The sequence below is a fragment of the Teleopsis dalmanni genome, chromosome 1, assembly GCF_002237135.1.
Source record: "Teleopsis dalmanni isolate 2A chromosome 1, ASM223713v2, whole genome shotgun sequence".
Taxonomy (NCBI): domain Eukaryota; kingdom Metazoa; phylum Arthropoda; class Insecta; order Diptera; family Diopsidae; genus Teleopsis; species Teleopsis dalmanni.
This window is the reverse complement of record NC_051846.1, coordinates 176200850-176330764: the sequence shown is the minus strand read 5'-3', so window position 1 is coordinate 176330764 and position 129915 is coordinate 176200850. Positions and strand designations below refer to the sequence as shown.

Here is a 129915-nt window from a genome sequence, read left to right as displayed (position 1 = left end):
TTGGCCCTATATTGTATGTACTTTACACATCTGATATCCCGATAAGTAGTTCAGTTATCACTACAACGTTTGCCGATGATACGGTAATTTTATGCCGAAACAGAAACGCTGTGCTAGCTTCAAACCAACTTCAATCTCACTTATATCGAGTGGAGAAATGGTTGTCAAAATGGCGAATTAAAATTAACGAAGTAAAATGTAGACACGTCATTTTTATCTTAAATCGGAGTACATCTCCAACAATTTTACTAAACAACATTCCCATACCACAAGCAGATAATATAACGTACTTAGGTATCCACCTAGACAGACGACTAACTTGGCGCAAACATATTAAAGCCAAAAAAATTCAGATGAAGCTCCAAGCCTCTAAGTTGCATTGGCTCATTAATAGCAGATCTTCCCTGTGCCTAGAGTATAAAGTACTCTTGTATAACAGCATCATAAAACCAATATGGACTTATGGTATCCAGCTATTTGGCAATGCTAGTGCTTCAAAGATTGAAATTATACAAAGAGCTCAGTCAAAAATACTAAGAATTATCACTGGTGCCCCATGGTATATTATTAATGAAAGTATATACCGAGATCTACAAATTCCCCTAGTTAAAGCTGAATTTGATAATATAAAAAAAAATACAATAAAAGGCTGACAGAGCATGTTAATCCCTTAGCAAGAAATCTCGCACTTCTATCCATTACTTCCCGCCTAAAAAGAACTGACCGTCCAGCCGTTAATTAATATTCAACAGCTTGAAGTAAAAACCGCACCTTTCTTTTTAGTAATCTGTTAAAGTTGAACCACTTTCTTAAGAAACCACCCAACATTCACTCCAATGAAATTTAACCCATTAATCTAAGTGAGGTTCGTGATATAAGGTTGACTTATTTTATTTTATTTTATAAAATCTATAATTAAAATAAAAATTTGTAACATTATGTAATTAGTTATAAGATTTTACAACTTATTGTTAGTCTCATTTTAAGAGAAGATGCAATAAATAAATGTATGTTTAAAAAAAAAAAAAAAAAAAAATATTAAAAAAAAACATTATTTTCTGGCGTAGAGGAGAATACAAATCAGTAATACAACAAAGGGCTGATATTTAATTAAAAATGTTTCGTAATCAAAAGCTAGCAGAATTACTTAAACATCGGCAAGTAAAAACAATAAGGAGAATACAATTAGCGCTTCCAAACGCGTCTGAACTGAAAAATAAAAACAATGATATTTTTGACAGAACGAAAACGGAAGCTAAGTCATATAGTTTTTTTTCCATATGTCTTTGAGGCGAGACCCTAGTGCACTGTGCAATAAAATCAATGTATACCTTTTCAAGTGACTTAATATGTTGAAAATAGAAATTACTGACTGCGCCCACATCAATCGGAGAACTCAGGATCCCTAAAGCCAACAAATCAAAAAACTGGAGTGTCATATTTGACAGTATGCTTACCTCTTCCGCATATATGCCCGCTGATTGCCGACGGTTGAAGACGTGCAACATGTTTAAAGCACTTGCAATCTGCTCAAGAGGTTATAATAAAGAAAAAACCGACAGCTCACATACAAGCAATATGGCAAACTATAGTGGTCTATGCTACGCCGGAGCTGTGGAGTTCTGTGATACGCATTTAAATAATGAATATATCTCTCCACCCAAGTTGCATTCGTTAATCTATTACTTTGTATCTTCGTGCCGCGCATGTGCTAGGCAAGAACAAAGCAGATTAGAAACACTTTTATCTTCCTCTTCAGAACTGCGACAGGAATAATCGAAAGGAGATTCAATCTTTTAGCATGGTTTCCTAATTCGTTATAAACTGTGAATAAGCGTTCCATTAGACTGATATCTCTAAAGGACCTCTCAATGAGAGTATTGGATTTCATTTTAATGGAGCGTGGCCAAATTGCATACAGATGTCTACATATCATTGAATCTTCCCGTTTCTTATTAAAAAGTTTGTAGGCTTTACCCTACTTAATTCAATTGTTTATTTGTTTACTTAAAATAATTCAATTTCGAGTAAAATAATTATACGTGTACGAATGGCAATCGAATGACAATCCTCTTTTTCTAAATAAAAATATTCTTAGCTTTTTACAAATTCTCCTGCCAGGCCAACTCATCTTATTTTCAATATTTTATTTGTTCATGTTTGCATCACCAACTCATATTATTTTCAATGTTAAGTGGTGAATATACAACCGCCACATCACTCCCCTGGCAGTAACTGAGTCAGGCGCGATGTCACGTTAAGTCAAATTTAACGTATCTTCTTGGAACCTGCACTAATCGTCCCCTTCGTGTTACATTATTGGGTTTGGTATCCATTCGATTATCTGCCATAGTTTCTGTACGTGATAGGCTTACGTCTTCATAGTCGCTTGATAAAAATGCTACCTTTACTCGAATAACGCTCACCCACACCGGTTTGCCTTTGATTAGTAGATCATACGTCTTGTCTGAACGCCTCACAACCTTAAATGGCCCGTCATATGGTGTTTTTAATGGTGGGCGGACACTATCATCCCTCAAAAAAACGTGAGTTACATGTTGCAGTTCCTTCTGTAAGAATACCTTTTCTTTTAAGTGGTGTGATGTGGAATCTAGTCATATTTGGGACATCATCTGTCTCATATTTTCTACGAATTCATGTTCTGGAATTTTGTTATTATTACCTTGCTCCAGAAAATCGCTCGGTAACCTCAGAGTTGTCCCATATACCTTTCTGCTGGAGTTGCTTTGAGGTCTTCTTTAAAGATATTTCGAAGCGCTAACGCAATCAAAGGTATTGCGTCAGACCATTAATGCTCATGATTACATTTCATTGCGGTTTTCAGAGTCCGGTGTCCGGTTTGATCGTTCAATCAAACCATTTGCTTGAGGATGACGTGGACTAGTTCGGATATGTTTGGCACCAATGAGCTTGGCCAGTTCATTGAACAGTGCAAATTCAAACTGTCTTCCTTGATCTGTTATGATCTGCCTCGGGACGCGAAAGTGCATGATCCAACCATTGATCAACGCTGTGGCCACCGTGCTGGCATGTATATCCTCGATAGGGACTACCACTAGCCATCTGCTAAACCGATCGATACATGTAAGGCAATATCGGTAACCGTTTGACGATGGTAGAGGCCCAATGAGGTCAATGTGAATTACAGCGAACCGTTCACTCGGAATGTCAAAATTTTAAATCGCTGATCTGTTATGCTGCGTAACTTTTGCTCGTTGGCACGGAAGACATAATTTAACTCACTCCGCAATACGAAACGCTCTGCTATTTGCTTAATAGTGGCTCGCCGACCAGCATGTGCCAAATTATGTATTGAATTGAAGACGCGTTGTCTGAACTGTTCAGTTACAAAAGGACGCACACGATTTGATGATACATCGCATGCAATTTCCTTAGATGAATTTGGAATGACTATCCATTTCAATTGAAGTGCAGATTTATTTGTATTAGACAGAAAACCATTCGCTTAAATGTCGGTTTTCTGGTTTGCTGCTAATTGGTCAAGGTCAACTAGATCTTCATTGCTGACAGCTTCGATACGTGACAGAAAATCGGCTACCGAATTATTCTTGCCAGCTATATGCATAATGTCAGTTGTCAATTGACCGATGTAATCTAAATGTCTCAGCTGATGTGGCGATGCCTTTTCCGGTTTCTGTCGAAATGCATACGTTATCGGCTTATGATCGGTGAAAATAGTGCAACGTCTACCTTCAATCGCATGTTTGAAATATTTAACCGATTGATAAATCGCGAGCAACTCACGCTCATACGTACTGTACTTGACTTGGGTGTTCGTCAACCGCTTTGAGTAAAACCCTAAAGGCTCGAGTTGTCCGTTGTTGATTTGATTTAATGCAGCGTCAACCGCTACGTTACTGGCATCCACGTGAAGTACGAGGTTTGCGTCTGGGATTGGGTGAACGATTGTTGTTGCATTAATTAAGGCTTCTTTGTATTTCGCAAATGCGTTATCTGTATCCGCGGTCCATTCAATAACAGTTTTGTCCTGTTTTTTGTTACCTTAAATTAAGTTTTGAAGCCGTCCCTGGATCTCTGCCGCTTTTTGAATAAAACGGCGATAAAAATTGATAATTGCAATGAATCGCCGTAGATCATGCACTATCCTTAGTTTTGGAAAATTTGCAATCGTTTCAATTTTCTTGCCTGGTGGACGGATTCCTTTATGATTAACGAGATGACCAAGGAATATTACTTCTTCCTGTGCGAACACACATTTCGCAATGTTTATTTTCAGACCATGTTCCTGTAGTCGTTGTAGCATGCTGCGCACATGTTGTATGTGCTAGTGTATGTTATCGGATGCGATGCAAATATCATCAATATAATATATGGCAAAGTTAAACTCGAAACCCGCAGTACACAGCAATAATTGCACCTTTCGGCCTGTATGAATTTAATGTGATGACTTTTGGACTTTGTAATGCAGCACAATCATTTCAAAGGTTCATGGATCAAGTTCTTTTCGGGTTTAACTTTGCCATATATTATATTGATGATATTTGCATCGCATCCGATAACATACACTAGCACATACAACATGTGCGCAGCATGCTACAACGACTACAGGAACATGGTCTGAAAATAAACATTGCGAAATGTGTGTTCGCACAGGAAGAAGTAATATTCCTTGGTCATCTCGTTAATCATAAAGGAATCCGTCCACCAGGCAAGAAAATTGAAACGATTGCAAATTTTCCAAAACTAAGGATAGTGCATGATCTACGGCGATTCATTGCAATTATCAATTTTTATCGCCGTTTTATTCAAAAAGCGGCAGAGATCCAGGGACGGCTTCAAAACTTAATTTAAGGTAACAAAAAACAGGACAAAACTGTTATTGAATGGACCGCGGATACAGATAACGCATTTGCGAAATACAAAGAAGCCTTAATTAATGCAACAACAATCGTTCACCCAATCCCAGACGCAAACCTCGTACTTCACGTGGATGCCAGTAACGTAGCGGTTGACGCTGCATTAAATCAAATCAACAACGGACAACTCGAGCCTTTAGGGTTTTACTCAAAGCGGTTGACGAACACCCAAGTCAAGTACAGTACGTATGAGCGTGAGTTGCTCGCGATTTATCAATCGGTTAAATATTTCAAACATGCGATTGAAGGTAGACGTTGCACTATTTTCACCGATCATAAGCCGATAACGTATGCATTTCGACAGAAACCGGAAAAGGCATCGCCACATCAGCTGAGACATTTAGATTACATCGGTCAATTGACAACTGACATTATGCATATAGCTGGCAAGAATAATTCGGTAGCCGATTTTCTGTCACGTATCGAAGCTGTCAGCAATGAAGATCTAGTTGACCTTGACCAATTAGCAGCAAACCAGAAAACCGACATTTAAGCGAATGGTTTTCTGTCTAATACAAATAAATCTGCACTTCAATTGAAATGGATAGTCATTCCAAATTCATCTAAGGAAATTGCATGCGATGTATCATCAAATCGTGTGCGTCCTTTTGTAACTGAACAGTTCAGACAACGCGTCTTCAATTCAATACATAATTTGGCACATGCTGGTCGGCGAGCCACTATTAAGCAAATAGCAGAGCGTTTCGTATTGCGGAGTGAGTTAAATTATGTCTTCCGTGCCAACGAGCAAAAGTTACGCAGCATAACAGATCAGCGATTTAAAATTTTGACATTCCGAGTGAACGGTTCGCTGTAATTCACATTGACCTCATTGGGCCTCTACCATCGTCAAACGGTTACCGATATTGCCTTACATGTATCGATCGGTTTAGCAGATGGCTAGTGGTAGTCCCTATCGAGGATATACATGCCAGCACGGTGGCCACAGCGTTGATCAATGGTTGGATCATGCACTTTCGCGTCCCGAGGCAGATCATAACAGATCAAGGAAGACAGTTTGAATTTGCACTGTTCAATGAACTGGCCAAGCTCATTGGTGCCAAACATATCCGAACTAGTCCACGTCATCCTCAAGCAAATGGTTTGATTGAACGATCAAACCGGACACCGGACTCTGAAAACCGCAATGAAATGTAATCATGAGCATTAATGGTCTGACGCAATACCTTTGATTGCGTTAGCGCTTCGAAATATCTTTAAAGAAGACCTCAAAGCAACTCCAGCAGAAAGGTATATGGGACAACTCTGAGGTTACCGAGCGATTTTCTGGAGCAAGGTAATAATAACAAAATTCCAGAACATGAATTCGTAGAAAATATGAGACAGATGATGTCCCAAATATGACTAGATTCCACATCACACCACTTAAAAGAAAAGGTATTCTTACAGAAGGAACTGCAACATGTAACTCACGTTTTTTTGAGGGATGATAGTGTCCGCCCACCATTAAAAACACCATATGACGGGCCATTTAAGGTTGTGAGGCGTTCAGACAAGACGTATGATCTACTAATCAAAGGCAAACCGGTGTGGGTGAGCGTTATTCGAGTAAAGGTAGCATTTTTATCAAGCGACTATGAAGACGTAAGCCTATCACGTACAGAAACTATGGCAGATAATCGAATGGATACCAAACCCAATAATGTAACACGAAGGGGACGATTAGTGCAGGTTCCAAGAAGATACGTTAAATTTGACTTAACGTGACATCGCGCCTGACTCAGTTACTGCCAGGGGAGTGATGTGGCGGTTGTATATTCACCACTTAACATTGAAAATAATATGAGTTGGTGATGCAAACATGAACAAATAAAATATTGAAAATAAGATGAGTTGGCCTGGCAGGAGAATTTGTAAAAAGCTAAGAATATTTTTATTTAGAAAAAGAGGATTGTCATTCGATTGCCATTCGTACACGTATAATTATTTTACTCGAAATTGAATTATTTTAAGTAAACAAATAAACAATTGAATTAAGTAGGGTAAAGCCTACAAACTTTTTAATAAGAAACGGGAAGATTCAATGATATGTAGACATCTGTATGCAATTTGGCCACGCTCCATTAAAATGAAATCCAATACTCTCATTGAGAGGTCCTTTAGAGATATCAGTCTAATGGAACGCTTATTCACAGTTTATAACGAATTAGGAAACCATGCTAAAAGATTGAATCTCCTTTCGATTATTCCTGTCGCAGTTCTGAAGAGGAAGATAAAAGTGTTTCTAATCTGCTTTGTTCTTGCCTAGCACATGCGCGGCACGAAGATACAAAGTAATAGATTAACGAATGCAACTTGGGTGGAGAGATATATTCATTATTTAAATGCGTATCACAGAACTCCACAGCTCCGGCGTAGCATAGACCACTATAGTTTGCCATATTGCTTGTATGTGAGCTGTCGGTTTTTTCTTTATTATAACCTCTTGAGCAGATTGCAAGTGCTTTAAACATGTTGCACGTCTTCAACCGTCGGCAATCAGCGGGCATATATGCGGAAGAGGTAAGCATACTGTCAAATATGACACTCCAGTTTTTTGATTTGTTGGCTTTAGGGATCCTGAGTTCTCCGATTGATGTGGGCGCAGTCAGTAATTTCTATTTCCAACATATTAAGTCACTTGAAAAGGTATACATTGATTTTATTGCACAGTGCACTAGGGTCTCGCCTCATAGACATATGGAAAAAAAAACTATATGACTTAGCTATTTGTATTCTCCTTATTGTTTTTACTCGCCGATGTTTAAGTAATTCTTCTATCTTTTGATTAAAAAACATTTTTTAATTAAATATCAGCGCTTTGTTGTATTAACAATTTGTATTTTCCTCTACGCCAGAAAATAATGTGTTATTAGCAGGGTTCAGAAAAACACTGTGCTGTGCACAAAAATGCAAAACACCACGCACAAATGTTGTGCGATTCTAAATAAAATTTCACACCACAAATGTGGTGTGCGAAAATTTTTGTGCACATCTTAAGTGCCACATATTGTGTGCACAAACAAAACGCACATTTCACACGAATGTGGTGGAGTGAAATAAAACTCGCACACGCATTCGGTGTTTGTGCCGAAGTTATTTCGCACAGCACATTGTGTGTGCGGCAGCCAGCTTGCTCTCGCACACAACGTGTGCAGAAAAGAATACGAGGAGCACATTTTGTGTGCAGACTCGAAAATAAAAATGCACCCAAATGTGCGGAGACGAAATGTCTACTGCACATTTGTATGAAATGATGATTTAAAAGCGCACAATATTATGACAAATATCGCAGCAAAATAGTACGTAAAACTGATTTGTTTTAATTTTGGTCTTAATACGAAATATTTTATTAAAGAAATGATTTTGTATTTATATTTTAATTTTGAATTTATTATTAGATTTACATTTATTGCTTATATTACTTATTATTTCAAGGTTTACTAATTTAAAACATGGGAATAAAGTTAATTTCACAATGTACTTGAAAACTTTGTTATATTAAATAGGTACATGAATTTAATAGAGAAAGAGTATTTGTTTCAAAATGTTATAAGTAAAGAGGATCGGTTCTACGGATCGTACTTTGAAAAAATTATATATATCAATTTTGGACTACTTCATAAAATTTTATTTAATAGTAAGTTGTAAACTAAGATTCGTTAGTAAGGTTATAAAAACCAAATTAAATATTTTTTACAACAACATAAATTAATTTTGTTATTAGATTTCACTTAATTTTTTATCTTTAATTACAGCTTAAATTTAACGAAGTTATTGAAATAATTCAATAATTTAATATCTTAATTTCTTATTAAAAAATATATAATTTTTATTACATATTTTTTGAAGTAAATTTTCATTTAATCTTATTAATAACATTGCTGAAATATTTTTTTCACTTAAATTATATCTTTGGTTACTTAGCACAGTAGAAAGGGCGCTAAAATCCTGCTACCTGTTCAAGAAAATATTTTCCTTATCTTTCGCGTTTTTTAATGAATGTTAGATACTCTACCTAAGTGAATACATATTTCTGGAGAAGAAAAATATCTATTTGTGGCCCTCCTGTATTATCTTTTTTAAACTGTTGCAAATTTTATTAAACAAATACACCAATACCAATACCTGCTACCTGTTCAAAAAAAATATTTTCCTAATCTTTCGTGTTTTTTAATAAAAGTTAGATACTCTACCTATGTAAATACATATTTTTTGGGCATAAAAAAAATTTCCTAAAATATGTTTTTATTTCTTTTAAACTGGTGCAAAACTTTCCAAACAAATACTTTAAGATCACTTACTATATTTGCATTTAAAAATGCACAAAGTAATATACAAAAAACTGATATTTTAAGTTAAAATACAAATAAGGTTAAGACAGTTATAATTTTTAGTTAACATTACTTAACAAAAATAATTATTTTAAATATTTGTTAATTTATGCAATTTTTAATATAAGTTACAGTCCCAAAGAACGCAAATATCAATTTCTTCAAAATTTGCAACAATATAATATTTTCTATTTCAAACAAAATTGTGAAGTTCCTGTAATTTTTTTCCACCCTTGGGTGCAAGCGCAAAATCGTACATTTGTGCACGTTTGTGCAACCGCACATTTGTGCACATTTGTGCACGTTTGTGCAGTCGCACATTTGTGCACATTTGTGCAAACGTAATATGAGCAGCACACTCGTGTGCAAAGAGAATTTTTTGTCGCACAGTGCGGTGCGAGCATAAAATTTTCTCGCACATCTGATTGTGCACATTTTTGTAAATCAGTCGCACAGCACAAATGTGTGTGGACGAATCTGTGTGCACAATCATTGCTTTGTGCGATGTGAAATTTGAAATCGCACAACAAATTTGAGTGCGTGCATTTTTTTTCTTAACACCACAAATGTGCGTGTGCATATTTTAAAAACAATTTCCACTCGCACAGTGCAGTGTGCGATTTTGTGCACCACATTCCGAACTCTGGTTATTAGGTACATTGAAATACTGAATTACTTATTTAGAAGATGAGCGTTGGTTTACTGTGTAGCCTCTGGAGGCATATCTGAAAAGAAGCCTCTACACTCTCTAAAAAGTAGATTTTTCGAAATATAACTTCAATATACTACTCAGTAAAAAACAAATCCTTTGGAGTATAATTTCACTTACTAAAAGCGTATTGAAATATAAATTCTACTCAGTGAGATGCAGATGTAGAACATCTATTCAGTAAGAAAGTGTGCTGAGTATATCTTCCAATTATTTGAAGCTTTTAGATATAAAATAAAGCAGATTTGTAAGAGTATAGAGTAATACCTCTATTTAACAACAAACCTACTAAGTAGTACTAAGTGTAAGTTGTAAAAGTACGACTTCTATTTACTTGAAATTTATAGAGATATAACTTCTACTCACTTCCAGCTCTTACTGGAAACTTGTGGAGATATAACCTTTACTCACTTAATAACTGATTTGTAGAATTAACTTCCCCTTGCTTCAAATTTGTATAGATTTAGTCTCACAGCAGTAAAGCAGATTTGTGAAAATATAGCTTCTACTTAGTAGAGGTATATAGCTTGTAGAGGTATAACCTCTAGATCCGAACAACATATCACGAGTATCTCGAATATCGTTAAAAATATTTGACGTTACAGCTTATGTATGAATTCTGTCATTGTAGTATTTGTATTTAAACTCATAAACTATAGTATTTATATTTTAAAATTAATAATATATCATTCATTAAATGCTAGAAATTTATTTTATTTTTCATTGTATTTTCAGGCGCTCGTAATAAACATTAGTAGCATCTTTTTCGACTTAGTATGCATAATCTTATTTTTCCATTACATGAGTAAGTCTTGATAACCAACAAAACGTTTTTATCTTTAAACTTTTTAATTATTTACATATTAATCTAAATTATTTTAACAGATGGCTGGGCAGTTGCTTTCTCCATAATAAATTTGCTTGTACGCCCGGTGAGCGTTATTTTACTCTACCGTGAATTCAATTCACGCGGAGGCAGCATGCAAACTGGTTCAGTGTTCCCTACAACACAACAAAGAAGCTATCAAGATATTGACAGACCAGCACAATCGACACCCACCAATGCGCAGCCTGGTCCAAACGTTGCTAGTATCTTCTAGAAGTACTAAGAAGTCAATGCAACGTTTAATTTAGTTTTTTTTTTGTTAATTTTAATTATATACGTTATCCTTCCAATTTACTCGAAAGACAATGTTTATTAAAATATAAAAAAAAATTATACTCTTATTTTACAGTATTTGGGCTATTAAAGTTATTTTTAGAAGTTCAATGGATGAAATGTCTTTTGTATTTTGTGTTTTTTTTTATACAACAATGAACAAAATAATTTAATTTATATATGCCTTAAAATAACAATAAGACAAATGATGTACTTGCATTTTGCTATTAAATATAAACAAAAAACAAAATTTTTGTAATTGAATTTAGGAGTATACATATATGTTTAAAGAATATTATAAATTATGTTAATCTCTTTTTATATGTATAAACTAATTGTTAATTATTTAAATTACCTTTCGTATATTTTTTAGCATTTCGGTATAAGAGATTGAAATCTATTAAAATTGTTAATCATATATATGTAAAAGGAAAAATCATACCATCTATTGTAATCTGTGCAATCAAATATTTAACCTACTAAAAATATATATAAACTAAACATAATTTTAAATTTATGTTTTTGTTTCCTAAAAATGTATAAAGTAATCTGCCCTGTTACCATCATCTAAATGTGCCATCTTAAACGATTAAAATTCTTTTGATGTCAGATTATCATAGTGACTTAATTTTAGTCCAATATACATAATTTCTATAGAAAGTAGAAGTGAAATTTCGGAACACAAGTGTATGAAATTGTTTGCAATTTAATATAATTGTGTTTTATGCGCTCCATCTAAGATAATACAGCAAGTGAATAGATTGCTGAAAAAACAACGAACTAGAATGTGTTATTTAAAAACTCATTTCAAGTACGTTCTTATTAAAGCTTGACGAGATATATATTGCAGGAGATATGAAAGGAAAAAATACGAATATACCTATGAGTTAGGTACTAGATATGTGAGTAGAAGAGAGGTTTTTTGGAGTAAGGAATGAATAAGGAATATATGGGATTTAATTGAAACTAGCGGAGAAATTTTGCCACTTCAATAGATTAGATCCAAAAATAAATAGGCTATGTACAAGGAGACATGAGTACAAAAAGGTGACATGAGGAGTATAACTACAGTTGAGCACACTTTGCAAATTGATATATTTATTCGTGAGAAGTGATGATGTAGTAAATGGCTTTACCCTGATCTCTATTGGAATAGAACATTGCTTGATGCACGAGATAGACGTTATTCTTCCCTGTAGATATTAGGTGGAGGATAGTTAAGACCTATATTGGTATGTAACCGTGGTCTGAAAGAAGATACTGCATCTGTGTGGAGAACTACAAGTTCACGTTTGTATTTGACCTAGCTGATGTTGATCCATTGTAGTAAGTATGAATGTAAACACGATACAAAGAAAGGATACGATAGATGATCCATGGAAGGAGGGCTCATATAGCAGTTGAAGTAGTCATCTGTGTGGCCCGCAAGTAGATATTACTTAGTCTTTAGTCTTAGTCTTAGCCCCCTTAGTCATGTTTTAAATTTTGACAGAATACAAGTACTTGCAGTCTAAAATCTACTTTTAAAAGTATATAATACTTGGACAGTGGGTGATTGAGCCTCTTAGTCAAGTATGACGTTTAGCCAGGCTTTAAGTTTTGGCAGGGTACAAGTACTTGCAGTCTAAAATTTATACATAGGCAATTAAATTCGAAAAAGTCTTTTCAAAGACATTGTCGGGTATTTGGGAGTACCCGAAACAACTATATGGTTAGCCAAGAAATCAAATCAAACAAATTTTATTAGTATAAAATTCAAATAAAATTTAATGTGAATAATTTAATGCGTTTGTGGCATAATAAATAAGTATAATACTTTACGACAGCAGGAAATACCTATAGTACATCTAAACCGCGTGATATGCACATAAACCATGACCCAGTGTTATCGATTTTAGATGTTCATAGCATCGATTTCTATCGATATCAGCAAAAGATATATTTTTTTAAAAGTTAGAAGGGTTCGAATAGAAATGAAAAGACAACAACAAAATTTTATATCAATTTATTGAAATTTGGCTGTTAATAGTCTGTATATAATTTGTTTGGTCTGCAAGAGCCAGAATAAGAACTCGTACCTGTCAAATAAGAAGCGATGAATAATCGCTTCTTACTCCACAAGTATTCACGGCTGCATAAACTTTCCGTGCTCAAGTTCCAGGTTTTTTGTCACCTTTTATTTTTTAAGTGACATTTACCAAACCACTTGCCGTGCTTTAAATTAGAACGAGCTTATAAACTACAGCTTTATTTAGAAACACAAGATTAACGAATTGAAAGTTAGTTCATGAGGTTCCTTTAATGAATGCAAATATTTGCATTTGTAAAATTGCACCCAAAAAAGGCATATTACATATAGTACTCGTAAGTAAAAATATGTATAACAGATATCGCTGCAAAAAAGAATAGCTTCAAATAAAAATAGGCAATAATAATTTTATATTATTGAAATAAATAGAAATTTTTAAATTATAATAATTTTCATATAATAATATTATATTTCATATATAATTAATTTTAACTTAACATGTACAAAAAAAATTAGAGTACTACCATATGCAACAATATTTTACAACAAATATACAAACTAAGAAGCTAAATTACAATAGTTAACAAACATTTTACAGAATGTTAGTTATATTATTAAGATCATAACAACAGGAATTGCAATTAATGATCATTTAAATTTTTAAATCATCATTTAGAAACCTTCTTTTGCCGCTCGAAATGAATATTTATTATTCGCACCATTCAAACAAGGTACTTGTACCAAATTGAAATATATTGAGCCCATAAGTTGTGATGCCGATGTGTTAGTTTTTTTGAGACAGGAAAATAACATATCATCGCAAATGCAATGTGATCTGTAAGATTTTAATATTAAAGAAAGATTTAGTTTCAATAATTTATACCATATATTCTAACTCACTTTGTATATATAGAATCGTTCATTAAATCGAATTTTTTTTGATAAGCGCGTATTTTTACAGGGCACAAATCATGTTGACGACAACAACGATCCATTGTCATTTCAGTACCCAAATCGGCGTATGTTTCCGCAATATCACCCGTACCGCACCATTTAGTACCTGCAGCATATAACGTAAAAATAAATTTATTTAAATAAAAAATATTATTATACATACCTGGTATTATGCCACTTAATATAGAAAATGGACTTTTTGGAAATATGTTTGTTGCCAAACTCAATGCCGTGTTGGTGCTGGCGGTGCTCGTGGAGTCTGCCGACTTACCACGATTTCTCGCTTCATATGTCAATTTATCTACTCGTTCACATTGTGACATTAGTTTAAGCATTTCTTCAAATGTTATCATCAATGGACGATTATATTTTGAGAGATTCTCCAAAAGCGTTTTACCTTCATTTTCATTGCTAAGAAGTGCAATAAAAATATTAAAAAAGATGGTAGATATATCTAAATGCTAATTCATTGAAATTTTAAGGTTTTTTTAATTACTAATTTTGCATTTTATACGATTTAAAATGATTAAAAGTAAAAATATGTAATTATGATGCAAAGCGGATAGTGTCACGTACCAAATATTAATTAAAGGTAAGCGTTGGAAGCATTTTTGCAGGTGATTATTATTTCTGATATGCACTATCCAACATATATGGAAAGTTGGCTTAAAAATACATTTCCGCCTATTAATTTATTCAGCGACAGTTAATATTTTTATTTTATTTTACATTACATGTCACCAATTGTTTATAAAGTTTTATTAAATTTATAATGGAATTGTGTAGTATAAAATATTCTATAAAATTTCAGGTATGAATTTGTACTACATTGACCTGATTTAACAGTTCTATAGAATTCCATAGATTAATTGTTTTTTATACACAATTTTTATAAGTTTTCATGCGAATTTATAAATTTTATTTAATTACTAAAACCTTCATTGTTTTTATTTTCACAGCTGTATTTATTTTTTTGTATTATTATATGTCTGGGCTCATAATTACTACATAAACTGTAAAATAACATCCCGAATTAAAGAAATATACAATAAAGAAACTGAATCTTTTGAGTCTTAAGTAAGTTAACTGGTCTAACGAAGCTAGTGGAAACGTACTATTAAGGTATTAGAAGGTAGTGTGTTCACAATTGTATATGGAAATTTAGCCATAATTCATTTTTCAAGTAATTGTTCCAAATGGAAACAAAATCATTGCGCTATTCATGGCTACAAGATGTATTAAAGAATACTATGCCTTATGTATATAGAAATGAACGGGATACATTTACAATATTGCATTTGAGTTTACTTCAAGCACTTATAAATATATGCTCTCGATATATTAAAAATTTGGTGACCAAAAACTGTCATAAATATTAGCCTATGACATATAACACAACAAACTTACGTTCTGAAACATATATCTCGTCCTATACAAGAGCATATATCCATGGAACATTCTAAGAGTACCCAGAGAAGAATTGCAAATGAAATGTTTAAAACATTTAATGAGTTGAGGTATATGGTACCGAACAGGACATTATGTAAACAGTATGTAAATAGACTTGGTTTTTAAGTATTTACGAAATATTTTGTTTAATTAACTGGTCGCACGATGGAGACAATACATCTCTTGAATAGGTCTCAGCAACTGTAACCACTCACATAAGACCATAGGGGTTATTATATAATCTGATTATATGATCACCAACAGCCCTTTAAAAATATTTGATCATTTCATTAAACACAACTTTAAAATTCATATAGATTTTATTAAAATACACTAATTAAATTAAGTAATGTAAATGTTTTATATAAAAATTGCAACTTACTATATTTCGATTAATTCACAACTAAGTAGTAGTTTCTCTGGACCCAATTCCGTGACTGCCACCGTTGAGTCATGGTAGTAAATCATTAAGAGTGAATCATTCGTTAAACGTTTTCCACTGTAAAAAAAATCCGTTAGAAAGCTATTCATATATTTTCAATATTATTATTTATATATCATTAATAGCTAATATTGTCAAATCATGCATATAATACACAAAAAAATTCTACCTTTGCGGAATAAAACGCAAAATCTCTCACGGGCATATTCATATATAATCTGACACACTGGCAAGAAGAGCAACTACTGCAGAACCGGTTTTCGCATTAGTGAATATAGTTAACAATGATAAAAAATCAAATGCCTTCAAATAGCTAATTTCAGATAGAAGTATCCAGCAATATAAAAACGATCAGAACATTATCAGCAGGATCAGATAAACTGTTCTGAGAGCTAGCGGCAGATAAACGGCACAAACTGGACCGAAACGATCTGCTTAAGGCACAAAAGCGCTGATTGAATTAATGGAATTAGCCACCACTTGAATCCACCAACATTAAACCAACATTTAAATTCCGAATTCTTTTGTGTTTAAAAAACACAAATAATTTGTTCGCTGAAGTGTGATTATACACTGCTCTGGTATTATTAGAGGCTTAAGAGTAGTCTTTATTGTGTGTTCACATTAATTATTTTTACAATTATACCTTCGAATATTTTGAGATAACAAAAAGTAATAATATTGTAGTGCTAAAAAAATATTTTGAAAATATCTACTTCTATGTCATAGCACCTCCCACCTAGGCCCGTGCAAACCTTCAATAGGAGCAGGAATTAAAATGGAAGCAAACAATTTGCAGAAACTTGGCTCCTTATGGAGTGTAGCAAAGATATTGTTATCATATATTATATGGCTATTACAAATATATTTCAACCAAATTTTGTGAATACTTGGTTCTAAACAGAACTCATCTATGTTTGTATTAAATTTATAATAATCTTTTACAATAGTTTTAACAAATGATTTGTTTTATATATCTTTATGAACAGAGAGTGCTATTTTAAAGCACAATACATAAAGGATTATCCATTTCATGGTTATGATTTGGAGGCACTGTTTAAGTGACATATGTTTAACAGAACTATCATCCAAGACAACATTTTCAGGTTTACTCTATGGATAATATGGTTAGTTAAATATATGGAAGCATTCAATGTGTAAAAATTATAAAAATTTCCTGAAAAAAAATGGTAATGTATTTGCTTAGTGGATATTTTAATAAACAAAGTTGTCGAATCTGTGATAGTAAAAATCCACATGTAACATTCGAAGGACCATTTTATTTATAAACATGACATTTGACATTTGATTTGAAATGTGATAGGATCGGCTCGGTGGAAGCACATAATTAGTATTTTTTGATTGATAATCATATGGTATAGTGAAATTAAAGATATGGATGTGGAAGATATGCGGCTTTCAACAGAACAGTGCCTCAAGCTACACAACTCGACCGAGAATTTTGATTTTGTCGCGCGAGAAATTTACTTGACGTGTAATTTTTCGTTTTGTAATGTGTATTGTCTACCAAGATCTCGCGATTTACCAGTATTGGAATTTTTTCGTAGAGTTACGCAACGGATTGTTTGCATGAGGATAATACTCAAACACTGAAAAGGAACTTCCACAACTTCATCAAGTTACAGCCGAATTATTGACAGCTACTTCCCGACAAGTCATCGCAAACTACCTCAAAATGACAAGGTGGCAAAGTATAAATAATAGTAGATGTTAAAATATAAATTTAATTGAAATCTTAGTTACATGTCCGTTTACTGTCTCATCTATCATATAAATAACTCTGTATATTCCATGGAGTAAGATGGAGTAAATGGATTAAAATCGAGTACTGCTAAACCAATCAGATCAAATGGATGAAATTGGCTTACTATATCTTACAGTGTAATAGACTATAACTGTCAATAATGATTTTACAAATTTATTAATTTGATTACATTTAATTTAATGTCAAAGGATAATTTTGCAAATACATTATGGCTAGCAATAATAAGTTAGTATAAAGCATATATAAATACTTGACTGTAATAACGGTCTGGATGATTTTTTGAAACAGTCACGTACATGGAATGGAATTTTTTATGAAATAATTGTTAAAGGCACGTAATTGTGTAGCGTGTCCCATTAGTTCTAATTTAAAAACTCTAATAAATTTATCGCTTGTAAATTTTTAAAATTATTTACTAAACTATTATATATTAATTAGGTGGTTTAGATAAAATACCAATAAGCTTTGGATACAACGTGAACATGTTAAAATAACTAGTAAGTACATCATAATAGTCATATAATAATAATATATTATCATTTAAATGTAATTAATGATAATGAAAAAACATTTTTGTCTTAAATTGTTTGAAATTATTATAAGCCAGTACACAATAGTGATGCTAACTGTAATAGTAAAATATATTTTTAGATAAAATTTGTTCATAAGATTACATAATATAGTTTAGATAATTTGTTACATGTTAGCTGGATACAACTATCTTATTGCAACAAAGTATATATGTAGATGAAGTGGACAACAAGTAATAGTAGTAAATTGTGAAGTTCTTTTAATGTCCATCAAAAAACACAACTACGGATCTGTATCACACCAAGGCAAACAATTTTTCGACGTTTGCACTAATAAGACTCATCTACTACATCATCATTAATCTACTTATTTCCCCATTCCAAACCGTCTCCATCTTTTATTCTAATTCCACAACATTAAAGAGGCTGAGTATGCTTTCTATATGTTGACCCCTATGAAGTTGCCATCTCTCTACATAATGACTAACAATAACGATTTGGAACGATTACTAAAAAACCAAAATATAACGAAAATCTATTACGTTTCATTAAAACACCCACTATCTATTCATATTTACGGTAATTATAGTTAGGCTCCTGATAACAGGTTAGCCGCAGAACTAACAATTCCATACCAGAAAATTTTAAATTATAACGAAATCCACGGAATGTCAATATTTTAATAGGACCATCAATTCCACAATGATGATTATAGCAATTGTAGTAGTTGTGGTGGGATAGTAGTTGTCTGGTCCTAGCTTACTTTCTGCAACATGCAACATGAATTAAAATTAAACTTTGATCCACAAAAAAAGAAAAGGGGTTTCTAATTACTGTTCTTACAAAACCGATTTAATTATTGGAATTTCGGTATTGGCATTTACTCAAGAGATAACCAATTAAATCCTTAATTTTTATAAAATGCACCGGATTTTTGATAATGTTGACATTTAAGCTAATTGATGTTGGTTTGTTAATCTACTTCCACTTCCTGAACCTACTTTGTCAAAAAAGGAACTTAAAGATTTTGATTTGAATGTGCATATCTAATAACTTTTGGGTTCTGATCTGAAAAAATTATTGCCCAAATATTACTGATAGTTTAGACAGATAAAAGTATATTGTTTGCACAAATGCAGTTCAAAGTCCAAGGACCTAATTAATATTTTTAAAATTGCTTAATATATTTAAATTAACTATTATAATACAGATATTTTTAGAAAAATATTAAATTAATCTATATAAATGAATAATAAACATGTACTCACCTATAGCTCTTCATTTGTCGTACACTACGGTCCTCGATGTATTGCTGTGTCAATGTAGTGAAGGAAGGAAAGCCTTGTAGACTTTGTGGTAATGAAAAGGTGATTGTAGGCTTAGCACCAGCTGTGCTTAGTAAACCAAGTGCAAAACTGGACAATAGGCAAACCAACAGCCAACGTCTTTTGACAGCTCCCAAAGTGTGAATTTTATTTGTGGACATACTGGCTTAAGATTGATTAATGTTCAACAAATGATTCACTTTGTTTTTATTTAATGATGAATACACTTTCGAATAATCAGCATATTATTTAAGGACACTCAACCAAGTTCGTATGCCAAGCAAATAATAAATTAAACTATTTTTCTAAAAATTTAATCATAAAAAATTATACAGAACACTAAATCACGTCCGTCTCAGTGAATTTCAGAATCGCTTTTGTTGTTGTTTCTGGAAACTAACAAAGTTTCATATATTTTTCATGAAAATATAATAAAATGTTTATTATTTTCTTTGTACAGTAATTGTTGTTGTGGTTATTGTTGCTTCAAAGGACTCATTTGAAAATTATACCCATATTTACATATGACTAATTTATGAACCCACCACGGGTTGTTGATTTTCTCAGGTGAAAATATTACAGGCATAAATTGCCGGTAATAAACATATGTCACATTTCTCATTCAATTTTATGTTTTTATGTATTTATTTAATTATTTTTTAAACAATTATTAAATCACACCGCACATATTTAAAATGTGTACCATATTTAAAGACAATTAAAGTCTTCAAAGTTTTAAAGTAGAAAACCGACGGAAACGATTGAAAAAGGATAAAAAACTTAACCATTTTTCGCCTAGAACTATTTTTTAATTTAATACCACAGATATTGTATTACAGCGCTTTGGAAACATTAAATGAAATAACACTTCAACATTCATTATCCTCCATTATGTCAGGACTATATGGTGAATGCATTAAAATTTACCCATCAGTGCTTTTTCGTTCAACCGCATTAATTTCTAACAGTAGGTATTTAATTCAACAATTTACACAGGCAGAACTACAACGTAATGGATAATACGCTTACAATATCACTAAAGACATAGTATCACATTATTTATTGGTAATCCAAGCTTTCCCAACGTTTATGCAGTTTCATATCATTTTTATCAAAATTGTTTGCGCATATAATCTTCTTTTCATCGCCCATCACCAAATGGTTAAAAATGATGGAATTAATGGAATGAATGATGGAATAATGAAAGGTTCGTTGAAATATGGTATTATATCAAGATATTACCGGGAATCAGATTTATTGTACCACCTTCAAAGTACGCTATTTTTTCGAATGATGTGCGTACATTGGTACTCTATTGATGTCTACCATAGTTCCATAGTTTTAGTAACTATTCCAATTATTGTAAGTTTTTCCATCATTGTAATTTACGTAACTCGTATAATTCATAACACATGTTTGTTCCATCATATATTAGACTTCAAAATTCCAACATAATGCGTTATACCTCCAGCTCAAAAAGTGCCCGGATTTTGTAAATAAAACACACAAATTTAAATTTTAATCCAAATTTATTTTATCTCCTTCAAAATATGCTCCCTCTGAAGCGATACACATATGCCAACGCTTAACCCAATCTTCCATATTCTTTTCGTAGGCCTGTGCAGGAATGGCTTTTAGTTCCTTCGGCGAATTCTCTTTTACCGATTCAATCGACTCAAAACGCTTACCACGAAGGGGCAATTTGAGTTTCGGGAACAGGAAAAACTCGCACGGATCCAGATCTGCCGAATATGGTGCCTGAGCGATGACAGTGGCGCGTGTTTGGTCAAAAAATCGCGTATAACAAGAATTTTCCATAGTCTCACATTAACAGCTGCTATAAACAAACTAATTGACAGATGGCGCTCAAATTTGTACCATATGTCAAGAAAGGGTGTACCAACATAAAAATAATAGACCTTTTTTTTTATAATGTCTATTACTTAAGGAGTAGTTAACAAAGAACAAAATCCGGATACTTTTTGAGCAGGTAGGGTTGACAGGGTTCCTATTGTTATAAACGTGTGCAATGCGTTTATGATATTTATTCTAGTCTCTATCGCCTAAGGGATGATACTTTATATCACGCAAAGAATTAGTAACCGAACTGTAAAAGATTTTGTTAAATAATGTTATTTTATGCTGGTAGAGATACCACAATAAATCTTCTGGTCGTATTATATATCTCATAACCACACATTAGCAGCATTCAAACAATTTTTTTACACACACTACTTTTTAAAGTCGAATGCATCTGTAGTAAATATCAATTTTTTTCCATAATTTCACTTATATTTGATTAAAAATTACTTTGCACAATCCCAAACACAAATCTTAATAAGATATCTAGAAATGTTAAATGTAACTAACCATTTCAAATGACTACAAACTCAAGTCAACAGAAGAACGCCGACTACTTTTTGCCCAATCCAAATAAAATAAATAAAAAATATTTAATGCCAAATAAAAATGTTTATTAATGTTTATGCTTTGATATAGTTACTTCAAATAAATTAACCAATAGATCACATCGTCATAAAATGCTTTACTTTTACAGTGTTAGTGGTGCTCAAAAATGTACTATTAGTTTTTGAAATATCTATTTCATAGTATTTCATAGTTTCTGTCTACTTATATTTTTCATCAGTAATTGAGCAATAAGAAAACACAACCGCAGTAATTGTGTAATAAATTTTAATAATACTATGATCTGCTCTACTTTCAACATCATAAAAAAACTAAGTTTTGAAATACTTCAATTATAAAATCAAATTTTTTAACCAATTACTTTTCTGCATAATTAAGCTTTTGAGAGAGCTGCACATTTTCAAACTTGGCTTAGAGCCATAAATAATTATGTGAATTCTATCTATTGTTAAGCTTGATTTTTGCTTACTTATGAGTAATTTTGAAGCTAACTATTTTAATTTAGTAACTAACTTTTGTTAAGCATTAAAAGTAAAAGTCCAAAGTCGATTATAAGACCAAATAATTTAGCATTTTTTATAAAAGATTTCTTGCTTATTAAGCTCTTGGATTTAAAACTTAATCAAAAGTCAAGTAGGAAATATTTATAGTTTCGTTTCAAGTTCATTAAGAACATAAATTAATTATTTAAGTTTTCAATATATGGTATATTTCCTGATCGATTAAAGCAATCATTAATAAACAAATTCCAATACCAAGAAAACCAATTCGAATATGTGACAATATAAAAGACACAATAGAAATGTCAATCCAGTGGAATAAATCATGTAAACGAAAATAATATTAATTGGTATTGTATAAAAAAGGTTTTTAAATATTAATACAATGAATACATTGTCTAAAAAATAAAAATTTACATATATAAAAAGTAATTTGTCAACTTTAGAGACCGTTTACTGGCAAGTCACTACCGATTTTTAAACCATGCTAGAAGATTGAATATACACTCCAATGCAACTTACCACAGTTATGAGAAAAATGAAAAAAGAATTTTTCATCTGGGTTGACATTGTCCATTGCACGCACAACATACAATAAACATGCAAAGGGGGGCTTACTTTCCAGAGGATCTTAGTCAGTTGCAAGACTTTCTCTTAAAAAGGATCTTGCATTCAATTAAAGGTATGAAAAAGTTTCAACCCCTAAGCAATTTATACGATATCAAAGCAGGTCAACAAATTTAAATGAATCAATAGTATCACCATAATAACTTAATCTTATTCAATTGATCAAATAAAATAAATAATTTACCAATTAATTGAGATTTATTCAGAGTAAAAAATTGGTATATGAGAAACTATTTTGATGGATCGTTTTTGATACATGATTAAATGACTAGTTTCTTTTGACCACCCAATATCAATAAATATTATATTGGAACATCTAAAAATATTTTTAATTTCATAAAGTTTATCCACTTTAAAATAAAACACCAGAGATATAATAAAAATAATAATTTTTTAAACTCTATTACAAATATAGATCCAAATTCTAATGTCTGGACCTATATTTATAATTTCAATTGTCTGTAGTAATGATTTTGAAAGATAATAGTTGTTATTTTAAATGTTTATATACAAATTTTTTCAAAGTAATTAATAACAACAGGAAATAAGAAATAAAAGAGAGAGAGTTAACTACAAAGGTCATAAACTGATTTATTAGTTTTAAGTACAATAGATAATTGTGAAAAACTATTACTTAATAAGTGAATAATTGACTGAGAAATAGAAATTAAATACTTTATGATACCTATATATTGTAGTTTGCAAAACAAAAAGAATGAAAAAGATAGTTTAGGATTCTACGAAACTTTAATACCGTACACACATACGAATATTTATTAAGAATTTACCTTCTGCTCAAAAAGTATCCGCATTTTGTTGTTTGTTAACTACTCAAGTAATAGACTTGACATGCATATCGCAAATGGACATGCAGATAAAAACTATTCTGAAAATGGGCGGAAAATATCACGAATGAATATTAACTGATTCAAATAATGATATATATGGAGTCCTCCCAGCAGGAGCGTATGAAGCAAAGGCGCCTCAAAAGGTCATGATCAGTCAGTGGCGGCGCGCGTATGTGGCGAACGCCAAAAGTTACCGACTGTGGATTAAAAGCACTTAATAAATATTTTGAACAATTTGGTTTCATATACGGCATTAATCATATCCGAATGTTTATATAGTAACCAGAATCATGTGCACAGTTTTAGTCGGTATAGCTTCTACGGAAAAAAGCTTCTCAAAGTTAAAATTGATTAAAACCTACTTGAGAAGTATGTTGATACAAGAGAGACTATCTCTATTGGTAATGCTATAAACTGAAACGAAAATAGCAGCTGGTGCAAAATTTGATATAAATTTAAAAAAATTTTAATCTGATTAGCAATAAAACTTTAATAAATGCTTCGTCGTTTTAGTTAATGTAGCTTAATTACTTTTATACCTGGATAATAAAAGGGGCCTCGCAATTCTGATGTCGCCGACATCCAGAGTTGGTCTAGCTCCGCCACTGTGATCGATTGATCTAACCTAATACTAAAAAGGCACTTAAATAATAAAGCGCAGCACAGAAATCGTAAATAATTAGGTGTTTATCCTAATTATTTCATGCGTCCCAACCATCAAATGTAAAAAAGTAGTAACTGCTTAATGGCAGTAAGACGTATACAACTTTGCGAGAGAGAAAAAAAATATTATTTTATTATATAGGTTTCCAACCCTGCGTCTATGTGTATTTGATGATAACTTTACAAATATAAAATTGAATAGAAAATAATTATTATTTTGACAATAATAATAAACTTTTTTCTGTTTAAATGAAAGTTTATGTAAGATCATGTTTTGATTTCTAATTGAAAATGAAACTGAAACCAAAATTAAAATAAAAATTGTCAACACATTTTTGAGCTTTTGTTGAATTTCAACAATGAACATCCGCCGTCACTTCACCCACAGTTTTGACTATCTTTTATTTGATGCAATAATTATGCTTACTTTTAAATTTAGTTTTTTTTTTGGTTGATTATTTTCTATTTTTTTAATTATTTTTTTTTTTTTGTTGAAGTCACTTATTGTTAATAATCTGTTAACCATGAAGTGAAGAGTAACGTGACATTTGCATAAAACTTAAAAATCATGTATACGCCACCATAGATACAAAGTCAAAATTAAGATACATTCAATGCATTTACATAAGCGTTGATCTTCATTAAATTTTGGGCGTGAGAGTGTGTCGCTGTGTCAATTAATAAACCTGGCTAAGAGACATTTTCATACAGTTAACAATATTTAAACAAATAAAAGAAATAAGATATAAAAAATGAGAAAAAGTGAATTAAATATTAGTTTTTTAATGAGATATTTTGTTTCATATAAATTTACTTTCTTCGACTTTATAGTTAAAGTGTCAGTGCCCCTTCATTAAAAATGATTACTTGATAAGGAAAAAATAAGGTGAGTTTTCATGTTGAAAATGAATTTATTTATACATTTTTTTTTTATTTTATTTTATTTTTTTTATAAAATTTTTATAGTATTTTTACTTGGCAACATTTGTTGGCATAAAATTTGTTACTGACTTGTTAGCCATTTAGTCGGTCGCTTTGGGTAAACAATTGGACGGACTTTCAGTCACATACAAATAATGTTTATACCTTTGCTTAGACGACTGCACCATGGGCAGTGGCTATGTTAATAGTGGAAGTACTTCCACCAACAAATACCAAACAAACCAAACACTAACAACAATTTTTTAACTCATAAATCACGAAAATGTTAATGAATTTCTTTTTCTGAACGACGTTTTTTATGTTTTTCCTAAGCTTTTTATTTACATTTTTTGTTTTTGTATTTACTTTATTGCTATTTTTGTATTTTTTATTTATTTAGTTTATTTTCTTATAATATTTGTATTAATCGTAATTTTACGCAAAAACGAAATACTCGCAGTTCCCCACTTAGTCGAAAAGTCCAAAGTGAAAGTGTAATTTCAGTTCAGACATTGGACATGCGATTCAAATTTTAATGGGGATTTCATGCATGCGAGTTGGCCGAGAGCCATTAGCCAACATTTAATATGGGAGCATATCATTTAACTTTGAAGAAGCGTGTTTGCAAACTTAAGCCAAGTGAAGAAGAAGAAAAAACAACAATAAAGCTAAGATAAATAGAAACAACAAAAAATTGGTAACACATTACACTCAAGTGTTTCACAAAAAGATCTCAGATCATTTCAAGTATCTTTCTGGCTTAGTGACTTAGTTTCTTTCTAGAGATAATTAAAGAGTCAAGCACCCAAATAACTTATTTATTGCTTCCACACCTTTGAAGTGCTAATGATTTTTTTTATTTTATTCATTTCTTCTGTTATTTTTTTAGTACTTAATAGATTTACATATTTCTAGTAAATTTAAAGGTTTTTATGATAAATAATAAAAACAATGATATAAAAATATATTGTATTTTTTTTGTTAACACATCAGTATCTAAATTATAATATTACCTTTATACAATACCAATGAGTACTAATATAAAAGTCATTAACTTCTAATTTATTATCAAAAATAGTTTAAGAAAGTCTGATAAAAAAATGACATATAGTACGAGTTGCACTTCCTCTAGTGTATTGAATTTATAGTACACAGAGACTTTGAATTTGTCAGAGCTTTAATACTCAGCACACCGAGTTATTAGGAATGTTTTAGAAAATTAAAACTGATATACCTTAATAAATGAAATTTTATCTTATAAGTACATCTATCTTCCTCCTCGAGGATTGCCACTTTGACGTAGTGAGGAGGCTCAGTAGTTACAAAGAATCTTCGAGTGATGCCGGCGGTAGCTTGCTACTGGTACGGCCTCCCTTGCCGGTAAGGTCGAATGAGGAGTAATGAAGCTAAGCGCAGTCCACAACGTAGCGTCGGTACTCATATTGAGCGGCTGCAAAAGGCGTCTGTTCTCTAGGTTAGGTGCGGCCCAATTAAAAGTGAGCTGTCACTATGGCAAAACTTACAGGACTGACATTGCGCTTGTAACCCATCGTCAGGGCTTTGCCCCTTTTATTTTTTCTTTTTTTTTTGATATAAAACATGATTTAAAACCCGATGATATTACAGTCTCCAAGTGATACCCGTACTGAGACGGCGAATCCACCTGCTTGGGCAGCATGCACAACGGATTTGGAGGTGCGAAACTCACGTTTAAACATAAACAATGCGTTAGGTACAACTGTAACCACATCAACTTTAAACAACCGTAACAACATCTACCTTCGTCATATGGTATCTATATATATCCACATCTCAGCGAATAAAACAAATAATCCAATAATAAGCTCTAACATAAGTTTAAATAAAGATGAAAGCTCGGTTTATATGGCAACTAAATGCCGTTTAGTTCAAAATTTAAATATTTTTTTTACAATTATATTCGAATCGATGTCGGAATTCTCTTTTTGAAGTCTGACAGGCGATTGCTACTAATAATGAGTATTTCATAACTGCTATGTTTTAAGAGATTACATCTTTAAATCGTTTCTAACTTCTCTTTATTAAATAGAATTGAGAAGCTTGGAATTAAATAAATACAGATAAATATCGCTACATCTATTAACCACAAGATGATCAAGTATATATCATCTTAGCTCAGTTAAAAAGTAGCTGGGGAAAATTGGTGCTCCGTAAAGTCAAATAAAATACAAAGAAAATACGCAATTAACAATTGATAATATTTTGTAAATACACAAATCTTTTAGACAAAAGAAAAGACGAAAACATAGTAATGTATTAAATTAAAATACTAAATAATACTAATATAATAATAAATAATAAACAAAAAATTGTTTTAAATAATATATTTTATTAACAAATATTACGTACATCGATTTGATTGGTTAAAATCTATGTGTCTTTGTTTCAGCTTCTCTAACATTACGCTGAAATAAGATGTGAACTCAAGGATTGCAATTAAATTTAATTGAATAACATTTGAGGAGTCCTTGAATATCCTTGTTACAGAATACATATATTTGGTAAAAAATACACTCAATAGATTATTAAAGTTTTCAAAATACCACATCATGATTGTTAAAACAAAGATAGAAACAAAAGGTAATAAGCTTAACCAATAAAAACGAGAATGTCTTTTATGGAGAATCACCTAATTAACGACCGAAGTTCAAAAATTTATAGTAAAATATTCTCCTTCTAATCAGTGCACAATAAGATAGCATGTTATTAAGATTCTCATCAATGTTCAGGCGAAAATGGCATTTCGTAACATTAGACTATACTCTCTTGTTTAAATAGAGACATAGACCACAGTATCTCATGACAGCCACCTCAAATCTATCCTGAGGAGAAAGATTGGTGCTTTATGGCTAAAGGGACGAATCAGCTTCTTAACTAGACTAAAGGGGAAGAAGTTTTTTAATCTAATTCAGCAGTACCTAATTTGTGACCGAAACCTGTATCTACACCGAAATAAGCTGTAATGAAGAAAAAACACCATCACTCAAAAGGTCAGCCGGTAATAATCAAAACTATGACGAATAGAATAATATAATAAAAAATAATAACATATTTTCCTTTTAAGGCAATTTTTCCTTGTAGTTATATTATATGTACATAAAAAAAAGGATTTCAAATTTTAGAAATGGTTCCTTACTAGGAAATTATATATTTCCTTTGTAACTGCTACTAGTTTTAACATAAATAATTGATTGCTAATACGACCAATTTATCAACAAGTTCTTTGATTTTCGCCGGGCTTAGGCAGTTTATTTAACACATAAAAATGATAAAATAAAATAAAAATATAAAAAAATTCAATAGTTTTGAAAAAAAACTGAATTGTACTTAATGAATATTAAGTAATATGTGTGCAGGTATACTGAACCAGTAGAAATAATCTATGTTAACTTATGAGGTTTTCTTCGATTTAGCCTCCTCAGTTCATTGGTAATATCCAGCAGTTATTCACTTCTACATTGATTATCCCGACAAATGAGACAATTAAATTTCAAGGATATCTATTTTGTTCTTGCGGTTTGAATGCTACTATATTACTCGGTTACCGAGCTCTTTACTGAAGTCAATACTGCTATTGATTTCAAGTAAAATAAGTCTAGAGTTAAAAAAAAGTTGGAGCGCCGGCCTTATACCCTATGACACACTTCAGTTCATATATTGACCCGTTGTGATACTAAGGTGACTCTCAGTATAGCATTCAGAATTAAAACTTAATACTATATCAAATTATTAATATTAAAATATTGCACAATTATTATGACAATTAACATTAGTATTTATTAATCACTAAAATGTTTATTACATCCTTCTTTCAGTATAAGATTATCTAAGAAATATAATTATCAATAAAAAATTTAAATTATTAATAAGATTTTCATTACTGTCATTTTTATAATTGCACTAAAAATTAGCGTTTCTAATAGAGTTAATTTCAAAATGGATTATATTATATATAAAAACATTTATGCAAAATGTCATAAAATGAATATTAAATATTTTTTCACATTTTTAAATATTAAATGTATATAGTATATTTTCAAAGCGTTTATATCTTTATTAATTCATTTACATTTCAAGGTTTAATCGAGCGCTGGAGTTCAACGAAACTCATTACAAATGCTTGTCTTGCAACATAATCGGACGCGGATCAATGCTAAAACTGATTTTAATATCTGCCATTTGATGTTGGAAATTACGAGTTTAAGAGAAAAAAATGGCCTCAAAAGTAAGTCAATCATAAGATTCAGTGACTTCTTTGAGATACCTGCCATTTGAAGTGATTAACTGAATTAATCACTTACACAATTCTTTCATCATGTGAGTACATAAAAATATTGTGGTTTTTTTGTAAAAAATTTTCTATCTTCTCTTAATAAAATATCCTAACCTCGTGGCAGATCATGACGATCATGTCAGGAATATTAAGAATTAAATAATTTTTTAAGGAATCAGAAATATAAGTGTTAATTCAATTGAAAGTAACTATGATTTATATTTAATTTAATGAAAAGCCTATTGTTTGTTGAATTTAGAATAATTATAAGTAATAGAAAGAAAGAATCTTTTTTAGCTGAAGATGGTAGTTGGAAAGCGGTTTAAATAGGTCTTTGATTTAATTTCAATAATCATGTTAAATCATATGATTTAAATTTATTTTCAGTAACCACATTTATACAATACCTTCTTAGTCCGCATTATTTTTTGAACCGATTAAGTTAAGTATACACATATAAACACATTATCAAACGACGTCAAAGCATCTTAGCTTGGTAAAAGTAACTGAAAATACAAATTAAAATCTACTTAACTGCGTTAACTGTCCCTATAAACATGATCATTGATATATTCTCAGTACAAAATGTACTAAGGAGATTAAATACGCGTATCAGAATTAGCGTAAATGAAGATTGTAGTGACTATATCAGCAAATAGGCTTTGCAGATTCAAATTACAATATCAAGAGTTCTTTCCAGTAATTTAGGATGAATACATTTCCAGTAAAATAATTTCAATATTCAACCATAGAAACAAATTAAAAGCTAATTCTATTGAGAATTAAATTCTAAATTTTGTTAAGTGAAACGTTAACTAGTAATAATTAGTAACTAGTAATTTCACATGTTTATTTATTAATTAATTAAAAGTTTCAAAATAATGTAATGGGTTTTAATCAATTGAGTGAAAATAAATTTAACAATTAATTTAAAAAAAATATATACATATATTTATTGCATATATATATAAAACGGATATATTTATGTAAAATCTAAATTTCACTGCTAATTAGTTCATCGGATGTTTGTTTTTTTTTAATTACAAATTTGTGAAATCAATGTGAAACACACAATATATATATAAGTATATTAATTAATTCACCACATTTTTTTTTTATCAAACATATACAAACTTAATAAAACTGTATTTATTTGAAAACTTTATACCTATATACCGATAGAGTCTATAATGTATAAAGATTAAAATAGCATACAAAGTTTAAACTAATTAAATCGGTCTCACACTCAAAATTAGTTGATAGTAACATCGAAGATGTTGTCATCAATAAGAGCTGGATAATTGCATTATATACCCTTCATACGTAGCATAAAAATGATATACTAAGTTTGTTAAGAAGATTGTAACACAGCAGGAACGACTCTCAGTTTAAAAAAAAAAATAAAAACATCGAAAGCATAAAAGTGATTTCTTGATTAAGGTGGGTTCATTATTAACATTACCTGAGATATAGGATGGCAAAAAAGTGTAAATGAAAAAATATTCAATCATATTCAAAGTTTCTACGATAACTATCATTATCATGAATGTCGCAGAGAAAAAGGAAAGAGGTCTCTATTGGAAAAGGCAACCAAACTATTGCATTCTAAAATGATTTTAGGGACTTACAACCTAAAACGCTTCAATGATTGCATAGAAAAAACAATGAATAACCTAAGAATTATTACGGGATTACTAACCGGTCACTGTAGATTAATAAATCACATAACAAAGTTAGGAATTCCAACTCAGACTACACATGCAGTAAAGAAGAAAGAGAAACTGCATACCATGTGTTAGGGGATTGCCCGGCACTGATATACAAGCGGAAGAAACATCTAGGAGGGTATTTCATGGAACACAGGGATTCACGATTAGGAAATATAGGCTCTATACTGTCTTTCATTATAGAAATCGGACTTGGAGAATCACTCTAATCTGATTAATGGGCACAATAGATATTTTGGGTCGCAGTGTACTATCCCGGGGTGCTGTAACTGTTGCTTCCAATGCATACATTACAACAGCACTCAATATTTCATGGTGAATGCTTTGCTTCTTCCAATGCATACGTTCTCCCATCCTACTTATCTTCTTGACAGTCTTCTTTATATTTAACTGTCAAATCTTAAGTGTATCTAGGGCGTGATCTTAATAATATATTATACATATAATACAACCTATTATATAGGTTGTATTATATTTATATATTTATAAAACCTATCTAAAAGTAATCTACTCCATATACTTTTCCATATCAATAATAATCTATTTTAAACTGTAACGTAATTAAAAAAGGCTAATTTGCCAGAAGAATTGAAAAACTTGAAATACTTTGAACTTAAGTTATTAGTAAAGTTGATTAAGTAATTGTAGTAAATATTGTTAATTGAGAAAAATATTTATATAAATTATTACATCTAGACTAAGTTCAACTCAAGTATTAAAAGAAATACTAATATACACGCTAACCTTGACTTCTGCAAAGTTCGCACAAGTTTATTGATACAACTTCTATTTTTGAGTGTAGGTCGAAACTCTTAAATTAAAAATTGCAATATTATTTTTATATACTTAATAAAATATATAAAAAAATTAATGAAGCTTAACTTTAATCACTGTAAAGAGTTAAATATATCTTTCATAAAAAATTTCAATTTATCACAAATATTTTTAACGGTACACTTATAATAGCAAAACATGGAAAAACTTTAATAAGTCTTCCCGGTGATTTTAAACCCCTGCGTTTTATATAGTAGCATAATAAATTAATGCGCCTATGTAGATCCTTAGTATCGTCGGTACAAGCTAAGACTTAGATCTATTAGTTCATTATGCTCCTGTATAGCACACAGGGGTTAAAAAACCACCTTGAACCTTTAGCAAAACTTAAAATGCTGTTAAAAGGGAGGCATTGACGCTCTCTAAAAATTTCTCTAGAAAGAAAGTTCCTTACATGATTAATCGTCGTTGCAAATGTGCTGGATAGCTACAAAATAGTTACGAATGAGAAATATGGCCTTGAAGAAATGCCTTTAGCTTTCGCTATCGAAGAAGTAGTATCCTCCTACTCTCCCATGACACCGCCATTGTTTCAATTTCTTCTGGAACTATGAATTCCATAATACAAAATACCAAACTAAATACAACATCATACAACAGCGAATATCACTTTATTATCCGTAAAATGTTTGGATTTAAATGATCTTTTTTTCACCTAAGTTACGCTATGCATGGGTCATGCCCAATATTTTGAACTCGTAGCCTTCGTTTCGAGTTATTTGTGTATGCTCGTGTGTAGCTGACTTGGACAATTTTTTAAAATACAATAGAAAAACAATAAAAAAAATAATAAGAAATAATATTAAAATAAATATTAAAATATATTATATAATATTTTATTCACATAATATTAGTTGTTATATATAGTATTTTATATTAAAAAAAAAATAAGAACAAACAGAACAGTTTTGAAAAAAATTTGAAACATATAATTTTACTACGATAAAGGGTAGAATGGTGTATATCGTTCGATATATGAAATGGAAAGTTCATGAATTCGTAAATGAAACAGGTCGGAATCGAAGCAGTAATGATATCTCTAAGAAACTGGAGAATACAACAATGCTATTTCAACCATTTGAATTTATACAGTAACAAAAAACTTAATGTTTAGTTACCTTATAACCCGAAAAAATTTTATATGGTACGAAAAAGGTTTCATGAAAAAAAATATAAAGCTCAACAAAAGGTGGTTAAAAAAAGATTGAATGTGATGGCTGTGTTGATTATTAAAGGCGATACTAATGCAATTGCTAGGCTAACACATTAGGAGTTAATACCACCTAACCAGACAAGTAGTTTAATCTTTACTGGAATCAATTAAAACACTCAAAAACAGAAATAAAAAAAAGAGACTGCAATTTATTAAGAAGAAAGATATTGTATATCATTATGATAACGATAGGCCATGCACATTTTTCGTGACTTAGAAAGACTTTAAAGAGCTTGACTGAAAAGTTTTAATGCACCCAAAATATCATCAGTTTCGATCTATACTAGCATAAGCTTTCCATCAGTGTTTCGTAGATAAAATAGTGAAACTCCACAACAAAAGATCGGTGTTATTTAAAAAAGGAAAGAAAATAGTAGAACAGACATAAAGAAAAGAATATTTTCAGTTATAATTAAAAACATCGAATACTATTACCTCAACCTAATAAAATGATACTATACTATGGTATACTATGATACAATGGTAAGTAACAATACTTAATATTATTACTTAATTGAACAAAGATCCTTAAGAGGTCATTGATATAGAATTATTCGTATAGAATTATTGGTATTTGCAACTGTATGACTTTTGCATATTCAAAATACTTTATTATAATTGCTCTCCGTTGGTTTTTTTAGTAGTGTAGCATCAATGTGAAAACCAATACTTAAAGTAAAAAATCTTGAATGGGGCTTCAAAACCGTGTTCAACCAAATATTTCAGTGAGAGAGACTGGCCATTGCAACTACCCCGTCATATAAACTGCATGTCAGCTAACAATCGCCACAATCATCTCTATTTTCAGCAGATGCAAATCTATTTGAGTTTTTACTATGAATTATTATATAGCCAAATGTTGCCTCAAAAAATTACCAAAACATCAAGAAAATCAATATTCGTAAATTGAAAAAGCGTCTACAGATTCAGATTTGTACAACTTACAACTAGAGTTTAAAAAATAAAAGTTTAAAAATAATTTTAATAAATTATTTTATACTCGATATTTTTTTTTGCTACTTTAATAAAATTTATAAAAATTCAAATTAAAATAGTATTCTGTGAAGCTACAGTTCAACTGAGTCAGCTAGTAAGCTAGTGACTACGAGTGACTCTATGTTAATAGTCATATTTAACTATATTAACAGAAACATAATTAATTACATTTATTTATTTTATTAAAAAATTAAATCTTTACGATTCCGATTACCCGGGCAAACCTATTTGATAACGGATTTTTTTAAAGACTGCGATTATAACCATACGATATATGTCAATATAGTTTAGTTTTCGAGATATCAAGTTTTAGGTTTAGAAATTTCTACATTTAAATCAACAATAACATTTAGCTCGTCTATTGTAGTAGTACCTATTGACCCATAGTGCCCCTGGCTATGCCTATTAACCAAATAAATGGATTTATAATGGATTAAAATACAAAATTTAATTCAAGGTTAGATGTACTCGTACATGTAATTAAATAAAAAATGCTAAATTATGCTAATTTAAATTAATGTGCGAAAAGTATTTCAGTAGCATAAAATAATTAAGCCAAGTTCATTTAATGCAAAATTAAAACTGTAAGACGGGCTTAAAAATGTCTACAAAAAAGTGTTGCAAAACTCATTAATAATAAAATTCACTTTAGCGTAGGTCATGGTAGAGATTTAATTATTTTCACACAGGTAATAATGGCGATCGTGATGGAAGAGACGGATGGATGACGACAAGAGTTTTTTTCGTTGTTATTTTTACTTTCAAAGGAAAATTACGTTTCGCTACTTGTTCCAGTGCAAAAGCAAAATTTGCAGAAAATCTTTTGAAAGTAGCACCAAATTATGGACTTTAAGCTGTAGCAAGTTTACGCTTGTTAACTTTCTAAGATTTAATTATGGCCTAAACGGCAAATTAAAAGTAAAAATAAAAAATAAAACATAAAACATAAGAAAATCAAAGTGATTCACTTCGCTTGTATTTGTATCTTTGGTCAATGTTTAATTCCAAGAAAAAAAAACAAGAAAAACTATTCACGATCATGAAAAAGGATGCGAAAACGTGGCAGGCCCGGCCTGTGCAGTCAGTTTATATGAATTTTATTACATTGCAAAACCCATTAAAGTTACGAAAACCCAAACAACTTGAAACGAAACAACTCGTTTTAGTTGTCATGCGACGAGGAGGAGAGGGTGGCAAATGTGGGACAATGCGCTAAGATAAAAGATGCAAACAACTTCGAAACAAATGTTTCTTTTATGTGAACGCCACTGTTTCGATGTTTCACAGTTTCACAATTTCGGCGAAAATCGGTCAAACGCACACATTGAAACACATGCAATATCCACAATAACAACAAAAACAACAATAACATTGTGTTTAATCGTATGGTTTAAATTGATAAAAACAACAACAACAGCACGACATCAACAATGAGACATGTTAAATATTTTTATTACCAAACTTTTTGCTGCCTGAATTCAAAGTTGTTGCTTTTTTCTCTTCGGCGTATATGAAAGAATGATCCGTTACGACTCGCTTTTTATATGACTGGGTCACCAAAAAAAAAAAAAAACCCACTTTTCACTTTTTTCACCTTCGACCTTGAACCAATTTTTTTTACAACTTAATAAAATCGGTAAAAGAATTTTTTTTTTAATTCTTAAGAAAAAAAAAACTACATCTAATCTATGTGCACTTTTGTTTAAATTGCAATTTCAAATTCCAAATTTACGCGAAACTTAAGCGGATTACTTCGACGTCTTCTACGTGAAATTTTTTTAACCATTCTCCAACGCGCGCCTCAAAGTAACTAATTTCAAAAATAGTAAAAGCCAAGTTTAAACAGAAAATCGCCGGACACGCAAAACTAATTCGCGCTAAGAGAGAATTTTGTTTGTTTATGTTATTATGCACGCTCACTCGTTACCTTCAACTCGTTACCTCTTCAATATACGAAGAGCGCAAGTTTATTTACTTAAAGAGCACGCAGTACGTGCAGTGCTTTAAAGACAAGCTTACTATAATGCAACAGCAATAGCTTTATTAACACCCAGTGAACAATTAGGTTTTTGAGTTTATAGGCCACTGCAACGAGTAACGAGTAAGAATTACTATTAGTTATAATAACTATACGATGATTATGATATCGAAATTAAAATAAACAATATGTCGAAACTGATAAAGATGACAAAATGCTAAGGAAAATAATGATATGGTTTCTTAAACAAGTGAGGGAACCATCGTATCGGAACTGATATACAAATATATCGAAAATGTGCCAAATGATAGCACGATAAGAAAAATAATCATATCTAAACAGATCATGGAACCCAAAGTAACAGTTAGGATGTAAAATTGAAGCATGGCATAAACAAAGATACAAGAAAAATAGTTGCTTCCAATTAAAGACTGTGAGCCCCTTGAACTAGTCACATAACTAAAAGGGTAGACTAATGACAAAGAAAAAAATGAGAGTTAAATTGGTAGCAAAACCTAATGGTGTGACGCAGAAAATGGATGGATAAATCAAAAAACGTACAAGAAAAATACACGCCTCTGACTCTTGACTCTGAACCTTTTGGACCAATCATGTAACTAAAAGAATTGGAATTGACTGATGGCAAAGAAAAGCGATGGAAAAACCTGATTGCGGCAGATAGAAAATTAAATGGAGAGACTAAAAAAGTTACAAGCAAAATATCAAAGATATAATATATAGATAACTCTAGACTGTGAACCCTTCGAACCGATCACATAATTTAAAGAGTAGACTGATGACTAACCTAAACATGCCACATAACTGGATAATATGACAGATGATAAACAAAACAATGAAGGAGAAACTGTTTGTATGATGTTAACAAAGATACAACAAAAACAGACGACTTTAAGCCTGAGGTGTGCCAAACAAGGCCCAGTCACGTACCAAGAATACACTAGGAATGACAAAGAAAGGAATTAAAAGTAAATCATAGGTTAGTCTAAGCACTGCAGATAGAATATCTTGTAGATAGATGATATCAACGAAGATACTAAATAAAATAGATGAGTACGAGTACTTGAAATTTTTAAGACTGCATCTGGGCAATTACAGCAATGTACCGACCAAGTAATTAAAGCAGATGACAAATGACAAGATTAATCATGAGAGCTTGACTAATAGGAAAATCTAATCGCGGTATGCAGATTATGGCGACTATGGAAATATAAAAAAAAATAAATGCTACTAACTTGTAAGACATATCTAAAGAAAAACTATAATAAAATCAAGGCAAATACTACAGTCCTTTTGTTATCGTCAATTTTATATAAAGAAGTAAAGAAGTACAGCAGAGATTTGATTTAATGATAATACGGTAGTGAAATGTCATAAATAGGGATACATAAAATATTACTAGCTCTCGTATCTGAGTTATTGGTTATTGGCAATTTCTGAAAAACTACCAATATGGTAAGGAAGAGCGTAATTGTTTTGCTATGTTGATGAATCAATTATTATTTTGATTTTGATTTATTTAAATTTTATATTTATCTACAGTTATATCTATTTACAGTTCTATTTCATATGAGTTCGCAAATAGTTGACATTCATTTTTTCGATATTTAGTACAAATCATTCATTGAACAAGTTAAAATTACGCTAGCGCACAATAAACTAAGCTGGTCGTAGTGCATAAAGGCCTTAGCCTAACCTATAAACTATTACCATAGGATTACGCTAAAAGGTTCAGGCCCCAGGAAATATTCAAATTTCTTTATATTTTCTGGTATGCTGCAAAGTTAAGAGATAAATTTCACTTTATTATTGAAAGAGTTTATCTAGTTGCAGTTTGATTACATCATAATGCCAGAATATTTAAATACTATTCTAAGATAGTTTAATTTCAAAGACATACAGTTTTGTCGAAAAGAATGTTGGGAAACTTTCTTTGGAAATTACTAGATATAACATATTAACAGAAAAATAGCTTTATCCAGTGTATAGTTTTAATTAATCTTTGAGTTAAACATAATTTTTGGAACAGAAAAAAGCCTACAATAATATATATGGCACTGATACATGTCTTTTATTTTTTATTTCTTCGGTTATCCTTGATTATCTTTATTATCCGAAAACACAAATAATATTGTTTTCCTTTTTTTTATATAAATCTTTAATTGGACAGAGAACGATTGAATTTGTAAAGAAAACAAAATCGTAGGGAGATCCTGCTTGTTGATGAAACGTTGGTGAACGTTGGCTTCACTACTTCCTTCCTGCCGGTACATAAGGAAGTTATGTGATTTTAAAATGGCATCTTTATCACTAAGATATATAATTTATATAAAATCTTGAATTTATATAAAATAGTTTTTAGGGAACTAAATCAAAAAAGGGTATTCAGAGATGTTTCCAGTTCCTACTATTTTATATAATAAAGTAGCTTTGCATTTTAAACTAACTAATTAGTGTAATATCAATTGTCAATATGGTTATGCACCATATGTATTATATATGTATTATAATTTTTAATAAGTGTAATAATGTTATCTACAATTTTTCAACCTCCTTTCAATTAAGTCAACAATTATCATATTCTGTCACGAACGTCAGCTCAACAGAATTTAAAAAAATGTATACTGGGCTATTAAGCGTTCGTGTACTCACGCTAACAGAATTTGTTAACAGAAAATGTTTAGACATTGAACAGTGTGCATTGATGCTATTTATTCACCTGTTGTCGATTGCAGTGCAACTCGTTAAAAAGCGATTGCAAAAGAGCACAATCACAGCACTTACACCACTCAAATAAATGATTCAGTCATTGCGTTTGGCAACAAATTGCTGTTGTAGACAGACCAGATTATCAGTTCTGACTAAGTGAAAATGTTGCACGATATAACATTACAACTCATGTGTATTGGTGTTGTTGCTTCATTAAATTGTGTATTGTCGCGTTTCTGGTATTAAGAATGTAAACAAACGTAGAAAATTAATGAAATATTGTATACAATAATGAAATCAAAGCTTAAATCACCGAAAACTACGTGCTTACAGCCATTGACTTTCTTTTCAAACGATCGCTATTGTTGTCTTGTTTACTGCTGAAGGTGGTCGATCAAGATTTTAATGAAGACACGAATAAAGAATGATTTTATTACACATATAATAAAGACAATATTGAAAAACATAAAAAGAATTGCTAATTCTACTGGTAACCCATTTGGTTAGTACATAAAATCATATAAGTTAGCAACATAGACAAGTGAAAGGAAGTCAAATTTCTCTAACTTACTTTCATAACAAATATGGAGTAGACACTGGTAGCTAATATATTGTGAGAAATTCACATGTTTACAAGGATTACATGTTTATAATTAATAGTTTTAATATCTGTATACACAGAAAAAAAACAATATCTGGCATAGAAATAAAAAAAGTAATGTAGATTATTGAAATCCATTAAGAACCTCGGTTTGACACTTACTAACAATTTTAAAGAGATTTTATAAAAAGCCATATAAATAGATTTTGGGGCAAGGGTGAGAAAAGCCCTCAGAAAACTCACTAATAACTTTGTTTGGAAGTTTAATTTAAAACATGTGACTAAAAACAAAAACTTTGATTTCATTTAATGACAGTCACTCTGAATCGATAATGAATGACTGTCTGAATTTGGTATCCCAGCAAAACTTATTAGGCTATGTAAAATGACGTCAAGCAACATCACCACCTCCGTTAGAATCGGGAAGAACTTCTCTTCCGAACCGTTTGATACCAAACGAGGTTTCAGAGAGGATAGCTTATTGTATGACTACTTTAACTTAATGTTGGAAACGATAACACGAGCAGCAGATTTAAACTGCATGGGCACAATATCTTACAAAAGTATGATGCCGCTTGCGTTTGATATTAATATCGTTGGCATGAATACCCGCACCGACAGTGAAGTATATTCTAACTTAGAAAAGCAAGCCAAACAAATTTGGTCTTTTGATAAATTTCCTGAGCGTCTTGGATTCCACTTCCCTGTTGACAATTATAAGTTCGAAGTTATGAAAGATTGATTATTTAGGAACCAGGTTACACACCAAAAATGATGTCAGTCTAAATATTATCTTCCCAAAAACCGTTTCTTCGAGATAAGTAGACAATTGTGAAAAATATCATTTTTTTGTTGGATATTTTGCCAGCTATACTAATGAAAGATAGAATCAATAAGCAAACATATACATAATAAACATCTTTAATCTTAATTAGTAGATTACACTTTTAATAAAGTTACAGCTCTTTGTAAGTCTTATACCCTATTGACACTGCAAAGGTTAATCATGAATCCAGAATTTATATTAACAATATTTTTAAAATAATTGTTATCTGAAATCAACGCCTTGGGCAAAATATGTAAATAATTTATTATAGAAACTAAATGGTATTGAAAACCAGGGCGCATGAGAAATTTTAGAAATAATGCCTAATTACGAACAAGTGCACAAAAGTAGAAAATCGAAAACGTACTTTGGCTTTAAAACAAGATATTTAATGGACAAGACCAAGAGCTATATTCACAGATCATCTGAGGAGATGAGTTGTAAAAAAATCTTAGTTTACTCCTTTTTTCTACCAGATAATATGGTTAATAATCGACCGGCGTTAGATTATTACATTCACAGTTTCTAGGTTGTCTTAAGCATAATCTACCATAATCTTCGGCAAACCTCTCTTTTTCTGTATTTTGTCTTCTCTCGGCATTCAATATACTTTTAACACACATTCTTGCTTAATAAATATTGGTTATGAGTGGTCTAGACCTTGTACTATATATTGAAGAACCAGTATAAGAAGCACATTTGGTAGTTGTACACCTATCTGCGCTTCAATTAATTTCATATTTTTATATAGTTACTTGTGTTATAACCGACGCCAGAATTTGTTTTGGCAATAAAACAATGTTTTTAGAATGTTATATACTACTGACCAGATAAAGATTGAAAAATTTTCGAAAACAGGTATTTGCTTACAATACAATATAATTGATAGACGTATTGGCATATATAGCAACAAAAAATGGAGATTTATAAATATAGATGAAACAATATCCCCCTCAAAAAGAAAATGATTAAAGCTTCTATTAATATCACAATAATGAGTTACTTGGGCTATGTAAATATTGTTAACATACACTGAATACTTTTGGTTATACATAAATTAGAACTGATTAAAATTGCCCTCAAAAAGTGATTTCGGACTTTAAAGTGCAAATCGTAAGGATCATCCAAATTAATAGTGTTGACACTGATTTACAAAAGATAAAAGTATACAATTGACACTGCGAAGTCTCGAGAAACATAAAAACGCATATTTCTGTTAGTAACTGTATCACAATCGATCGAAGAAAAGTGAGTTAATCATGTATAAATAATTATAAATCACAGTGGCTTAAACTGTTCGAGAATTACGTTGCTCGAGTTTTACTAATATCGATTTTAAATATTTAGATCAAACATTTCAAATGTCAGAAAATATTCAACTAGCTCGAAGATGTTTAAGCTGATTAAAAATATTCAAATAAGTACCACATGGTTTTCGGCGATTTAGGTAACATGTTATTTTCGACTAATATAATTATATAAAATTTGAATCATTGAACATATTCGAACATATTCGCTGTACTGGTGTACAAATATACGAACTGCGAATAATATTTAAAACACTATAGTAGATATATTCACCGTTTCTTTTATAAATAATATATGCAAATACTATTAGCTAACATTAAGTAAACATGTTAATTTTTTGCATTTATAATAGTTTATAATATTATATTTATTTATTCAAGCATAAAACTTATATTTTATAAAATAATCTAACATCTTGCTACATTTATGTGGAAGAGTTTATCATTCTGTACATATAATACAAATTGATGTGCTTCACATATATATAGAAGCCAGTATTTTTTATAGAAAATATTTCTTTATTTTAATTAGTAATTAAACATTTATTAAGCAAATAAAATAAATGGTGTTACATTATTACTGATTAAAAATTAACTTCGAATTTTTGCCACATAAACTTAATTTAAATAATCTGAATTTGTTGGCAATAGTAAAAAAAATGCACTGGTTATGTTTTTGAAAGAAGACCAATTTATATTAATATAACCCGTATAAACATGAATTTAATAACTAAAAATAATACTTAAATAAAAATTATTTCATTTTATGTCGAATTTTTCAGCTGCAATTTTTTTAAGCATATTTTTAACTTGATTATGTGCATTTACAATCGATTTAAAGAAATAATTTTCTTAAGAATTAAAAATGAGATTTATATTAACATTTATATTACATTAACCAAATTTAAAATAACTTAAAAATTAACTGAACAAATATTGGCAGAAGATTTTATTACAAATATACTTTAGTCATATTACGTATATTAGATTTGTAATTTATATACATTTATATAAAAATAAATTCCTTGCTTTATATTTTTTAATTTGAGTGGTTAGTTAAAGTAAATTAAAAATTAAAGTTTAAGTTCAGGACTTTGAACCGAAATTAAACCAAAAATAACAAGACTAAAATAAACGATATTTTAGATGGAGCGAAAAGCGGAACTGAACTGAAAAATATTCCTATTTAGTTGTTAAAACTAAATTCATTAATTCATTAAAGAAATTTAAAATTTTTATTTTTTCTATTATTCTTTAAATAAAATATTTGTGTTATAATAAAAGAACTTATTTGTAACACAGAATTTATAAAGACAATTTAATCGAAACTGAACAAAAAATGAATTTTTTCCCGAAACAAAAACCGTAACTAAACTGATAATTTTTTTATTAAATCAAATCGGAGCTAAAAAAAAATTCAGTTTCGAGCCCTGTTTAAAATGTATATTTTATAAAAATTTGAAGTCTAGACTTTTTAGTAGTGTAAAGAAAATAATTATAAACTAAAGAAATACATATAACAGTAGAATTAAAATTTATTTAATATAAAATTTATTTTTATTCTATATACTACCTTTTTAAAAATGGGTGACTTTACATCTCAAAAATTCTATTTTATTTCATTAATTTTAATTAAAAGGCAGTTTATGCTAAATCTAATATCTTATTTTTTTAGAAACTCAATATATATTTTATGCTTCAAATTATATAATAATATAAAAATATTTTCTTTTATTTTGTTTCTGATATAATAAGAAATTATGTTATTAATTTGAGCTTTATATTTGGCAAAAATATATTTGTTAAATATTTTATCTTTAAGTTAAGTTTCTATTAAAAATAATGGTATCAAAATTGCGATTAAAATTTTATATATTTATTTTTTAATTTAAAATGAATGTACAAATATTTTTCTTAAAAAGAATATTTTAAAAAGAAATACATTTATGTTGAAACTAATTTCATTTTAATACATAAAAATTGATGTTTTATCAGACAAATAAAAATATTTATGTGTAATGCTTTATTATAACAAGTACTTGAAATAAAAGATATATTAATTATATAATTTTAAACATTACTTAAATTGCAAAAAAAATCACAAATATTGAAACAAAAATAGAAATAAGTTTAAAAATCACATTTTGTTCAGTATATACTTCAAACCTATGTATATAAATATTGATGCAGATTCTTTGTGTGATTGGACATATGTAATTTAGACTAAAGCAGTTCGCATAAATTATACTAAAATGTAAAATTACCTAAATATTTTGCTTACATATTAATTTTAGTGTAGTATATGTCTGTTGGATTTGTTAAAACTTATGGACACATCAAGTTAAAAAACTCTTTTTTTACTTCCTCCAGGGAACAATCATTATCAATAGCTGGGTAATTCGATTTCTTCAAAATAGCCAAAAGAATATTTTATAAAATTTATAGACCATAAAGTTAATATATAAAACTTACATTTAAAATTGGATTTTGGCCACGAAGTGTTTGCCAATTTTCTAATATTGTTGCATATTTAAGATATTTTTCAAATTCTCTTAATGTTTCATATACATGACAAAGACCTAAGTAATCATATTCTAAACCCGAATATGAATGGCCAAACAGTCGTAAACCTAAAATAAAACAAATTTTAGTAATTTTTTCATTTTAATTTTACAATAACTTACTTATTTCAATGCTGCGTAAATACAAGTCTTCGGCTTCACGATATTTTTTCATTTGATAATTATAAAGCGAAGCGAGATGTCCTATTGAAAGTCCTACTTCATAATCATATTGGCCCAATAAATCCGTTTTAATTTTAATAGCTTTTTGATGCATACTTTCTGCTTCCTAAAATATATATGAAACGAATTTCAATTATAGTATATAATAAATATAATTTATACTTTTCATACCTGATATCGACTCATAGTTTGATAAAGACGTCCTAAATTACCATAGTGCTTTGCTGTTTGCACATTCATTTCTCCAAAAACTTCAAGTGATAATTGAAGCGCAAATTTGTGCAACTCTTCTGATTGTTGTAATAAACCATCTTCATCAATTCCTTCAGCCATTTTATCCAGTGCTATTTCTTCAAGTAATAATGCTTTCACGCGTTTGGCTGACGCTAACATAAGATGATCACTTGGTACCAGATCTTTCATAATATCTACAGCCTTTTCAACATGTTCACGTGAACAGGTGAAATTGCCTGTACTGTACTCATGCACATAATAGGCATAAGAAAGATCTTCATGTGCAATTGCAACGTGAAAGTTCCGACTACCAAAAATGAATCTCTTAATATCTAAAGCTGTTTTATATACTTTAACACTTTGATAAACTGAATCGACGTTTAATAGAAAAAATCCATAATCAAGTAAAGCATCTGCGTATTTTTGATGTTTCGAACCGAAAATTTTTCTAAAATTAACAAATTTGCAAATACATTTCATTTATTACATTATTTTAATAATAGAGCTGATCACTGTAAAACAACTTTTAAGCGTGTATTTGTGTATGAAATTGATATAGAGTTATTGTGTGATCTGTCAAGGAGTCAACTAAGTACTAGACATACTTTTAACTAGATTTTATTCTCTACAGAAAAACAAAGCAAGCTAATTTCTCAAGAAAAAATTATCTAGGCTTACAACAACAAGAAGATATCACATAAAAAACTCACATTGCCAACGATATTTTTTATAATTTATGTTCCATTTTTATTTTTCACATATATTTCACATTAAAACTGAATGTGAACCAGTTTAATGTTGAGTTTACCATGTTATAATCATTTCCCGTGTAAGTTGAAGGAAGAAACACAACGATTATAGGAGCAATTATCAGCAATACAAACGAACACTTACCACTATCTGCAATCTCACAAGTTGATACGTAACATGTACACCAACAACAACAGCAAGGTAGAACTATACAGTCACTCAGGCCAATTACTCTATTTACGTATCCTCAACTACAGGGAGTCTAATGTCGTTTATTCTCTTTTTAATTGTGTTAGACTACGTCCTTACTAAAGCTATTGACCAGTCACAACGGGTTATACGCTGAGGGATTCCAAGCCACCTCAAGGATTTAAAATATGCTGACGACATTTGCCTTCACTCAACACGATAGAACGTTATGCAAGATAAACTCAACGACTTAGTTCCCGAATAGCGGAAAGTTGGTCTTACAGTGAACACGGCAAAGACGAAAGCAATGAAAATAAATAATTCTGAACCTACCGGCAAATTTAACCTGGACGATATAGAAATCGACAACGTAAACACCTTCACATATTTAGGTAGCTGCAGTCGACATCCAAAACCGAATTAACAAGGCATGTTCCGCCTTTTCGTTGCTGAATAAAGTAAGTATGGAGCTCTTCAATACTTTCCCGGCATACCAAGCTGCGGTTATTCAACAGTAACAGTGTTAATGTCAAAAGCGTTCTGCTCTACGGCTGTAAAAGCTGGCTCAATACCAACAACATGGTTCATAAACTTCAAACCTTTATAAACAAATAACTCAGAAGGATTTTGTAAATTTGGTGGCCCGCATTATTAGAAATTTTGAACTCTGGACAACATGCCGCCAACTTCTTATCGCAAATGAAATCAAAAAGCGTAAATGGCAATGGATCGGGCACACATTAAGGAAGTCACCAAACAAAATCTGCAAAAAAGCGTTGACGTGGAATCCTCAAGGAAGCAAAAAACCTGGTAGGCCCAAGCAAACATGGAAACGAACACTAAAGAAAGAAATTCAAGCAAGCGTAAAAAGTTTTGGAGAAATTAAAACCTGGGAACGCAATAAAATGAAGAAGAAGTACTACAGATCTATTCCTTATGCTATTATTGTTCTAACCCGAAAAGCTTTGTAGAGCAGAAAATATGGACTACAGCACGTTGGTTAAATTTTCCACAGCTTCTACTACTAACGTAAGAAGATTGTAGAACTTTGACAGAGGATAGACTCACTCCCTCTGTATACTGCCCAGCCATCCTTTCTTTCTTTAATTATTACTTTGTTTTCTCGTAACAAGCTCTATTTCAAATGAAGTAAAAATGCTTTTATCCTCAAGTCCACTCATCCTCAAGTCTTTAGCGTCCTCATGACTGACAGAACCCCCCAACTGATCACAAAATCAACATATAATGAATTTAAAATTAACATTAGATATATCACTAAATATTGTATTGAAATTATTACTGTTATTATTATTTTCGGCATGAATATCACTTGGAATGTTGTAATGTAAAATGTATAACGTTGATCTGGGAAACAACCTGACATAAACTACAATGTGACAAGCTGATGTGAATGTTTTGTTTACTGAGTTTTTCTGAACACAATAAACCTGTTGTATAAACATATAGTATATTAATAATAAAATAAAATTTTCGTTTTGAAGATGTGTTCAATAAACACAGTTCATTTCACTTAATGCAAAACACCTTCATAATCACAAAGAAAATAATAAATAGTTTTCAATCAACAGGGCTTTGTTATAAAGCAAAAATTCATTATTACTATTTTTTTAAATAAGAGATAAAATAACACTTAAGATACTAAAGTTTACTAATGATTTTTAAGCATGCAAAAACATTTCCGATTATAATTAATATATAAATATCTTAAAACTTATTTTTATGCAAATTAATCTGGAACTTAACATATTTAATTTTTCGTTGAGTAAACAAATAAACTGAAAAGCTTTTAGATTACATGTAATTGAAATTCTTTGTGTTCGGCCTTAATATCTAAATTGTTATATATCAATTGTGTTGTAAAGAATGTAATAAAAATATTGCACAAAAGATAAACTGCAGAAATTTTAGTTTAAAGTAATAATATTAAAATTGTTTACTTACCCTGCTCGATGAGTTGCTTGTGATATTAACATATTTGCACGGTGAAAGTCCCGCTTAACTACACACGCTTTGGCTGCTTGACGCAAAACATCGATAGCGATTCTATATATTAGTACAGAATATATTTTGTAAATAAATATTGTAATTAAATAAAATATTTTACAAACCTTTCAGGTGTATTTTCTTCTAAATGACGCATAGCTACTACACTCCACATGTGGCTATCATCATATTCACTACGTGCAAAGTACATTGCAGAAAACTGCGTATACGTGTTAGCCAGTAATGAATTTGGTATACTTTCAATTTTAATTTCTTTCAATAAGTCAACTATTTCGGCATATGTGCGTCTGGCTGATTTAAAGTTGAACAAAGCAGCTTCGGAATGTAAAAGTCTAAAAAGCAAAAAAATAGTTAATAAATAAATAATAATTTATATTATATTAGATTTATTACAATATATTTACATACCTTTGTAAGCAGTCTAACCGTAAAACACGCATCTCGTTATCCATTTCTTTAATGTCTCTTAGTCTAGCTGCAACACTTTGTAATACTTGAATACTTTCTGCTTGCCAACCAGCTTCAGATAAAAACGATCCTAAACGCAAACCAAAATCTATTGCCTCAATTCCGAAATGAGTTTCACTTAAATTCCAGGCCTCTAAATCATCAGCCTGTTCAATAATATTAGGAACATCATCCGTTGAATTATCGCACTCTTGAGCAGTATCGACTTTAGTGCAATTATTTTCTATAGATACATTCGATGTTATAGTATCTTCTGTATTTCTTGAGTATTTAGTTTTTCTTTGATAATGTGTCCTGTAGTTTCTTTGAAGATTATCTGCAAGTAATTTGTTGCTACTCATTAGAGCAGAAAGGCAATGAAAAAGTTTTTGACGCGCCGGATCAAATCTTAAGACGCGTTCAAATATATTTAAATCCGAAAGTTGTTCCAATAACATATCTTTAACCTCCTCTCGATCAGCCATCTAAAATTAGAAGAATTATTAAAATTTCAACAATATAATTTAAATTAATTAAAAGATAATAAATTAATTATACAATTATTTTTAAATAAACAATTGCATATGTAACAATACAACTGATATAGGCAACTTACAACGGAGGTTTTGTTTACTAGTAACTGCGCTGACGTTTAATTTTTATCAACGAGGCAGCCCATAAGTGATTGGAATAGGTCAATGACATTGCAGAATACAACTACAACAACTTTATTCTTGTCTTTTTACTCTATCGGTCCACGCAAGCAAACTCAATTTGCAAATTATATGAACTTGCGAGTATAGAGCAATTTGTAAAAGCAAAAAATAGGATAAATAAAATTGGTTGGATGCCACACATTAATTACTTACTTTACGATCTATTTTTGTATTTTGCTAGTTGAAGTTTTGCATCATTTTCAATATAATAATAAACTTAAGAGATTTGAATTTACCAATTTTTAAAACCTTTATATATTGATAGTATATAATTGGTGTGCTTGGACTATACACAAAAAACATAGATCGAAAATGAAGAACTAAGAACAAAAACCAAAAAACTAAAGGCAATAATGCATAAAGATGGGATCAATGCACGCGTCTCTAATAGGTTCTTCAGGTTATTATCAACCTGTAATCAACAGTAGCAAATTCATGAAACTAATAACAATGATCTATAAAGATGGGTGGTCTATGGATTAATATCAACATAAATCTAGCTGCAGTGATCCCCGTTACTTTGAATTCAGACTATTACATCAATAACGGAATAATCATCTTTGGAAGTCTGGCAAGTTTAAATATAATTTCATACAAATCAAATTTGTGTAAAATATGGATTGTTTTAATTTTTTTATTTTTGGTAGTCAAGGAATGTTTATTGTCCTAAAGTTAACACGTAGATACAAACCATATGGAGTGACTTAAACAGCATTAATATATAGTATACACATATATGTGAAAGATTCAAATACCAGATAAATATAAAAAAAAAATTTATATATTTATATAATATATATTTAAATGTTATAATACATTTAGAATGTTCTAAATCATATTTCTCTATTTAAATATATTTAAATATGTATCTCTATTTAACTTAAAATACGGAATCCATCAAAACAAATAGTTAAGTATTTTATAAAAATCTCTTTATTGTGTTAACAGACTTTTCTGAGAACTTAAAGCAAATATTTATTTATTTACTTAGACGAATGCGTAAATATACGATTTATATCATATAAAGCCGTCAAATATTTTTGAAGTAGAATAATTTTATACGTAGAGTCAAAATCAAATACAATAAAAACAAATTGAAATTGATGTCGTTGGCGGAATATTAATGAAAACAAAAATATGGCCTGAGGTGCGTATTAATAGACAGTTGATTATGAAGGCCTTGATCATTCCAATTACAATAAGCATTATAGTTAAGCCGGTTCATAAGCAGATACTAACTCTTTCATAGCTTTAAAACCATTCTAGGAATATAGACAGAAAGATTATAGACAACACAATAAACATTTGATTTAAAATTCTCTATGTCTATTCTCTATCTGTAGTCCATGTTGAGAATTTATTAAACACAATCTTGATGAAACATTCATAAAAGAAAACATTGTATGTAGTTGCAAATAATACAACCATAAAATTTCATTTAGATGAACCTAAAACCCAACTTCTTTAGAATGTTCTTTGTAACTACACTTGTTTTTGGTTTTACTGTGATGAATCATTTTAGGCACCTGCTCATTTAATCTTTTTGCGATCTTTATTTCCTGTTGCTAACATCTTGACAATGCACATTTTTCTTATCTCATCGGTTATTTTTGTAGCCTTAGATAAGACCTTTTAATAAAAAAGATATTGTGCAGTTTTATTCATGCTTTGATTACCTTCAGTATTTTTATATTTGGGCAATATACATTGTTTTTGACACGTGACAGCCAAATATACTACACAATGTAACCAATTCGCGTATTATCATCTATAAATTGTAAGCGTTTTTGTTTGTAATAGCAAAATTATTCTATAAAATTTCTCGACATACTTATTGAAAGTGTAAACAAATTACTAAAGATCGATTATGATAGTTAGACAGACAACATAAACAGAATAATAAATTATTATTTTTTTTGGTAAGAAACACAAACATAAACTTTGAAAATAAAAATTAATACACAGATTGAAACTAGAAAGTATCTACATTATTAAAGCTATGGAGACTGATGTCGTTAATGTCATGCTACATCTTCTACCATAGATCACTATATTGAGAATACTGTTTGCGTCAGATTAGGCTCAAAGTAACAGATTGCTTGGCAGAATATACATACGGACATAGTCGTATTCTTGAAACAGTTCCAGACTATTAGTACAGAATAGTATTAGACTATATAATCTAACATTTAGATTTTAAAAACTAATTTAAGGAAATATTTCAATCAAGAAAGGCATGGAAGACATTTATTGACATTTATTGAAATTTATTGAAATTTCATCAACTGCGAAGTACTAAATTAGTGTTTTATTATTAAATCGAATCTAGTCAGAGAATACAGTGCCGAAATCAGCAGGATAAATCAATTCGCTTATATCAATCTCATATGTGTTTACGGATATAAGAGGATTGGAAATCGTTTAAAAGAACACTTACATACACTTTGTGCAGTTAGCACATAAAAAAGAAACTCACAAAATCTGTACATCCGCTCGACCTGGTGTATAAGAGGATTTATTCTTGGGAACTTAATCATGCACTATAATAATGCTTATTCCACATCATACACGTCACAGAAGTATAGGAATCGATGCAGAGACACCGTTTTTCCTTTAAACTTTCGTTATTCAAACTTTAGAAATTTGGACGAATAGAACAAGAAACAATTACGTATTTTCTCTGTAGTTTCCCAACTTTCACTAACAAAACGAATAGGTTTCTACGAAAATGCTTTCGCACAGTTTTCACCGGTAATTCTCCAGTGAAAAGAATGTTAAATGACGTACACACAGTAGGATTGATTTAATGTTATTTTTTTTTGTCGATAGTGACGCGTCTAATGACGAATTTAAAAGTTAGAAGGGTTCGTATAGAAATAAAAATATAAAAAATTTTAGTTTTTAGAAATCAACCACTTGTATTTGATTAACTAACAGCATAGAACTAAGTAGCTTATCATAAGGGTTACACTTTGAACCCTTATGATAAGCTATTCATACCTGTCTTCAAGGTAGATTGGGTCAGTAACATCTAACATCTTACTCAGCATACAAACTTAATGCCAATTTTAACTTTTTACTTTCATTACCACAGTTATCATGATAAATTGTGAGTACTTTCTTTTTAGGGGCCACCACTGGTTTGAACACCAACATAAATTATCCATTAATTTTCTATTTTGCAAATTAGGTACTGTCAAATAAAATTAAAATTGATGATAAGGAAAATTAGTACGAGTGCCAAAGTATTATACTTACTACAATATTTATATTGTATTTATAATTTGTCCGTAAGATTATCAATATAAATATTGAGCTAGATTAGGTTAGATTGCAGTGGCGGCCTTGCACACCAATAGTATTGATTTAGTGGATAACATTTATAATGATAATTATTTATAATGATTCTATGATAAGGGACATCAGTGTTATGTTCACTGATGTGAATAAAAATAAATAATATAAAAAACTTATGATAATGAAATGAAACACATTTTTGTAAGTAATTATAGATAAAGGAATAGATAGTTCAATCGAGTTTTGATATATATATAAAGAGTGTTTATATGCTTCGAACTCGGTTAATTTAGTTATTATTATTTTACCATAAACATATTTTTTAAAAAAATGTTATTAACATTATGCATTTAAACAAAAAAAAAGAATTATATCATTTCTATATCTATTAATTAGTCTTCTACATTAAATGATACCATATAATTAAACAACATTATAGTAATTAACTTTATTATTTTAAAATAAATAAACTTTTTGTATAAAGTTACCTAGTTTTAATCAATTAATTACAATGTTATTGCTTTATAATTAAAAATAATTGAAAATCAAATTAAAATTGTCATTGGTAAATGAGTTAACTTTTCAATATAATCAGTTTAGTATAAAAAAATATAATGTATTTTTAAATCATTTTTTTAATCAATTTATAAAGGGAGATTGAAGCCGATAAATAAAATAAAATTAGAAAAAGTTTTATTTATGCAATTCAAAATGAATTTACCATAACATTGTAATTAAATAAAAAAATTAATTAGGAAATATTTAATATTTAAAAATATAGAAGATATATGTAGGAGATTTAGCATTATATAGTAAAAATAAAAATTAAATAGAACTAAATAATCTGCATACATATATTTATATTTAATCATATTAAATTTATAGACTAAAAATAGAATTTTTGCATATTCATAAATGCAAATAAATTTTTATATAAAATAATATAAGGGATTAAACAGTAAAATGCAAAATAAATAAAATACTTGAATGTAATGTATATTCTGGTTTGATATAAAGAATTTGTTTTTCAAAGGCATCTAAAATACTTATGTTAAAAAGTTTTTACTTTAATTTGAAATTTCCTTATCTCTTCATAAAAATATATATATAAATAGAAACATAAAAATTCATATATAAATATGAATGTTTACTTTATAGTTTATTACTAAAAAAGATATCATATATACATTTTATAAGAGTATCTTACATTATTGACATATCTTTTCATATTCAACTGTTTAAACAAATTATGTATGTATTTTCACATATACATACTTATACATATATTGTAAATTCGTTATAACGTTCAGTTTTTAGCAGCAAGAGATGTATTAAAGCGGTACAAAGTAAGATGTGATGAACTGAGAGCTCAATATTAAGAATTACTACTTAATTATATTGAAAGAAAGAGCACATATTTAGGTTGTAAGATCTATTCTATAATTCACATCAAATTATTTTAAAAACCAGAAAATATTAAACCCTTTCAAAAGAGTCTTGTGGGATTATGGTACTCCATGAATTGAAAATATTTATTAACATTAAAGGTGCCACTTTTTAAAAAAGCTCTCATTATTATTGTAGCCTAAACAGGCAAGAAAAAACCGGAATAACATGGATGATAAGACAAACATACGGGTTGAATGGGACACAAGAAGAGATTGATAGATAGATAAAGATATGAGAAATTAGAATGTAAGTGGGATGGTTTTGAACCTAGGTCAGACCGTGTATACAGTCGAACTGTTAAACAAATAAATATTATTTAAAATAGATCAATAGATCTGTTAAAACAAATGGATGTCATGTTGAAAATATGAATGTCAAGTTGAACAGATGGAGTGAAGATACAGTTTGAAAATACGTTAAGCACAAAAGTGTTTAAATGTGACAAGTAACTGTTTAGCAAACATGTGGCTATATCCTAACCTAAGTTAGTTCAGTACATGACAATAAACTGTTTGACATTTGACTACATCCTAACTTAAGTTGAGTCAATAGAATTTTGCAGCATGTGGAAATTGTCTTGCAGTATAGGAGTTTTTTCCGCCACAAGCTTAATCGTTAAGAAGATACAATCTTAGTATAAATGGCAGATAGCCCTTGTCAATATTCGACCTCACTGATATTGTTTTTGTTACGATAATAGTTTAGTCTATTGCTGCTAAATTATAACAACAATATTGGAATGAACTGACAATTCAATGATATTTATTTGTTAAAATTTTATGTTTTAAATTATTAGTAGACCGAACATTACAACTTTACTCAATATTTCAATTTTGTCAGATTTTTCAGAAAATATACATTTAATTCAATATCTTTAAATACCAAAAGTTTAAATACCAGTCGCCCAATTGTCCAACTGAAGTTCCGTCAATTTATTCATTTGTGTTTGCGTCCAGACCCAATTATCAGACTGGAGTTCTGTCATCTTCACTAAGGCCCATATCAACCTTAGTGGTTATAAACCCATGCACTCAGTACATCGCCACTAGCAAAACCCGAACCCGAGTGATTTTTGGTTACTCGTTATATTTTCAACAGCAAAAGGGCAAAAATAATATAAATAAAAGATGGCATACCTACACCCATGATATGGAGAAATGGATATGGGCCCATGAGGGTGACAGAACTTTAGTCTGACAATTGGGCAATTGGAGGTCTGGACACCAACACAAATGGAAAAATTGATATTATGAATGAGACGTTGAAACTAACTGAATGCTGTTATCTCTGTTATTTCTGTCAATATCTTCATGATAAATCATTATAAAAGAATTGACCCATATAACCCACAAAACTAGTAATGCTACTATAGCTTAGTGAAAAATAATTTAGCGAGTCTGATCTGTACCGCTCTAAATTTATGAATGAAATACTAAAATCAACTCAGTGATATTATCTCTGCTATGACAAGTGTCAATAATGTTTTCATGACACAATGAAAAAATACGAGAGATATAATCCAGAGTTTAGTGAAAAATAATTTTACGACTTTATTTTGTACCATTCTGTGGTGTATATAAAAATTTGAAATTATGAATGAGAGTTTAAAACCAAGTCATGGTTATCAACTGCGTTACGAGTGAAAGGATCGACGAACATAACATCAAGAGAGGTTTGTAGGAAAACTTGTAATTTCACAATATTTTAGTAAAAAGTAATATACATTAAGACTGAAAAGTTTTCGGAAATTCTCATTTAAAATTCGCGCGCTGTATATTTTTCGATATTTTAAGTTTATGTAGTTTGGCAGCACTGTCCTTAATTACTATGCCAAAAATGAGCTCGATCTGTCAGACAGTTCGTTTACGGCAGCTGTTGAAACCAGTTCACCTCAGTAGTGCGTTGCGAAATGTCTTCGACGGTCGTACGACCGTCCTGGAAGGCTTTGTACCACTCATAAACTTGAGTTTTCGATAAAACTGATTCCCCATAAGCCTTTTGTAGCATTCGCAACGATTCTGCACACGAAATTTCGTTCGAAACACAAAATTTGATGCAAACTCTTTGTTCAATATTTTTTTCCATTGTTTTTTTCGCAACGCCCTACTGAGGTGAACTGGTTTCAACAGCTGCCGTAAACGAACTGTCTGACAGATCGCGCTCATTTTTGGCATAGTAATTAAGGACAGTGCTGCCAAACTACATAAACTTAAAATATCGAAAAATATACAGCGCGCGAATTTTAAATGAGAATTTCCGAAAACTTTTCGGTCTTAATGTACATTTTACTACTGTGATCTGCTTTATTCTGCTTTTTATATGAAAGGTAAAAAATATATAAATAAAACTTGAAAAACAACTTTTTTAGGCAGCACAGTCCATCTCCAGACAATCAATTGGTATGAGTCAGGGGGACACTACGAAGACGTAAACTCAAATCTGTCTTTACGTCATACCTACACTTTTGACACAACTGTATAGCTCACATTCTAGTCATATGGTTCACTTTATCAGGCGGAAGAACTCTGAATGTGGGTAAGTATTAAGAATTATTGAATATATATTATTTCATATATTTCTATGTTTTCTTAAGCATTTAAGATAATAATGATAATAGAAAATATTTTCTAAAAGTCACATAAACTGTAGTCTATTTACGAATTTTAATTTGAGTAGTCAACTTGTGATTTACGCTGTTTTTGAATTATTCAATCACGACTTTACAAATATCATAAATTTTCCATAATTATAGTTTTTAATTTAACGGAATATGAGAAATTGTAATACTAAAATCCTATAAATAATCAAATTTGGTTATCCAGTTGGCTCCATAAACAAGGATTAATAGCAATATGAAATAACTGGAAGTATACGGCGCTTTAAAAACCCGTTAAGATCGATAAAAAGATTCGATTTTTAAGTTGATTATTTAAATATACAATTTATAATTGTATAGCAAAATGGCTCAGAATAAACATGCTGTGTTATTTTGTTTGTTTTTTATTACTAGTTTGTTTGGAGTGCAATTTTTTAATCTTATTTTGCCAGCTGATTGTGACATCAACAAGAAAACAAACAACAAACCACTACACGCACATTTACGTATGTGAAATACGTACCATGACAGGTGCTGCTAGTAATATACAATATTTCAACAAGAAATTTTATATTATACAATTAAATTTTTTTTAAAATGCATATATTTCTTTTCTTTATATTATTTAATATAATCACTTGATAGGATTTTTTTTTATTATAAAGCACGCAAATATTATGTGTGAATTATTACACACTGATACATGATTTGGACAACGTATAGGTAGTGCAATAAATATTGTTCATACTAAATTTTTGGTCTTCTTTGAAATGTTTGAATTTGTTTAATCACAAACTTGTATTAGGAAAACAAGATTTAATGTGGATATATGTATACACATATAGTCACATTTTTTTTTTTTTTTTGTGTGTAACAGCACTGTTGATTTCATTTTCTTTTGCTAAAACGTGTAGACTCTTTCTTATCTTAATGGTGTCCGTGTAGAGTTTTGCAACTTTTCCTTATTGTATGATATTATAATTTCGCTTTCATTTATTTTAAAATATTTTCACTTTTTTTAAATTTATATTTATTGAATACTCACTCGCACATAAATATCGATAAGTACTTCTGGTGGCAGGTAACGTAATTTTTGTACACTATCTAACATTGTAACTGTATAATTGAGATTTGCAACGTATTTATTTATGCACTGCTCATAAAGAGTTTCAGGAGTTTTCGTATAATTTATGCTTGCCATTTCTACAATATATATTTGTGCTAAAAGCACTTTTAAAGTTAGATGTAACACTTGCAACTAAATTATTTGATTTTAACTATTTTAAATCCAACGACACTGACACCTAAACCTCACATAACGACGTCTAATTTTTAACTAAAGTATAACATTATTTTTGTTAAACTTGTGTAGACTTAAATGTCATCATATTAAGATAGAATGAATAAAACATATGTTGGTATTTTGACAGTTTAACATTAGAGTTACCATGAGCATCTCTATATTTATAATATATTGTTAATAAAATGTAAATTATATTAAAGATTTTATTTATTAAAAAATGAAAAGCAACGTCTGTATTCTTTTCAAATTCTTCAGACGTTGCTGTTATATTTATTAATCTATGTTAAGAATGGAATAATAAATTTGACATTTATATGATATTATATGATATAGCAAATAGAAATATTGTGATTATTATATTTGAAAATATAATCAAAAAAACTTTAACACTAACGTATCGGTCCCCATTTAAAAATTTATTGAATCATATTATTTATTTATTATTAAAGTATATAGTAAATACTATATATCAAAGTATTATTATAAATTAAAAAACAATATGTATACCATATTCGCAATTAAAAATTTACTTTTTTTTAAATCGATTTACAAAATATCTGTTAGAATATATCAAATGTTTCCAAATTGGGATCAATGACAGAGAAATCAGATGTACCACCAAATGTCCACCAGTGTCTTAAAATATCTCTCACGATCATAAATCGTGTTGTTATATATTCGAAATAATGGAAGAAAAGAGCACCTGTGATATACCTTATGTTTAATTATGTTACATAAACATTACTTTTTTGAATACTTACTGGATGTCATTAATGCACATGAGCAAACAATTGCTTCTTTTAAAGTTAGACCCTCTGTTGGATTTTCATTGATATTCTCCAAGCATATCAATATCTGTTGCAGCACAACATGAGCTAAAGGTACAAGGGAAGCGCCACAAACAATATGCCTTGTTATGGACCCCAAGCAACGCATGCAAAAAAAGGCACGCATCATTTCAAATACGCTAACTCTTTCATAAGGTATATTGAAACGTTCATGGCAAATCTCACAATGATTATCACGACGATGTAACATCCAACGCTTCAAGCACTGTAAATGCAAGTAACCCTGAGAAGTTTCAAAAATAAATATTGTACATACAATTGTTATGCAACTTTAATTTACCACACTTCCTTTACAATTACATGGTGATTTTACAATTTCCATGTCACTGCGGTTCCAACGACATATTCGACACGAGTTACCTAAATCATCAGCTGAATCAACAGGAACCACTGTTTTAGATGCACTTATGGTTGAAACTGTTCCGATGGATGTACCTGACTGTGTTGCAGATAATCCGTCATTATTAAATGCCCGCAGTACCGTTATTTGCGAAAATGTTTGAATTAATGAATCAGTGCGGGAGGGTCTACGCGTTGGAAAAGGCATTGTAGTCGCCTAAACAGGCGACTATAAATCTAGTTCGTGTTAATCAATTTTAAAATCTGCCTGAACAGCACTATTAATTTTGAAATAATTAATTGCGAATCGGCATTATTCTTGTTGGATTGTGCTAACAAGTTATATAGTTCTATAAAAATTAAATAGGATTATTATTTTGATCACAATATAAAGTTTTTTGAAACTTATATTTTTTAGCACTTTAAATTGCCTACTACTATTTATTTTTTAAATTTCATTTGAAAAAAATTGCTTCAAGTTTGCTTTTGGCGGATAGTACTTACTGCATTAGATAAAATGATAAATCGGATATGTGCTAAATGAAGAATTGATAGAATCTGATCACGATAAAACTGATAAAAGTGATGCCACAAAATTCTAAGACATAACATATTAGAAAAGAAAATGGAGCTATTCCATAAATTTTGTACTGAATGCATTTATCTTCAGTTCTTCACCTTGAAGTACTTAAGTTATATCTAATTAAAACGACCATATAAACCGGCGCCGAATAAAGATTAAACTGTTAGGGACTATTATTGTAATTAATGTTTGGAATCAATAAATGCTTTTAAATTTTAATAGTTTTGTTGCTCTACGCTATACCAAGATATATATGAATAACGGAACACTGAGATCCTTCCTTGTTTTTCTAATCAGAGGAGGGCACTAGTTGATTACGTATTCAAGGGTTTGATTTTTGTTTTATTCTTTTAAAAAAATCAGCGAATGCGAAGCTGTCAGCTTACGTCAATGGCTCTCATTACTTCGCGATTTAAATACTAGTTAATTTTATTAAGTGGTATTACGTTCTTATAAACTGCCTTATTTGCAATAATGTCAATATATTCTATCACCTTATACTTCTATATATGTACTTCTGTATATGTTCTTTACTTCTGTTTGTATTCATTACTTATGTTTGTGTTCATTACTTTTGTATGATTTTGGACAATGTTTTATATACCGTAAAAATTATATTAACCGACTAATGATCTATGTAAAAATTTGAGAAGATACTTTACCAGTACCTTACTGATGACTATGATTTTTTTTTTTAAATAGTGGTTATCTAATAATGTTTTGACGAGGACTACTGTAACTACCCGTTTTCACACAGCCAAAACTTGTGGTTGTTAATAGACCTTATAGCCAATTTCATTTTTACTTTTGGCTATAAATATAGTCCTTATTAATTGTATGTATGGAAGTTAGAGAGTTGTGTTTAGACAATTGTGGTGAAATAAAAACGATTGTGCGGAACCATATAGCCTTGTGGATTATATAAGTCTACAGGCAAAAGATTAAGAATCGCTTTCATTTTAAAGTAGTTCGGTTTTGTTTATTAATTTGTAAAACTACAATATATACTATTGTAATATATGTAATATCACATACAATAAATTAAAATTAGAACAATGAACAACGTGTGTTGAATGTCTCTTTATTTGGTTGATATATCCAGCAATTCATTTAAAGTTATGGAAATGTATCATTTAATAATAATAAAACACAATCTAATTTTTCTCTTTGTTAATATTTATTTTTATAGCAACAATTAGTAAATTAAAGAAATAATAATAAAAAATCGTAAGATAACATATTTCTTCTTTAAATTCTGTAATCAGATACACGATATCTGACGTTATCGACTACTTTTAAAAAAAAATTCTTTAAAAAAAAACAATTTTGCCTTATACTTTATCTTTTTAGGCAATTAAAAACAAAGCAATTGTTGTGTGTATGTAATTACATTTTTGTTAGTAAATATGTTTATATATATGTGCTTATAAATAATACATAAAAGATCTCGTGTTTTATTATTTATTAATAGTTATCGTTCAATTTTACATAAACGTTTTATTTTTTATTATAAAAACAAATTATCAAATTGAGATATTAATAAAAAAATTATATTATAATAATAACAAACAAATAATGTCAATAAAAAAACAACAAACACAATTTCTAATTCTACGAGCGTTCAAAAAGTCAGAGGATCATCACCGACAATGGTGAAGTTGTAAAATGAGTTATTAGACAATATATTGATCAATATAATTTAAAGTAAATTATTGTTTACTGAGATATTTTCTATATTATATATGAATATGTTTTTTTTTAATGAACAGTTCAATATTTATTTTAAAACAGTTTTGAGTTTAAAATATCGTTGATGAGAAAAACTTTGATGAGAGACAAATGCCGTTTATATATTGAATATATAATTAATATTACATTTTTGTATATATGAGTATACATATATTATTGTTAGTGAGATTTTTCTATATTGTCGACGATATGTTTATATATATGCATATATAATTGATTTATTGACAATTGCGAAAACGACGATATATGCTCTGCACATAAACGAATACGCACTTCCAATCGGGTCGTTTCATAACTACCATATCTTCGACGTCTAAGAGTGGTGCTATGCCGGCTTTCTCACTGAAGAAGTGTAAAAGAAAATAAAATTATTAAAAACATAATTTTTGTGATTTGAAATAAATTTAAAAATAAAAGAGTATATACTTGTATTCTGAATATAAACTATAATAAGTAAACAACGTAATTGAAATAAAAATATTCTATATATATAAATTTAAATAATAATAAAAATCCTGAAAAATGTAACTTAAAGTGTTAAATGCCAGAATATAATTATCAACAACAATCCAAATATCGGATAAAAAAAAATTGTTATATATTTTTACTATTTTGCAATAGATTAAGATATCTGCGTCACTAGTTCTCTTCAATAACAAGAAAAAAGTTATCAAACTGGTAAATTCACCGGCAACAAACAACAACACAGAAACAGAGGTTGTGCTCCACGGACATCTGGTTCCTTACATTTCCTGCATTCATCGCTGCTGGTGATATTTAGCTTATGGGCATGCATGATCATTTGTAATCAACGGACGGAAATAGAAGAGACATTGCATGGTTTTCTTGATGTCGGTTTCTTGCATTTTCTGTTTGCATGGTAATTTGGAACCGGACAGGAATAGAGAAGACTTGTATCTCCTGTATTTATCACTGCTGGCGATATTTAGCTATTAAGCGTACGTTACAACTTACAGTAAAATAGTTGCTTCTTAAAATATTAACTAACATTATTCGGTTCTAGTCTAATCTAATCGTCTAATCTTAAAAAATTAAAATATTTGGTCACAATAATAGACCATATAAAAATAATATAGAAACAATATATAGAAATAAAAAATTAAAAATAATTGTATACAAATTAAAATTAAATATAGAAATTAATAGAAGTTAAATAGAAGTGTGTTTTTATACACTTATTTTAATTTTTTTTTAAAGGATATATTTGTGTCTCTTCAAAATTAATTGTTACATAAATAAATTTGTGATTATAATAACAATAATAAAATTATATAAAATAATATTTATTTTTTCATAATATAAATTTTCATATGTATACTTACTCAGCCACAGTGAAAGCTAGTTCAAAATTATGTCTTCGGGTTTGTGGGGTTAGTTTACTATAATCAAAGGCATCTGGCAAGAAATGATGTATTAGGGCACAAAAAGCTAAACCGTCTGACCAGCTCGTACTAAAGTTTGTTATTTGGACGTTCTGAAAATATTATATACATATAATAACAATTAAAATAATAAATATAAACAATTTAATAATATTTAAGACAACAATTTCAACAAGCCCAACATGCTATTTGCTGTAAGTATAGCAAATATTAAAATAATTATTCGTGTATGTACATAAGTTATACGTTAAAATATAATTTTTATAAGCATTAAAAAATATATTAATAAAAAAAATTAAATTTATATACAAATTTTATTATAGTTTAATTAATATAATATAGTAAATTTATAAATTTTTTCATTTGTAATTTAAAGGAATACAGACAATATTTGCATAGTACTCGATTTTTGTATCACATTGTAATTACCAATATTCTTGCCAATGTTTTACATTATCGAGTAGCAGCTTTAACCAAAAAGATAGCCAAGTTAGTGAAGTAATAACTATTGTGACTTAATACATATATTACAATTGTGGATCTCAGATCTGTTGTTGGTATTGTTGTTGAAGGATATAGCCCGCATGTCGTTTTTAATAGATTCACTCATTTCTAAGTTGTTTTCTATTGAAAAATAAACATAGTCACAGCAAAAGAATAAATATATTTAAATATTAAATATATTTAATACTTTTTTTATTTCAACGTTTATAGTACTCTAATTTTCAGTACCATAGAACTTTATTAAAATATCTAAATGATTCTTTTTTTACTGTTTAGTAATTCTTGATCCTTGACATTTTTTTTAATTTCTTGGTTATCATTTCTATGACTTTTTTTTAAATTAAAATTAATACTAAACAAATTGCTATTCCTCAAACATTTAAAAAAAATTGATCTAAATAATTAGTAATAAATAGGTTACTTAAATTTTATTTTCCTAATTTAAAAAAAAAATATAAAAAATATTTTATTATTTAATAATTTAATGACTCGAGTTGAGTACTTATTGCATTTCTCTGATTCAAATATTATCCGACTACTCAAACTAGTTATTCATATTCGTCAAATAATTTGAATATCAAATCTTTCAAATAAGTCGCTTTAAATATAGTTATAGGTCTGACATAATGGAAATTTTCTATCATTATTAATTAAATAGCATTTAGTTTTAGTAATAAAAATATAATTTTGGTAAATAAGAATATAATTTTTAAAGAAAAATAAAAAGCGCAAATAGTATTTTTAATTAAATGAGTTAATTGTACGCATCAAGCGGCTAAGCTATTAATTGTAATTAATTAAAGAAAAATTAAATCTAATTAGTTTAATAGTTTATTGCACTTTATTTTTGCAATTTGCATTTGCTTTGGGCTGCCACTCACAAATATTTATTCAACTAATGCCAAATTCAAGATACCTCATATTCCTTTGTTTTCATTTGGCACCACTGTAGAAGTTGATCCTTGACAGTGGCGGCACGCGCATTTAATGCCGGATCGGTAAATCTGAAAATTGGTGCTGAACCAGAAGGAGAGGCAGTACCCCCAGGAGTTGTGGGTGTTGATGGAGATCTGAACAAATGTTTTTTTTTGTTTATTTTTATGCAATAATATTTAACTTAGAAAAAAATTTCTATCTGTGATTGGTATTTATTACCATTAAATAGATTATAATTTCTGTTTTAATTTTATTTTTTTAACTACAAGAAGTTGTACGATAAACTTTTGTTAGCAAATAAAAGAGCGGGAATAATTAAAAGGTGATAACTAAGATAATTAAGGGTTTCGTTCTCCATAGATATTAGAAAAAAAGTTTACAATAAGGAAAAGTGAGCTGAATACCAATTTTATTTTGTGGCAACTTTTGAAAAAGAAACTTTTCAAGCTAAAAAAAAATATATGTATTTAATTTGTAATATTTTTTCATCGGAGATATTTTATATATTTTATTAATAATTATTTTTATAAAAATAAAATATTAAAAGATATTTTTATAATTTGGTATATAATTCTTATATGGGAAAAACAAGCAACAATGAGTTAGATGCAATTTTAAACTACAGTAAATTACAGTATTAAAGGCTCGCAAAAATCCGGATTAAGGCAAAATTTTTCTTTATCACTCTAATATGTGCGCACGCCCCGACGGAAGATAAAGATGACGACACCAAGGAAATTTTCTATGAACAACTTGAACAAGCATATGAACGCTGTCCCCATCATGACATCAAAATAGTTGTTGGAGACTTCAACGCAAAGGTGGGTAAAGAAGGTATCTTTGGTGCTACTGTCGGAAAGTTCAGCCTTCACACGAAAACTTCTGATAATGGAAGAAGGCTGATTGATTTCGCCGCGGCTAGAAACATGGTGGTTAGTAGTACCAGATTCCAGCATCTCAACATACATAAGGCAACATGGCTGTCACCTGATTAAAACACAAGATCTCAAATTGATCACGTTGTGATAGACGGAAGGCATGCTTCCAGTGTCTTGGATGTACGTACTATCCGTGGAGCCAACATCGACTCGGATCATTACCTTGTTGCAGCCAAGATCCGCACACGTTTATGTGCGATGAAAAAGGTACGTGAACAAGCACAGCGAAAGCTAGACGTCGAAAAGCTGCAATCACAACAGACAGCTAATGACTTCGCTACTCGACTCTCCCAATATCTAGAAAACTCATCTGAAGAAGCCGATATATGCGCGCAATGGAACCACATCTCTAACTCTATGCGTACCGCTGCAGAAGAGGTGATCGGCTATCACCGTATACAAAGAAACAGCTGGTACGACCAGGAGTGTCGCAATGCTACCGCAGAGAAAGACGCAGCATATCAAGCCACCCTGCGGTCAGTTGCGACGCGCGCTGTTAAAGAGCGATATCGGCAAAAGAGAAGGGAAGAGAAACGTCTTTTCAGGCGAAAAAAGAAGGAAACAGAAAGACGTGAGTACGAAGAGCTTGAGAAGCTGGGCGACAGGAATATGGCTCGAAAATTCTATCAAAAAATCAAAAGCCTGACAAATGGTTATAAACCCGGAGCTAATTCCTGCAAAGATGAAAACGGTAATCTGGTGATAGATGTCCAAAGCATGCTTAATATTTGGAGGGATCACTTCTCGAAACTACTAAATGGCGGTAGTAGCAATGTGACTGAAAGCGAAGATGACCCCGAATTTTCAATCGTTGACGATGAAATAATCGTCCCGCCTCCCGATCATAATGAAGTTAAAACAGCTATAACGCGGCTCAAAAACAACAAAGCTGCAGGCGCCGATGGTTTACCGGCTGAGCTGTTTAAAGCTGGTGGCGAAGAGCTATCAAAATGCATGCTACAGCTAATTCGCAACATTTGGTCGGATGAATGCATGCCAAACGATTGGAATTTAAGTGTGCTTTGCCCAATCCACAAAAAAGGTGATCCTGCAAACTGCGCCAACTACCGCGGGATCAGTCTTTTAAATATCGCATATAAGGTTCTGTCAAACGTACTATGTGAAAGATTGAAGCCAATCGTCAACCAACTGATTGGACCTTATCAGTGTGGCTTCAGACCTGGCAAATCCACTCTAGACCAGTCACAGTGCGTCAAATCCTGGAGAAGACTCAAGAAAAACAAATCGACACACACCACCTATTTGTCGACTTCAAAGCTGCTTTTGACACTACGACTAGAAGCACACTCTATGCCGCTATGTCTGAATTTGGTATCCCAGCAAAACTTATACGGCTATGTAAAATGACGTTGATACCTCTCCGAGCCGTTTGATACCAAACCAGGTTTCAGACAGGGTGACTCCTTGTCGTGTGACTACTTTAACCTAACGTTGGAAACGATAATTCAAGCAGCAGATTTAAACCGTACTGGCACAATATTCTACAAAAGTGTAATGCTGCTTACGTATGCCGACGACATTGATATCATTAGTCTGAACACCCGCGTCGTCAGTGCGGCATTTTCCAACTTAGAAAAACAAGCAAAGCAAATGGGTCTTGTGGTAAATGAGAACAAAACAAAGTACTTTCTGTCAACAAACAAATCTCCTGAGCGTCGTGGGACCTACGTCACTGTTGACAATTATAAGTTCGAAGTTGTGAAAGACTTTATTTATTTAGGAACCAGCTTAAACACCAAAAATGACGTCAACCTAGAGATTCAACGAAGAATTACTCTTGCCAACAAATGTTACTTCGGGCTAAGTAAGCAATTGAGAAATAAAGCCCTCTCTCGACAAACAAAAATCACGCTCACAAATCCCTTATAATGCCTGTCCTGCAGTATGGTGCAGAAGCTTGGACAATTACCAACAGTAATGAGAAGGAGTTAGGAGCATTCGAGAGAAAAATTCTTCGAAAGATCTATGATCCCTTACGCGTTGGCGACGAGTATCGAATTAGATGGAACGATGAGCTATACCGCGACATTAACATAGTTAAGCGCATAAAAATTCAGCGGCTACGCTGGCTTGGTCATGTCGTGCGAATGGAAGAAAGTGCTCCAGCTAGAAAGGTATTTGATTCGATACCCGCAGGTGGAAAACGCGGTAGAGGACGTCCGCATCTTCGGTGGAAGGACCAGGCGACCAACGATTTGGGGGCGCTCGGTACTACCAACTGGCGTCAGAAGGCAACTAATCGGGCTGACTGGCGGAGGCTACTCGACGCGGCCAAGGACGACACACGTCTGTAATGGCCAACTAAGAAGAAGAAGAAATTACAGTATTACTATTAAATGCTTTTAGTATTCTCTTTAGTGAACAGTCACCGTCAGCTAACTTTTATTCGTTCTAAAGAGGGTCCTGACCAAAGGGATTATACTATATCAAATACAGTTAAACTTCCATAACTTCTATAACTCGAATTTTTTATAACTGGAACTAAAAGAGTGCAACAGGATTTGAGACAGCATATTACATACAATTTTGCTTCCTTAATTCGAACTTCTACAAAACGTATTTTTTTATAACTCGAATAAAAATATTGTCACATGCCAATAGCAATATGGGAAAGTTTATTCTATAAGTCGAATTTTTGTTTTAAGTATGAATCCATTTTGGTGTTAGGGAAAATCTCTTTTTTCAAACCAAATATTTAATTTTTTCTTTCTTATATAGCGTTAACGATAGCGCACTGCTCTAAAAAAAGCTGGATTTGGTCTTCTCTACATGGGACGAACAAGACGTCATTCCTATAGTTTTATTGAATAACATTAATGAAGATCGTGAATTGTTGGAACAGAATTATTAAGCGTAATTTAAAGTAAATAAAATAAAATCTAATGCTACTTTTAACGATTATATTGATCTTGAAAATGAAATTTTTACATCAACCTTTTTTACAGATAACAATATTTTGAGCATTAATGCTCTGAATTAGTGACTTTGATAGAAGATTCATTCAAAATTCAAAATTTTTATTTGCAAACGAATGATACTACAACTGAAGGTCACTATAAAGCTTTGAATAAATTAAAATCCCTTTTTACTGAAAATAAGAAAAAAAATTAAAATACAAACCCTAATTTCTGAATATTTTTTTTTCACTATAACTTCTGTTATTCCAGTTTATTTCAAAAAAAAAAAAATAAAAATTGCTTAACTCGAAGTCTCCATAAGTCGAAATTTTTCTTTGCAAAATGGTACTTTGAGTTATGGAAGTTTGATTGTAATGGAAAAAAATGGTTCCTAAAAATTGTTTACCTAAGAGAAGTGTCAGTTTAACAGAAGTAGCCATTTGAAGGCTTTTCATTTTTGTACGCTTAATTTTAGAATGTTTAGATTTATTGTCTTAATATATCAAAGTTAATTAGTTAACTTTTTTTATCTTTTGATTTAATAACTAATTAATTTCTTTTAATGCTAATAACAATTATGTTTTATTTGAAGCATATAAACGTCATCGCTCAGTTCTTGTGTATTCGGACAGTTAATATAAACGAAACGAATGTGAACAATATGTTAATGCTTCCAAGGTTTATAACGTTTTAAATATTCAACTTATTCCGCTGTTCCATTTCTATTATTTCTATTGATAACATATGTATCAATATTTGTATGTATCACATATTTTTTAATATAAAATAATAATTTTTTGTAGAGTAAGCGCATATACTAACAAAAAAAAACACATCTAATGTAACTGATATTATAAACTTTTATTGATTCTAACTATTGTTGTTATTTTTCCCTTGTATTTCTTATATACATATATAATAATATGTAAAATGTTAATTTTAACAAAATGACCAAATTTTTTATTTTTTGTTTTATATTATATATTTTTAAATTATATATTTAATAGAAGAAAAGATATAAACCCATAACCAATATGATACACCATTCTACCATTGTGAAAGAATTATATTAAAAATTAAAAAAATTATATAAAATAAATAATTTTATAATATAATATAATATAGATTTAATTGTTGAAGTTCCCTTTACCCTTAATATTTGTTAAAATTAAATTTAAAAAATAGTAAAATTCGAATAGTAAAATGAAAAATTAGACATTTTTAAATAGATCAAAACTTTTTGCTTATTGAGTATAAAGATTATTATTTTATAACTATTTACTTTAATATGTGTAGTATTTTTTTCTTTTTTTTAAATAATGAATTTAATGGAATATAAATTTAGGTTTTGGTAAAAATAAAGTATTATGATCTTATAGATCTTTTGTACTATATTATCAACTATTACGTTAATAAAAATAGAAAAATAATTTTTGGATTTTTTATGAATACAACTTTTAATATATTATTTTTGTAAAAAATAATATTTTTAACTAATTTTACGTTTTTTATTAAAATTAGAATATTTCATAGCAACCGAAATCACTTTGTCCAACTTATAATGTTATTATTAAAGATTATTGATTTATATTTTTTTGGAAAAATGAGAATAAAATTTTGATCTATTCTTTTAATTTCTCAGATAAGAAATTTATCAATAATAAGTAATTTATTGTAATTTAATTTTCTTACCTTGGCGATTGTTGTGAGTTTTGTTTGTCAAGTTGACGGAATTTTGCAAATGGTGAGACTGGTTTTGGTCCAGTGCCGCTGACGGTTCGTGTTGTTACTGAATAAAAAGGAAATAAACAAGATATATTTAAGTATAATAATTAAAAATGTAATAGATATTAAAATAGCTATAAATAGCTTGAAGTTATACAATATAATTTATTTATATTCATTTATAATTTTTTTTTCTGTTTCAAACATATATTACTATTTTCTTAAATTTTCTATATAAAATTTTTTTTTTGCTTTTTATTACTACAAATTTATTTTATTTCAAAATTAGCATAAATAATCTAAAACTTACAGTCTTAGAGCACGTTAATAAATATATGCTTAACATATGAGTTAGCAATTTTTTACCTTTAGTTGTAGTTGTCACAATGGATCCATCTTTTTCCTTGGTCTCAGATCTTTCCGTAGTTGATGTTGCATGTTGTTGTTGCTCTGTGTAAATAAATTTTATTGTTGAAAATAAAAAAAAAAACAAGAAAAAGAACAAAAGAAAAAAAGCATGCATAAGTTACGAATAAAACAGATTAATTAGCATAAATTAATTTGAAAAAAAAAAAATATTTTAATTAAAATTATTAAGTTAACATACTAAATCAGCTACTTTTGATAAAAGCAAAAAAAAACTTTCGCTTTTTTTTCATTATATACTTTACAGATATATACATTGATACATACATATTTTAGAGCAAAATAATATAAATTTTCATATAAACATTATTAATATATTCGATGCGAATAGCCGAAACAATTTAACATGGTTCCAAAGAAGTTCACCAAAATACAAAACAAAAACACCTCTTCCATTTTGGTACCATTTTGCGAATAACAAAACAACAATACGAGTATAGTATATAGTATGCATATGATCTACAATGCAAATGACAAATTCTAGTACGGCATACATATGAAGAAGCATTCAAAAGTGCATTTTAATTGGGTCAAAGGTATGCGTCTGGAAATCGTCCAAGTATATGAGGGTCTTATTATAATAGTTCTCTTATTACAAAAAATAAAAATTGAACTCTTTACATTCTAAATATCAGAGTATGTGTTGTATATAGTATATAGAATTACTTTTATATATCATTTTAATTTAACTACCGAATTTTTCGATCTTTTTGCTTGTGGAAGAATAATTATTAAACCTCTTTGAAAAATTTAAAATGGCCCAATAGCACCAGAACATAACATATAGAAATAATTCCATATCTTATGCTAAACTATTTGCTCGCATTTAAATAATTATCAGAATATAATAGAATAATAGAAAAACAGAATAATTGAATAATTTTCAAAGGTGATACTGACTTAATAACTACCGCATAATCTTTATATTTTTGTTTATATTTGGATAATTTCGTACTATGAATAATGTTTGTATCTCATGCTAAACTATTTGGTCGTACCTATAATATATATAATTATCTGACTGTTTGAAAAATTTTAAGTAACCAGTAACGAACAATACATAACACATAGAATAATTTTTATACAAAGTTATGATAATTTACTAGCTAGCGAAAATATATTGATCTATTTGTTCATATCTATTTAGCTATCAGACTATTGAAAATATCCGATTATACATAATACACAGTATATAGAATAATTTCCATAGAATGTCATTGTAATTAACTAACTACCGAAACTTTCAAAAACTGATCCATACTATTGATCAACTTTTGATTGTTGATTTTATTGTTGATTTATAACGATTTCCAGATTCATAGTTTCCACTCTAAAGGTAAAATTAAATTAAAGCATGCAAAGTAACGAATGGTTATATACAAACAAATTTAAAAAATAATTATTATAATTATATACCAAAGAAATCGAACTATCATGCTCACAAAGCTAACGAACGCAGCTTGACTTTTAATCTTAAAAATCAGGGTTTCAGATGACATACAACAGATTAAATTGTATATTTACAGAAGGAGGGACAACATGGTTTACTTTTTGAGAGATAAATGAATATTTACAGTAGCAGCAACGTGTCAAAAGCTTCATTACAAAATTTTAGGCAGGGTATATATAATACAAAAAAAGAAAATAAAAAGAATAACACAAATAAGAACGCAAAATTTTAATTATTTTTAAAAAAGATAAAACAAAACGCATCTGTGGACCTAATGCAAGATCCTTACAGTTAAGGTTAGATTGATTTATGTGAAATTAACTTAATTTTGCTAACATTGGTATTTTAACTGTAGGCGTGTAGGCGTTTGTGGTAAGCAGGGCGTGGCACGCACTAACTTCATTTTTAACTCACTAATTGAAAATGTTTCTTGAAAGAACGCCCCAAATGTTGGGTTGGCGGTTCGTTTAAGCGGCTGACAGATTTGTTGACCCTGCAGTGCAGTGCTGTTGCCGTTCCAGAATTTGCACCAATTACAAAAAATTTACTAATAGATTAAGCAGTGGTAAAATTGTTGGACAGAAATTATTACAGTTGCAGTCAATGTAGTGCAGCGATGCTTTTATGTAGTTAAATTAATTTTTTACAGTTGCAGTTGCATTTTTTTAAATTTATTTTATTTTACTTATTAAAACAGAATAATTATTTATTTTTATATATACGTAAAACCACATGTAGTCCCTCTACTTCCTTGTTTGTTGATATTCATTAATTATTGTTTATTTGTTTATATTAATAACGTGTGCCTGTGAGTACGCCTCGTGCATGTGCTTTTGTGTATGCTTTCAAGTATGTGAGTCCCCGTATTTCTTTAACATTTGCGCGATTACCGCGATTAAAAAAATATTTTTGCTAATCGGAAATCGCTTAAAAAGTCGTCATTTGTTGAATTTAATAGAATATTGCTACCTTGACTAAAAATTCGTGACAAATCGTTATCGACTTGTGCTTAAATTAAAAAACAAATAAAAACTTAAACTGGAATGGACGGTGTTCATTGTTTCCCTTTTCAACTTTCTTTTTAATTTTATTTAAAATTATAATCTTTTCCTTGCAGCTGAACAACAACTCTAGGAGCCCATCATAAGCTGTTCGAATGCATCTTCTACATTAGTCTCATCCAATAAATTTAAGTTTGCTATGTGTGGCATTGTTGCACTACGACTCAGTCCACCGCCTATCATAAAGCTATTAGCTGTGGCAGAACTCAACGATTTACGACTTGCCGAAACCTTTTCACTGGTTTTAGTGCGATTAATAGCAGACTTTCGTATTGTCACTTGCTCTTGCTCTTCACTCGCAACATTACTGGGCGATTTCTTGCCAGTAAAGTAAGCCGCTACTGTTTTTTGTTTTTCACTTATTTCCGCTTTATCCATGCCAGCTTCAAACATTTTTGGCACTGCCAATGAATGTCCCGACCTGGTACGTCGTAACTCATTTCCGCTCGTGTTGAATTTCGGTGAGGTAGGCGATGTAACTTGCTGATTTTGCATTTGCACTATTTGATTCCAGGAATCACTTTTACTTAGTCGATTCGGACGTGTTTGTGGTTGATATTCCATAGCACGCTCTTCTTCACACCGTCTGGACATAGAGCTGAAAGCGCTTACATTGTTAAAAACAATATTACGTGGTATTAAGTCTTCATTTGGCTGTGGTGTTGCTGGTATTTCTACTATCGCTGGTTTATTCGTAAATGTCGAGTGATGCACAACTTCTTTACGTGTTGTGTTCACGACAGTTCCATTGGGTTCGTATTTTTTAGTTTGTGTACTACTTATGCTACTGGTTGTAGTTCCACCGCTTGGACTCTGGTAAGCGTTTGGCATATAATGATGTCTTTGAGGTGGACCGAATTTTTTCAATATTGGCATGTCTTCCTTTGGTAGGGAGGATTTTACAATATCCGGAGTGTCAGCAGGTGCTGAAGACTTGTATTCTTGTTTAATGTCTTTCTGTGTCTCAAAGTAAGCTGACTTCCGCTGTTGCTGCTGCATGTCCAGTACATTTCCTAAACTTTTTCGACGTACTTCGGTGATTTGTTGCTGTTGTATTTGCTGCTGTTGTTTGATGGCTAAGGATTGTTGTGACAGGACACGGTCTTGCGCTTGCAATGGTATTATACCATCAGTGTATGTACTTTGACGTAAAAGTGGGGCTTGGGGCTTAGTTTTCTGTATTTTCACAACACTTTGAGTTTTAGAGGTTGTTTCCGAAATTAATTTTTTTGAGTCAACTGATTTGTGGTTGTATTGTTGAGGTTGATATATTGAAAGTTTAGGCTGTGGTTTGACAGTTGATACTGTTTGTGTGGATTGCTTATATTGTTGTGGCTGCGTTTGTGGCTGAGATTGTTTTCCTGAAAGTGGTTGCACATTTTGACCGCCCAAATGTTGAGATTGAGAAACATGAGGCAATTGCTTTTGAGATTTGCTTTGTCTTTCCTGCTGAGGCTTTTGCTGATTTATTGGCTGTGCTTGAGTGGTGTGTTGCTTTTGAGTTGTTATTTGTTGACTTATTGTCTGAGCTTGAGTTAAGTACTGATCTTGAGACGGCATTTGTCGAGGTATTGACTGTATTTGACTTGAATGTTCATTTTGATTTGATTGTTGTGTTGAGATTGGCTGAGTTTGAGGCAAATAATTGTTTTGAGCTGGCATTTGTTGGGCTATTGGTGGCACTTGAGTTGGATAACTATATTGAGGAGACATTTGTTGAGCTAATGGTTGCATTTGAGGTGAATAATTATTATGTGTCGGGATTTGTTGAGTATATGATTGTGGTTGATGTGAATAATTACTTTCAGTTGGCATTATTGGTTGAACTAAGGGTTGCGCTTGAGGCGAATAAATATTTTGAGTTGACATTTGTTGATTTAATGGTTGTGCTTGAGGAGAATAACTACTTTGAGTTGACATAAGTTGAGGCTGCACTTGAGGTACATATTGATTTTGTTTGAGTATTTGTTGATTAGTTGGTGGAGTTTGTGGAGTTTGAGGAGAATATTGATTTTGATTTTGTGTAGAATATTGTGACGAATATTGAGTTTGTTGGGACATCGAATTTTCCATACCTCTTGGTTGTGGTTTTGTTACTATTTCAGGTTGTGATAATCTCTGCTGCGATAAGTATTCTTGACTAGGCAAGTTCAAAGGTGGTATCTGAGGTTTTGGTGCCACATTAGGTTTTATATCTCTTACATCATTTCTTGGTGAATTTAAAATATTTGTGGAAGGTGGTTGACTATTTTGTGAATAATGTGTATTCATATTTAAATATTCTGTTGGATTAATGTAGTTTTTCTGCATAACACTACTTTCATCTGTGTGTATTGGATTTGATGTCCAATTTATGTTAGATGACGGTGTGCTATAGGTCATAGATGAACTTGTGGTAGAGTTTTCAGATATGTGTCTGTTTCTATGCTGACTTGCAGTATGCTGTTGCTGCTTGGCATAGCTATTATCTTCGAAATCAGAAACATCATCAGTTGGATAGGTTACAATATACCCAGGTTGAGTGTCATTAACGTATGCAGTTTGTATAGTGGACTGGTAACTCTGTTGTTGATTGTTTGTGAAATGCGAGCCACTGTGTAAACTGGAATTATAATCATATTCTTTTTCAGTTTTTGATTTCTTCCTTGAATTTTCCGGTAATTTATTTTGTTGAATTGTTGGTTTTTGAGTATTGTCATACACCGGTATACGTTTTGCTTCAAAGTTTGTTACATCTGGAAATAGTGGTTCCACAACTGGAGCTTGATACGAACGACCATCAGGCGATAAACAAATTTTCGGTGAACTTGGTGGATCTGGTTTTTTAATAGTTTCCTTTTGCACCCTTTTACCGTTATTATTGTTATTACCGATAGATTTCATAGTATGAAGTAAATTACGTGCTGCGCGTGAATTTTTACCAAATACCTCATCATCGCTTACATGCGCTTGACGACTACCTATTGTTACAGCTGTTTGGCTTTGTGGTTTTCGCATTACTCTAGTTTCCGCTCGATATTCCATCATATTATCAGAATCCAAGTCATCATCAGTATAATCTAGTGTTGGCATTGTTAAAATGCTTGGACTTGTATGTGCGCTATCCATAGAACCGACGAAATCTGACTGCTTTTGAGGAATGGTGCTATACGGCTGTAAGTTATCAGTTTGTGGACTATATGAAGGGTTCAAACTGGTAAGTACTAAAGGTACGGCTTCTGGATTAGTAAGGGAATCTTCCCGAGGCCTGGGGTTTTCTAAAGCCATATTTACAGCAGAAGGCAAACAAGGATAACTCTGATAATTACTCTTAGATCTTAAATCCGCATATGTAAATGATATATTAGTTGGTGGAGGCGGCTGTTGATAGTTATTGTTGAATTGATTTGGCACATATTGACTTTGCAGTCCAAGGTAAGGATCCGTTGTATTTGGCAATGATGGACGCTTTCTGTAATCATCCATTGGTTGTTGTTGGGCTTTCGTTGAACGTAATGAATTGTGCCTTTGTAAATAAGTGTTATTGCGGTCATCTTTCAATGATTGTTCCTCAAACTTATTTGCTCTGATTTTGAAAATTGAATTATCAACAGTAGGCTTTGAGACCCAAGGAAGTGCGCCTGGAGATGGAGTAGATGGTGCTGAATTTGCATAAGATACGTTTGAATAGTTTTTGGTGGTAGACAATTGTGGTGAGTTCATTGATTGCGATGGTGGCTGCCATACATTTCCATTGTTTGGCATTTTTGGTATTGGACGTATAACATTTTGTTGATGGAGATCATTATCAATTGGCCGGAACACAGATTGTGGAGCATGTATAAATTTATTTACTGGGGATGGCTTAGGAACTGTCATGCTTGGCATTGCAGCGTGCTGTTCTGCTGCTAAACGCTCTCTTTCTTGACGTTCTCTTTCATAGAACTCTCTCTCAAGACGATCACGATTCTGACGTTCTTTCTCCAGTCTTTGACGTTCAAGACGATCTTTTTCAATACGTTCTCGTTCTTGTTCAATGCGTTCTCGTTCTAAATATTCTCTTTCCGCTCTTCTTTGTCGTTCTATGTATTCTTGTTGATTTTTCTGATTTTGATAGTTCATTTGTGCATTATGCGCCTGATGTCTATCTTGATTTTGGTTCAATTGTTTATTAAAATAGTTTTTAGCTACGTTTTGTGGAACATGACCTGGTGCTTGTGGAGGTTTACCAGTGGTTGCAGTTGCAGCTGCTCCCACTTCGAAAGTATGTTTTATATTACCAAATTTGTTCGTCCAATTGGTAACAGATCGCGAATTATTCCAACCTAAACCAGGTTTAGGGCTTTGCTTATTAATGAACGCTAAGAATTTGTGATCGTTTTCAGTTTTCGGTTCAAATGGTGGCACAACACTACGCACTTTTTGCTTTACATTTACTTGTACTGTGCGTTTCAAACCAAAGCCCGGACCTCTATCTTCCATTTCTGAATCAGTGTCTAGGTCCGCGTTGTATTTCTTGGTTTTTGGGATATCAATCGTATTTGCACGTTTATAAAGTGTTTTTTTACTAGCGAACCGATTTGATTTCTGTGCAGAGTCTGGTGAAACATTGTCACTAGCTCGACTGCTACCATTTTGATTTGTAGTTGGATTTGCTGTATACATTGGATTAATCACAGCATTTGTGTTTAATTGTTGGAAACTTACACTATAATCACCAGATAATGGTCGCCTTACATTTGTTGTATTTTTACGCAAATCTACTGGATTTTTGAATGTACCTAGGCATTCAGTTGAATTTTTTATGTTATTTGGTACAAACTGATTGGGCCGATAAAGTGATAATTGCGGTTGTTGGTTCGATATTGAACCAGTTGAAGAGTTTTTCTCTATTGGGAACCATTGTGGTGGAGTAACAGGTGCTAAATTACTTTCAGGAGTTGTACAATTAGATATATTATCTATAATTAACATGTCTTCCATATAGCGTCGCGCATCTGCCAATTCTTCGCGACTAACACCGACAGTGTGACGACTATTTCGATTACGACGTTTAGCAAAACGTTGTCTATTCGAACGGTGTGCATCTGCTTCAGGTGATGATGTCTCCTCAAAGTTAATATCACCGCCATTTATTTCAGTAGCCGCCAAAGCTGCATCTGCTAATTTGTCCGGTGATGTTAAACCCGTTTGTAAACGCGCCACCAGAGCTAATAAAGCATTACGCTTATTGCTATCTACAGGTATATCCTTGCCTTCTTTAAGTGAGCTCTCGAGGCGGCTAAGAGCTGTAGTTACTTCTTCTATCAGGTCTGTATCGGTCTGCATGTTTAATTTATCTCGAAGACCTGCTGCAATAAGCCGTAAATCCTCACCACTCTCTGTACCGGAATCTTCTATCTGAGGTACACCTAATCTATTCACTTGATTTGTATTAGAACTAGTAGTACTAACTAAATCGTTACTAATGCTAGAATTACTAACTACAGTCGGTGTTGTTGGTTCGTTTGTCGTTTGTTGCGGTTTTGAGTTTTGTTGTTGGTGCTGAATTTGATTCTGATCAATTGAAATCTTGTTTGTATTGGTGTGGGTTTTGGTATTGGTGTGGGTGTTATTACTATTACTCACAGTTAACATACTACTATCATTACTATAACTAATTACTTTATTAGCACAAGTTTTATTCGCACTTAATTTATTTATACTTTGTTGAGTATTTATATTTTTATTTAAATTTTTATTTAAAACTGAATTGTTGCTGTTCTGTGTAGCAGCTTTGCTTAGCAGCATATTTTGTTGCAAACTATCTTCTTGCAACATAAGGTGGGACTCACCCTGCTCGGTTTTCTGTGTATCGGCACAGATTGCAATGTCTTCACTATCAGCAGTTTTTGTAGTTAAATTTTCTACTGCACTAGTTACTTTCTCAATGACTATATTTTTAACGTTTTCTTTAGATTTTTCTATATTCTTATCAACGACTTCTTCAATTTCTTCCACACTTACAAAGGAAGTTGTAGATATATCTGTCTTTAAACTATCGTTCGATTTTGTGCTTGAACTTTTTTTTAACACTGCTTTTTCGCTATCTTCTTTAACTATAGTTGCTTTTGTTATTTCTTCATCATTTTCTTTTTTTATAGACGTGTTTTTTTTTAATTCTGTTTCATCTTCTGATTCACTATAGTCAGTTACTTCTTCAATAATTTCTTCATATTCACTGGCACTACTTTCATCGTCTTCAGTATTGGCTGCGGGCGTAGCTTTTTCGCTAGCTTTCAAATTTTTGTTTTCTAAAGAATTTTTATTTTATAAATTTCAAAATAAAAATAAAATGAATATTTCTTAAAATTTGTAAGTATTTGAACAAATTTATAACAATAAAAATAGTATAAAGAATAACATATTATTTAACAATGTTCTTGACGAAACAGCAGAACGAACAACATGACAGTGGTGATTGGAATATGAAATTAACATATTTTTATGGTATATATATATATAAACCATATATTGTATTATAATAATAGATTGTATATAATAATAGGGCAATGTATGATCGATCTTTCGCACAAGATGACTGATGAAAGCAATGACTTAACTTATGAAGTAGGGAGCATATTGTATGTATACAGAACAATATATCATACCAATAAACGTAGTAAACAAAATAAACAAGATCTATAATATCATTTTTTTATTTTATTTATATATATACCTAAAAATTATTTTATATGGTTCTTGCAGTACCTCATAAAAGTACCTCTCTGCCCCTAGCTAATATGTATCTAAAAATACAATAGATAAAATTATTATGTATATCATCGATACGCGAAAAGCTGACTTATCTAGCATAAATGTAGTAAAATTAAAAAGGAGTTAAAAGCATTTTTTGTATTAAAATTATTTAATTGTAATCAAAAGCTAAATTTTCAATGTAAAATAAAAATATAAATAATGAATATTATTATAGCATTTTTTATAAATTATTAATTAAAGATAAATAAATTAATTGACACTTCTTCAAATTTTTTTTTATTCAATATATATAATTGTAATAATTGAATATAATTGTAATCTCTATTAAACATAGAAAATTCAGCTTTATATATTGTACATCCTAACCATTTGACTAATAAATTTTTTTTAAATTAACCACCACCGAAATATATATTAGATGAAAAATCTATAAATTAATTTAATATATAAAACTTTATTTGAAATTATTTTTGCTTATACGTTATATTAATAAAATTAAAATGTAAAATACCTTCACGTTCCGCCATAAGTTCCCTAAGACGTGCACGTATTTTTCTACGTTCTTCGTAATTTGTGGCCTGTTCAAGCTAAATAACAACAAAAAATATATATTATAGATTTAATAATTTAAAAAAAAAGATTATTTATAATAAATAAAAATTTTTACCAATTCCTTTAATAATTCTTCGTCCCAGATCTCCTCTATAGCACAAGTTTTATAGGTAACTGGTGAAGAAGAGCTTCCTGATTTTATTGTTTTCGTTACACGTGTGGTTTTAATCTGAAAAATCAAATTAAGATACGATATATACAATGTATTTAAAATGTAATGCATTTTCTCATCATATAAGTAAATTAAAACAACAAAATTGAAAATGTGGAACATTAAAATAAATTAAAATTGCCAGATGTCCAAATGCCGACTAATTAAAGTCGATGAACGCATTAAAATTAAATTATATTACACACTTTTAAAAAATATTACTTTGTTTATTATAAAAATTATACATATGTAATTTACTTTACTTTAAGAAAATAAATAATTTTAATTTTAAAATGTACATTAATTGTAGAATTTAAACAATGGGGATTCTGTAGAGAAATGCAATTACGTATAAAATTAAAATGATACTATTTGACCTGTGTTTAAATATATAAGATCATAATCAATAATTGATTAAAATAAATAATAACAAAATATGATATACAGATATTTAAATAATCAATGAATTTTTGTTAATTTTAGTCTAGTCATTAGTCTAATTTTAGCATCGTTTTTTAGCCATATCCTCATAATTAACTAATTGTTTTATTAGTTATTAGATCCAATCTATTAATTTTAGAAGTTTCTCAACTTCATTAATGGTTATTCCTCTGGCTCTCCAATATTACTGAAGAGTAGTTTACGTGAGGAAAGAAAATGTGAAATAATTTCCTTTTTCCTTGTTTGGTTGTAGCTGTGACAGCAAAATTTGTGAGGGTACCAATATTTGCCACATACACATTCTAACTAATAGAAGTCAATAATGACTATTTTAGAACTCTAGAGTCTAGAGAAGGGATTCTCTTCTCATTCAGTTTATCAGCCAATCTGTTCCTAAGATTATTCTTCTATAATCAGTATTTGTACATATATAATTTAATAAGTTTTTAGACATTATGCGGTAGCGAATACTATATCTGCAAGAGCTTCCTATAGGATAGATGCTGTCCCAATCATTTCAGTCGTTTCCTTTTCTATTTCTATATCTAACCCATATCAGAGAAACAATGTCACATGCACTTAACGTAGTTAGGCTAATTTCGTTTTTTTTTTCACTTATAGTGGTTGTAGGTTGCAGCGACCAAATTCAAAAACTGAATTATTACGTCTTAGTGTAGTTAACACTATCAATGTTAATATTTAATAGAAATATTACAGTTTTAATATTAATTTTATACACCAGTTTAAGTCTTGTTTATTAAATTGAGAAGTGTACACTTTTACTTATTATAAAACTGAACAGTCTTAGTTTTTGTAAATATGTAATTCTATTTCAACCGAAATTTTTGAATATATTTATTGTTAATTGTAAATTCTGCAGATAATTATTTGTAAAGCTTTATTTTTTTTAAACACTTTTAAATTTAGAAATGTTTATATGCGGATATTTGCATATCGAACACTATATACGGACAATCAAGCGAATACAAATGTTTCCAAAAAACACTAATAATAAATATTTGGCGGTATCCAAGACAGCTGTATGGTTTATCCAAAAATTCAGTTATATTAAAAAAAATATATGACATTTGTGAATTTAAAAATTTCCTTACTTTCAACCTATTTTTTATTTTAAATATAAAAAATTATTATAATTTTAAAAACATTGTTTTTAATACGTTTTGTTAAATATTTAAAAGAATTTTATTTATTTTAAAAATTTAAAAATTTTTAAGATTTATTAAAATAATCTTTTAACTTTTTTAAAATTTATTTTGTTTGTAACGCAATGTTATTTATTTTTAAAAATAATTTAAAATTTTTTTACTATAACAAAATTTAAAGAGTTTTCTGAAAATTTTGCCTTTTTTGGTAGCACCACAAGATAAATGATTTTTTCAAAAAAATTTCAAAACAAACCGAGAAAAACACGCGTATCTATTTTTGGGCGTAAATCATTTTCCCACACTACCAAAATATATACAAATAAATTCACAGATATAAGAATAAGAAAAAAAAACTAACATGAAAATTCTCTTAAATTTTGCATTCAATTCGATACATAAATTTTTTAAATATTTTCTATATACAAAAACGAAAATACTCGTACGAGTACACAAACGTATTTCTTGGTTAAATAAATGAGATTTTATCTAAAATTTTTTGCTTTTCAAAATAAACAAAGAACTTTTTTAATCCCTCATTCATTTTTAATTTTTAATACTCGCCTTTGTTTATTATTAATATTTTCATTATATACGTATGAGATTATTTTATCAAATTGATTAATTTGTCTAAAGCCTAAAATGTAAAACGTTTTATAAATTTATTTTTGGGCTGTATGACGTTATAAGGAAATTACACACGACTGCCAAGTTTTTTCTATATAATTTTAGAAAATTCTATACAATTTTCAATGAACTTTTATATCCGATTTGTGGTTAATGATTTTGATTTTAAGATAGAAATTTAATGTTTTATATCGGAAACTTAATTTTATTGTAAATAGAATATTCGAATAATTACATTATATATTAGTAGTATATGTCATGAGTACATATATTAAAAAATATATATATACTCATATATATATTCCCGATATACATATATATATTTATAAATATAATATATTTATTATAATATATATAAATATGTCATGAATAAATTCACTGAATGTTAAATAAAAGAACTACATATTTAACATCAAATTTCCGGATAGAAATTTTGCAAACCAATTTTGTTATTGTCGTTCTAGTGATATCTTTTCCATACATAATTATTTATTATTTATTTTTATTTTATTTATATATTTATTTAGTGCCTTAAATACATGTTTTTTATTGCACCATCTTGAAAACTGACTTAAAAGCTAACAATATATTCTTTCAAGTTTAATTTATTTAAAAAGTTTATAAGTGAAGAATATATCAAAATTACAAAAATTAGAATATTGAATAATTTTTTTCTTATTTGAACAGAATTTTACCTTTCGATAGTAAAAAGATAAAATATGATAAAAATGCTTTTATTACTTTTCATAGGTACCAACCAAAAACTACTGGTACAATCAATCGGTTTTTTACACAAGCAAGCCTTACGACTTAAATATAAGTTCGCTGTGAAATAATCAAACCCTCTGTTGAAAATAAATGAAATTGTATTAAGCAGAATCCAACATAATACTTATATTACATATAAGTCATATATATATAAGCTTTATCAAGATATTAATGTAGTTCAATTATTTCGCAACGAACGACTTCGCTGTCTTAAAGATATCGCTAGGGCATAAGCTCATGCTCCAGCGAAAATGTTTTAAGCGGTAACATAATTGAAAGAAGTAGGCATAAAGGAAGGTAGAGTGCTCAAAATGAGAGAGCAGTAATTTCACTTGATATATAAGATAATAATATATACATACGGAGGTCTAACACCTAGTAGAGACAGCTGGAAAAGAGTGAGGCCGAACCCGGGAACGGTTTGTTGGAGCCAATTTTTATCTAAAAACTAATTTTAAATATATAATAACGATTTATATTCTATGAATTTTTAATTAATTAGTATCAGATAATTATTTTTATTTTTTTATATTATTTTATTACTTTTATTTTATGTTTTAAAGACTAATGTCACAAAAATTGTTATGAATATAATTTACTTGTTAAATAATTTATATGTCTAATACTTAATTTACTTATTCTTAATTCAAAAAATATATTTTTTCAAATTTTTAATTTAGAATAATAAATTTTTATTTGAAAATCATTGATTTTGAAGGCGAACACAAAATGAATAATTAAATATATATTTTTTTTTCATGACTAATTATGTCAGTTTTAAGTATTTACAAAGGAACGTCAAGATTTACGCTTTCAATAATAGTGGTTAGTATTCATAAAAGAATGTATTACCTATGTGGTATTTACTCATAAGAATCTATACTTATTTTCTTAAAAGAGCACATATATGATGGTAAAATGAAATCGTATGAGATAGGATTAAACATATATAGTGATATCTAAGCTGATCCAAAACTCAAAAACTTATTAGCTTAGTTCATATCGAAATGATTAAGATGGATGTCATCTCTGTTGCGAACAGATACTGATTAACGGACAAGCTTGCACAAACTTTGTATAAGATCGTTGACTAGACTTTGGACGCCCTTGTAAGAAAAGGAAAAAATTATATCAAATATTCTCTTATATTCAGTCACCCGAAATAAAGATTGCAAAGAACTATGTGCTCTCATAAGCACATGGAAGAACTATAAAGAAGTAATATTGTAAAATTCATACAATTTTTAATTAAAATGAATTGGTTTAAGTACGGTTAACTTATGACTCAAAAATGAACGTATTATAGCAATTCTCATTATTTAAAATCATAAATCACTAGGAGAGGAAGCATCTAATAACAAGAGCCGTAAAAAAACACCGGACCCATATGCTCATCTGAAGGAAACTGTCGCTTATATTATTGATAACTTTTCAATGTTTTCTTAAAGGCCTGTATGGTATGGCTCCTGATAGAATCCTGATCCTGATTCAAAATAATTGCTTTTTAATACATAAGTATTTCTTTAATAGTATAATATCAAAGTTTGTTAATGTTTATAGTGGAGTGTTTGTCATATAAAAAAAGTTGTTTTACTTTGTATTTATAAAATCATAAATGAAATAGAAAACATAAGGATCCTTTTTTAATATCTAGTTTTAGTTACATACATTTTTAAAATCGAGCGACTTTTGAAGAACTTTTCTTAAAAAATAAGTTTTTCATTTATATTATAAGAAACTCTCAAAAAGTTTACCACAATTAAAACCCTTCATTCTAAGTCAGTCACTGAATTAAAGATAACTAACCATATATTGAAACTGTTAAGACATTTATATTGTTGAACCAATATCGATTATTGCTTATAGATTACAAAATCTTAAAACAGAGAGTAAAAACATACAATAGATATATTTAACTTTATTATATATTAGTTTTTCTACAATTTATTTATTAATTTAAATACATTTATTAAACTTATTTAATTTGTTATGTACAAAATATCAACGAATAAAAAATTCATAAATGTGTATCTCTATTTTATATCAGAATATTAAAATTAATTTTAAATCAGTCTTTAATATCGATTAAAGATTCTATATCAACAAAAACAAATAATTTGCAATTTATAATAATAAAAAAAATTATTATTTATAACAGCTATTATATTTCTATTGATATTGAAATATGAAAACGTAACAAAACTTAATTTGTTGATGAAGTCACTAAATTTATACCGTAGACCACAAACTATCATAGGTTATTTCGTAACAAAATTTTTAGGTATGACGTTAAGTGTGTAATAAAGAATAGTGGCGAAGGTATGCATATTTACCAATCACCATTATTCAATGGATGATTAGTTGGGCTGATTAGTACGGATGATTAGTACGATTAGTTGGGCTTAAGAAAGCGAAAGAATGTGTTTGCCCATGCTGAACTTAAATTGAATTCGTAAGAAAGAAGATTTAATTTGGTTGGGCTATGAGTATTAATGTGTAATATTAAATATATGTAATTGTTTGAGTTTGTGAACATAAGGGTTTCTACTTATATAAAACTTAAGCTATGTAAACAAGTTGTTTTTGAAATATTGTGGCAGATACGACTAAGGGTTTTTTTTCAAGTAGAATTGTCTTTGACAATCTGTACCTAGTTTATTTCATTTCCTTTTTTACAATAAATTTAAAAATTTGGAATTCGTTCAAAAATAAATGAAAATATATTTAAATTAAAGCAAAAATAAATTCAATAACTTTCCAGCTTATAAATAATTATATATATTACAATTATTAATTTATATATATAAAACATAAAATGGAACATAATGGTACAATCCAGTTAAATTTGTAAAGCATTCCAAAATTTTGAGCATTTGATCGCCTCAGAGAATACCCAATATCGGACTGAAGGCTTGTTCAAGCCAAAGTATAAGGAATAAGGTTGAAAAGGATACAGTCTTAGTCCAATGACTATACCTTTAAGAAGAACAGTGGAATGTGAATTCCACTTATTATATTTTTAAGTCGGTAAAATCGTACCAACCCGGTTATTTTTCTGTTACACAATATTTACTATTATTATTTCTAATATATAACTAAAAATAAGGACTATAAAAGATAATCATAAAATATTACAATCATTACAATCGATATCCGAGTAACACAGTAACAGTTGAAAGTGGCAGCAAAATATATTTATTCTAGATTGACACGAGAGTTTTCTTCACATGAGAGTTTTATCTATAATTTTAGCTGTCAAAAAATTTCATTTTGCAATGAAAGCAACAACAATTGATAGCTATAATTACAAATAAAACTCTCATGTGAATCCAATATTACACGTATTGCTTTTGTTATTGAGTAATAACCGAATGGTTACACCAGATCGTGAATAACTATTATTGAATGTATTATTCTATGAAAATCATTTATACTTATTTTTGTTTAATTATATTTTAAATAAATAATTTTTGTGCAAAATTTGTACAAAAACCTATTTTAGCTTTTAAATCTCTCACTTAAATATAATAAAAAAGATAAATAAATCGGAAGAAAATAACAAATGTGTAATGTCTTCGGTGTTTACACAACGTAGAGTGTCATCGCCTCTAATAGCATTGAAATAATACAAAATGTCAAGTCATTGTGCAATAAACAATACAAGAAAAAAATAATAAAAACACATAAAGTAAATGAAAATATTTACAAGGAAAAGTCTATATCAATAGAATGTTAAATGATTCACCTTTGTATTTCCCATGAATTTGGCAATGGATTAGTTTTTAATTACTCCTTACATTTGGCTTGCAGTAATTAAAACAAAAAAAGTTAAACAAATGATTTAAAAATATTTTCTCTATATAGTTTATCCCACATAACTTTTACTTAAAGTAAAAGAATAAAAATGAATATATCCTCCTACGTGTGAACAGAATAAGCAAGGTCACTTTCATGGGCGAAATCTTCGGTTTGTACAAATAAAATAGATTAAAATCTTAACAGAAAAAAGATTTAGAAACTAAAATTTCTTGAGACAAACGGAAATACTTTAATACTTTAAGTATAAGCAGACAATCGTGTTACATAAAAGACTGGATAATATTAGGGACTTGCGTTTATAGAAGCACTAGCGATATGTTTCCATGTAGGGACTTGCGTTTATAGAAGCACTAGCGATATGTTTCCATGTTGGACTTACCACACTAACAGCTAAGAAATGCAACTTCAAACAAGATCGAACACTTCACTACTAAAATTAGGAATCCTTGTAGTTAATTTTAATTGTGTTACTTATTTTTATTTGCACTTATTTTTGCACTAAAATATTTGAATATATTTTTAAAACAAATTTTTGTATTTTATTTTTTACACTTAAAATATTTTAAAATTTTTTTAACAAATATTTTTCCTTTTTTTTCGTATGGGATTTAATTGCAACTTGTGAGTTAATTTTCTTTGGGATGCTCACGGCACAAAACTTTACGCCAATTTTCGGTACGCCTTTTTATTTCAAGCGTATTTAGGCGATTTTTTTATGCACAAGTGCTTCCTTTAACGTTTTATAATATAGTACGGATATATAAGTATTTATATATATATGTAGATATATAGATATTCGCAAATATATACGTGTAAGTATATAATTTTCGAAATCGTATCTGTAAAAATGTTTCCACAAGTATTTAGTTCACGAGCTTGTATTTTTGGGTTCCCGCATTGGCGATGGCGACACGAAAAATAAAAATTTTCCTACTGAAAAATTATTGGGAACGCGTTAAGAAAATTTTTATTTAAACATCGGGCAACAACGGCACCATTTGCATACAGACTCGCGTAATAAATAAAGATTTTCACTCTCCAAGAAAATTCAGAAAATTTTTTCTTTCTTTCTTGTATATAAAAATAGTGATACAAAATCTATTTATATATATAAAAAAAACCAAAAAACAAAAAAAATATATTGAAAATTTATTTTGTTTTTTTTTATAATTTTTCGAATTTCAGGTGTTTTTAAATGCATTAAATGAACAGCAAAAGAAATAAATTCAATTTCGATTTTAATGTATATTATATATTTACATTATATAGATACATATGTAATAGTTACTTAATTAATATATATTATATTAAACATACACTTAATAATTTACGTTATGATATATAACATAAGCCACCTTTTTTATTTTACGTAACTATTTAATATAGTATTAAAACGAAAATCACACCAATTACTATATAATATATATGAAAGAAAATTTTTGGAAATTCAAATATTTTTCATATATAAATATATTTTTTCTATATATTATACACAAAACCGCATGTTCTTAAATTAAAAACAAGTGATCGATTCCGCCTCTGAGTGTGTACTGAACTGAAGAGGAATTTCTAAATAAATAGTAAGGAGTGCTGAGAACTTTTCGTAATATTTATTTTGAAGAAGAGTATTTTTGCAATATATAAAGATCTAGAGAGAACACTATCTGAAATATATTTCTATTACTCAATATTTGACGTAGAAATAAGTTTTTATTAAAATATGCGTATATATCTAGCAAATGCTGATTTGTGCATTCCAATATAATTTGGTGCATAACGAATGTATTAAAATTGTTTTATATAATTTAAGAAGAGTCGTATAATATCCACCTACTAATGTATAGTATCTATATAAATATTATTGTTATATGTGGATTTATAAACCAATGTCCCGATTTTTGTTTGTTACATTGCAGCATTTTATCCCAAAAACTTTTTATTCGCTATAATTTTATTAATTTCTTATAACGTATTAAGTTAAAAACAATGGGATATACTTTATTTATTTATTTATATAAAATATTTATAATGGAATAATTATATAGAATATTTTATTTTTGATCTTACTTCCGTGCACTTGTCAGTTTATTTATGACATGGCATATGCGAGAAGACTTTAACGTATATCGTCGCATACATAAATCTCTTTATTCTTTAATATTTTTCCGGTTTACATATACGTAAGAAAATATATACTTAATAACAAAATCACAGACATTAGACTTCAATGCTAAGTAGTTTTAAAAATTCCATAAGTAATCAAATTTAGGAAGGAATAAAAGTAACACACAAAAAAGATTTTTGTAACCAGCAGTATCTGTTAAAGTTAGAAGAAGAACACTCCAACCAAATAATATATAAGCCTTCACTAAGTAAAGATCACAAGCATCTAAAATAGCGAACTACAGTGGAAATATGCTAAAAGCTTGATATTTTAAATATAATGTTGTTCACTGATATATACTTTAAGTATAATACTTATATTTTGGAATGATATTTAATATTTTCCAAAGAACTGACATAACTCAAAACTTATATATACTATATAATATATAATTTATACCTATACTATAAATTTTATATGGTGAAAACATGATAAAAAATTCACGTGCTTATCACGTGAGTATATCGATGGAAAATTTAAAAAACTAAAAAATTAAAAATGTTTATGCGGATCTCTTCAGTTTCAAATATAGTATATGACGTAGCCAGCATATTGCCAAGGGAAATATGAAACAATTTGTTAAAGTAGTTTTTGTATACATATGAAAATTTCTACAATATGCAAATTTATAATTATTTTTTCCACTATAATTGTTAAAAAAAACGCAATTAATGTGTTTTTTTTGTATTATTTATAATATATTAAAATTGTCAAAATATTTGCAACATGTTTGAATGAGACATTCAACCCTATGACGTACATATATGTATATTGTTGATCAATTCAGCCAGACGGTTTCATCTAGTCAGCTCTGTCTATTTTAATGCAAATTAGTATCTTACTTTACAAAACGGTTACCAAAAAAGTGCACAATTTAATTCTTTACCATTATTTCATGAAACAAAAAAATATAATATATATTTATATAATTACTATATATTCTTAAAGATTTTATTTTTATTAGATAAGTGTCCATAACTCTGCGTAATAGGTATGTAAATTACGGCGAAAGAAAAAATAACGTATCAAGTTTCTTACAATGAATTTCTGTTTTAAAGAAACAGCTACTTTGTGGTCTATATATCTTTTCATTTTGTTACAGGTATTATGATATATAGCTTACTTAGAGAATAATGACTGAAATTGTATTTCTGTCTACTCAATCAAACTTACGATTCTGAATTAAAATAATATTATGTGCTGGACAAACAAAATATTTTTTCTTCTAATCATGGATTTCAAAATAAAATGAGGTAAAATATATATACATATATGTAGATTATATGTAATATGTATAATAAGTATCATATATATAATATATATAAGTATACTGTATATATACAGTATAGAAAAATCGAAAAATGTTCACTATTAAATGATATGGATATCAATTTCATCATATTATAAAGGAATTTTTAATATGTTATTTCTTAATAAGGAATTTAATACTATATATACGTTTGCTGGTTAAAAAATTGTACTTTTAAATATATATATATACATATATTCACAGTATTGAAGTTGCCATAGTTATAAGAAATCAATATTATATCTGTAATATACAATACATAATCTATATCTATAATAATAATATTTTATAGCATATATATACTTTATTCTATCCATAATTTTGTACATTTATAAAATAATTTACATATAAATCTTTTTTAACCACGTAAATATATTATAAATTTTTATATTAATTTCTTACATAAAACTATATTATTTTTTACAATTTCTATTTGCAAAAATTTTAATGATTATTTATTTTTTAGACTTAAGAAGTCAACTAATTTTAAAAAAAAGCAACGTTTAAAATAATTTATATTTTTAGATAATGCTATACCCACTACCTCTTAACGATTAAATGATGAGGGCAGTTCTGTGCTATTTTTCTAAACTCATCAAAAAATAATCAAAACAAAATCCCATATGTCATACTCGTATTTTACGTAATTTTATGGGTTTCTTTTATAAAAACATTTCAACAAAATTATTTAAAAATAATTAAAATTTATTTTTAATTAATGAAAACATTCCACACATGTCAAATTAAAAAATAAAAATTATCTTTAATACAAGAAGTGCTTACCTCACGTTTTCTTTTGTCCCCACCGCCATCGCCATCGCCATCAGCGTATGTGGTAACAGTCGTTCTCGTTTGTTTCGTTGGAAGAGCCGATTCTACTCCTCTCATAATAACACTCGCTCCTAGAAACTTATTAAGCAAAGCACGCGCTTCCTGATCTTCAGCTGTATCACCTTCTTCGACAACTTTAATAAAATTTATTTATGAAAAAAATAATAGGAAATAAGAGTACTTTAATATTACCATTATCCGCATTGCGCATTCGTTCTAAGACATCATCAACGCCTGTTACAACCTTAGAGTCACCGCTGGTGTTAAGAAAAGAGCGTGTCGATGTTGAAGATCTTGTAGATTTCTGATTAGTTACTCGTAATATTTTTACAGATTCACATTCACTTTCACTTTCGGTTTGCACTGTTTTGGACTGTTCCATATCAAATTCATGATCTTCAGTGTCGAAATCTTGTTTTGAATCATTAGAACTAAATTTTTTTGTTATAATATCCGTAGTACTTTCAAATGCATCTAAAGATTTTTAATAAAATTAAAGTAAAATAAATCAATTAGAAATTTAAAAAATATGTAAATTCAAAACTGTATAACAGCTAACCTGTGGCGTCTCCAGAACTTAAACGTGGTGTTGAGCGTAATATAAGACCTGCTTTAGGATATGAACTGGACTTTTCTGTAATCGATTGCGATGATTCCTTGCGTATGAATTTTTCACTCATCTCTTTCACAGAACCACGTCGAACATGTTTTGTGGATGATGTTGAGAACTCTTCAGTTGTTGGCATTGACATTGTAAGTGCTTTCATTCCATCCAGTTCCTTATATGATTATAATTATTTCATTTAATCTTGTTTGCTTACATATATACATTTAAAGTAACTACTTTATACTTACATTGCCAGTTTCTATTTGTTCGAAGGTTCTAGTCACTTCAGTATCTTTTGAAGTTTTTTGACTATCGACTTTTTTCTTTATTTGTTCCAGTTCATCAGCATTTGTAGAATAGATGTATTCTTTACGTTGAACAGTTGGTTTTGTCTTATTATCAGAAAAATACTTTTCCTCAACTATATATCCTGTGACTTCTGTTTATATAGTATATAAATATTATTATAATTTACCATTACTTTATTGTTTCTCTTACCTTCTTTGGTTTCACAGGGCTGTTCTGGTTGCTTTTTTTTTCTTAGTGCCTTGATACCAAATAATGGCAAACCATTTTCGTCAGTAGGTCCTATACCGTAACTAGAAGTAATTGAATCCTCTTCATTGAAAGTTCTACTCTGTTGTTGAGTACTTGATTTTATTGTTCTAGTAACATTGCTACGAGTTGTACTTGGAGAAGGTGTTTTCTTCACAATATTGCTGCCCTGATTTTTTAATATATTTTTACGATCTGCCCAAATTGGAGTTTTTTCATCAACTTTTGTTTGACTTTGTTTTCGCTCTGGTGAGTAAGTTGTTCTTACTGTGGTTCTTGTAACTGTATAATTTTCACGTTCTTGTTGCTTACCAGTTCTATTATCAGAAGTTTGTGGTACACGTGGTTTTGGTTGCACTTTTGACGCATTATCAGTTCTCTTTCTTGTCGTTTCTTCTTTCTGTGAGCTAAGACCATATTCTTGCTTTTTAAGTTTATCTGGACTTTGAGTACGTGCAACAGATTGTCCTTTTGGAGTAGCACTTTCTTGTCGTGATAAAGGTTTACTTATTCGCTCGGGACTACTAATTGGGAGCCTTTTCTTTTCTAATATAGGAGTTCGCACCTTTTCCACAGTATCAACAACTTCCATTTGCGTCTTTCTTTGTGTGCTATAACTTTCCTGTTCACCTGAAACTCGACGAACTTCTTTAAGCATGCTGCTAATAGTCTTCGCTTCCGGACTATGATCTGGAGATTTAGAGGATGTCGGACTTATGCTGCCCTCACGCTGTTTTCTTTCCTTTAAACTACTTTTAGTGGTTTTAGCTTCTGGGCTATGATCGCGAGACTTTGAACGAGTAGGACTTATACTGCTATCGCTTTGTTTTCTGTTTTTTATTGTCTTTTCAGTCGTAATTGTTTCCTTGGTAGAAATTTCAGTAATACGACTACCTTGCTTTGCGGTGTTACTCATATTCTTCCACTCTGGACTAGGTTCGCGTGGTTTTGAACGACTTGGGCTAATACTTTCATCGCGATGTTTCGTTGGCATCGTGCCTTTCGATGGGATTGCTTCACTATGTTGATTACGTTCTGTTGAACGCCGTACTTCCTTTAGACTGCTACTTATTGTCTTAGCTTCAGGACTATGATCTCTACTGCTTTTTGGGATTCTTTCTACATGCACAGTAACTTGGTCCTGCGACTTGTACGTACAAGTAGGACTTTCACTACCAATTCGCTGTTTATCGGTTCTTGTTTCAAAGTTTTGGTCAGTAGATCTATTTTTGGACTTATCTATTTTCACCGTAACTATTTCTTCTGTTAATACTGTATCTTGTGGATGTGATCTTGATGTATCAGTCACACGGCGAATTTCTTTAAGACTGCTGCTAATAGTTTTTGATGTTGGACTATGTTCTCTCGGTTTTCTATGACACTCAAAATCTTCTGATTCTTGAACTGATTCGTTTGATCTATCATCTGGACTGAAACTACGTTCAATTGGTTTTCTTGTTGTTTTCGTGTTTATCATCGACCTGTCTTTTGTTTCATAGGTGGACATAGTTTTAGCTGTTTTCTCACTTGTGGTAAATACTGTCGATTTTTGAGTATCGGCATTTGCTCTCTCGATATATTGTGTATTAAGCATATTCTTTTTGACCAATCTTATTTGTGCACGTATTCTTCGCCTGATTTCATAAGAAGTTGTGATTTCCAACATTTGTTCAAGTACTTCCAAATCAAAAATTTCTTCAATATTAACATCATCTATATTACTAATTGGTCCCTCTACACTTTTTTCTGGTACACGAAATTTAACAGCGGTGTTTGGACGACGGTCATATAAGCTATCATCCTCTGTTGAAGATTTACGTGCATAATTTGTTTTATTCAATTCAAGAGAATCTTTACGATGTTCCAGTGAACTCATTGTATGATCCATATATGATGGTCGACGTCCCGTTTGAACAGGTGTGTTGGTTTTATTTGTCTTCGTTGGAACACCTTTTTCAAAAATATTGCGTCTGGCAGCTATGGACTCTGTTGTTGTCATTTTGGTCTTTCCTTTTGTAATAGGGCTTTGACTAGCTGGACTGCTGGGCTCTAAAATTGATTCAACTGTATCAGTGGTAATAATTTTAGTTGGTGTTGTATGCGTTGAGGTGCGTTCAGTAATTTTAGTCACATTTGTTTTTGTGAACGTGTTAGGACTTTGAATAGGGCTGTGAGAGTTATTTGTTGATTTTTTATGCTGAGGAGAAGACGTGTGTGTGGGTTTCTTTGAATGTGGAACTTTGTCTTCAATGTTAGTTATATTATCTTTAACTTTGGACGAACTTCTGCGTTTTGTAGTAAAATTCAATTCATTTTCTGATTCAGAATTCTGCGAATGAATTTCATTTGTAGTTACGTCCAACTTCGTTAGTGTTTGATTTTTAGGACCGGATTTCATTGGTTTCTCATTTTCGAATGAAGGTTTTCTTTTATTTGGACTAATTTCATTTTTTGGTGTTTCAAATTTCGATTTAGTTGTAGACAGTGTAGATGACTGATATTTGCTTATAGATTTTGTACGATTTTTAAAATCACTAACAGAATTTTCGACATCAATCTTTCCCGAAACAACACCGATTTTGTGTGGAACTTTTTCTTTTGTTTTTAAATGCGTTTTGGGTTCTGAAGGAATAGGTTGTTTCTGTGGTACATTATTTGTCTGAAAAACTGAAGGTCTTGATAAAATATCGTTTTGACGTTTTAATTCGATGCCAATGGTATGTTTTTTAGTCATTGGAATAAGCTCATCCTCTGTAAGTGGTTCTTTTTCATCGTCAGAATTATTATATATATTTTTCACGGTTGTTTGCGTAGTTATATTATCTTCATCTTTTTTGTTTTGCCATATTGATGGTCTTGATAGAATATCTTTTTGACGCTTCATTTCAATCTCAATAGTATGATTTTCTGAAAATGGTGTTATCGATTCTTCTTGATCGCTAAGATTTGGATATTCTGGTTCACTTTGTCGAGAAATATGTCTTTCAATTTTAGCTACTAACTCTGGTGATTTCTGAGGAGTTGTAGGTGCAAGTTTTTCTGCTGTGTCAATAAATTTATTGACTTTTTGTGAAACACTCAAAATGCAATTATCATGTCGTAAATCTTCATCTAAATCGTCATATTTAGGACGTTCAAATTCCGGTTTAGTCGAAAATACTGGTTTTGTGATACTTTCAGCAGTTTGCAAAAATTTCGTTACCTTTTGATCGACAGTAAGTAGAGAGTCATCGTTTTCAGGTACAGTTGATTCTTGAGCGAAATCTCTACTAAATGGACTGGAAACTTTGGGTTTTTTAACTTCTTCTGCTGTATGTATAAACTTCGAAACCTTTTCCTGTACACTCAAAAGACTCTCATCATCCGACTTATTAACAGTTGTATAATCCAAGCTCTTAGGCGCTTCAACTATTGGATTATCTATGTTATCATCATTGTAGTCAACATATTCCTTAGTTTTTGTTATTTGTTCGGTTTGAACTTCAGAAATTTGACAGCCGACATATTCATTTGTTTCTTCTTCAAAAATTGGAATATTTTTAACTTGTGGCTTTTTACGTGGTTCTTCTTCGGGTTCTTGCACAACATCAGGATAACGTGGTTTTCCAGTGTCCATGCCAGCTGGTACTGGTGTGGGAACTATTTTATCTGGCGAAGGCTCTCTCGAACTCTTAGCCTGTTGTATATCAATTATAACATTCTCCATATCTTCACTATTGAGTGTCTTATCGATTGTAACTAAATTAATAGTTTTCGTTGCAAAGCATTTATTTGGGCGATTATCAGACTTAACGGAGAGATTTGGAGAAAGAGAATTCATATCAGGTTTTGCTACGGGCTTTGTACCGACTTTTATTTTTTGCTCACTAGTTGACCGTGGCATTTTAACGTCTTTGTCTTTACGGGATACTCTCTGAACCGGAGCAGACTCTTTACGTTCTGTAACAGCCAACTTGCGAGTTGGTTTATGTGTTAACGTTTTTTCTAAAAGATCTTTCTCAGTTGGTTCTTTAACTGTGCGTGGCTGAGTTTTTGGGGTTGTTTCATATTTCCTTGGAGATTTTGGGCTAGCATGTTCTATAATGATTTCTGTATGCACTGAGATATTACTTGATCGTCTTCGCTCTGATAAACGTGAGGGGCTAATGTCAGGTGAGGAATCTCCACTGTTATCTACAGACTTGCGTTGAACCCGAGAAGGTCTTGGACTTGTCTTATCTTTAGTTATTGATTTAGAAGTTTTTTCGATATTTGATTTTTGTGTTGTACGCTGTGAAACCTGTGTTATTATAGACTTATCATTAGGTTTAGTGAGGTTATCTCTGCTTGGTTGTTTTGTAGTAGGTTTTCTGGGCTGTTGTTTTGTAACTGCTTGCTCATCATTTTTGTTAGAAACTGTTTGTTTTGTGGTAGATACTGATTTCGAAGTTCTTTTTGTTTCTACAGTATCATTACTTGATTTGTTTGGTGTTTTAGTATTTTTTGTTTTCGGTACGCTCTCTGTTTTGATACTCTTTTCTGTAATTTGAGATGAAAGTATATCATCGAGATTTACAACTTTTTCAGATACATAGTTTTCTTGTTCGGTCTCTACTTCTGTAATATTACCAGAGGACTCAGTTTCACTGTCACTTGAATGTGTTTCTTCACATGGTTCTGAAAGTTTAGGTTTTGATCGTTGGTTTTCAATAACAATTGTAGTTTTTTCAATAAGTTTATTCTTTTCTCTAGGTTGTTGGGGTTGAAGAACTTTTGTGGTTTTTATTATATTGTCATTGGTTGTATCAACTGTATGCAAATCTTCTTTTACATATTTATTTATAGCATTTGTTTTATTTTTATCGCTAGTGGTTGGTTGTGGTTCAAATACTTCTTCGGGGTTTTTAGTTATATGTTTTTTTTTAGATTCTATTAGCTCTTTCTTCAGTAATGATTTCTTAACATTATTTATATCCAAAGGTTCATCATCATTACAATCTTCAATTGTTACTTCAAATTGTAGTACATCATTTTGGTTTTCTATTAATTCTTTGGGTGTATCTTCATCATGTTTCGGTTCAAATTCTGGACGATTTTGATATTTACCCTGTGTATCGCCATTATCTTCCATACCCAAAATTTGACGACAACGTTCCTCAAACGTTTCTCTTCGACTTAAACCCTTTTTTTTGAAAGTTGGTGAAGTTGGAACTGGTTCCTTGCTTTTCGAAATTAGACTGCCATCAGGTAATTCTTTAGTGCTTGGTAGTTGATGTTTAAGTTCATTTGATATAAACTCATCAATATTATGCTTCGATGTTATTTGTTTCTTGTGATTTGTTTGCTCAAATAGCTCTTCGACTTTTGCATTGTCATCGTACTTTTGTGTTTTTAATGTGTCATTTTTCTCATTTGTAGATAGAGTGGGCTTAGTAACTGGTTTTATTTCATTTATATGTGTTTTTGAAAATATTGTATCTCTTGTAGTTGAAGTAGTCTTTTCTGGGCTAGGTGTGCGAGAAAGTGGTTTAGTTTTGATATTCTGATTATCATATTTTGGTTTTGAAAACTTCTTTTGATCTTTTGGTATATCTGAATTTTTAGTACCAATCTCCAGGATTTCTTCGACAATTGTTGTTTCATTTTCTGTAGTAGGTATAAACTCTTCCTCATCAGTGTCTGGACTTCGATTCAATGGTTCTTTATTTTGATCCGGAATAACTGAATTGGAATCAATATTTTTCGAATGAATAGTTTTTGTCTTCCGGTTAATTACTTCAGTATTAATAGTTTTAGGTCCTTGTGTAGTTTGTTTCGGCTGCACTGGTTGTTTGGTGTGCATTGGTTTATTCAATTCGCTCGGTTGAATTGGTTGTTTATTTTTATTTTTTTTCTGCGATCTCGTTTGGACATGATCATGTTCATCAAATGTTTTATCACTAACCTCAATTTGTTCAGACGAAAAATGTGTTTTGTTTTTTACTTTTTCAATATCATCTATAATTTCGAATATGTTTTCTGTTAAATCCGTTTCATAAGGAATTTCTGCAACAGGTTCATTAGCAGTTTGCGGTTTTTCAAAAGTTGACTCTCTCACAACAGTCCTACGTTCTTCGTTTTTCTTACCAATCGGGCTGGATGATTTAATAATGATTTGATCATCGATGTTAGCTGGTTTGTAGTCCCGCGTTGGGGAACGAGTATTAGCATTAGTGCGAGGTTTATGAATATTTGGTGCTGGTGAATGTGGTGATGACCTCTCTGTTGGAAATTACAGCTATTATACTAATAAACACTCTTTAATGATTATACTACGTGTACTTTTGGTATTAATGGATTAGTCTAAGATTTCCAAACTACTTTTTGTTACTTTGTTACTGTTTTGTTACATACACACTACGTTTACATTTATATAAGAGATTATTGTTAGATTATGGCATACCATGCAACAATAGCTGCTCTTGGTTATTGGCAGTGGTCACATGCTTGGTAAGGTCTTCATTTTCTGGTTTGTTCGCTGTTGAAACTGTTGTTGTTTTTGTTGTTGTGATTGGTGCCTCAGTTCTTTCGGTATCGGTTCTTTCTGTACTTTTTTCGACACCGTCAGTGTTTTGTATAGTTGTATTTGTTGTTGTTGTGTTCGTCATTTTACTGTCATTATTTGTTTGGTTTTCTATTTCAGATAGTTGTGGTTGTGCCGGAAAATTATTTACTATAAGCTCTTCGATTCGATAGATACATAGCATATAAACAGATAAAGCAGTTGTGTTTTGTAAGAAATAGTGAAAGAAAAATTGTTAGATATTTTTGGCAAGCGATTTATTAACTTATGCTCTTACCATCTATTGATTTATTGGAAACTTTATCGGACGGACCGACTAGATAAAATTTTTTCTTAATACATGGCGCCTCGACTGCCTCGTTTCTTTCGAAACTGGCATCGTTTGCGGTGAAGTTAGATTTTGTAATTGTTAGTGGTTCGTTAATAGGAAATAAATTTTCAGCTGGCTTAGTAAACTGGTTATCTGAAGGATAGATATCCGTTTATAAACAATAATAAAGGAATTTAGTTCGTACCTGGTTTTGGCACTTCGGCAGGTAATTTTTTAGTAGTAGTAGTTTTTGTAGTGGTCGTAATTGTGGTCTTGCTCGGCGAAGGTGACTTTGTGGAACGCTGTGGTGTTAAATCGATTGTTTCATTAGAACCATTCGTGTTTTTAGTTTTAACAACAGTATGCTTTGTAACAACAGTTTTACCAGTAGTTTTTGTTGGAGATTGACGTGTCACTGTAGTAGAACTGATTCGACTATGTTCGGATGGTGCTGCGCTATCATGAGATCCTTCTCGCAATTCGCGTCTGGGTGTTGTTCTAGCAGAAGAAACACTTGAACGTGGTGTTTGCCTATGATGATCGGAATAACTATCGCGTCTGTTATTATCGATTGGTGATGAACTACGTAACGAAGCTGCGAAAGCTCTATGTGCGGCATCTACTTCTTTCTCTTTCTGTATAAGTTTTTGTGCCGATTCAGCTGAAGGTTTTTTTACAGTTGATGTTGTGGTAGTTGGACTATGACGAGGTGCTACAGATCTAGGTTTGTTGCTGTCTTTTGCTGATGGAAACCCATGAGTAGAATAATCTGGAGTTTTAGTTGGAGATTTTGGTATATATTCATCATGTCTTGGAGAAAATTCCCTCGTCGGTGTTTTATCTTTAACAGAAGGAAATCCATGTGTAGAAAAATCTTCTGGTTTATTTTTATTTTGATTTCCAGGTCTAGATGATGTATAATCATCATCTGTAGCAACTTCCATTTCGATAATTCGTTCTGATGTAGTATTGTGTTTAGCATTTTTTGTTCTTTCAGAACTTATTGTTATTACTTCTTCACCTCTAGATGAAGGAGTCACGATGATATTTTTATTGGATTTAATAACATCACGTGACGACGGAAAACCATGTGTAGTATAATCTGGTGCCCCTTTTGTTGGCGATCGTACAGATGGAAAACCATGTGTTGAAAAATCATCATTTGGTTGAGTTTGACGTGTTGGCGTTCCTTGTCTTGGAGATATTTCACGTAATGGTGAAGAGCCTTTCACCGATGGAAAACCATGGGAATAATCTTCCGATTTATTTGTAGTTGTTGACTCAATTTGTTTAGTACGATCACTACCAGATGTTACGACTTCCGTTTCAATAGTGCGCTCACTATTTGTTTTATGTTTGAAATTACGTGTAGACTCGGAACTCACAACCACTACATCATCATCTGTATTTTTCGTTAAGTTACGTGGACTTGACTCAGTGTTTCGCCTTGAATCTTGAACTACGTACATGTCTAATTCATTAACTGGATGTGGACGTTGGGTTGGATATTCTTGTGTCATTTTATTTGGTTTCACTGAAGGAAACCCCTGTGTGCTAAAGTCATTAGATGGAGTTGCTGAATGTGGTCTATCTGTAGGATACTCCTGTGTTGGTTTATTTGGTTTCACTGAGGGAAAGCCATGAGTTGAAAAATCTTCAGTTGGGCGACCACTTCTTATTGGTTTGTTTCTGGGTGAATGATCATCAATTTCTTCAATACTTTCTGATGTTGTTTCTGTTGAAAAACGTCGGCTAGATTTTTTTACTGTAGAAAATGATTTTGTGATATTTGTAACATCATCGGTGTATTGGTCTTGAGGATATGATTCTACTAACTGTTGTTTATTTGAACTCCTATCGTGGTCACGATGGTGTGTGGTTTCAATATTATCGACAACATCGGCATTGGGACGTCTATTTGGAGAACTTTTTTGAGTTACATAATCGTCAGTTTCACGTATGACTTGCTGCCTGTTGCGAGTGTTTTCTTGTTCTTCTACGTGTCTTTCATTCTTTCGCTGAGTTGAACTCTGATTTGTAGTAGTTGTGCTACGTTGATGAGTATGTTCATTAGTTGGACGTAATTCCTCCGTTTCGTAACGTTTGTTTTTCACAATAGTACCATCAGGTAGTCGTTTTACAGTTGTAATCATTTTAACATTTGGTTTGGGATATTCAACAGTATTTGAAATTATTTCACCTGGTTGGGACATTAAGTATTGAACTTGTCGCTGATATTCTGGTGAGGCCTTATCCATATCAACATAGCGTTTATTTTCTTCGTAACGATTTTGAGTCTCAACATTGCGACTGGTGCTAGTTTCTTCACGATTAGTATTATACTCTTGACTGTACTGTTGTTGACGCTGCTGGGTGGAAGTAGTTTGATTTTCCAAACGTTGTCTTTGTTCAAACTCGTGTTGTTGTTGTTGCTGTTGCTGTTGCTGTTGTTGGCGTTGTCGTTGTTCTCTTTGACGATATTCTTCCTCCTGCAAGCGCTGCATTCTATTATGCTCGTTCTGCAACTGGTGACGACTTGTATTATCCGTTAAATATCTGTTTCCGCTTGGCATATGCTCATCATCGTATTCTACCGTTGATGATGATATCACCTGCGATGATGAAGATGTGCTTGTTGAACTCATCTTCATTTCGGTGCGGCCAGAATTTTCATCACCTATTACAACTTTCTCCTGTAAGTGCGTGTTTGAGCTTTCGGAAGCCTTTTTTACAAAATTCTTATCGTCTCCCTGATGGGAAGCGCTAGAACGTTGTTCGTTACGTCCTTTAAATTCAGCCGTGCCACCATTAATTTTTTCAACGCCTGTAAATTTTTTTTAATTTTATTTAAAATTTATTTTAGTGTCAAATTTGTATAAAATTACATAATAAGTTCATTTATGTAAGATATATATATACATGTTTATTTTTTTTTAAATAATATTTTATGTTTATTTTTGTTTAGTCTATATATATGTACAAAGTATAAAAATATTTCAATAAATAATTTTATTATAAATATTAAATAATTACCATCAGTGGTTGCCAACGTTTCAGAACGATAAGCACGTCCATCGGGACTAACTTCAGAGGAAGTTTGCACATCCCAACCAGTTGTATTCGGGTGTTTCAATGTAAGCGAGTGAAAATTCATATCATGTGTTGGACTCATCGAATCACGTATCTCTTTCGATTTTAAACTCTCGAAACTCTGATCAACCAAAGAGTCGCCATGTGATGGAGTTAAAGGATCCTTACCAAAATTTGGCTGAGACATGATGTCACTTTGATATAAATCTCTTAAGCGTGATTCACGTAGTTTGAATAAATGCGAACGTATCTCCTTTTTTCGATTAACGTCTTCGGTCTGTAGCCACTGCAAATAGATCAATAAACAGTAATGATTTATAATAAATTTCGATTAATAACAGCAATAAGTTTGATTTATTGTATTTGCAAATATAAAATAAAATACAGATGACAACCTTGGATAAGTGCAATATTTTACCAGTTTAAGTTTATAAATTCTGTAGTATTAGTAACAATAAAGTGTACATATAAAAATAGAATAATTAAGAGGTAAATGTATTACGAATTTAGTTTGAGAAAATCCCACGCGCGTGTTGTTCACTGATTCTCTTTCCATATTAAGTAATGGAACATTTGTAATGCATCACCCCAACGTCTAGTAATTTTCTACGTAACGATATTTACTTATTAGCTGAAAGCTATTCTTATGATGAGCTGTGTCTTTTGGTTACCTAATGCATTAAGATTGATTAACTAAAAAAATATCAATAGCCACGTCATAAAGTTATTATAAATAAAACAGAGTAATTCGGTAACCAACAATTAAATATTGAATGCACGTGTATTCCGATCGATTTAATATAGGAAGAACTCTCAGAATAAAGATTAGGTTATTTACTTGTTAAGTAATAGTTAAAAAAATTTTGAAACACTATATTAAAATGACCTGACTTTTTGTAATACCGGTAACCATAAGGTATAAAAAATTTGTTTCATATATTTGTTTCAACTAATGCTTAATAAAAAATTAAGTAAAATTTAGTTGCTAATATTATTTTATAATGTTATGAAATCTATATAATTTATAATGTTTATTAATAATTTCGCTAACTTAATAGGAACAACTATCAAGTAATCGCAAATATACACTTTATGCAAAAAGTTCCAGGAATTATTAAATATAACAAAATGTGATCATTAATGAATTTATATGTACGATTATATTATCGTCCTTAAGATAAAACACAGCATTACTACAATGTTAACCCTTGATTCCATTCTTCACACATTTTTTATAGGCTGACTGTAGCATGTAGCTCATTTATCCTTTACTAAGTTTTTTTATATCCGTAATTGACTCTATTGCTGCAATTAAAGAGAATTCTTTGAAGGAATTAAGCCTAAATCTCAATCAACCTTTGAAAAATTTATGAACAAATGGGTCAAGTGAAGACATAGGAGTATTGCACTACAAGAGGCCTATTGATGGTATTTTAAGTTTAATTTCAAGATATTATTAATTGTATCAAGCATTTTTTTTTAAAGATCTAGGTACAAATTTCCTAGATCATATAAGTAGTAATACTCTAATTAACGATACATTTTTCAAATAATTCAAATAATTTCTCAGATATTTGGGTTTTTAAATGTAAGGATTTTTCACTGATAGACTTTTCTGTAATTATGAATTATTATTAATTAATGTTATTAACATTTTCTAATTCGTATATACCATATAATTGATCGTACATTGTTTATTAGTGTTTTTAAGTGTAAGGATTTTTTACTGATAAACTTTTCTTTGACCCACAACGTTATTCAATTCTTGAACCCAAGAAATGAACCCTGCATTTATGGTGTCTGATTAGAAAACAGTCTGTGTATAGTAACACATAGTTTATGTTAATTCTGACGGACTGTAAATCACACTGAACTGTTGTACTGCTTGAATTAAAGCTCGAGCAAGACTTCTATATATGAGTAGTAGAAATCTTCTACTTATACTATCATATTTGATAGTATAATCAGTCCATCAGTTTAGTCACAATGAACTGTTGAACCGCTTGAACTGAAGGTCGAGCAAGACTTCTATATATTAGTAGTAGAACTCTTCTACTTGTACTCTTATATACGATTTCTCCAGTTTTTACGACAAGTGCTTGAAAATTTATTCCTAAAAGGTCCTCTAAACTTTCGTGTTTACAAACATATATCTGTTTATTTATCAATCTATTTGAAAGAAACTTATATATATAACTGGTAAGAAATAGTATTTTTAAGCCAATCGATTGATTTAATTTATTCTCTTATTAATTTGTATCAAAGTCATCTGTGTGAGAGAAAAGTTAATGTTACTTTTTTTTTAGATTTTTACTTTTAGAAAACTTTAGACTGACATTTGTAAGTTATAAGGGCACATTTTGTTGACTCTTCTGGTGAGCTTTATCTAGATTAACAAGATATTAATTATACTGCAGAAAAACAATTTTTATCTTGAAAATTGTTAATTGATTAATTTACATAAATCTGAATCTGAGGTCATTGAAATTAATTTAATTAATAAATTAAAAAATCTGTAGATTGTAATAATTAAATAGTCAAATATATTTATATGATTTCATATCAAATTTTTATTTATTTATTTAGCAATTCTATAATCAATCACTTAAAATCAAGTACGGCATTTATGTATGTAACAAATATACGTATGTGCACTATAATTGACATTAATGACTTTATAAATTTTGCATGACAAAATAATTGAAACAATAGTTGTTCAAAGTCTCCTCGGAGACTATTGCGAGTGCTATAAATTAATTGAAAGCAATTGATAATTATTAAGATAAGGTAAGGTTTGCCAAAAATGATGTCTTCGATATTTTTAATTCAAACAGATAACAGCGAAAAAATTTAACAAAATCTATTTTTGACAAATTTCATAAATAAAATGATAAACTTTTTTTTTCAAACAATCTTTAAACTTTACAATTGTTTTGTGTATAGAAAAAATTATCATTTCAGTTTCAAATTTATTTGAATTAAAGACTGAAATGATATCACCAATTTAAAAAAAATCTTTCGACACAGGAAAAAACAAAATATAAACAATTAAGAAAAACAAACAAAACAAACAGAAAAAACTAATAAACAATAACAAAAATATGAAGATACAAATATTGAGATACATTGCAAAGTGTATTTCTTAGTAATATTATTTATGATAATCTGTTTACCTGTTCTCATTTAGAGTTAATGTTCTTGTAAAAAAGAACAAATGGAAAAGAATAGACGAATGTGTTCAAATATTTCATTTAAATTTTTGTGAAAAAGTCCTATAAAATAGATTTCAGCTAATAAAAAAATGTAGCTAAAGAGTTTGATATATTTTATATATGCTATATGTGACATATTTTCTTTTGTTAAGAAATATTATTTATACTTATATACTCTTAGGTAAGCGTAATACTCATATACCTATGATACACCTATAAGTATTAGATTGATACATACGCGTAATTTATCTATTCTATTAGTGAAGAACTTGAAAAACTGGGTTTGAAAAATCATAATTTTTTTTTCTAAGTTGATAATTTTATTGAATATTACATTTTGCTTATTTTGATTAATTTTATTTTAATTATCTTAGCTGCCAAAATCATCATTCGTCTTTACTAATACAACATTTTCTATTAATCATAGATAGTTTCAAGATTAAAGATACGGAAATATTTCTTAATTGACCATATGACACAATAATAAAAAAAAACATAATAAAAAAACAACACTTTATATATAACGGTGGTTTATGTGTTTATTCTCAAAAAAGTACAGAAAGTGCAATTGACGAATAAGCAACAAAAAATGGCAAAACTCGAAATTTAACGCAAAATAATAGTGGATTCACTCTAGAGTTTTGTTTGTAATTTTGGCTATCAAAAATTTTCATTTTAGTTTGGAAGAAACAACAATTGATAGCTGTAATTGACAGCTGAAATTGACAGCAACAATTGTCTAAAACTGACAAATAAAACTGTCGTGTGAATCCAGTATATGTTAAGTGTACTTTGGATTTGATGAGTAAACACGCGAGTCCACGATATAAATTTGAACGTATGCAACTCCCAACACTTGCAATCCAAAATTTGTGTGCTGACAATTAAACGACGATATGTACGAGTATAGATATGTTAGACTACTGATGATGAATATTTGTTAGTATATAAAATAGCTGTATGATCAGTCCAAGAATTCATTTCATTAAATATTAAATTTCAAATTTTCTTAATTTCAAAAACATTTTAACTACTGCTTCTTTTTTTAAACAAATTTAGCATTTAATAAAATTGAATCATGCATTAAAATTCCCAAAAAGAAATTAAAAAAGTATTTGAAAATAGTAGTTTGGATTTAATTACCACAAGTTCAAGCATTCCATCTAATCTAAATCAAACAATAAATGGCAAAATCACAATGGCTGCCTCAAAATAATCTTACTTGAAGTCAGAGGAAAGGATATAGATTTTCTTGTCATTTCATGTCATGCAGATTGTAGACATCTATTTGATGCAATCACTGTTCACGCCACTTAGTTAACTTTATATGGAATTTATGTTCACTTTGGTTGGAGATTGTTGGCACCATAAAATGTTTTCTATGCTATTGTCTCATTCTCCAATACTCGAGTTTTATTGATTTTCTTCGATATGTTCTTCACTTCCTCAAAAGGAGCCGAAAATGTTTGTGGAATATCGAATTGGGATATACAGTAGAATGCAACTTTACCATGTGAATTTTAGTCATGAGGTAGAACATCACGTCATGGTATAAGTGTCGATGGTTTCCGCCAAAGAAAATGAAAGGTAGAAAAATATTGGCAATATTTGTTTATGTGGTTTTACTCTTTAATTGCTAAAATTACTCTCACCATTTCAGAAATCCATGTAAATATTACGAGAGGAATGCTTTCTAAAAACTGTCAACAGTAACGTTATTAATTACTGTAGTTTGAATAATCTACATGGATCTGAATAATTCTAACGAAGTTAGGAATTCACGAAAACAGGAATTCAATCTACTCCAGACTGCAGATACTTTAGAGAAGAGAAAGAAACTGCATACCATTTGCTTGGGAAGTGCCCGGCACTGATGCACAAGCGGAAGAAACACCTAGAAGGGAATTTTATGGACTTAAGACTAGGAAAGATAGGCTCTAACTGTCTTTTATTAAAGAAATCGGATTTGGAGAAACACTCTAATCTGAGTAAGGGGCACACAATAGATCTTTTAGGTCACAGTGTACTACCCATTTTCACAATAATAATAACGTCATTAATAATTTCCAAGCAAATTGACATTTAACTTTTCAATGACGCTTATAGGATTCAATACTAGAAAAGATGTGCACTATACTGTCTTTCATTAAAGATATCAGACTTGGAGACAGACTCTAATCCGACTAAGGGGCACAATAGATCTTTAAGGTCGCAGTGCACTATTCCTTTTCACAATAATAATAACGTCATTAATAATTTCCAAGCAAATTGATATTTAACTTTTCAATTACGCTAAGAAAGATATGCTCTATACTCTCTTTCATTAAAGATATCGGACTTGGAGAAACACTCTAATCTGACTAAGGGGCACAATAGAACTTTTTGGTCGCAGTGCACCTTTTTCACAATAATAATAACGTCGTTAATAACGACCAAGAAATTTGAACTTTAACTTTTCAATGACGTTTTTAGGGCTAACATTCAGCGTTATTAAGTTTCCATATTTATAATTTAAATCATGTCATTAAGATCGACACTATTTCAACAATTAATTCAGGTTAGATAATAAATTCTAACAATTCTTTATGAGATCAATATTAATTTCTGACCCGTAGATTACGACATTATACAATATAAAAAATGAGTACATATATTTGTGGGTTTGCTATATATAACTATCTCAAAGTAGCGTCTCCAATTGCAATAAAAAAATGCTACAAACTAATATTTCCCTATAGAAACAAATCGAATGTATAGTTTTATTGTCTCAACAAAATGCTATTAACTTTCACAAATAAAAATAAAGTTTTTTGACCAAAACTGAAGTTATTAACAAAAGCCAAATACAGACAAAAGATTTCTATTTATTGAATATATATGTATATAGATATATTTTTTAATATTATATTTGGATGCAAATATCTGAAAATCATTGAATAAGACGACATTTGCACAAACCGCTAATGACGTAATTTCTAAAAATGTCTGAAGTGATAAATTGTTCATGTAGAATTCGTACCTTTTCACATGCGATTTTAGATCGCGTAAGCCTGTGAGGTTCAAACCTGTTAACGTCTAAAAATCTTGATTTAAATGTGAAATTTTAAAGATTTTATTGCGATTGCCGACCGTTCTGCTCTTTACGAGGTACTGTTGTTGGCGTACGCTTTTGTTGCTGATGAATAGCTGTCGTGGCTCTCGTGTCTTTCGTGTCATTTCGAGGTCAAAATATTTGGCAATTTTATTGTAGTTTACACGTATTTTTATTATTTAATTGAATTGACTTCAAAAATTATGTGCGTGGTTTTGTCATAAATTAAACCAAATTTAATTGCAGCAAAAATTCGAACATCACCTGCCTCAGCACGAAATTCAAGAGCGAATCGCATTGCGGAATTGTGGTGTGTTGGAGCTGCAAAGTCGTTTCAATCACGTCATCATACATGTGAACAGGGAATTGACATTGAATTATTGTAATCAACAAATAAACAAATTGTTATTAATTGCAATAACAATTAACTATTAAAAAAAAATTATTCAAAAAAATGTGACAGAGAAAATGACATAGAAAATGACCTAATTGCGAAAAATATGTTATAATATAGTACATACGAATATATTAAATTTAATACTATATATATTTTATACTAATTTTATTTATTATTTTAATGAACCAAAAACTAGGTGTCTGAAAAGAATACAAATTGAACTCGTTAAATGGGCAACATTTATGAAGCGATTGAAATTCAAATAAATAATTCATGAATTTTTAAAAAATAACCTAATTTACATATAACGATTCTTTTCGCTTTCATTTCAGCAATATTCCCTCGTACTTCTCAGTTCTGAAGTGCCTTTATGTTAATTCAATTTCACTGCCTCAACGAAGGTAAATACTTATAAACGAATATATAATACTATACACTCATTACAGCTTTGTGCGAGTTCGAGTAAATTGAGGTAAAGTAAATTGAAATTTTCTAGTGATTTTTTGCACTGCACTTATGTAAATATTTATTTATTGGATTTATTTCTTATTTTTGGATAAAAGTTTTCAAGTTTATTTATTTATTTATTAAACATGTTATAAAATTTTCACAATGGTAACACCTAATTTACCTAATTTTTATCTTCTATACTCTACTCGAAATTCAACATTCGCTAAATATCAACATTCGCTGCCATACCGACATAATTTACTAATTCCCTCAATTTACCATCAATTTACACGAACTCGCACACGGCCTACTATTGTAAAAAATAAATTTTATTTAAAATTTATGCTGTAAATAAATCTTAATAATTATAATTATCTGAAAACTAACAGCAAATTCAATATTTAGGTTTAATGATGAGAATCTTAGTACAAAGTTTTATATTTATTTATTTATTTACTTAATTATTTAAATACATTAAGGGACAACACTTTTTTATTGCAGTATCTTAAAAGTTGATTTAAATTAATGAAAATAAAAAATTAATTATTGAGATTATCTATATCTCCTAATAAAACAACTGTGTATGATTTCATATTTGATATTTATCTATACGATCAAATTCATAAATTACAATTATCTGCTAATTCGGAATACAGACTATGCTTCGAAGATGAGGAAACTATCATGCATATTCTTTGTGACTCTCCAGCTTTAATAACGGTCAGAAGAAACTTGTTGCATATGGAACTTCTGTCACCAGAACAGATTAAGAATTCTTCTCTAGATTCAGTACTGGACTTTATTCACAAACCTTTAAGGGCGATTTGACCTGTTGGGCGACTTCACCTCTAAACTTTTACTAATAATAAATTCGATAAAATCCAATCCAAAACTATCTTGTCTTTTAAGTAAAATGCCATGTAGAAAAAAAGTAGTGCACGACATATCCCAATATATGTTACTATATATGTTAAGTCAACAAAGTTATATTCTTAGTTATATAGTAAGCTCTTATTATTAATTAGTTATGCTTAGTTTTTAGTTATAAATTTCTCTCATATCCGACTATTGCACGCTTCTGGTTTATGCAGATGTGTATATTAGCACCATCAGTACTATATGTATCTCAATGTATTTCATTTTACTTTTCTATACTTTCATAAAGCGAATGAGATATGACTCACTTATTTTATGTCATATTTATTACATACAATATAACACCCGTCGATGATCAACAGCTCGAGATAACATACGGGGTATGCAGACATTGCTCAGTAATTCGGTAAAGTAATACAATTTTCTAACGTTACCGAGTTAATGCATTATCGAAAAATCAGGCCTTTTAATTTCTTCGATATTCTGTAAAATTTCAGCTGATTCTTATTATTGCGAAGCATTATTGTGTGAAGCTAAATTTAGAAAATTGAACATCATCATCTTATTATCATGAGCAAACAAGCTCCGCATGCTACTACTGAGATAAAAATAGTTAAACCATTTCCGAGGCATCAGGTCTGATAATGTCTTCGGTGCTACAACTTAAATAAAGAGTGATTATATAAATATGCACACTTTATCAAAAAGCACAACTATATAACAGCACTATTATTATTATTATTATATTATCTAAATTGGCTTATTGAACAGAACTTGAAGTTGGCTTCATATAAAGTTATTCCTATTAATAATCAGATATTAAAATCGGTCAAGCATTATGGAACACAAACATGCAGTGGCGTCAGTAAACATAACTTTAATATAATTCAAGACATCCATAATAAAGTTCTTCTAGATTTCTTCAAACTACCAGGTTACATTAAAAATGTTGATATAGGTTGGGAGCTAATGGTTAGAGAAATTAAGAAAAGTATTATACTGATGGTTAGGGAAAATTAGGAAAAAACTGGACACTCGTTTCTAAGACCTACACTAGCATGTAAGAAAGGAAGCAAATACTGTTCTTAACTGTTTAAATCTCAAAAGATACTTAGAACATTAGCAACCCCTTTATCTTGCTATAATTGATCTAAAATGAAATAGGTAAAATGTTAATGATGGCAACTTTTATTTTTGGTATGTATATATAGGTATGTATATAAATTTATTATTACTGTAGCATGACTATTTAATAAGATGAAATTTATTTTTAAATTATTGAAATTTTCTGGATAGATATGAATACAAGTAATTTGAGAGTTTGCTGTAAACACAATACACTTTTATTAAGTAACCTAAACGCTATATAATTTATATAAATAGAGTTGGCAGAGTCTGCCTCTAAAGAAGTATATATAATTAATATAATAATAAAAAATGTGATTAATTAAAAGTCAAGAAAAATTCTCATACTTATTTAATAGAAAATGTTGTTAAGTGTTTAAGACATCTTTATAGATCCATATCTGGTACCTAAATTCATGTGATCCATTTTATATACAATATTAACATTTTACACATATTTTATAATATATGTACATGTACTACTATATAATAAACCATTTTAAATTAAATTGCCGTTCTAAATATATCCTGATTAAAATGGCTAAATTTGTCCCTGAAAATTCGTATAAACTGTGATGTATAAACCTTCAATAAAGAAGATATAAATCTAAATTATAATAATAATTTTACGCTTAAAACAAACACAAATTACTCGAAATTATTGAAAAAGTAGTGTAGGAGTTAATGACCAAGAAGAAAAAACAATAAAAATTACGAAAATTAAAACTGAGTTAGTAATTAGATCAATTATATATAAAAATAGTAGTGCTACTGCTCCATATTAATTGCTTTACAAATTGAAATAGCCATAAGTAATTTGTTAAATAAGGTTGTAATATTGTGTAAAAACAACGTACGTCTGTTTGCTTTTTTTATTTTTATGAAACTAATTGCCCTTCACTTTAAGTTTAACCATAAAAGGAAGAATCAGATTTCGCTTTGAGGTATTCTCTGTTACGTTTTCTTACCATACTCATATATTATAAATAATTAATAATTAAATAAATTTAAATATATTTTCCCTAAAGGTTTTTTAATTTCAAATTTGTAAGAAATTCTATTATATGAGTACATGCAAAAATAATTATTTATATCTAATTAGTCTATTTGATGTGATGACCATGAAAAATATTTTAAATTATTTTGAAATACTTGCAAAAAAATATATCATCTTTATCTTAATCTGTTAGATATACTACTACATGTCTATTAAAATATTTTTTCGTATGAATAAACACTAAACTTAATAAGCCTGAATATGAGATTCAGTTATTAGTGCTCCTATAACTCAGTATATAATATAATTATAATTATAAAGTAGTTGTATTAATACATACATAATGATTTTTTGTTTCTTATATAGTTATTATTACAAAGATGGGTTTAAATCTTCAATGACTTAGAAAAAGTATTTTATTAATAAGAATAATATAATTACATATTTTGAAAATTTTGGTGAAGTTGAGACCTCTATTAGGTGCTTTAGATCTTTATGTCCTAAATAGCTTTGTTAACCTTAAATAGCTCTATCACGAAATAGATATATAACTAAATTGCTTTTATAAAGTAATCTTAAAGAAACAAATTTAATAATCATCTTTAATCACATTCAAACTTTTTCTGTTATTAAAACAATAATTAATAACAAACTATTATAAAGATAGGCTTAAATATTCAGTGACCTAGAAAAACTATTTTATTAATAAGAATAAAATAATTAAAAATTTTGAAAATTTGGTGAAGTTGGGACCTCTATCAGGTAATTCAGATATTAATTGAAAAAACTTGTACCAAAAATCAGATCAATGTAATGCTTTCTACTGAGTGCAGAACAATAGTAAAGAATGTATTAGAAATTTTCTAAATAGGTATATGCTATAAATCGATAGAACTCGATAGACCAATTCTTTCAAATTGATATCAAAGTATACAGTGACAAATCAAATAAATTATAATTAATACAGTTATTGTGCTATATAACAAATATTTTTTAAATATGCCTTTTTATTGTCAAAATGAGCACTTTTATCTGAGAGTAGTGTCGACTCTATTGGGTTCACTTTTTTTATTACATTAGTAATTACTACTCTCCTATATCTAACCCTAAAACTATTCGTTTTCATTCGTGAGATATTTTATCGAAAATTACTCTCCATATGTTTAAATTGAATAGCTCTTTATAACATAAAGAATATTATAAACATTTGTGGATTGAATAGCTCGTACTTTCTTTTGAAAAAGACGAACTTGTGACGAAACTGTCAATTCTCATCACTATAATGGCTACATCCGATTAAAATTTTTTTGAAGTGAAAAACTTTCTAGACTTGTAATTTCCCATTGTGTTGATGTGAATTGGTTAACAAGATAATGCGGTTTGTCACGACTGGAGTTAGTTTTCTTAAGGTTACGCAAAGGATCGTGTTTGTAAAGATAAACTTCAAACTCTCGGCGCTTTGAAAACAAACATTAGTCAAGTTATGACCGAGTTATTGTTAGCAATGTGCCGGTAAGTTATCGAAGATTATCTCAATATTATCCCGTACAGTAATATGACCTATGAAGAACATTTGTATGATCTTGTATTTTACACCTACTGGCGAAATGTGAACTGTATACTAAATAAAAATTACATTAAAATCTGAAAAAATACTACTATATGTTATACATAGTAATAATGTATATATATTATTACGATTCTAGCTGTCTTCAAAATAAGCAATTTGGTAATAAATAGTATGATTATTAACTTCAATTATGATATGGTTGCATTTTTCAATAGAATTTTACTAAACAATACATAATTAATTATAATTAAATAAAATTTTATTTATAAGAAAAACTACTAAATACTGGTTATTTTAAGTGCGGGTATATAATGACATCATAATGGAAAGACTGTCATTGCAAATTACATATGAATTTTAAAACTATATAGACTTGTTTGCTTGACATTTTCTTTTATGTTTTTATTGCTCATATCATTTTTTATTACTTTTTAATTTAAAGTTTTTATTTATTTTCTTTATATTGTACAGAATACTTAACATTATTACAGTTGATTGAAATTTATTGCGAACTAGTCAAGTTAACTCCTACAACAAATAAATTAACCGCTAAATTAACATCGAACCATTTACAGATAACTAACCTCTGCTCCGCAAAGCAATCAACGGAATATTAAAAGATAAAAATTATTTGAGAATAAATTGAGTCAAAAATATTATATATGATCTATATGTTTATATTACATTACAATTATTTAAATATTTTTTATGTATACGATAATAAAGTAAAATAGTCATAGAGGTATTTATCTCAAAAACATATTGCAAGTATATATATATACATATATATTTAAATAAAATTTAAATAACAACTTTTATGCCTTTTCTACTTCATTATCACTTATGCACAAAATATTTACCTAATTATAATATAATATATAACTACTGATAATTATAAAAAAAAAATTATAATTACATTAAATAATTAGCTGTATAGATCAATTACTTATAAACTGTTGTATTTTTAACATATGCTTGTCTAAAATAAACAATTAAAAATATATTTTATCACCTTTAAGGTAAGATAACGCATTTTGTGATTATTTATACTCGCTGCATTAAAAATTCTTTATATAAATACAATAAAATATAATAAATACCGGTTGACAGTTCTTAAGGTAACCGAGAGCGTTAAAGAATAATATTTTTTACATTTTTTAAAAAGTGCTTTCTTTAAAACTTAATATTTAATATTTATAGTTTCATACATGGACTAGATTGGATCTATGATCTTATAAGGGGACTTTCATTTTAATATAAAATAAAATCAACAATAACTATCTACGTTGGGCACTTGTCAGTAATCACTTATATTATGTTGAAGCTATTTGAGCCAGTGCACTTGAGCACTTTTACTCTTTTTTAACTCGAGGTATTTTCAGAATCCCTTGACTGGATTATTGCTTATCACCTCATCAGACTAAGCAATAATTGATCTCATACCTCACCGAGAAGTCTGTAAACATTTTGAGATTTAATAACGCGGTGTTGATAAGTCTGTCAGTTTTCGCAAATAATTTCAGGGCTCTATCCTTTATGTATTTTTTGATGGGATCAATCTTGAGGTCCCTGAGGATATCATTCTTCCTAATGTACCACGGTACTTTGAAAAGTCTTCTCAGAGCCTGGCTTTGTGCAATTTCTAGCTGGCTGATAGTAGTGTTTGAAGTTTTGCTAATTTTCTGTTTAAACAATAAATTGTATAATAATAAACAATAAATATTTATAATATAACCTAATATATATAAAATTTCAGATCATGACTTTTGAAATTATGAATATTGCACATATGATATCGATTTTATCTGATACTTTTGTTTATCGTAAACTAATTTAAAACTATAGAAATCTATAGAAATTAATTTCAAAGGTCTATTTTCATACACCATTTCTATTTCTATCTAATACCATTTAAAGTTCATTAATACTTAAAAATTTTAATTTAGATAATTTCATTAACTTAAAAGAAAGCAAAATTTAATATATAAAGATTTTAATTTAGGCACTTTCATTAACTCTAAAATATATCTATGACTTCATATAAAGCTCTTTATGTTGTGGTTTCATTAATCTTCAAAATGAAATGATTTGTTGATTTGACAAACTTATCTATCTAGTTTATAATTCGATGTTTAATTAAATTTTTAAATATCAATTTTTAATGCAATATTTTAATCACAATAATAAAAATTATAAGTTTTCGTTTTCTTACTATACCACGTACGAGTATCTAAAAATTCAAAATAGTTAAAACATCTGTTCACATTGATGACATACGTCCTAAATAGCTTTTTTTGACCTTAAATAGATCTATCACGAAATAGATATAGGTATAACTAAATTGCTTTAAAAGTAATCTTAAAGAAACGAATTTAATAATCATCTTTAAACACATCCAACGGTTTCCTATTATTAACATAATAATTAGTTACCAAAAAAGTAACACTAATTTTGATTATGATTATATTAAATTATATTATTAAGTAGTCAAGACTTATGTGTGTAACATCATTATAAGTATATAATTTATATACAAATTTGGTTGAATTCTTATCTCATTTAAATTTTTGTATATTTTCATCAAAAAAATTTGCAAAAATTTAAAATATGACTAAAAGATTTTGTGAGAATTAATTTATCAAAGAATTATAACGAATTGCCATATATTGAGTTACTTAAATGGGTCAAAACATCCGTGGAATGAAATGATTCACCACGGAATTTAAAAGAATTCAAAAACAATTGTTTGAAGTAAATTCTTTTTTTTTTTGAATTACCTTAAATTTAAAATTTTTATAAGAAATACAATAATATTTGATTGATTTATGTAATTTCACTGAAGTTTTTAGCATTCATTTGAGCTCAACTCTAAGCAATTGACTTTTGACATATGGAAAATATGGTTTTTGCTGAGCTCTATTTTATACCTGAATATTATTTTTTTGATTTTAGATATCCATATACTTGAAGCTAGAAATAACATCAAAATCTATTAATTTAAAATGTTCTCACATAATTGGTTGTCTAATTCAAATACACGAAAGTGAATTATTATGCCACTGAAGAAATAAATATAATACATGATTATTAAGAAGTATCAGAAACTTATTGCTAACTCCAATTTAATTGAGGTCAGTTTAAAACAATGAACAAAAAATGTTAGTGTTCAAAAATACAATCAATGATCTGCTCTTATTATATCACAAGTATGAATTTTTAACAGTTGATCTATTATCCAAGATTAGAGAACATATTTGTACTTTAATGAGGAGGAATATATCTTTGATGATTACTCTGAACACTTTAGTAAACAATTCGTGGGTAGACAACCTAAAAATATATCTTATTTCGACATATGTACTATAGGTTGGTTTAGAAAGCAGTTTCTTCATTCTTTAAAGAAATTTCTTATCATTCTTATCAAATTTAACTTTTAAGATTTTTAAATAATTGGAAAAATATTTTTAAATTTTTAAATATATGATAAATATTTTATATGATAAGCGTTTGTGTAACAATTAAATTTTGGTACAGCCATATATGGGTTATAATAACCTAAATAGGTAATTATAGGTATTCACATAACATTCAATATCTGTAAATCTGTGACTTTGTATTACCTCAAAAAAGCACAACTAAGTAGCAAGATAAGATCACTTGTACCTCTACAAGTGATACCGAACTGTTTTTTAAGCGCCTGCCAAATATTACAATTATTTTGTAATTAAAATTTTGGCATGTCCAAATATTGGTATAACTAAAAAAATTCGTTATATTAAATTTGTTCCACTTAAAATACTCACCAAGGCTTTATTTACGTGCTCACATACCAACGCTGTATTATATTTATTTATATATGAGACACATTAGATATGTTCGACATCGCTGGCTTAAACTAAAAAAAATGTGACCATCTATCTACGACTTATCTACGTCTAAAGAACTAATGTGTCACTTGTATTATGATATTGACTACTAGGAAAGTCAATTATAGTTCTTATAATTATATAATTACATCTAGCTATTTTTTTTTGAGCGCTGAAACTGTTTGTGTATTCTGTGGTTAATTCAGAATTAAATTTTCTTAAGACAAATGCTATATTTATTCCATCAGAAAGATATGCTGCCAACTATATTCTTGTTAAATCACCTGAATAAGTCATTATCATAAATCAGTGGTTCACCCAAGTGTTACAGTGTATCACCAGTGATCACAGAAACTATTGAGTAAATGTGCTTTAGACAGTAAAATTCGCATTTCATCAAGAAAAAAAGAAGACGATGAACTAGAAAAATAATTAACTAGGCATGATTCAAATCAATAATATTATGTGCCTTGTAACTGAGCATTACCTAACTTCAGGTGCTCACAGATATTTAAATTCGTAATAGACGACATCTGCTAAGAAGAAAAAAAGGAACTATCATGCTCTCAGTTATTGTGCTTTGAAAAATCTATTCTACAATTTATGTGAAGCCATTTTTCGAAGGATGTTAAATACTTTTTGATTTAAGTTTGTAGCCGACGTTCTTTACAACCTCTGCCAAACGAAAAAAAAAAACACTATCAAGCTCTCTAAGCTTTTTTAAAACCATTTTTTGAAGAATATTACAGGTATAAATCGATTAAAGTGATACACATAAGTCTTGAATTAGAAATAGACATATTACAGAAGTCCTTTTTACAAGACTACTACTTTTTACGAGACACATAAGTCTTGAATTAGAAATACACATATTACAGAAGTCCTTTTTACAAGACTACTACCAAACATTAAATCACTAGAAGTGACAACATTTAATAACAAGGAAAGCGCTACGGACTCAGAAATATTGTATTTAGTATATGTTAGAGAATCACTCACAAATATAATGTAACTATTTCTGACTTATATATATAATTAAAAATTTTTTGTTTATTTTAATTTTATATTAGCAAATAATATTTTTATGGGGTGAATTAAAGTTTTTCAACTATTTCCCACGGATAAAAATTATCAACAATTTATTTTATTGCACTTAAATATGTGATAAGATTAATTTAGAAAACCTTTGTTAAATGGTATCTTTGTAAAATAAAAATAGTAAGACAAGTGTTTATAAATATATGTTAAGTAGTTGTTTTTTTTTTATAGTAAACGGTTATTAATTAAATAATTTATGTTATAAACAACTCATCAGCAAATTATTATTCATTGCAAATTTCAAAAATGCTAAATTACGTGTTAAATGTATCTTAACTTGACTTGGCGGTAGTACGACAAACAATTTAGAAAAAAATTTAAACCAGATACGTGTTATTGACGTGAAATTTAAAAATTCCTTTATGATGTCATCATAATGAATCTTATTTTTTTATTGTTGTATTTTTTTTTTTATTAATTTTTATTAAGTATATAGTGAATATACGATATATTCATTGACACGTCTTTACTGTCATTTTGAAATATCTCCGGTGTCTCTTAACGATGCTTTTTCGTATCTTTTGACCACCACCTTTACTAACCTTTTGCAAAATTTTTTATAAAAGTTTTTGTTTTCTTGCGGAGACGTTTACGATTTCACAAATATTTTACCGGTGGAACCACAAAACGAAAACAATTCTACGAGCTTCAAATACACAATAAGTCACTTTGAACCAAAGACAAAAAAAGTAAATAGAGATAAAGCAACACGAACTTTTTTTTCGCTTTTGAAACTTTTAATTTTTTTTTTTTTTGTTGTTTAATATACAAGTAATTTTTAATACTGATTTATTTTTAAATTATTTCGTAATTCGTTTTTAATAAGCGCTAGGTATGAAACCTTTTTTCAAAATTCGTTTAAAGCACAAAACACGATCACATCGAACGAGCACCAAAGTTAGACTGACTAAAAGGTTAGAAAGAAATCAAGTCCAACGTATCGCAGCTGCTAATTAACCGCTGACGGTGTTCAGAAATCAGAGTTTACTTCAACCATTGAGTGAGTTGTGTTTTGGCTTTCTATGCGGCTTGAAGCGTTTTGAGTGAAATTCAAGTGATCTGTTCGGATCTGTTCTGATCTGACCGTATATGAAATGCTCGTACAACAAAAACATTGCTTTTTTTGTTTACTGTTTGCAAAAATAAGTTGTTATCGTTTTTTTTGTGTTTTTTTTTTGTTTTTGTTTATTTTTTTTATCTTTACAGATTTGCCCACAATCAGCATTATTAACAATTCGAAAAACATATTAAATTTTTTTAACAAAAAATAACACAAATAAAGTTAAAGCCGAGGCGTACGAGTTATTGAGTTCGACTCAAATGTATAAAACTGAGGAATATTAAAATAAGTATCAATTAGTAATTTTATACACTGAGATTAGAAAAAAATTAAATTAATTTTTTTAAAATTAAAAAAAAACTGAAATAGTCGTAACGTAATAAAAAAAAATGTATAAAAAAGTGCTAAAATATATAAAAGTTTAACTAATTTATATATATATATACATATTTATACACATTTATTTTTGTTTTTAAACTTTAATAGATCTATCTAGCAATTCGTATAATTTTAAATATTTAATTTAGTAGTAGTAGTTATAATATAACTATTAATGACGTTATCTTATAATTGAAATTTTCTTGAATTGCATTAAAACAATTAATACATTAAGAATAATGATTTAAGTTTTTTATATTATTTAATTAATTAAGTTGTGGTTTACTCAATTTGAACAAAAGCTATAATTATTTATGATGTATGCGGAATAAAATAAAGAATAATAAAAGCATTCACATATAATAACTTGTTGCTAGTCTGTGAATAAGAAGACAATAGATAATTATTATTTTTTATATATTGATAATTGTGCATAACGGAATATTAATGTTTTTAATATTACAGCGCATTGTGAGCTAGATTTTTCTTTAAGATTTTACTCAAAATATTCCATATTTCGCATATCGTTCTTTACAGTATTGATCCATATTGTTTGTTCTTTTTTGAGTCTTTTTCGAGTTAGTGCATCTGGGTACTTATACTCTTTGATAGTTGGGGGTTTTCTGCAGAGACCCACACTTCTCACTGACTAATTTATGTATTCCTCAAAAGCTTCGCGATTATTCAATGACTGATCTAAGATCTGTGTACCGCCCCGTGTGGCTAGAGATTATTCTGTCGGTTTTTACGAATACCTTCAGCGCTCTGTCCCATATGTATTTTTTGACCGGGTCTATTATAAAGTCTCTTAGCATGTTATTTGTGCGGATGTGCCAAGGCACTTTAAAGAGTCTTTGGAGAGCCTAACTTTGAGCAACTTGCAGCTTCTGGATAGTAAAGTTGGCAGCTTTGCTAAATGCGACACACCCATAGAGTAGTGCCAGTCAGAATTTCTAGCTATAGATCAACTTTCTGTTCTTCACGCTAAGGTTATTGTGTTTGAAAAGTGGTTGTAAGCAGTGCTGTGTTTTTGCGCAACTACTTTCGACTTATATGTACTTGTGGTAATTGAACCGCTTATCGTACTTTACAATATCGATCCATTTTGTTTGTGGTGTTTTAATCCTTCTTCCTTCCAAGATGTTTATGTGTATATATACTATACTTAGCACATCGTTCTGCAATATCAATCCATCTAATTTGTGGTCTTTTGATCCTGATGTGTATGTATATACATACTTCCTATATCGTTCTCCAGAATATCTTTATTGTCTTTTGTTCCTTCTCATTCCAAAATCTTTATGTTCCAATTTTTCATACACTAATTCACCTGAGTGAATTAAACACGAAGTTTACTTGTTAAATTATAAAAATTGCTAAGGTTTACTTTGTAATTATTTTCAGATTAAAATATATTACACGAGTGCAGAGTTATCCATTTTATATTTCTAAAATTAACATATTTAATACATACTTGTGATTGAGCTAAGACAATTTCATTCTTGCGATATACACCTAGCAAAAAATAAGTTTCATCATTGGAAAAAAATCAATGCTAAAAATCTATATTTTAAAATAACCATTTCTAAATTAAACTTATAGATATCTTGCACACTCTTAATTTTATAGTTCAAACTTAAATTTAAACAAGGCTATATGCTGATGAAGGTGGTATTTGTAGCTCACAAACGATTAGCTATGAAATATTAGCTGTATTTATATCCTGACCTTAGACGTTGGAACGATTATTAATAAAAAAAACTTTATCGCAACAAACCAGACTTCAAATAATATTAGTCATTTAACAGCGATCAGATATAGATAATGCCAAAGATCATTGTATACAAATCTGGATATTGAAAAACAAACGTTTTCAGTCTGTATATTTTATCATAGTGATATGTATAGGAAACTTGCTCTCAATAGATCTTACTTCCAGTTCTTGAGTTATTTAAAATGCAATAATGTTTAGAAATAATTATTACTAAACATATTTTTAAAATACTATGTAAACATTTGTTAGTATCTTTCAATAAGTCTGCTAAATACATTTTTTGTTCCCATTTGTATTTCTTCAATTATGGTTCTATCTGCTTTTAGACACTATTAGTCTTTTAGATACATAACAATTTCAAAGTTCGATTAACAAATCTCCGAAGAAGTTTATACGATATTATTTTATAAACATATTTTTGATTTTAATAATATTAATAAATAAATTTAAATATGATAATTATATTTGTATATAATAATTATATTTAAATTTCATCGCAAATCAATGAAATCCATGAAATGTTATCAAAGGTAAAAAGAAATATGAAAAAAGAAGAATATTTTTTTTTGTTTTCTCTAAATAAATTATTTATATTTAATATAAACAATGTTCTAAATTTTTAATTAAAATATTGCTAATAATAGGTCAGGTCCATTAATTTTTTTTAGCCAAATCACGGTTTTCCCTAATTTTAGAGTACATAAGGATATTTTTAAGCCTTATGGGAGGGAATTAAATATCCCACATAATAAACCCTGTTACACCAAAATATAGGAATCCATTTAAGAACTAACGAAATGCGGGCTTATTTCCTGTTATATTAAAATGTCTGGGGAACTAAAATTAGAGCTACTGCTTAGTAAGTTCATACTTCGTCTACATTCTTGAATTATTTTTAATGATATATTTAAAAAATTAATTTGCTAATGTTCGCATATGATATGTCATTATTGTGATAAAAAGAATTTAATACTATAAAAAAACTTTTCCAGAACGCTCTTCTTCCACAATCATATGAGAATGAATATTGATCCGTACTTCATTAAAAATGTTATTTCAATTATGTAAATAATAGCAATCCTTACTCTACTGAAAATATTATTGTAATTTCGCAATTAATAGCAATCCTTACGCTACTGTAAATATCAATATATCTGGATAGTTATTTTTCCACACCACATACGTATCTTACAATATCAATACTTTCCCCAATACCTATGACATATATGTATATAAATACATGTTATATAAAGTTCATCCAAAATAATAATTTACATTATCAGACTGGGCGTTATTGCTTTATTTGATTTGTCAAATGATGCCATTTGAGTTTTACGGGCTTGGCAGTGTGAAAAAAACCATTAAAAAGTCTCAAAGACCCAAAAACATAAAAAAAATTTGCAAAACAAGTGAATATTAATCTGGCTTACCACCCACACAAAACCACAGTAACACACAGAAGCGTTTACATTGCAAAAAATTGGCACGTAATGTAGTTCAAAATATATAAGAAGTTTATGGGTTTAGTGTATCGCCGGTTCCATACGACTACTAGAATAATGCGATAAAAGGGTCAGAATAGAAGAAAAGCACTCAATAAGAATAAAAACAGAATCGGTTTAGATGTCCACAAAATTAAAATAAAAAATACTTTTTTAATGACCAAGTAATTTTGGCTAATAAAATGACTTGAAAGTCACTACAAAAACAACAACCAAAAACGCCTTCGTATTTTGGACATTTTTAAGCTGCTCACGTCTGAGTATCTGAAAATGTTCTCGAACAATAAATACCGACAAACACTGGAATTGGTAATAAACGTGATGGGAGCAGATACCGGCAAAATGCATTGTCTATGGCGTACGCGTGCGTAATCGATACTATATTTTTTTTTTTGTTTTATGAACTATGTGTAAAAGTATCTACATACAAGTTACTCATAGATACATACTCGTAGATATACATATATGTATAGTTATAGTATCTACAGGTTCGATAAGTGTAAATCTCGTTGTTGACATAAAAATGCCGCTGCGCACGTATACTTAACAAAAAAAAAAATATGTTAAAGATCAATATTTAAATCATGAGCGGGTGTGAAATGTCGTATTGATTTTATTCTTGTTGACATTATTTGTATTAAATATTTTTAAAACGCTTACGAATTCATTCATTACTTCACATTGAATAGTAATGCAATATATTCGATTTGTTTCGTTTTCAATTACCCACACACTTTGCAGTTTACTTAGATACTTTGCACAAAGCAAATCTATGTACACTCAACTAAACATAGTAACGTTTTGAACGCCTACGAAAAAACCTAACATCATGGCCAAATCCGAAACTCAGTAACAAGTTCCAATGCACAAACAAGATATTACAGACACAGCTGACAGATTCTACAGCACGATGACGTCATAACCAACTAAATGAAACTTGTTTTAACCAAAGCGTCTCCAACATGGTTTAGTCATCGGCGCACAGCAGTTTTCTTTTTCAACCAGACAAGTTCCAAATGTATACGTCTGTTTTCAGGTGTAAGTGTAAGTACGCATGTAATTCGGTCCATTCGGTCTTCCAACAAATCCAAATTCAAACTGCGTGTATACCTTCGTCTCCATTGTAATCTATTTAAAAATGTAAGAGACCAAAGCAGAAAAGCCTGCTTTATTGCTTTTATAATTTATATTAATTTTACTTTTTTATTCTTTTATCTGTCTGATATGGATGCGTTGTTGGTATGATGAGTCATCCTTATAAATCTCTAGATTGGTTGAATTATTGATTTTTTCTTACACTACATTATTGGACGATATATTATGTATTAAGACTGTTTGAACGATTATTATATGTATATCAAAAAATTTTTTTTTAAATAAAAGAAAGAAATATTATAATAACTTTGAGAATTATTCAAATAATAGATATTACTAAATTGGCGAAAATTTGCAACAGAATGAAACATTATAGCAAATATGAGTGTTATTCAAATAGTAAGTATTACCAAAATGAAGAAAATTTGGAACAGAATGGAACTTCACAGGAAATGTGAGAGCTATTTATATATTTTTATTTTTTTTAACAATACGTCTTTTTTAAATCACTTTTATTTAAAGCCTAACAATAAGTTTTAGAATCTTAAAAACTAGTAACATTACATATAACAAACTATTTTATATATACATAATACAATGAATTATAAAATGAATTGTAAATTATTGGCCTCTGAATAAGTAGCCGGGGCATATTTACCAGATATGACGGCGCATAAGTTGAAATAAACAGATTAATCTTTAGAAAAGCAGGATGACAGATCTAACATTCCGTTTCAGGTTAGAAGAATTTAGCACATTTGCAAGGAGTCTAACTAGCGGACTCACATGATCTTCAAGATTTGTAAAAAAGTTATGTAGAGAATGCTATGATGATTGAATCATGTAAAACTGAATATAGCCAATATGAGGCTATAAATTATGAGTTGAATATTCACAAAAAAGTGCCAGATAGTTTCGCAGCAATTAATTTATGTTTGATGGGTAAAATCGAACAGTTATCACAACAAATTAAAAAATCTGGCCCACCTAAAAAATCTAATAATTCTATTCAAATATAACTATATATTTACCAAATTGGAGTAACTTCCAGAGTAAAACCTTTTTTTGAATATAGAATATTACATGAAGGATATTGTCGGACCTCTAAAACAATCAAACGATTACGTATACAAACTGAAAAGATTTTTATTTACAAAAATATTTTTGTAGTTGTTGTTATTCAAAACACATTTATATTGAGTATTATATCTATGTACAAAAAAGTAATAAGTTCGTTCAGATGAATATATTAATATAATTAAAATTATTATTACAATATTTATTAATATTTATTGAGAAATAATGAATTTTAAAGAAGTTATTTTGTCCACATAAGAAATAATCATATTCCTAATAATCAATTGAAATGAATGTCTGAAAGGATCCCAAAATAGAAAATCTAAATTGTTTTGTTTTTTTGCAAAATATTGTCTAAACCTATTTTATTTAATTTTTATTGAGAATTTGGTGTTAAGTCTCTTTTTTCTTATAAGCTACTTACTAGCATTTTTTCTGGAAACTAGATTGAACTTAATAAAATAAGAAAATAATCAAACAAACACTACAGAGAAACTCTAAACTTATCAATCTTATTAATAATCCCAAATACTTCAGAAATTTCTTATCCCTCCACACACGAAATGTCTGCCTTATTAGAATCTCAAATATTTCGTAGATGTGTTCTCTCCCAAGCAAATTGGCCTTCTTCATTTAAAACCATCAAATTTTTTCGAAGGTACAATCAACTCACCATTAATACTGAGGTTGCCGACTTTGAGAGTTAATAAAAGTTAGTTCTTTTCACAACTTAATTAAAGTTTTATAACTGTATAATAGAAAATAGTGGTTGCTAATTTTTTGATTCAAACCAATTTCAAGAGATCAAATGTTCTTAAGCACTCAAAAATTTATGTATCACTAACCGAAAAAAATTTATGTATAATTCTAAAATACTTGCAACCGAACTTGACTTTCCCTTCAGCAGTTGCAAAGTCAGATCTGAAACCGAGCTTCTTTAAGGTCTTTACCATAGACTTTCTTTATATTTTCTATCCCTTTAGTTGCAAGACTATATGAATAGTTGTCATTTCTTGCAAGCACATATCTTTCTCTTCAGCAGTGGACTACCCAGAATTATGCCAAGAGGGGGATAAACTAGAAAATATTTTTTAAAAATTATATTGCAATATATTATCTGTAGGTTAAGTTGTCAAATCTTAGTTGAGTTGATGATCTCTCTCTTAGTTTTCGCCTTCTAGATACCCAATGCTCTCCAGTGGTGTATGCAATGTTTAAATTATCAGAAAAATAATATATTGCGAATAATAGCTCCTATAAATAAGGTGAATACCAATAAGATAAAACTTTGAAGAAACATTCTTCAAAGTTTCTGCTTCATCTAAAACACAAATTGTGATATAGGCTGACAAATAAAATTTTCTATTCGCAGATATCGCAGATATTGAAATAGAAGGAGAAATATATGTCAAATCTTTCTGTTCCATCTAAACTACGAATTGGTGATAGTATGACTATCTCTTATAGTATGACTTCTTCTTTATAATACAATTATAATTGCTATATGAAAAGCTATAGTTTACTATAGTACTAAAGGTGAGATAATCACATATTGCATTATATATAATCAACATTTTTTAGACTCACTTCAAAAGATAATATAGAATTAGGATATGCAAATATGAAAAGATTACGAAACATCTTCAGAAATCGACGATGATTTAAGATATACGATGATATAAAAGAAGCGAACTATTAAAAGTATTGATTTATTCTCGCTTACCTTACCGAATGTAGCTTAAAGGTTATCTAATTGCTTTCATTTTAAAATTTATTTCTGATAAACATTTTTAAAATCAAATAGGTTTATCTGATCAGATATTTACTTATTATGTATTGCCCCATAGCCCAACAAAAACTAATTAACTCCATTGAAATCTTTTCATATCAAATTTAATTCTTTTAAAATCTTAGTCAACGCGTCGACGCTTCATGGTAATTTGCGTAGGGGGAGACTTGATTCAAAATTTCTTGAAATTTTTTTTATTAATAATTGATCGTGTCAAATAAATTTTATTGAAAAATTTATTGATTTTTAACAACGCAAACAATTTTACTGTTCAACTGTCTGCCATGAATTGTCGACGAACCAAGTTCATATTTAAATTTATGCATATTTTATTTGAAGTCATTAATGAATGAACCGTTTGTTTCTTTTACATATAATATAATTTAATTAAAATACAAATATGTATGTTTCCACTTTTTACAGGTTTTTCATATATATGTTATATACTATACAGTAATTTATTGGTATTAATTTACGATTGATTAAGATCAGTTTATATGGACAACTTTTTTTGCGATTCAATTTATAGGCGAGGGAGGGTGTTCCTACTCATTTCTCTACATATTTAATGATGGGATTGCAGTTGTGAAGGCTACATTTCAAAAGGAACTCTATTTTCGCATTTTTGTAATAACACAGGTGATTGGTGAGAGACAAGTAATTCGAATCAAGTCTTGTATTATCTGTCAGCTCTGTGAATACTGTGGGTTGACAACAACATTATTGGTTATAAAAATAAATATTACTTTTGATACAAACTACAAAAAAAAATTGCTAAAATTTAAAAATAGATATTATTTATATAAATATCAACAAATTTTTTTATTTATCAACAATATTTTTAATTCAATCATAAAGACTTTAATCGTTTAAAAAATAAAAAGTTACAAAATGTTTAATAAATATAATCGATGACGTGATATAAAATAACATATTGGGTACTATTAAGAACAGGCACGAAGATTCAATATACCTTGATTCATAGTATTAGAGATTATTCTCATATATAACTTTAACTAATTCTTTAACTAACTCTTTAACTAATTATCCTGCTCTACAATTTATACCAGAAGCCAATTAAATAATCATTTAAAAATAAAAAATTACAAAATGTTAAATAAATGAAATTATCTACTTAATATACAGTAACCAGACATTTAGTCTAAGTAGGAAACAACTACTTAACCCGTAGCAAATTTATGACATAAATTACAATTTCTTTGATAAATACCTTAAAGCATACTCTATATGTATCCTCACTTATTTTTTAAGGTTTGATATTACTTACTAATAAGTGATATATACAGTCTATCAAGAATTAGATTTGCGAGGGTGTCACTTCGCGAAAAAGCCGTCCATCTATTACTTGGATCCGCTCGGAGCAAACGGGAAGTCAGAGAAGAGACCCTTGACCGTTGATCAAAAACTTAGCTCAAATTGTGAAAGTTAGAAAAAGTTTGTAACTGCCTTATGTTCCGCCAGGAGTGACTTTTGAAATCATGTTATATATCATAATCATGTGTAAATTTTTGTGATGTGAATATCGAAAATTAAAGGAAATTAATAATATTTATCCCAGTTTTAAAACAATTTTCAGTTATAATTAATTAAAAACTAAACGGAATATGTTGGGTTAATTGTATTTATTTAAGAAAAATACAGTAAAAAGTATAAATTTTTAAATTATTTAATATAAAGGGAACAATTTTAATATAAAAAATATACATATATTACTCTTAAACTTACCATTCTTCGTAACAGCTCCTCATTTCGTATTGCATTAAGATCAACCTCCAACTCCATGTTGCAATCTGTAATGGCATTGACAAAAAATTTTACAGATAAATTTATAAAAGGATGTTTTATTATATATTGTTTTTTTTAATTAATGTAAAACAGCTTAGTAAGAACCCTACCAATTCTTCTATACCAATAATACGATAAAAGTCGTTTTGAAAGTGAATCAAAAAAAAAAGAGAATATGTGAATATAATATATATTATAGGTTATTATATAACCTATTCTATAGTAATATAGTTTAAGTTACTATAATATAAGT

General features: G+C 29.5%; 6 protein-coding genes across 17 annotated transcripts; 1 reads left to right on the top strand and 5 right to left on the bottom strand.

Moving 5' to 3' along the window:
* The first annotated feature begins 10702 nt into the window (after positions 1-10702).
* On the top strand, positions 10703-11621 carry LOC119670998. Its single transcript, XM_038081479.1, has 2 exons — positions 10703-10767; positions 10848-11621. The coding sequence occupies exons 1-2, from the start codon at positions 10764-10766 to the stop codon at positions 11060-11062; spliced, it is 219 nt and encodes a 72-aa protein (XP_037937407.1). The 5' UTR covers positions 10703-10763; the 3' UTR covers positions 11063-11621.
* Positions 11622-13662: 2041 nt separating this feature from the next.
* LOC119670362 lies at positions 13663-36318 on the bottom strand. The gene is made up of 6 exons (XM_038080600.1): positions 36162-36318; positions 19580-19941; positions 15936-16052; positions 14268-14515; positions 14051-14210; positions 13663-13985 (listed from the first exon to the last, which is right to left on the bottom strand). Exons 2-6 carry the CDS (start codon positions 19795-19797, stop codon positions 13823-13825), a joined length of 906 nt encoding a protein of 301 aa, XP_037936528.1. The 5' UTR covers positions 19798-19941; positions 36162-36318; the 3' UTR covers positions 13663-13822.
* Positions 36319-44268: 7950 nt separating this feature from the next.
* LOC119670361 (amyloid protein-binding protein 2) lies at positions 44269-57944 on the bottom strand. The gene is made up of 8 exons (XM_038080598.1): positions 57636-57944; positions 48494-49017; positions 48190-48417; positions 48023-48124; positions 45059-45569; positions 44828-44993; positions 44616-44773; positions 44269-44549 (listed from the first exon to the last, which is right to left on the bottom strand). Exons 1-8 carry the CDS (start codon positions 57789-57791, stop codon positions 44469-44471), a joined length of 1926 nt encoding a protein of 641 aa, XP_037936526.1. The 5' UTR covers positions 57792-57944; the 3' UTR covers positions 44269-44468.
* A 451-nt stretch (positions 57945-58395) lies between these two features.
* LOC119670989 (E3 ubiquitin-protein ligase MARCHF2-like) lies at positions 58396-59455 on the bottom strand. The gene is made up of 3 exons (XM_038081467.1): positions 59022-59455; positions 58655-58964; positions 58396-58596 (listed from the first exon to the last, which is right to left on the bottom strand). Exons 1-3 carry the CDS (start codon positions 59286-59288, stop codon positions 58454-58456), a joined length of 720 nt encoding a protein of 239 aa, XP_037937395.1. The 5' UTR covers positions 59289-59455; the 3' UTR covers positions 58396-58453.
* A 1403-nt stretch (positions 59456-60858) lies between these two features.
* On the bottom strand, positions 60859-119933 carry LOC119670358 (smoothelin-like protein 1). 12 transcript variants are annotated; one of them, XM_038080586.1, is made up of 18 exons: positions 119724-119928; positions 102443-102785; positions 99615-102233; positions 99377-99562; positions 98980-99258; positions 92502-98798; positions 92252-92439; positions 91956-92175; positions 91589-91870; positions 91349-91530; positions 80179-80292; positions 80023-80098; positions 78587-79045; positions 70203-70286; positions 69804-69900; positions 64236-64389; positions 62756-62907; positions 60859-61754 (listed from the first exon to the last, which is right to left on the bottom strand). In XM_038080586.1, exons 2-18 carry the CDS (start codon positions 102684-102686, stop codon positions 61631-61633), a joined length of 11757 nt encoding a protein of 3918 aa, XP_037936514.1. In that variant the 5' UTR covers positions 102687-102785; positions 119724-119928; the 3' UTR covers positions 60859-61630. The 12 variants fall into 12 exon arrangements, 11 of the variants coding, with proteins under 11 accessions (XP_037936514.1, XP_037936513.1, XP_037936516.1 ...); XM_038080585.1 differs by having other exon boundaries at positions 60860-61754; positions 92252-92442; positions 119724-119927; XM_038080591.1 differs by having other exon boundaries at positions 60863-61754; positions 92252-92442; positions 92502-94607; positions 119724-119922.
* On the bottom strand, positions 72161-78580 carry LOC119670360. The gene has a single exon (XM_038080597.1). It carries the CDS (start codon positions 78570-78572, stop codon positions 72843-72845), a length of 5730 nt encoding a protein of 1909 aa, XP_037936525.1. The 5' UTR covers positions 78573-78580; the 3' UTR covers positions 72161-72842.
* Positions 119934-129915: the final 9982 nt, after the last annotated feature.

Bases quoted from the DNA above. Each gene is read 5' to 3' on its own strand.
- LOC119670362 (XM_038080600.1), bottom strand. From the start codon at position 19,797: ATGTCCACAAATAAAATTCACACTTTGGGAGCTGTCAAAAGACGTTGG. The intron at 16,053-19,579 runs GTGAGTACATGT...TTTTTTTTACAG, and splicing joins CGACAAATGAAGAGCTATAG to TGGAAAACGTTTAACGAATG. The intron at 14,516-15,935 runs GTAAGTTGCAAT...TGCACTTCTTAG, and splicing joins TGTGAATTAATCGAAATATA to CAATGAAAATGAAGGTAAAA.
- LOC119670361 (XM_038080598.1), bottom strand. From the start codon at position 57,791: ATGGCAAGCATAAATTATACGAAAACTCCTGAAACTCTTTATGAGCAG. The intron at 49,018-57,635 runs GTGAGTATTCAA...TTCTAATTTTAG, and splicing joins TTATCGATATTTATGTGCGA to ATGGCTGATCGAGAGGAGGT. The intron at 44,994-45,058 runs GTATGAAAAGTA...TATATATTTTAG, and splicing joins AAACTATGAGTCGATATCAG to GAAGCAGAAAGTATGCATCA.
- LOC119670989 (XM_038081467.1), bottom strand. From the start codon at position 59,288: ATGCCTTTTCCAACGCGTAGACCCTCCCGCACTGATTCATTAATTCAA. The intron at 58,965-59,021 runs GTAAATTAAAGT...GAAACTTCTCAG, and splicing joins GTAATTGTAAAGGAAGTGTG to GGTTACTTGCATTTACAGTG. The intron at 58,597-58,654 runs GTAAGTATTCAA...GGTATATCACAG, and splicing joins ATGTGCATTAATGACATCCA to GTGCTCTTTTCTTCCATTAT.
- LOC119670360 (XM_038080597.1), bottom strand. From the start codon at position 78,572: ATGTTGCAAGAAGATAGTTTGCAACAAAATATGCTGCTAAGCAAAGCT.
- LOC119670358 (XM_038080585.1), bottom strand. From the start codon at position 102,686: ATGTCTCAGCCAAATTTTGGTAAGGATCCTTTAACTCCATCACATGGC. The intron at 69,901-70,202 runs GTAAAAAATTGC...CTTTTTATTCAG, and splicing joins TGTGACAACTACAACTAAAG to TAACAACACGAACCGTCAGC. The intron at 61,755-62,755 runs GTAAGTATACAT...ACACTTCTTCAG, and splicing joins CTAGCTTTCACTGTGGCTGA to TGAGAAAGCCGGCATAGCAC.